General features: G+C 44.9%; 3 protein-coding genes across 3 annotated transcripts in view; 1 reads left to right on the top strand and 2 right to left on the bottom strand.

The window, feature by feature from the left end:
* The window catches only part of il17c (interleukin 17c), a 1,912-nt gene extending 1,375 nt beyond the window's left edge, over window positions 1-537 (bottom strand). The window contains exons 1-2 of the mRNA XM_056416852.1: window positions 413-537; window positions 78-313 (exon numbers count right to left, since the gene is read on the bottom strand). Coding sequence (XP_056272827.1) covers window positions 78-313; window positions 413-427 — 251 coding nt within the window. The 5' untranslated portion in view covers window positions 428-537. The remainder of the gene's footprint in view (window positions 1-77; window positions 314-412) is intronic.
* Window positions 538-7,017: 6,480 nt separating this feature from the next.
* Window positions 7,018-51,468, bottom strand: zc3h18 (zinc finger CCCH-type containing 18). Its single transcript, XM_056416089.1, has 21 exons — window positions 51,327-51,468; window positions 49,336-50,352; window positions 48,021-48,105; window positions 44,586-44,734; window positions 44,379-44,474; window positions 43,741-43,883; window positions 41,171-41,200; window positions 40,325-40,439; window positions 38,830-39,095; window positions 28,943-29,128; window positions 28,727-28,852; window positions 22,091-22,183; window positions 21,588-21,872; window positions 14,016-14,126; window positions 11,907-11,915; window positions 11,557-11,765; window positions 10,120-10,296; window positions 10,007-10,050; window positions 9,575-9,674; window positions 8,660-8,756; window positions 7,018-8,086 (listed from the first exon to the last, which is right to left on the bottom strand). The coding sequence occupies exons 2-21, from the start codon at window positions 50,314-50,316 to the stop codon at window positions 7,867-7,869; spliced, it is 3,522 nt and encodes a 1,173-aa protein (XP_056272064.1). The 5' UTR covers window positions 50,317-50,352; window positions 51,327-51,468; the 3' UTR covers window positions 7,018-7,866.
* A 6,666-nt stretch (window positions 51,469-58,134) lies between these two features.
* trhr2 (thyrotropin releasing hormone receptor 2) lies at window positions 58,135-79,010 on the top strand. Its single transcript, XM_056416644.1, has 6 exons — window positions 58,135-58,214; window positions 60,605-61,272; window positions 68,057-68,189; window positions 71,384-71,535; window positions 72,520-72,643; window positions 77,915-79,010. Exons 2-6 carry the CDS (start codon window positions 60,890-60,892, stop codon window positions 78,491-78,493), a joined length of 1,371 nt encoding a protein of 456 aa, XP_056272619.1. The 5' UTR covers window positions 58,135-58,214; window positions 60,605-60,889; the 3' UTR covers window positions 78,494-79,010.
* The last annotated feature ends 49,672 nt before the right edge of the window (window positions 79,011-128,682 follow it).

Here is a 128,682-nt window from a genome sequence, read left to right as displayed (position 1 = left end):
CGCAGAGACGCGCTCGCCGCCCGGCCCCGGCCTCCGGGTCGAGCCTCTGCTTGTCGACTCGTGGGCTGTGTACTCACACGTATCTCCACGGCGACAGGGACCTGTCGTGGACGTGCTCCGGCGCCCGCTGAGGGAAAAGCGCCACGGGGCAAGAGACCGGCGAGCCGGGCTGAGCCGCCGCCGCCGGCTCCGGAGGCTGCGGGTAGTGGCTCCTCAGCTTCCTCTGCGCCGCCTCCATCAGCTCGCTGTCGTGGTAGCAGCGGTTCATCTTGCACGACCACACGGGCACCAGGCACAGCCCGAAGAGGAGCATCTGTGGAGGGGGGGGACAAGTCAGAAGGTCAGACCGGTCGATGGATGGAAGGACCGGAGGAGAGAGAGGCCCCGAAGAGCACCTGTCATGTCCACTCACCTGCTTCATGTCCATCCTGTCTCTCTCTCTCTGTGTGTGTGACTGTGGGCGAGCGGAGCTGCTTCTCGTTTACCTGCCTCCATCCTCACGCCGGCGGCTCTATTTATCATGCACAGGTGGGGAAAACCGGCAGCATGAGCGAATGGAAACGTTGTTTAGTTCCTGGACTTCCTCTTTCCGAAGTGAGAAGAGACGCAGCGTGGTAGGCGGGAGGCGGGGCCGCCGCGCCGCTGTCATAGAAAGCCGTCGGGCGGATTGGATTGGCGGCCGAGGAATTTTTTCTTCTACACACACACGCGCGCACACACACACACTCGCACGAGTCTGACGTCACTCGGTAAATATGCTGCCAGAAGCAGAGAGCGGCGCTGTAACCGGAGACGGTCACCGAGTTGTAATGAAGGAGCGCGCTCCTGACCTTTGACCCCCCCTCACACACACACACACACGAGGAGACAATGACATGCACATGACGGAGTCTTTGGGCTTCCTCTCATGTTTTACATGGATTATTTCTGGATTATCATTATTATTATCAGTTGCATTGCTTTTAGTATTCCCAATACAATTAATACTGTTATTTTCATATTATTCTACTACATCCACTGTTATTATTGGTAGTCGTACAAATATTTTTCAACATGCATAATACTCACGATATGAATCCTTTCTGTCATATTCATTGAATGTGTTTCTGTAACTCTGTAATGTTCATTCTGTACACATGACATCTATTCATTTAATTGAACAACTTAAAAAATGAATATCACGAATTCATGAAATTGTGATATTCATTAACCCCTAACCCTAACCCAAGTTATTGAATTTAATTAATTGAATGTAATTAAATAACCACAGCCTGTGGGTTATATATATATATATATAATGTTTACATGACATTTACCAACATTGCTGGGTTTCCAATGAAATCCTTTTCATAACATTTCTTTTTGTACATGTGCCGTTGTTTGTTTGTGTTTTTTTAGACCTTCAGAGTAAGGACTCTGTGGACCACACAGACCTGGTTCAGGGTTTAGACCTGGTTTCAAGGTCCGGGGTTAGTTTAGGGTTAGGGTGTCAGAGGGCTCAGGAATGCATTATGTCCCTGAATGTTATGTAAGTGACTTATTCTGGTATGTGTCAGATATTGTTCATGAGGCTAATGTTATGATTATTATTATTTATTAATTAAATTATTTAATTAATCTATTTAGCCATTTCATTCAGGATATATTATTTTTTAAGTTGTTGTTTGAGAACATATGCACATTAAACTGAATATATTGCCTTGCATATATTTGTTTTAGAACACATGTATTCATTAATGTTTTGTCAAAATTCCCAAATCACACTTTATTTTTATTTGTTTTAAGCAGAACTAACACCTACATGAATGAATGTATCTAATTGTTTATTTGAGAGCACCTAGAGATTAATGAGCTGTTGCAGAATATTCCTGATGAAACAATCTCAATTGAACTTGATTTATATATTTCAAGAGTAAGAAATGAAACGAAACACTTCATCTATTTTTGTATTTGTTTGTTTTATTTCAGAACATCAGGAATCCAACCCGGACAAAAACAACCTCCCAGCCGGGTCACCTGTCCGCTCCGATGACGTCAACAACGTGTTTTAATACAGAAATATGAATCCTATACCAGATCCACAGAGAGCAGGATTTTAAAAATAACGTTTGTATCTCTCGGTTCTCGTGCCAAGAGAATTTCCAGCAGCGACACAGCGGGAAGAGATCCGGTGACGGCCATGTGAGGCGGCCATTGTGGTCATGCTCAAGGGCACTGAGGCGCAAGGACGGCCCGTTGTTGTCTTTGTGTCATTTCTGCTTTGATGCAACGTCTCATGGACCTGGACTTGATGACATCATCCACCCACTCACACACTGATGGGAGGGGCTAAGGTGCCACCTGTTCAAGTCTGTGTCTCTCTCTCTCTCTTTCTCTCACTCTCTCTCTCTCTGTCTCGCTGTCTCTGTCGTTCTCTCTCTCTCTCACAACTACAGAGACACAAAACAACGACAAAGAGACTCAAAACAACCACAAAGAGAATTGACTGAATTCTATCTGGGATAAATACCAACGGATAGTTGTTGTGTTTTGCACCTCAGGGCCACCGTACATCACACTTCTGTATTAAATAACACTTTGAAGTCTATAACTGAAGGTCCTCGATACGATCGTTTACTCTCAACTCGATCGGAGTGAAACGTTCCCGCTCACTAGTGACCGACAGATATTCTCCTGTCCCTCCTGGAGAGGGATCCTCCTCTGTTCTCTCCTGAAGGGTTCTTCACTTTTCCCCCCCTGAAGGGTTGTTTGGGAGTTGTTTCTGATCCGATGTGAGGTCAAAGGTCAGGATGTCTATATGTACAGATTGTAAAGCACTCAGAGACACATTTCTCATTTGTGAAAATGGGCTTTACAGATAAACTGAATTGAAAAATAAAACTGAACCTGCTCCCTGGTTATCTTGAATGTTGTTGCCACGGTGATGTACTGAGAGGACCTCGTGCTCCGTACACCCCAACAACAATGCAGTTCCCCTCGGCCTGAGCAGCCCCCCCCCCCCGCCCCACACACACACACTGAATGATGAGGAAACAAAACATAACCCATCCCTTCGACTTCCTCTAGTGGACTTCGTGGCTCCGTGACCACGTCACACAACGTCCTCCTCTCTGATGGACGAGTCACGAGTTTAACGGAAGGCCTAGCCTAGAGCCTCCTCCCTCTTTCCCATTCTTTTCATCCGTATTCTTTCTTATCACCTTGTTCAGACGCCGAAACCCCTTATGTCATCTTCGATTGCCGAGCTTGCTCATGGGATTGATAATCTTCCGGAATAGGAGTTGTGTTCTGTCCCGGGAAAACTATGAGACTCTCCTCGGACCCCCGGGGATTTTGTTTTCTCGGATTCAACTTCAGTAAACACACAAAATACAACCAGTAGAATCTATATGCATGAACTGATGGGTTCACTTATTATGTGGTGGTATTATTTAGGCAAAAGAAAGTGATGAAATGAGAATGAGCTAGAGTGGCTCCTGGAGTGCTGGTGGACAGTGACGGACCACCAAGGGAACCTTTTACTGGCCCGGTGGGTCTCTGGGGGGTCTCTTTTGGGTCTCCGGTGGGTCTCAGGTGGGTCTCTTTTGGGTCTCTTTTGAGTCTCTGGTGGGTCTCTTTTGGGTCTCCGGTGGGTCTCTTTTGGGTCTCCGGTGGGTCTCTTTTGGGTCTCTGGGGGGTCTCTGGTGGGTCTCTTTTGGGTCTCTTTTGGGTCTCTGGTGGGTCTCTGGTGGGTCTCTGATGGGTCTCCAGTGGGTCTCTTTTGGATCTCCGGTGGGTCTCTTTTGGGTCTCTGGTGGGTCTCTGATGGGTCTCTTTTGGGTCTCTGGTGGGTCTCTTTTGGGTCTCTGATGGGTCTCTGATGGGTCTCCAATGGGTCTCTTTTGGATCTCCGGTGGGTCTCTTTTGGGTCTCCAGTGGGTCTCTTTTGGGTCTCCGGTGGGTCTCTTTTGGGTCTCCGGTGGGTCTCCAGTGGGTCTCTTTTGGATCTCCGGTGGGTCTCTTTTGGGTCTCCAGTGGGTCTCTTTTGGATCTCCGGTGGGTCTCTTTTGGGTCTCCGGTGGGTCTCTTTTGGGTCTCCGGTGGGTCTCCAGTGGGTCTCTTTTGGATCTCCGGTGGGTCTCTTTTGGGTCTCCGGTGGGTCTCTGGTGGGTCTCTTTTCGGTCTCTGGTGGGTCTCTTTTGGGTCTCTGATGGGTCTCTTGGGGGTCTCTGGATCTCTAACACTCAAGTTGAAGGACGGACTTGCATTTCATGGGAGTTGTTTCGTGTAAATTCATGTGACAAACAAATGGATTGATAACCTACCGTTTGCGTGCAGCTTGACCTTCGCTATAGTTGAAATCAATCAGACAGTCACCTCATGGAGACTGAAGACTCTCCTCTTTATAGTCTTATAGTTAGGGCTGAATCAGGTTCACCTGGTTCAGCCTGAAACAGGTTAATGGATGACTCGAGGCGTGGATGTGAATGATTGTCAGCCTTGTGTTAGTCTGGCGAGGGATTTGAACCTTCAGCCAATGTCAGCTGGACTTCCTGCCCCCACCGCCATGAACAGGATACGCAGTGAAAGCCGGAACATCAGTAGTCTGGATGGATGGGCTTTATTACCTTCGCATTGAAAATGCGGAAGGTTATGTTTTGATCGCCGTGTATTTATTTATTTATTTGTATGCGTGTTACTCGCATAACAAAAAAAAGTCAAAATCTTCTTTTTACCATAGCACGGTCAATTTGTATCCAATTGGCATGCAACTAATGCCAAAATGTTCATAAATCAATGACCAATCTTGTGATATGCGAAGGTATGCGCTCTACCGAGTGCCCGTTCTAGTTTGATTTGGATAAGGAGAAGGAACAACTCAAAATAGTAACATGAAATAAATAAATCCTAGAGGGCCTAGGATGATTCATTGAATATGCCTACTACGAACTACTCTGTCATACTCATTGAATGTGTTGTAACTCTGTAATGTTTCCTTCTGGTCACATGACGTCTATTCTTGTCCATCCTGGAGAGGGATCCTCCTCTGTTCTCTCCTAAAGGGTTCTTCCCTTTTTCCCCCCTGAAGGGTTATTGGGGAGTTGTTCCTGATCCGATGTGAGGTCAAAGGTCAGGGATGTCTATGTGTACAGATTGTAAAGCCCTCTGAGGGGAATTTGTAATTTGTGAAATTGGGCTATACAAATAAACTGAATTGAATTGAATATGTTCACACATTTGCAAATGAGCATTAAACTGAGAAGGCTGTTTTTATGTTTGCAAAGGATCAAAAGTATCAGAATTCATCCTCATCCATGTCTAAACTAAATGTCATGAGCATCCAAACAGTAGAAACTATGTTTGAACTTCTGTGGTCGAGTGAAAACTATAATCATACCTGTAAACCCATGAGGGGTGAAAAAGGTGACAACGCGGGTGGGGGGGGGGGGGAGGTGACTTTTTTTTTTTTTGTCACGTTGTTTGAAGCCTCAAAGCTTTTAGAACCACAATTACAGTCATTTTATTGTTCTGACCACAAATCTAAATAATGATAATAAACAGTTTAAGAACAAAAGGTCCTCCGCTCTGACTCAGCCCTATAATGATAGTAATAACAAACATACATTGTCATTATATATAATATGGTTAAAGTCATTCATGAACCAACTTCCTTTTTTTTGCCTGAACAGTCCTCATGGACTTCTCCCTGAATCTGTTCTGTCTCTACCTGTTTGTCACGATACTCATATTATAACTTCTATACATATTACATACCTGCCATAAATATCATGATACCCGATACCAGAATTCAATACAATACCATAAAAACAATATGGTACCATAAATACGATACTGGTATATTTATCTATAATAGTAATAAATAAAACATCTGTATGGTTCACTTTTTACCAACTTGTTCAACACTTAACAAATGTCAGTAATATTAGTATTAATACAGCCAGATATGAATGAAACTACATGGTGCCATCATAGCATTGATTATACACTATGAGGCCGTTAGTCTCTGACCAGAGGATACAGAGTTCATCAGGATGAGCAGCTGTGGAGTTACAGAACTTTACAGACTGAAACATTTCACTTCTGGCATCTTTTTATTTGTTAAGCCGAAGTCTCTAAAGCTGCGCCACTTCTCTCGCTGTGAGATGCGCAGCGCAGTGTGCGCAGACAGCTCGACACGGAGCAGTGTGTGCGCTCTGATCGCTCTCTTAATGAAGTATCGATACTAAAAATATGCTAAATCACATCGTTTTTAACGTACGGGTACTTTGTTAGCATCGCTACACCGTGCAGCGTGACAGGAGTAGATGTAGCGGGCTAACATTCAAGCTAACCTGAACCCCCAAACGCTGTGGACATCTGAACGCTGATTGGCCGAGACGCGACACGTCTCATCAAAGATGTTTTATTGCGAAGAGCACCACTTCACACTTTTCTCCGCGTCTCACTGCAATCTCAACGGCAGCGGGCCAGGTGACCCCCCCCACCCCCCAAAAAAAAACTCTTCGGATCTCCACGATTCACGTGGATGACCTATTTTGAGTTCACAGATATGTATAATGCTGCGTTGAGTTTGCAGGTATGTATAATGCTGCGTTCAGGCTTTACCTGCCCGTCAATGTGTGGTTCATTCGCGTCTAGAGGGGGCGTGGCTTACCACTGTGGCTTTACTCCGTAAAACGCAACGTCAGGAGAATATTTTTGCTCGCTCCATTCGCGCCGCCCAACGAAAACGTGCATCAATCGCAGACACGCGTGTCTGTGCATCGACTTTGCGTGGCATCTACTCACGCAAAAACATGTGCAACGCTTTAGGTGTGACCGCAGCATCAGATAGAACATGGGAGTGAAATAAAAACATACAATTCACAACACGTGAAGGATGACGCGGTGGAACTGAACCAACGCGCACGGCGTTCAGATGGCCAAGAGATCGCCGTTCGTTTCCATTTCTCACGTTTATTATTCCGAACAATGTTTTATCCGTTTAAATCGGCAGCGAAGAACCAGGCGGCCGACTCTCTTTATCAAAATAGTTTATTTAGAAGGCATTTTTTGTCACAAAAGCGAGACGTCTCGTTTTCTAAATGTCTCCGTTCCACTTCTCACACACTCCCAACTAAAAATGTTACACAAATAAAACATTGGTTCATCACTTAAGAGCTTAGAAGAAAACAAAGCTGCAGGTTCTTTTAAAAAAGAAAAAAAAGAAAAAGAAAAAAAAGCAATACTCACCGCTGTCGTCGTCTATAATCAGAAGATTGAAATAATTTGATGACTTGCTATAATATTGTACACGGTGTGGACGGTGACCACCGCCCTAAAACACAGACACGCCATTGGCTAAACACGGCCATGATGCAGACGCTCCACAGCGTGCACGTCTATACAGAGAGGCCGACCGCTCCACTCCTCCACGCCGGGGGGGGGGGGGGGGGGAGAACAAGACGGTAAACGGGCAGAAGTAGAACATTCGATGTATAAATCTGATCTTCATCACGCCGGATGAGGAAGATGCTTCCTTTTGAACAGAGTGCACCGTACCGCCCCCTTCTGTGCCGTGAAGACGACACTAAGCCCCTCCCCCCCGCCGAATGCCCAAAGGGTTCCTCCCGTTCCTCGTTGACGAGCAGCGAGTTGAAACACTCCAAAGGCTTTTTAATGGCCGCTGGAGTCGGGCGTGCGGGAGCAGAGCCAAACCACTTCCTGTTACACGACAGCCTCTACACACGAACCACACGACACTTTACATGTCCGTTGAAGGCAGGGGGGGAGGGGGGGGGGGCGCTCAATCCCTCAACGCCTTCGCTGTCGCCCCGGCTCGCGAGGCGGGCGGGCGGATGGGGCGACGGTGCGGGCGTCCCTCGTTTATTTGGCGGGGATCTTGGCCCGTTTCCGGGCGATGGCGTCCTCCACGGCCTTCAGCTGCTTCAGCAGCTCCTCGCGGCGGGACAGTGTGTTGCTGGGTTTGTTGGAATTGGAGCCGGAGCCGGCGGCCGAAGCCACGCCCGGGGGAGGCGGCTTGCCCAGCGGCGGTGCCGACGGGCCTTTTCCAGATGACTTGGTGGGCGGCGACAGAGCGCGTTTCCTGTGGAAGAGGAGGGGGAGGAGTCAGGGTCACCATACGAGCCGATAGCGATCCCTAATAGCACCAGTGGGCTTTGTGCATTGTCTATTAGTTATTGCATAAAAAACATTCTCAAAGATGTTCTACACGTTTGTAATCCAGAGGTTAAACAAAAACAAATGTCAGGATTGAAAACCGGACCACGACCCAAACTGTTTCCTGTGGGGGCCACATGACTGTTCCCTTCTCTGATGGGGGCCGGGTCAGTGTGACGATCACAGGGTGCCTAAATGTACACATGTATTGTTTTCCAGAAAGCCACACATAACCAAATATTATTAACCCTTTCTGGGATCTTCACAGAAAAAAAAGTCAGGAAATAAATAACACTATTTATGAAATAATAATAATAAAAAAATCATAATGCGTCTCTGGTATTGTTCAGGGGGCCGGGCCAAATGTGGATACGGCCCGCAGGCCTGATGTCCACACTTCAGCCTCCTGTGTGTTTGGTGTTGTTGTTGTTTTTTTACTTCTGTTGTTGATGTATGAAAGAATTCATTTCAGAGCAACAGTAGAGAAGGGGTCACCAACCTGTCTCCCTGGGGGGGCATGGGTCGGGGTCCTTGGCCTCTGGGCCGGTCCATTCGAGGGGGGAGGAGGGGTCGGCCAGGAATCCTCTTATCCCGGCCTGAAACACACGGGTTCAATAGTCGATGAGCGGGTGGAGGTGTGGACACGGCAGCGAGCTTAGAGATGTACAAATGTCCTCCAACTTTTTATGAGACGTCTCAACGTCCCCATCGAGGTGAACTAGGACGTGGGCTTGTGTAATCCAAATGGAAAGATCACACAACGGTTCAGTACTTCATCAGAAACGGAACGAGAAGTCGTGAAACCATGGCGACCGAGTGCCGTGTGCACAGCTCCCTGTGACGCAACTCATGAGCAAATCGTTTGCACGTGTAGCTGAAACTAATAATCGGGATGTGACCGATGGCAACATTGATTAAAAAATGCCAAAAATCCTCCATTGATATCGTGACCGGTGTTCTTGGCGTTCGGTGTCGTATATTAAATATATTTGGGTTTTAGACGAGCCGTGTCTTTATCTCAACCCCGGCCCCATTTCAAACTATTTCCCGACATTTGCGTAGACAATACAGCTCTGGAAAAGTGTGTTCTTCTTCCAGCGCCGTCATTGGACGTGACGTGACGGGGGGGGGGGGGGGGGGGGCAAGGAGACAGCAGGCTACTTGAAATTCTAAGCTCCGCCTCTTGGCAGCCAGGGGGCGGAGCCTAGCAATGCGGCGCTGTAAAGTAGAACGTCCCTTTACTCTTTGCTTGTAGTGCTATCTAGCCATGTGTGAGTGCAGAGGACACATGTGACCGATGTCCAGACTGCATTAGAGCACGCGCTCTATGTCCGACCCCTTCGCTGCACCGTGTGGTCACCGACTGTCCGTCTCCCGTGTGGTTTCTGGTTGTGTTGGTCGGCAGGTTTCTCACCTCGGTCTGGAGACATGGCCATTCTCTTGCTGAGGGGGGAGCTGGGCCGGTCCTTGTCTGCAGGCAGGTACCTCTTCCTGTTGCCCTTGTCGGCCTGCTGCTGCAAGATCAAAGGAACACGTGGAGTCAAGCAATGAAGAGAAAGCTAAAGTAAATATATATCCAATAAGCACGTCAGAGTCCGACTAACTTATTCCACATCTGGTCGGCTGGTTGGTTAGTGGCATTTACATTTTTTGTGTGGAGGAAACATTTTAGTGATGGAAGCTCAATAATAAACATGTCACCAGGGTTCAGACACGTGTTGACCAATGGATTTCCAGGACTTTAAACCAAATCTTTATGACCAAACATGTTTGTGAAATCTCTGTATACACACTAGTATACACCTTAAATGACAAAAGTAGTAAAAATAATAATAATAATAATTACCTTATTGAGGAGGGTGAGTTTAATGTCTTTGTGGGAACCAGAGCCTGCTCCTCCTCCTCCTCCACCTCCACCACCTCCACCACCACCTCCTCCTCCTCCACCTCCTCCTCCACCTCCTCCGTAGTTTCCTGGGGGGCCCATGATGCCAGGAGGGGGGTGAACAGGGTGGCCCCCCCTGCTCCCAGGTCCAGATCTGGGCATGGGGTTGCCTCCTCTGGGCGGGGGGGCACCAGACGGGTCCATCTTCCTGCGGTCCTCTCTGAAAGGTTCATCTTTCTTTGAGGGTCTCTCTGTGATCCAGACAGAAAGAACGAACATGAGAACGGAGGAATAATGCAACGCTAATCATCAATTATTGAATTCCAATTTGGAGAAAATGTAAAATCTCAAAATTTAGTTTTTGTTTGTAATAAACACATAGATGTATGAACATGGACAGTTAATTTACTCGGCCCAGAACCGCTCAGAGATCAATTATCTGGTTTGGTGATGTGGCATTTCAGGCACCACACTAAGTTGGTTTGAATCCTATTTGTCAGATCGATCTCAGTTTGTATTTGTAAACGATGACCCCTTGATGACCACCAACGTTAGTCACGGAGTTCCACAAGGTTCTGTGCTTGAACCACTTTTATTTACCCGATATATGCATCCTTTGAGCAATATCATCAGGAAACACTCCATACACTTTCATTGTTATGCAGATGATACTCAACTATATCTATCGATAAAACCAGAGGAGACCAACCAACTCAGTAAACTTCAAGCACGTCTTAAAGACATAAAAACATGGATGACCTGCAACTTCTTGATGTTAAACTCAGACAAAACTGAAGGGGGTGTTTGCATTGCTATTAGTATTGCCGATACCATTACTGCCTTTATTATATTTTCATTATTATTCTACTAGATCCACTTTTGCTGTTATTTATGGCAGTACTTTTTCATAATGCCTACTACTCTCATTATGAATATTTTCTGCCATATGCATAGAATGTGTTGTAACTCTGTTATGTTGTTCATTCTGTACACATGACATCTATTGGTCGATACAAAAGTAATTAAATTGAAATTGAATTTTACCAACCTATTTTTTTAAACATCCATTCTACTTCTTGGTCTTGTGATTTTTCTTTAAGCAACCCTCAATGAATCTCAAAACTCTGTGCATAGATTTTCCGGTCCAACCTTTTCTGGCACGCCTTTACTTTGAAACATCTACAGGATGTGAATTAAATCGAGTGTAGCTCGACAATGACCACAATAAAGGTTTGGAAAATTCCCTGGAATTAATTGGTAAATGAATTGGTTTTAGAAAGAGAAACTGAGTATGTAATTACACTGTTGTTCTTCTGATTACATCAGTGCTATGAGTACAGCTAACTATACGTCACACTCTCTTAACCATTAGAGCCAATACAGATAACTCCACGCCCTCAATGAGTTTCATCCCTGCCTTTGTTTGTTTTTGGTGGCCGTCATTTGAAAATCAGTTGATGTGAGATTTCTTGTCACGTGCGCCGCATGAGGACCGTGTTGCCCACACTAACCCCGGTTCTTGTTGTCTCTGCTGAGCGGGGGCCGGTCCCGAGGGGCCCCTCGCTCCTTGCGGGGGTGGTTGGGCGTGGGCGAGTGGGAGCTGGCCGAGGACACCGGGCTGGCCAGATCGGCGTACATGTCGTCCGAGTCGGCGCTCCGCACCGAGCTGCCGCTGGACGACGCCGACGACACCGACGACACGCTGCTCACGCTCAGCGACCTGCGGGGCGACAGAGAGACAACAGGGGTCAACCGGCGAGCTGACCGAGCGCCGGCGCCACTATGATGTTGTGTACACGACGCCGCATGCCGGCATGTCTGCACCACGCATGCGCACAACCCCGAATGATGACTCGGTTACCTGGATTTCCTGGAGGGTTTCCCAACAAAGACGGCACATGAAAGCAAGAGAGGAGAACACAGGGTGAATATGTTTTAGGCTGCGTCATCACAACCCACTAAATACGATGAAGCAAGGAATCCCCGTCCGTCTACATCTCCTTCACACATGTCGACAACTGCTCAACCCATCTACACATTTGCCCGGTGTGTTGCTGGAGACCCAAAGGAGTGCTCTATCGAATTTGGTGCATTTGGACATGCGACATATTCAAAATGAACTTTGAACCAACAAGCGAACACCACTCTGCTCCCTCGAGAGGGCTTCCCCCTCCCAGCCCCGCCCTCCTCTTTAAACTTCATTATCATTGCTCGGAGAACAAGTACCAGGACAACGAAATGCAGTTTTAGCATCTAACCAGAAGTACCAAAGTAAGCAGCAAGAGGCTTCAGGGCTCTGCTGCGGGATGCTAGAGATACTAACGTAAGACACCGGACTCCTCTTTTATGGAACCAGCTCTCACTTTCAGTGCGGGAGGCAAACAGTCACCACATTTAAGAGGAGACTGAAGACGTTCCTCTATAGTCTCAGTGAGACCTGAACCAGGTTCACCTGGTCCAGACATAGAGATGCTGCTAGAGGCTGAGGGGGACGCTTAGGATACACTGAGCACCTCTCTCCTCTCCTCTCTCCTTATGGACGCTTAGGATACACTGAGCTCCTCTCTCCTCTCCTCTCTCCTTATGGATGCTTAGGATACACTGAGCTCCTCTCTCCTCTCCTCTCTCCTTATGGACGCTTAGGATACACTGAGCACCTCTCTCCTCTCCCCTTATGGACGCTTAGGATACACTGAGCACCTCTCCTCTCTCCTTATGGACGCTTAGGAGACACTGAGCACCTCTCTCCTCTCCTTATGGACGTTTAGGATACACTGAGCACCTCTCCTCTCTCCTTATGGACGCTTAGGATACACTGAGCTCCTCTCTCCTCTCCTCTCTCCTTATGGACGCTTAGGATACACTGAGCACCTCTCCTCTCCTCTCTCCTTATGGACGCTTAGGATACACTGAGCACCTCTCCTCTCCTTATGGACGCTTAGGATACACTGAGCACCTCTCTCCTCTCCTTATGGATGCTTAGGATACACTGAGCACCGCTCTCCTCTCTCCTTATGGACGCTTAGGATACACTGAGCACCTCTCTCCTCTCTCCTTATGGACGCTTAGGATACACTGAGCACCTCTCCTCTCTCCTTATGGACGCTTAGGATACACTGAGCACCTCTCTCCTCTCCTCTCTCCTTATGGACGCTTAGGATACACTGAGCACCTCTCTCCTTATGGACGCTTAGGATACACTGAGCACCGCTCTCCTCTCTCCTTATGGACGCTTAGGATACACTGAGCACTTCTCTCCTCTCCTCTCTCCTTATGGACGCTTAGGATACACTGAGCACCTCTCTCCTCTCCTCTCTCCTTATGGACACTTAGGATACACTGAGCTCCTCTCTCCTCTCCTCTCTCCTTATGGACGCTTAGGATACACTGAGCACCTCTCGCCTCTCCTCTCTCCTTATGGACATTTAGGATACACTGAGCACCTCTCCTCTCCTCTCTCTCCTTATGGAGGTTTAGGATGCACTGAGCTCCTCTCTCCTCTCTCCTTATGGAGGTTTAGGATACACTGAGCTCCTCTCTCCTCTCCTCTCTCCTTATGGATGAATTTACATCTCTCCATCACACATTATTAACTGCTTCCTCCCTCTTCTCTACCTCCTTCTGTTTCCTTCTTTTTTGTACGAGCGGTTCTTAGAAAAGCTTAGAGTAGCAGCACCACGGGCCAACCTTTCAACGCGGCGTGTTTTGACTGGGCTCCGCACAAGAACATCTAAAATCCCGATTATATATCTCGGATATTTACTTGCAGACTTACACAGTCACTGAAGATAAATGCAAAAGATAATTAAGAGGCAATTTTGACAGGACCAAGAACCAGAAAGCAGCCAATTGGAGTCGCGATAAATCCCGCCTGCGTCCATCTGCTTGTCCACAAACATGGTCATTTACATAAATAAATGCCCCCCCCCCCCCCTTCCCAAATGGCAATGAGGGTGTTCGTGGCGAGTACCTGGATTTTCTGGATCCAGAGCGTGACCGTGAGCGTGAGTTGGCCGAGGACCTGGAGATAGAACCAGTATAACTGGTACCACTTCCACTAACACTCCCACTCACAGTTCGCCTGGAAGAGACAGACACACACGTGAGAACACAGCAGGAAGTTTGAATGGGAACTTCTTTAAATCAAAACTACGGCGCGCGACCAAGCTGCTGCTTCTGGAACACAGACATCTGCATACTTTGAAATGGAGTTACAATAGATTTGTGGACCATTACAGGTCTCGCCTAACTTAAATGCCCAGTGCATCCAGCCATTGCCATCTCTTCCATTCAACTGCCAGCAATGGGAAACTCAAAAGAGGGAGTGACAACGACACGTTCCTGCCAACATTTTGACCAATCACTCGACAGATTAACGTTGTGTTTTTAGTGAGTGAAGCACATCGAGCAGACAGATATTTTACCAGCATTTGGCTGGTGCTAATCTCCAACCCTGAACCCTGCCACACCCAAAGCTCCACCGGCCCTCTTTGCAGGAGAGCCCTGATTAAACAACTGGGAGGTTAAGAACTAGGGAGTCCAGTCCTCCGTGGGTAACCAGTCGCCTTTGTGCTCTTGTAAACGATGCAATCATCAACACATTGGTTTTATACGTGGCGAGGGTTCTGGCAAAAAAACGTCACACCCACAAAGCCCGGTAAACCAGCCGGGTCTCTGTCTCACGACCGGTCAGGTGGGTTGTCACACGTTGATGCAAAGCCTCGACCCAATGAGGCCAGTCCAGTCCCGTTGCTGCCCCACGGAGAGGACGCAGCAGACACCGAGTCCATGCCCGAGGGGAAGTGGCGAGGTCGGGGCGAAGGGCCAAAGTTGTGAGCCACCTGCCCTTTCCCGGGGCTTTTCCAAGTCTACCTAGCAACAGGGGAAATGCACTCTGTGAAGGCCAGCATCCCGGGGAGGGGTCCCACGAGGGGATCCTTGGCGTCCCTGACCCAAAGTCTGACACGGTGGCATCCCGTCCACGCCCAAATTGAGACAACTGTACGCCGATTAATATTTTTCGTCTAACTATGAAAGTATATTAAATTAGCTATTAGCAGTTCATGTTTGCAATGTAGCCAGGACCATCAATAGATTACTTTGACCCCAAAGACAACAAGCAGAGTTATGGCCGATAGACATTGAATGATATCCTCGCGTTGCGTCACATTTGGCGATCTTAACAACACTTCGGGGGTGTCCAACCGATATCTGAAATCAGAGAAATGTACTGCAGCGAGATGCCAACGATAGTCTGAGCACACATTTAAATCTAAAGCCTCGAGCAAAGACTAAGATCAGCTAAGAAAAGAAGAAAAAAAGCTGGAAAAAAGCCAACACAATTCAAAAGATGATTCTACAAACGGCAAAGAACACAATCTGAGTTCCCATCACTTTTAACATTTCTGCCGATGCGTGCGTCTGCAGAAATCCCAAAACATCAATGTGAAATACACACATGAGCCTGATGACACCTCCAAGCCAACAAAACAAAGAGCTTTAAAATCATTAGCGATGAAATTACCGCTCGTGACGGCGTGCGTCGTCACGGGGGAAAGAGGGCGGTGACGTATCACATCGCTGCTCACATTCCTCATTGCGTGTCAAGACTTATGCAACACCTGATATGTGAAGCACATTGGAGCAGCACGTCCCATTGAGTCAGGGTTCATACACACGTTGACCAGTGGATTTACAGGACTTTTCCATGACGTTAACCAAACGTCTTCTGAAATCTCGGCGTATACATGGAAAAGTGAGAACATGTCGTATTTAAACACACAATGAAAATTCGAATGCATACAGTTCATAACCTTAAATGACACAAATGAATGAGAGACAATAGTTTGATTAAAAGAATATACATTTATATAAATGTGTATTATATTGTCCCTTATGTGCACATCCATCTGTTGGACTGTAAACAGTGGTTCAGGCTTTGGTCAGACAGAAAGACATCGGCCCTTCAACACGTTGACCACGTGAGACTCTTGAAGTGACGGAGCCCAACGAGCAGAGATGAGCTCCCGGGGAACGTCTCCTCTCCCATGTTTGACATGTCGCATGTTTTTGCCAACATGGTTAAATCTACACTTCCCTGGCATAGTAGAATATCCTGACCACTTCCCATAGCTACTGTTCCTACGGCCACTGGACCTTTCAGTCAGGGAAAAGAGACAGTAGCACACGACAGACATAAGTCTCCATTCAACTGTCACATTCGGTATTATTAATCTATATTGCCGATAATCTGAATAGGATACAGGTGTTGGAACAGGTATTCCAGGATAATTTCCAAGGTGTGACGACTGTTTTTAATGTGTAGGTGTGAGTGTAGGCTGTTCTTCCCTGCCCTTTACCTGTTCTTCCTCTCTGTGTGCCCCCCCCACACACACGCTTCTGCTTATTGCATATGTACAGTCATATGCAAAAGTTTGGGCACCCCTGATAATCTTCATTACTTTCATCTATAAATTTTTGGGCGTTTGGATCAGGAACTTCTTTGTCATATATATAACACTTCATGGACACAGTGATATTTTAGCAGTGAAATAAGGTTTATTTGATAAACAGAAAACATGCCATATGCATCATAAGAGAATTAGACAGGTGCATAAATGTGGGCACCCCAACAGAAAAATCACATTAATATTTAGTAGAGCCTCCTTTTGCAAAAACAACAGCCTCTAGACGCTTCTTATGGCCTCTGATGAGTGTCTGAATTCTGGATGAAGGTATTTTGGACCATTCTTCCTTACAATACATCTCCAGTTCAGTAAGGTTTGATGGGTGCCAGCGTGGACAGCCCGCTTCAAGTCACCCCATAGATTTTAAATTATATTCAAGTCTGGCGATTGAGATGGCCATTCCAGAACATTGTAGTTGTTCCTCTGCATAAATGCCTTGGTGGATTTGGAGCGATGTTTCGGGTCGTTGTCCTGCTGGAACACACAACGCCGCCGTAACTTCAGCTTTGTTACAGATTCTAGAACATTATTGTCAAGAATTTGCTGGTCCTGAGTTGAATCCATGCAACCCTCAACTTTAACTAGATTCCCAGTACCTGCACTAGTCACACAGCCCCACAGCATGATGGACCCCCCACCACATGTGACTGTGGGCAGCAAGTGTCTTTTGCCTCCATGCGTAACGCCTCTTGTTGTGACCAAAGAGCTCGAGCTTTGTCTCATCAGTCCACAGCACTTTGTTCCAAAATGAGCCTGGCTTGTTCAAATGTAGTTTTGCAGACCTCAAGCGAGCCTGTTTGTGGCGTGTGCAGAAAAGGCTTCTCCCGCATCACTCTCCCATACAGCTGTTCTCTGTGCAACGCACAGTGACACCATCTGCAGCAAGATGCCCTTGCAGGTCTTTGGAGGTGGTCTGAGGGTTGTCCTTGACCATTCTGACCATTCTTCGCCTTCGCCTCTCCGATATTTTTCTTGGCCTGCCACTTCTGGCCTTAACAAGAACTGTGCCTGTTGCCTTCCATTTCTTAATAACATTCCTCACAGTGGAAACTAATAGCTGAAACCTCCGGGATAACTTTTTGTAGCCTTCCCCTCAACCATACTGCTGGACAATCTTTGTTTTTAGATCATTCGAGAGCTGTTTTGATGCCCCCATTTTGCCACTGTTCAGAGGAGAATCAAAGAGAAGCACAACTTGCAATTGGCTACCTTAAATACCTTTTCTAATGATTGGATGCACCTTTCTATAGAATTGAAGGCTTAACGAGTTAATCAGACTAATTATGTGTTGCAGTTAATCAGCATTTAGTAGGTACAGGTATTCAAATCAACAAAATGATTAGGGTGGCCAAACTTTTGCACAGCCTATTTTTCACATTTGATTTAATTTCACACAACTAAATACTGCTACACTAAATATCTTTGTCTGGAAAACACCCCAGCACTCAGTGTTAACTAGAAAATGAATATTACACAACTGTGATCTTTTTTTGGTGAAGACAGAGTAAATTATCATGCAGCCTCAGAGGGGTGCCTAAACTTTTGCATAGGACTGTATCTGCTCAATAATTCCGTCCACTGTTGACATACTTGTTTTGCAAATGTGAGTTGGGCAAACAAGCATGCAGAGGAAGGCTATCGCACTCCCACGTTGCATGCCTGCACCGAAAACGAGAAGCACGGCCTCCACAAAGTGTTCCTGTACGCAGCTGACATTTTGATGGACCCGAGCCAGGTTTCCAATCCAGTGTGACGAGACACAATCTGTGACACGACGTCAACACCGTAGGCCGTTTGCCAGACTGAGAAAGGAGTTTCCTGTCACCACATTTTTAAATCTATGCGCTCACATGAGGTGATAATATTTAGATAATTAACATTAACATTAGACATTAACTTTCCAGTGGCGGTTGCCAATTTCCAACCCGACGGCAGCTCGGGTTGAGCTTTAGAGAGGCGTGGGAAGACGGAGCGTGTGTGGACGCTCCCTCGTCACGTGATCAATAAAAGAGCTCAGCTACTTAAAAAAGCTGCCGGGTACAGAAACAGTCGGTCAATAGCAGCGTTGCTACGGGCCAACACTTTACACACAGGCTTACAGGGGAGGCAAGGACAACATGGAGGATGCAGAACGTGTTGTTATAAACATAAACAATGCTTCTACTGGTGAGAGAGGTGTTGGGAGCTTGGCGAGGTCCAGCGGTGTGGACAAAAGCATCAAGGCCTCGCTGAACATTGACACACACACTGCCGGTCAAACCTTTGAGAACACCTCCATTTCTCTGAAGGAACGAGCGACACCTTTGAGGGTTATTATGGTCTGTCTGTCTTTTTGTTAATTGCCTTTTTCTTGCCATTATAAGAGCAGTGCATACGACTTCCTGCAGTACACTCGTGCCCACGTAAAGCTTCAGAGGGTGCAGTGACACCGTCTGTCCCCACACTGCTTTGATGCAGACAATCAACACAAGTGGAGACAGCTGCAGGAACTGTGAGGTCAACTTTCAAAGCTTCGTTAACGTCCACAACAGCTGCACCTCGTTAACCCTTCACGGCTCGTTCCCTGAAAAAGGCCTTCTTGTACAACTCTGAAATGTACATTATTTTTCAGTTTTTGGTAACCTAAACTTTGTTTGTTTAACCTCTGGCAGTTTGCCGCTGACCTTTTGTACCATTTCAGATTCTTCACTGGACTTTAACTGAAAAACTGGGTTTCTAAAACTGTTCTAAAACTTCTGACCGGTGGTGTAAAAGGGTACAGCAATCGAACGGTGAAGAAACACACTCGTATTCCACATTACCAACTTTGCTCGCCCCCCGGAGTCTTTCTGATTTCTCTGGTCACAGATGGATCGTGGTTACATCCTGACATCCACTGCTGCTACCATTAGTAGTAGTAGTAGTCACATTGATATTACTGATATCCATAATGCTTTTATCATCATTATTATTATTCTACTATATCCACTGCTCCTGTTATTATTAGTATCGTTTTTCTATCATTATTTTGCTTACTACTCTCATATGAATCATGTGTGATTATATGTACTGAATGTGACACATAAGTCCTGTTTCACATTTAGTGCATGTATATATATATATATATATATATAAATATAAAAATAAATAAATAAATTGCAATAGGTGTCCTTATGAGTTGTTCCTGTTCACATGCGAGGTCCTGGGACAGAGGATGTCGTAGACTCCCATTGAAGGAAATTTGTGATTTGGGGCTATACCAATAAATTGGAATTACTCCAACGACTTAGACGGCACCTCCAGCTGACACATGGCAGTTGCCACAGCAACGGCAGCACACGCTTGACCTTCAGCCAAAACCAGGGTGACCGATGCATTTCTACATCTCTCAAAAATGAGCAGGGGTTATGCAACAGCAGCAAAACATTCCACTGTACATGTTGCTGCCGGCTGCTGCCCTTGAGCCCACGCTCACTAACGGCACCGCCTAAAAAAATATTATCCCATTTTTGGAAAGCAAAAAAAAAATTATTTTAGAGAGAAGCAGACTTTATTTACTGTTTTAAATCATTATGAAGCAAATACAGCACGTGTTTTCATTCAGCATACCTTCAGTAGTGCTTCTTATCCTGGACTGTTTGTTATTGTTTTATGTTTGTTTTTGTTTTATATTTATTATGGTCTGTCAAGGAACTACAGCTGCAAATTAGTTGTAGCTACAATCTGGTGCAGAGCATCAAATGGTGACATTTATGTTTCAACTGTATATGGTCCCTTTTAAATAAAGATAATAATAGCATTGAAGTGCTAACGCTAGTTTATGATGTGCTATGGTTAGCTTCACAGGTTTTTATGTAGAAATGGAATATTTTAGAAACAAATATCTACTACGACGCTACAATTGTCCCGTCTGCATTTGCGGGGCCGGGACGCAGCGATGGTTATATAGATTCATGGAAGTATCCTCTTGGATGTGTTACCGTAGGAATGGTACATACAGGACTGTCTCAGAAAATTAGAATATTGTGATAAAGTTCTTTATTTTCTGTAATGCAATTAAAAAAACAAAAATGTCATGCATTCTGGATTCATTACAAATCAACTGAAATATTGCAAGCCTTTTATTCTTTTAATATTGCTGATTATGGCTTACAGCTTAAGAAAACTCTAAAATCCTATCTCATAAAATTTTAATATTTCCTCAGACCAAGTTAAAAAAAAGATTTATAACAGCTGAGTGTTTGTCAAGGCTCAGGAAACCCTTGCAGGTGTTTCGAGTTAATTAGACAATTCAAGTGATTTGTTTAATACCCTACTAGTATACTTTTTCATGATATTCTAATATTTAGAGATAGGATATTTGAGTTTTCTTAAGCTGTAAGCCATAATCAGCAATATTAAAAGAATAAAAGGCTTGCAATATTTCAGTTGATTTGTAATGAATCCAGAATGCATGACATTTTTGTTTTTTGAATGGCATTACAGAAAATAAAGAACTCCATCACAATATTCTAATTTTCTGAGACAGTCCTGTAATGTGATCTGTGGTAATTTAGAAAGGATATTCTGTATATTTGTAATCTAATCTCCTGATCTGGCAATCAAAAACTTGCATCCGTCATTATTTTATAGATCCGGTACCTGTGATGCTGCTGGATAATGGAAATGGAGTCACGCTTTGAGATGAAACCATCAGAGTTAACAGTTTGGGCTGATGGTACACTGTTAAAGTAATAATGTTTATAAGTATTGGTGTTTTTAAGAAATATCTTGCATGTCTGCGGTGATGGGAGGACGCTCTTGAACGTCATTCTTACTAAATTACAGCGATCAGCGGCCAACAGACTCGGCCTGTTTTCTTGGAAATGTTTGCCATCCAATATGAGATACATGTATGGATGCATGTCAACTAGAACCTGATTATGTCACACATTTAAAATGCCCCACAGGTATGAGCCAATACCAACTTCAGAATAGTCGAATCAACTAAATGATTTTTTTAATCCAACAGATTTCTAGTCAGATATATAATGTAATTCACCAGCGCATCATCTTTTACAGCACTTTCCATCAGAGGTCAAAGGTGAGCCGCCTACCTCCGTGGGGGATGCTGCTGCCGTTCTTTACGCCGGTCCTCCCTCGGGTTGGGGGTCTTTGCCGGTTCCCGTGGGGGCGGTGGGGGTCTCCCCGCTCCACCGCCGCCCGCCCCGCCACCTGCGCCGCCAGGCTCCCGGGGATTTGTGGTGAGAGGCTTCCCTCCCTCTGGCAGAGGTTTGGGGGGTCTGCCCTGCGGTCCGCCGGGCGGAGGACTGGGGGCCTTCTTCATCGCGGGCTTCTCCCTGCGAGGAGGGGGCACGGCGGCGCCCGGCTTCGGCGGCACGCTTCGGGGACGGAAAAGGCACAGACAGTGTTGAGCAGCAGAGCACATGCAATGCTCTTTGCCAATGATGCATTCATAATAATCAATAAATACGAATGATGCAATGTAACTTGGGACATAATTTACTACCACTCAAAAGAATGAGTACTACTCGTGAGAATATGTATTCGAGGAGAAACAAGGATAGTAACAGATGGACCCATTCGTGTAAGTATTTACCCTTTAGCTAACGCAGGGGGAGGCTCTGGTTTGTTCTTTGCGTTCCTCGGTGCCGCTGGACTCGGTGAGGGGGACGTGGAGAACGATCGAGACCTATGAATCATCAGAAGTCAGGACCATGCAATTAGGAATGGTTTTATAATGCTGCATTAGGTTATTCAGAAACAACAGAGCAGAAGGAAAGAGTCGCGCTTTGATGCGTTTATCTTCAAGTGTGAGGGGAACTGAGAGAATACAGCTCGGGTATGAAAAAATGTTCATCGTTTTTTGCAGCGTAGGTAATAAATTCTTATTACCTACGATTGCTCAATGATCCAGGATGCTCACCAATTATGTATCTGTGCAGGAAATGTACATTAACAAGCTTTTCTAAAAAAATAACAAATGCGTGGTGTTGCCGATGTGTTGCTATGAGAGGGATAAAAATGATCTTTGGGTCGTAATCTTAACAGATACTGGAGCTGCTTTATTCTCAGACACAACGAGACTCAACATATTCATCTCTTTGTCTTGTGAGGATGACTACGGTGCTTTGATTTTATTCCAAACAACAACATGTATGGTTAGAGGCATTCATGTGACTGACACATATGGAGTTAACTCCAGATCCACAAACTGCAATCTTAGGTTGGTCACAAACATATTTACACTGTAACTTTTGCTTTGGAATAAAGAATCTATAACAGTTTCACACACACACACACACACACACACGTGTGTTTCCGGTGCGCCGCAGAATGGTCGCACTGACGAGAGCTCCGTCACAACTATCTAGCGTTTTGTTTGTTTTGTTACTGTTAGTTACGTTAATGTTGCAGTGTCGTTAATTCAATATGACCAGCAGACACTTATGGAGATCAGATTTGCACTCGGAGAGGACTACTACAAGAACTTTAATTCAACTTTCCGGAGTGCGAGTTCGGACTGCAGTGGGCTCTTTGTTGTTCCGCCGTTGGATATACCTACAAGACGGAGGAAGAAGAAACGAGGCCGACGTGCTGGAGTTCTCGTTCGGAATCGGAAAAGGTATTTCAAACCTGCGCTACCATCCATACTACTTGCCAACGTTCAGTCCATCGACAACAAGATGGATGATCTGAATGCACGTATTAAATTCCAACGGGACATCAGGAACTGCTGTGTATTGGCATTCGTCGAGACGTGGCTCGTCCCGGAGATATCCGACGCGGCAGTTACTCCGTTGGGATTCAGCATACACCGTCAGGACAGGACAGCTGATTCAGGCAAGCGCAGGGGCGGAGGGGTCTGTGTTATGGTTAATTTTTCTTGGGCTACGGACATAGCAGTACTAGCATCTCACTGCTCTCCAGTCCTCGAGCTGTTGACTGTAAAAATCAGACCCTTCTATCTACCGCAGGAGTTTACTGCAGTCGTTATGAGTGTAGTCTACATTCCCCCCCAAGTAGATAAGGCTACTGCTCTGGATGAACTGTATGGAATTATCAACGGTCTGGAGAATGTGCACCCAGAGGCAGCCTTTATTGTGGTTGGTGATTTCAACAGAGCCAACATGAAGAAAGTCCTGCCTAAATACTATCAGCACATTGACTTCTTCACACGTGGAGATCAGACCCTTGACCATTGTTATACGACATTCCGGGACAGTTACAAACCCCTCCCCCGCCCTGCTTTTGGTAAAGCTGATCACACCTCCATTCTTCTGCTCCCCGCAAATAGACAAAAGCTAAAACAGGTCAGACCGGCTGAGAGGACAGTCCATCAATGGAGTGACGAGAGTGTGGCGACTCCAGGACTGTTTTGACACCACTGACTGGCTGATGTTTCGGGAAGCAGCAGATGGGGACATTAATGAGTATACAGACACTCAGTGCGTTTACATGCAATCGAATTATTGGCTTAGTCGGACTGAAATCGAATTATCCGTTTCATGTAAACACCTTTGTCGGACTATGTGCGGTCCGACTTCGATCCGATTAACACCCCTGGATAGCTCGGTCCGATCCAGTTGATAATTCGACGATCGCGGCATGTAACGGTGAATTCGATTAGGAACTGGACTTTGCGTCTTTGCGCATGCTCGAGATCCCGCCGCCCTCCTCCCTCCCTCCCTCCCTCCCACGTCGTGACCCGGAAGTCGAAAGAGATGATAAGTTGTCACTGCCGGCAGCCTGGCCAGCAGCAGGGCTCCAGACTAACTTTTTTTACTAGGAGCACAGTGGCCCCTAACTTAAAATTTTAGGGGCGCAAGCAGAAAATTTAGGGGCGCACACAGGGTTTTTCCTGGGTCAAAATGGGTCTTCGGTGCTCCCCAAAGAAAATGTTTGCGCGCGCAGCGCGCACCGTCTATTCGTGCAGGTCGAGCTGTTGAGTGAGTGATCAGCAGCTGGCCGCTCTGTCCATTCACGCACCTCACTGTTGTGTATTGATCAGACATGAAGACACGCTTATCAACTCCAGTGTTTCCCTACCATTATAACAGGGTGAAATCTCCACCCGCCACTCTGTAATTTTCGTCTACCCCCGCCCCCCCCGTCATCAATTCTCGGCTCGCGTGACAGAGCGATGCGCGCACCGACATCGAAGTTCTGCCGTGATGCGCGCACACGGGTGAGCACACTCTCACCACCCCCCCCCCCACCCATTGATTGAATGCATTCATAGAAAGCAGTTTCTTTTAGGAAACGGAATCAAAAATAAATATTACTATGCAGCACGTTCTCTTTTCAATACCATCTAGGAGTTGGTGATGTTATGATCAGAGTTGCACCGGTCAGTGTTCTGGTGCCGATCACCGATCACTGAAATCAGTATCTGCCGATCACCGATAATACCGATCACCGAGTCGATTGAAGCATTCTATTTATTGTGTAGCATTATTGCCTAGGACTATGAGGAAATACATATATAAAGCAACTCAAACATTAAAGAAATTACAGATTTCTTTAAACATTTAGGACTTTACTTTGAAAATGTCCTAATTGATACATTAAAATAGTTTGATTGCTATTGTAGGGGATTTCAGATATGTATGGAACACATCTGCATTATTCATTTCCTGGAACTCTTGGGGAAATCTATATACAGGACTTTTCTTAACATACAAAAGTCTGACTAATTTTATAAACTCTTCCTTGGTCCAGTAAAATGTTTTAATGTTAGCATAATTTAAGCTAAATCTCAGAAATGATCTATAAAGATACATCAGTTCATTGTTTACTTTTATATGTTCGTGTATGATTTGTCGACATCTTATTTTGATAAACGGATGTTGTTTCACGTGGTTCTTTCCGCTAACTTTGCAAAACCGGATGTTGTCACTTAGATCCTTCCGCTTACTTTATCAAAATCCTCGCGCTCCCGATCGAATGAGTTTACCGTGAGCGACAGTGTATAGGGGCAGACATGTGAGAGTCGGCTGAGTTGACCCAGAGATTCAACTCGGGGGACGGGGACGCCGCTCGGTGGTGAGGATCCCCTCGTGGACCTCTCACTCTGCGGCCCTCGCCCTCGTTGCGTCTCCGTTGCGGTGCGCCTCTTTTCACACATTAGCCCCCCCGCTCTCACACACAGGCCAGCCTTCTGCTTCGGTTTTCGTCTCCTTTCTTCTTCTTCTGGAGTTAATGTCGGTTAGCAAACCAGTCATTCAGGCATTACCGCTAACTATAGTGGGCTGAAGTGTAGAACAAGTTTGTCAGCAACAAAAATATTTCATAACAAAAAAAAGAAATCTGCTAATTTACTGGTCGCGCATGCGCGAGTTGATGAAAAATTTACTCGCACTGTGTCTAATTTTAGGCGCAAAATGCGACCATTTGGTCGCAGTCTGGAGCCCTGCAGCAGAAACAAACAAACAACCAGTCCCGCTGCTAACCATGTTGGTGCCCTAAGCATAACTCCTCATGATGCCCCCTGAGATAGGGTCTGTGTGCGCGGATGTGTCGGCGCGCATCACGGCAGAGCGATGCGACCCGAGAAGTGTTAACGGGGGGGGTGCTGAGCGATTAAATATATCTCTTGTTCTGCCTGTTTCGTGATATACATGCCTAAAAGGCGCCTAATATTTCTAGACTGAAATAATATCAGCATTATAATTATTATAACTATGAGGATTTCTTTAGTTGCCTATTTTGTGGAGCCCCCTCAGGACTTGGTGCCCTACGCGCAGCGCGTAGTGCGCTATGGGAGCGGCGGCGCTGCAAACAACGCTATGGAGAACACAAGAGCCACCACACATCTCTGGACCGAAGAGCAGACAGAATTTATGCTTAATGTATTGAAGGAGTTGAACATACTAAAGTTCATGGTTCTTTCTCGAAATGTTGATGTTGTTGTTGGTAGTGGTGAATAGGTCAAGCGGAAATGGCTGTATCACCACGAGTTGTAATGAAAACAGCGCCACCTATCGTATCGGATATGACATGCTTTCGGCCAATGATTCGAATTACTCACTGCCATGTATATTGGGATAATAGCAGATCCCCCAAAAGATAGCATAGTCCGACTAAAGCAAGATTCGAATTATACCATCATGTAAACGCACTGAGTGTTTCCAGTTACATCCAGTATTGCATTGAGGACATCGTCCCGAAGAAGACTGTCCGGTCTTTCCCTAATCAGAAGCCCTGGGATCCTGATCAGTACAGGAAGTCCAGATACGACCTTTTGAGGGCCATCAAAGAGGACATACAGGAGCAAGGTGGAGTCCAGCTACCATGGCTCTGACCCCAGGCGCATGTGGAGTGGATTAAGAGCCATTACAGACTACAAAGGGAGGGGCTGCAGTGAGACCCAGTCCTCTGTCCTTCTTCCAGACGAGCTGAATGCTTTTTTCGCTCGTTTTGAGAGGGACAGTGACCCCCCTGCAGTGGAGCTACCTGAGGGCCCAACCAGTGGTGTGCCTACTATAACTGTAGCCGAGGTGAGGCGCTGCTTCAATAAGATCAACCCTCGCAAGGCACCTGGTCCGGATGGCATATCAGGTAGGGCCCTCAGGGGTTGCGCTGACCAGCTAGTGGGGGTCTTCAGCGACATCTTCAACCTCTCCCTCAGCCCGTCTGTACTCCCCACATGCTTCAAACGGACCACCATCGTCCCTGTGCCCAAGATCACCAAGGTCACCTGCTTGAATGACTACCGCCTGGTAGCTCTGACCTCTGTGATCATGAAGTGCTTTGAGCGGCTAGTCAAATCATTCATCTGCTCCTTGCTGCCTCCCACCCTGGACCCTATGCAGTTTGCATACCGGTCCAACCGGTCTACAGACGATGCCATAGCCCTGACCACGCACACCGCCCTCACCCACCTGGACAAAGGGAATACATATGTGAGGATGCTGTTCATTGACTACAGTTCAGCATTCAATACCATCATCCCCTCCAGACTCGTCTCGAAGCTCGTAGACCTGGGACTCAGCACCTCCCTATGCAAATGGGTCTTCGACTTCCTGACGGGGAGGCCACAGGTGGTGAGAATCGGTGACCGCACCTCATCTACAGTCATCACCAACACAGGCACCCCCCAGGGCTGTGTGCTCAGCCCCCTCCTGTTCTCCTTGTTCACACATGACTGTGTAGCCACGCACAGCTCCAACCTCATTGTCAAGTTTGCTGATGACACAACCATTGTGGGCCTCATCACTGGCAATGATGAGTCAGCCTACAGAGAGGAGGTTGCTACCCTGACTACATGGTGTCAGGATAATAGCCTCTCTCTCAACATCAGCAAGACAAAGGAGATGATTGTGGACTTTAGGAGACGGCAGGTGGAGGAGCACGCACCCCTGCATATCAACGGTTCTGCAGTGGAAATGGTCAGCGGCTTCAGGTTCCTCGGGGTCAACATCAGCAACGACCTCACCTGGTCTGCTCACACAGACAAGGTGGTCAAAGCGGCCGAAGCGCCTCTTCTTCCTGAGGAGACTGAAGAAGTTTGGCATGGATTCAGTCATCCTCACCAATTTCTACAGATGCACAATAGAAAGCATCCTGACTGGGTGCATCACAGTGTGGTCTGGGAGCTGCACAGCCAAGGACCGCAAGGCCCTACGCCGTGTGGTCAGGACTGCGGAGTTCATCATCGGTAGGGAGCTCCCAGCCCTGCAGGACACATACCACACACGATGCCTCAGGAAGACTGGCAGGATCCTAAAGGACTGCCATCATCAGCCTTCAGCCTGTTCACCCCGCTGCCTTCTGGAAGGCGGTACCGTAGTATCCGGTCTCGCACACGGAGACTGGAGAACAGTTTCTTCCCGAGAGCCATCAGGCTGCTCAATGGACACTGACACACGATCGACACTTTTGCACTCGTCACTTTACATACACTGTCACTTTCAGCCTTGTACTTACACTTTTTATTGCACTACCTGCTTTCACTACCTGCTACTCCCATTTGTCTGTAGTTTAGTTTATTATGTGTATTATATGTTATATGTATATATGTTAGTATTATGTTCAGAGTACTTGTACAGAGTGTATGTCATGTTATGTTATATTATGTTATGCTATGGTAGTTGTTGTGTGGTGCCTTGTCCTAAGAATTTCAGTGCCCAGTCTGACCCTGTGTCATTCTGTGCATCTGACAATAAAAGACTTGACACACACACACACACACACACACACACGCGCACACACACACACACACACACGCACACACCTCGAGCGGCTGCCGCTGAACGAGCTGTGCTGGGAGGAGTGGCTGGAGTAGGAGCTGAACGAGGAGGAGCGGCTGCGGGAGCGAGAAGACCCAGAACCCGTGTAGGATGAAGAGCGCGACGAAGACCTGCGACAGACAGACAAGTCGTGAAACATGAAAACTCATTTTCCGAACATGATCACACGGGATGTCCCGACTTGATGGAGGCGTTCCTACCTGGAGGAGTTGGACATAGACACGGATGAGCCCGAGGGCCGGTGGCGGCGGCGCCCCCGCGGCGGGGAACCCAGCCCGCTGGGGCGTCTCCTGGGGGACTTGGACCGGCGCCATGGGTCCTTCCACTCGTCTGGTCGCCTCATGAGTGGACCGTCCTCCTTCTTGGAGGGAGGCTCCATCGGCCGGCTAAGGAGAACGAAAAGATGAGTCATGGCTGGTTAGACACAAGTGGAAGTTTAGATACTGGGATACAACACCTTCTGATAACTTAAAGTTAAGGTCTGACTCAGGTTTCTCTTAGTCCAGCCTCTAACTCTTAAAGTTAAGGTCTGGTTCAGGTTTCTCTTAGTCCAGCCTTTAACTCTTAAAGTTAAGGACTGGTTCAGGTTTCTCTTAGTCCAGCCTCTAACTCTTAAAGTTAAGGACTGGTTCAGGTTTCTCTTAGTCCAGCCTCTAACTCTTAAAGTTAAGGTCTGACTCAGGTTTCTCTTAGTCCAGCCTCTAACTCTTAAAGTTAAGGACTGGTTCAGGTTTCTCTTAGTCCAGCCTCTAACTCTTAAAGTTAAGGTCTGGTTCAGGTTTCTCTTAGTCCAGCCTTTAACTCTTAAAGTTAAGGACTGGTTCAGGTTTCTCTTAGGCCAGCCTCTAACTCTTAAAGTTAAGGACTGGTTCAGGTTTCTCTTAGTCCAGCCTCTAACTCTTAAAGTTAAGGACTGGTTCAGGTTTCTCTTAGTCCAGCCTCTAACTCTTAAAGTTAAGGTCTGACTCAGGTTTCTCTTAGTCCAGCCTCTAACTCTTAAAGTTAAGGACTGGTTCAGGTTTCTCTTAGTCCAGCCTCTAACTCTTAAAGTTAAGGTCTGACTCAGGTTTCTCTTAGTCCAGCCTCTAACTCTTAAAGTTAAGGTCTGGTTCAGGTTTCTCTTAGACCAGCCTCGAGACATGCTGCTGGGCTGAGCCTGCTAGGGTACTTTCTAGGATACAGAGCTCCCTCCAGATCTCCATCATGTTTACCATGGACCGTGGAACCCACTGCTACTTTGATTATTCGTGGCAAACATGTTTCCGTTATCGTTTCTGCTATTAGAAGTGCTACTATTGTTAATACCACTATCATGTACAATTCACGTCACTTGGATTGACTATGTTGTCATTTTAATATGTCGTTTATTATGTACACATGACGGCTAATTCCTTTGTTTAAGTGTTCGAGTTTGGAGAGTTTTTTGTAACTTATTCAATGTGAGGAGCTCTTTATGTTATGTATATTTCATCATAAATCTGTTCTCATTGACTTTCTACCTACCCGTTTAGAGAGATAATTCCTCTAAATAAGCAATACAAATCAATACATTTTCTTCTTTATGTGTTAAGAGGAGTGAGGCAGCTTAAAAACACTTGCGTGAGAGTTTGCCGTTTGGCAGACACAACAACAGTTCAGCTTTCCTCTTGCCTGTAATAGGATTTTGCATTTGTTGGTCGTACTTCATAAAATTCAAAACGTGCACATTTGGAAACCAGATCTGAAAATAATAATAATCTTGATGATAATGATTACAACCCCTCCTCTGAGCTGATTTGCAATGAAAGACTGAATAATTCCCCACTGCGACATAAAAAAAAAAAGAAAATCGACATATGGGATTTCCCCAGGAGAGAGGCCGATGTTTATCTTTGCGAACCTTACCTTCAAAGGGTGTATCTGAATATTGTTCGGAGGAAATTAACAAAGCGAGTGGATATTCCCAGAAAGAAACAGCCAATGTGTTAGACAGTTTGGAAAACAACCGTAAGGGTTTTAAATATGGGATTCAGAGCATTAAATGAGCAGCCATTTGCATCTGCTGTGTCATGGTATAGTGCAGTGGACTCTCCCTATGTGTGTGTTGCGGCCCATAAAGCGCTTATTGGTGATGACTCCATGTTGAGAGCTGTGTGGAGGCAACAGATATGCTCTAATGTCTATATTTAATGTACAATATCCAAACACAATCCTCTCTGAAAAGCATATATAGCTAAATTGAATAACAGCATACTTTTGATCACACACACACACACACACAACACACACACACAGAAAAAGTGGATTATCTCGACATTGGGATATCAACAGTGTATATTGTGGCTTAGTGTGCTCTGATTCATTAATTTGTCATAATTTGTTTTTTATTGAAAACTCAACTCCTGGCATTATGCCGATGTGAAGAGCGGTTGATATTAGGGCTGCAACTAATGATTATTTTGATAATCGATTAATGTGTTGATTATTTTTTAGATTAATCGGATAAAAAAACTAAAAACTGTAATTTTCAACTCTCAAAACAGGGTTTGTATGGTCATGGAAAACCTGGAGAAGTCATGACATTCTGAAGTGGTTATTTCCAGGCCTGGAAAAATCATTGAAATCCCAAAGGTTTTGGAAAAGTAAAGCAAATTAGTTATATTCATATGTTCATGTACGCAGTATATACTGTATGCTTTGGAATTCTCATTGTTAGTTTAAATAATACATCTTCTCAAAATGTTTGGTCATGGAAATTTGGTTTAACGTCCTGGAAAGGGCCTGGAAATCCATCAACATGTGTATGAACCCTGTCAACAACAGAACTGACTCGCGGGAGTTTACTCGCCCGACTATTTATGGTTTAATCGCGTCGTTGAGGGGGCGTGGCTTATCTCTGTTGCTTTGCTCAGTAGAAAAATGTTTTCCGCCACGGAATAATTAACCACTTTTTCTACGTTATACTTCTAGTGGACATCCCACACGTCGGAACATCTAACGCCCTGGTGTCTGGGTTCATATTAGGGCTGCAACTAACGATTATTTTGATAATCGATTAATCTGTTGATTACCTTCGCATTGAAAATGCCGGAAGGTTATGTTTTGATCGCCGTGTATTTATTTATTTATTTATTTGTATGCGTGTTATTCGCAAAACTCAAAAAGTATTGAACCGAATCGCATGAAATTTGGTGGGATGATTGTTTATTATCCGGGGACCAGTTGATTAGATTTTGGGATCGATCGGGTCAAAGGTCAAGGTCAAAGGTCATGAACAGGTCAAAATGTTCTTGAATCGCATGAAATTTGGTGGGATGATTGGTTATTATCCGGGGACCATTTGATTAGATTTTGGGATCAATCGGGTCAAATGTCAAGGTCAAGGTCATGGAAAGGTCAAACTCTTTTTTTACCATAGCACGATACATTTTTGTCCAATTGGCATGCAACTAATGCCAAAATGTTCATAATTCAATGCCCAATCTTGTGATATGCGAAGGTATGCACTCTACCGAGTGCCCATTTTAGTTATATTTTAGATTAATCGGATAAAAAAACAAAAAAACTGTAATTTTCAATCCGTTATTCAAAACAGGGTTCGTGCAGTCATGGAAAATCTGGAAAATAAATAAATAAATATACACTTTTATTAATCCCCAAGGGGAAATTAGTTCTCTGCATTTAACCCTTGCCTTAGTTATTAAGGAGCAGTGGGCTGTAGTGATGCGCCCGGGAAGCAACTGGGGGTTCAGTGCCTTGCTCAAGGACACTTCGACTTGCAACTAATGGGGAGAGCGGGGATCGAACCTACAACCTTGGGATTGCAGGACGGTCCTCTTACCCCACTGAGCTACAGCCGCCCCTCATGTCATTATAAAAAAAGTCATGACATTATAAAAAGGCTATTTCCAGGCCTGGAAATGTGTTATATTGAAATGTTAATTTACACGGTGTATATATACTGTATGCTTTGGAATTATCATTGTTAGTTTAAATACTACATCTTCTCACTTTTTCTTGTATATACAAAATGTATTTTCACAAAATATTTAATCATGGACATTTGGTTTAAAGTCCTGGAAAGTTCCTGAAGATCCACTGGTCAGCATGTGGATGAACCCGTCGCAAACGGAACTGACAGCGCTTTACTCGCCCGACTATTTGTGGTTTAATCGCACCATACGTGTCGGTGAGGGGGCGTGGCTTATCTCTGTTGCTTTGCTCCGTGGAAAAATATATTCCGCCATCCGCCACGGAATAATTAACCACTATTTCTACGTTATACTTCTCGTGGACATCCCACACACGTGGTAACATCTAGCGCCCTGGTGTCCGGGTTCATGACATCATTCGTAGGCGCACACAGCTCCGTGAATGTCTCCGACTACGTGAATGATTTCTACTTCCAACGCCACGAGAGCAGCAGCAGCCAATTAGATTAATCAACATCGGAGCAGCTCAGCGCTGATTGGCTCTCACAACGCAGCGTTCTGTCCTCTCCCTCCGCTCTGGTTTCTCTCTGCGCTCCACTCAACTTTTTTTATACTCCGTGACTTATTGAGTGCCGTAACGAATCGATAATGAAATGCCAACTATTATAATAATCGATTTCTATCTATTCGTTGTTGATATGGATATTGAAAAGTGACAGATTTGTATTTAAAGACAATTTAAATTAAAGCTGCGAGCAGCGTTGAACGGGTCCTCGCTCATCTGGGTGTCCAGTCAAACACTTATCCCGCTGAGCTATAGATCTAGTTGGATTACAGGCAGCCGTAGGCGGTCACATTATTTTGGGCAGGACAAATTTGGGGCGGATTGAAAAAAGTCCAGTTGAGCCAGTAGGTGGCACTTTGAGTCTGTGAACATATCCATGCATCATATGTCTCTAAGTGAATTGTCGACCACGTCATGTAAATTAAATGTAAAAAAACTCGATAACAATATTTTTGCCTTAGCTTGGAATCGAAAACAGGTCTCTGTGTCACTAGGCAAGTACCTATTGCTCTGCACCACTGATTAGATGTAATTGCATCAGCTGTAGGGGGTAACATTATCGTGAAAGCGAATAAATTATGGTTATTTTACTTTTTAATAGATGTTCCTCTAAGATATGTGTTTCTTTCTTCATGTGCATGTGTTCAGGCCTTGACTGGCATCACGCATGATTTTTTTTGGAAGGATTGGATGAGTTTAAGCAATAGTTTTTAACAAAGAAATCACAGAAAGTAGGCAATTATTGGCAGTGACAAAACGTTAATTTCCTACGGATGAAAAGTCTTTTTTTCCCCTCACTGTTCATTGTTCAAGTCATGAGAATCTATAAAACTGATTTTGAGTCGATTCTGTTGGTGTTTTGTGGGAGAAATCCTTAAATGTAGAGAAGTAAAAAATGGCAAATTCAAGCAAAAAACGCCCCAAAACGCCCAACTTTGGCGAATTACTGTACCGCCCCCTATTGTTCGAATTGCACGAAATTTGCTGTCTATGTTCCATGATCCATTCTGCACATATCCTGTAAGTTTTGATTTTTTTGACCCAAGAGTGTTGAGGTTATGAGCATTACAAAACAAGACACGCCCCTAAAATGTTTGTTGGGCCATAGATACTTAACACAATGAGATAGTTCAAAGATGATGATAGATCTCAGGTGATATAGCTTCTATAATCATTATCTCCAATAGGTTTGGTAATAGGTTAGGTTTGGACTTTGTGATATTACTATTAGCCCAAACGACAGGAGCAGTTAACCTCGGGGAAATACAGGAACCGTCTTTGGGTAATGTGCGGCGTAAAACGTTTCAAGATTACTATCACCACAACGAGGAAGAACTAAAAATAACACCAAGGTGGAACAGGGGAAGTTGGAATAACAATCATTTATGTATCCACAACTAATGAGTGGCCGTCCTTGAGTGAACATGGGCGGTGCACTGGAGTGCATAGCAGGCACAAACTCCCCAGGGAATGAGGAATTCCACAGGCGTTATGCAAGAGTAAACAAGTGATGTCAGAGCTAAAGATAGAATCACAACATGAGCTATTTTTAGCTCTGAAATATCAACAGAAGTTTTTCTTTGAGGAAGGAATAATTAAAAAAAGGAAGTGGTGCCAATAAACATGTGGCGAAGCACATGGGCACTATCGGCCGCAGCATAGAGTCATTAGTATTAAAGTCAGAACTATTTGGACCCTGGTAGTCATATTTTCCTTTTTTTACACGACTTTACACATATTTAAAATGACGCAATGGGTGAATGAGGACAATTTGGTTGAAGTGTAGACTTCCAGCTTCAATCCAATGCGTTTAACAAAACTAGCGCATTAACCATGTTTACGCAGACCCCCACATGCTCAGAAGTGATTTGACTAACTTAACAGCGACTCTAATGATCATTTGTAATACTTGTGATGTAAGAGCAAACGAGGGATGTCGGAGCTAAAGACAGAATCACAGCATGAGATATTTTTAGCTCTCAAATATTGGTTCTTGTCAGGTTTTCTTTGAGGAAGGAATAAAAAGGAAGTGGTGCCAATAAACCTAATAAAGCCCACAGAGTGAACAAAGGGTAATGGGATGTTTGCAGACTTTTTATTTTTTTAAGAGGCAACAAACTTGCATTAACACGTTTTGAAAGGTACAATTGTACCATATTCACAACTATTTATAGCCTTAAAGTAAATGTATTACATGTGTGAAGACGACATCTTTTGACTGCTTGTTTTGATCCGATCCGAGGTATTGTACTAAAAGGCATTTGACCAACGTCTCTCTCTCTCTCTCTCTCTCTCTCTCTCTCTCTCTCTCTCTCTCTCTCTCTCTCTCTCTCTCTCTCTCTCTCTCTCTACTGAAACATATAAAGGTATAAACTGCTCCCCAACATATTGTTAACTGACTCTTTGCATTTGAGACGGGTGTGAAGACGACATCTTTCGACTGGTTCTTATTCACTATGTGAGTAACAATGGGGACATACAGTCAGGGCCGTAAGGATTTGGACTGACACCATTTCTTTCGCCCCTCTTTACACAGATTTGAAGTGACGTAGTCAATATGTCCTGTGGTGGAACTCAACACTTCCACCATAGCAGTGTTTCCCCGACCATTATGACAGGATGGCGGCCGTCTGTTATTGATCGCATCGACACAGCGGCATTTCGTTTCTGTCTCGAGTTGCGTGGGGGCGTTAACACTTCTCCTCGGCGAAGCTCCGCCCCCATGCGCACAGACACACAGGTGAGCTCACTCCCACCAGCCGAGCCGGCAGAGAGCGTCCATTAAGCAAACCGATATATCTGCGTTCCCACGGCGGTGAAGTTGTCTCGGAGTAGCTCCCTGCTCCGGGTTCAGGAGCAGGAACGAGGTGGGCCGCGAGGGGAAATGCAGATTCTCTTATTTCAAGACCGTTATTGAGAACTCCGCATATTACAAAGTACATAGACATAAAACTAAGTCATTAATAAATAAAGAGCGAAATGCCTGTACTTTAGTGTAATTGTTTACGTTAGCGGGTTACGCTGCGCATGCGCGACGGTCGAGATTCTTGGCGACTTGCCAGGTGTCTCCATGAGTTCGGTGTTCCTGCTGTTGCCCTTCAAAATAAAAGCTCAACATTGAGCTTTATTGAGAGGCCATATCAAGCCTGCAACCCCGTTTTAATAAGAGTTGTGGAAAGCTCATTGTAGCGTATAATAATAATAATAATAATAATAATACGCGATGACTCGCACATCTGCACTAGTTTTGTTTTGCAGAGGTTGCACGTTATTGTCGTTTTGAAAAGATATGGAGTGTAAAACTCAGTAAAACTCTTTATTGCCAAATATTTTAACTTATTTTGTCTTAAAGAATGAAACGGCTATATATTTATTACATTGTAAGTAGCTAATCTGTTGGGCTGCACCTATTTCGCTCAATAAGCTTCTTCTTGTACACGTTCACCAATTTCTTTAGTTTTGCGTTATGTGATCGCTATATTAACAATTAATTATATTGTTCTTGCATTAAATTAGTGACATGATTCTTATACTGCATTTAATTGTCGAGTGTTTTTAAATGTTAACTTTTCTAACTTTTTTCTAGGTTGGGAAAAGCACCAACTATAGGTGTGTGTGTGTGTGTCGGTCCTCCCCCGAAGCTGTAAACCACAGCTCCATCAGCTCCATCAACAAGCCACAGACCATCAGCCCACCCTCCCCCAGCCCATCAGGGGCTCACACCTCTGTAGCACCCTCCATCTCCTCAGCGACGACCCTCGCCATCCTGGAGAGAGACGTCAACAGGATGTTTAAAAAGCAGCGGGCCCGGACTCCGTCTCCCCCTCCACCCTGAAGCACTGTGCTGACCAGCTGTCTCCGGTGTTCACCGACATCTTCAACACCTCCCTGGAGACATGCCACGTTCCAGCCTGCTTCAAGGCCTCCACCATCATCCCCGTCCCCAAAAAACCTAAGATCACAGGACTCAATGACTACAGGCCCGTCGCCCTGACCTCTGTGGTCATGAAGTCCTTTGAACGCTTGGTCCTGTCACACCTCAAGACCATCACCGACCCACTCCTGGACCCCCTGCAGTTCGCCTACAGAGCCAACAGGTCTGCAGACGACACAGTCAACATGGCCCTTCACTACATCCTCCAGCATCTGGACTCCCCAGGAACCTACGCCAGGATCCTGTTTGTGGACTTCAGCTCTGCTTTCAATACCATCATCCCGTCCCTGCTGCAGGACAAGCTCTCCCAGCTGCACGTGCCCGACTCCACCTGCAGGTGGATCACAGACTTCCTGACCGACAGGAAGCAGCACGTGAGGCTGGGGAAACACGTCTCAGGCTCCACAGCGGTTGATTAAAAGCACCCACTTGAAAACAGCTCTGTCCTCGGGCCGGTGACCTCCTCAACTCATCGGCCACCCTTTTACTTTTCTTTGCCATGTCGCAAATTGAGATTGTTATGCAACCCGGTTGTAAAACAACAAATACGAATCCTGCAACACTATTTCTTTCCAGACAACATCCAAAAGAAAAACAATCACTAATGGCTTCTTCTCCTTCTTACTCGTCACCAATGGTCGAATCTCCGTGGCAGATTTCAGACGGCGACAGACAAGTTACTTCAACACTTTGAACAACTTCTTCAAAATACCCAGAAGTCGTGTGCACGCCTCCTTTCAAACCTAAAATCTAATTATGCCACTGCCAACCAGCCAAGTGTACGTCCATGTCTGTCATCACTTGTGTGTAATTATTATATTCATCCTTGAGTGGCCAAAAATGTGTTTTTCTGTGCGAGTTGAATAAAAAATTTGAATCAGTGCATTCGGACGTTTATGCCAAATTTGAAGAAATTCCCTCAAGGTGCTCCCGAGATGTGGCACTGGAGGGACACGAGGTCACAGTGAGCTTGACCTTTGAGCACCAAAATGGAAGTTCACCTTTGAGGAGTGATCAGACCGATAACCAGGCTGATATCACCGCATTGTCTTAGTCTGACCCCACAAAAAGTGCTTAGTTGCTTCTGAATTTGGTTCACAATTCTAAATATAATCATCGTCGACATATTAACAGATTGTGTTAACTATTGAACACCGATACCTGTATCGACTGGGCTGGAAGAGAGACGCATGCCGTCTGCATTAGCCACACACAAGAGTCACATGTAAGGACGAGGGATGGGTATCGGTTTTTCTTCTTTACAATACCGGTGCTAAACCGGTACTTTTAAATCGATGCCGGTGCTAAACGGTGCCTGAACCAATATTTAAAATACAAAAGACGGATATCAGACTGTTACGCTCGTAGCTAGCGCTAGCTACAAGCTACGAGCTACGAGCTATGAGCTAGCTTAAACATGGTTATAATGGCTAATTTATTATTTGTTGGCCTACTTTTATGAATGCAAGACTTGTAATCAACGTTACGGTACTAATCTAATAAAAGTTCAGGCTGCTCTGGTCATCATCGGTCTCCACGTGTTCAGGGGGACCGTCTCCCCATCGCGCCCAGCCTGACCGCCATCAGTTTTTTTTACCAACCTTGCTCCTTCCTGGCACATCAAGGCATCATAAAAAATAAAACAATTGACCTCAAGCCGACTGGACGTCCACTCACTTTAATGGCACGCCGAGGGGAGAGCGCGGCTTCAGTTTCTCCTCGTCGGGTTTCTTCTCCCGGGGGTCTCGAGGCGGACGCATCCTCGGCCTCTCCTTCTCATCCCGCTTTATCCGGTCGCGCTCCCACTCCTCTTTCCGTCGCATCCTCTCCTTGTCGCGCTCGCGCTCCCTCTCGCGCTCCCTCTGCCGGCGCTCGCGCTCCCGGTGGTCTCTCTCCCGCTCTCGGTCCCGAGGGCGCTCCCGGGGGTCCCGCTCGCGCTCCTGCTGAGGGGGTGGACGTGTTCAGTGTTAGTGGCAATTCATTCATTCCCATTCAGCGTCAGAAATACACCAGGGCCTTGAAATATGAGTGTGCCCCTGATATCACGAGGAGAGGGGCAACAAATGCCCCTATAATTTAAAATATAATAAAAATTTAATAGCGTTTTGTTTTTGGTTCTTTGTTTTGTTCGTCCAAACTGAATTGCCTGTACTGCACACAGCACACACACAAAAATCAATATAATTTTTAATTATAAAAACCAAAGAAAAAAGTTATGATTGTTAATAGGTGTTTACATGAATATGATCGTCTGATTTACGGTTTTCTTTTTTTTGAGTCTGTAGACTACTGCCTAATAGTCTTATTAATGCAATGTTTATGACAATTGCTCATATACTGTAAGCCTAAATAAGTATATTTATTATTTTTGAACAAAGGCTCAAAAAGTGCTTCCCATTTCTTTTTAAATGTTCTTGGATTTCAGTCAGTGGGGGCAAAAATTGCACCCTAAAAAATATGTAATGTAATTAGAAAAAGACAAAAAAGACAAATATCTACTCCAGTGTTTCACATCTCCGTAAACATGTTGTGGCATGCTCTCATGTGTATTGCACTTTATTACCTGCTAATTAATTTCAACTGCAAATGATACCAGTATTGACAGGGCGAGAATAGAGCCCCGTCCACTGTACCGTCCATAGGGTTCACATGTTGACCGATGGATCCACAGGACTTTTACAGGACTTTAAACCAAATTTCCATGACCAAATTTTTTTAAACATTTATCTCGGTGTATACATGATCGTTGATTATCCCTGAGCTACTGTTGCTCTGGCCACCAAGCTTTTCCGCTAAGGCGCGTTCACTCGCCGGGCGCGAACAAATAAATACAAATTGCGGCGCTAGTATAAAAGAGCGTATGCCTGCTTTATAATGTGTGTCTCTCTTTAAAAAAAACATATTAATGATTTCAAACTCAGCGTAAATGAACATGGGAATAGAACACAGGACTTTGCCAAAACTTTTGCGATTTAATTTTTGCTCCATCTACTTGGAAATAAACAATTTTTTAAATTCCAGGCCTGCATTCACTTGTTGTTGTTCCCCGTTTGTACTTTATGCTTTTGGCATATTTGCTTTCCTTCGAGTTGTCGAACACTCTTCGCTCTTTGGCGATGAGAACCTGAAGGTGCGAGCACACGCGTGTTGGGCCGAGCGCCAGGATACTCACACCGTAGTGGTAGGGAAGCGGCGCTTCTGTGTACTGCACTCTGAAGTTCTCGTACTGGCCCCCTCGCCACAGGGCCTCCATTTCATGGTCATAGTACGGATCGGCGTACGGGTCACTGTGGAGGGAAACGCACCCAAACTGAACGACGCCTCATAAAAGTCACTTTGTTTAATGTCAAATGTTTGTTTCATTTAAAGTCTATTTTGTTCATTTCATAATGAACAGAAAACACTTGGCTGTCAGTTTTCCGTACGCCTCTCCCGGACGCCTCATTTTAACAAAATTATATACTTAATAATTAGCCGATATGCAACTTTAAAATATAAATCATAGTTCAAAATGTAATATATATATATTTAGTTAAAAAAATATGAATCTACAAAGGAGCCTAATTGGCCACTATTATTGTAAAATAAATTAGTGAAATAAAAAACATGTACAATGTTTCCCTCAGTGGACCACCACAGATATAAAGTTACATAACATTTAAAGGTATTTAAAAATTAAATAAAAAAGACATCCCTCTTGCTACTCAGGTTACATTTACATCTGTTTAAAACAGGAGTCTCATAACAATATTAAGGGGTGTAATAATAATAATAATAATAAGAGGAAGATCCGAGGGGCAATTAGAAGACATTTCCAGGTCCAGAACACCACGTCTTTAACTTGCGATACGATTCAGAGCCATAAATTTATTGAAGTAGCGGCTCAGATCCATTAGGTTTACCACGAGTTAAAATAGAAATTCTCTATGTAATGCAGTACATGTCAATAATCTGACCTCTGGCCGACCCTCTGGCCTTGTGAGGACTATGAAAGCGGTCTAAGTTAGTCCAGACTTACCCATAAACAGGATCTCTGAACTCGGTTTCACTAAAAGAAGAAAAAAAGATTAGTATCAATAACAAAATATTAAATCACATCATATTTGGCCCATCTATTACACATTAATCGTCAGTATGTTTTGCTGCAACAGTGGAAATTAAAACATTTTCATTAGAGTACAAATACGTGAATGGAGATATCATTAAGGAACAGCATTTATAGACACACTGCTGAGTTGTCACTACTAAGGGGAAATAATGAAATACAAACAAAACTAATGACAAAAGGCACTAAATTGATTAAAATAAATAATAAAATAGAATAGAAGTCGTTCAGCGACCATCAGAGAGGTTGGGGTTCATTCCTGTGGGAGCTGCTGTGCTGTGACTATGATGCAATGAAGAGAACCACAACAGCATTTCAATGAACTACGACTATGTTGTTATCTTGTTATGCTGAGCATGGTCGACTGGAAGAAGGATGCCTTTCAAACTGATCATCAGTTTGTAAGTGGAAAGCTTTGACAGAGCTTCTTACTGACTATTGGTACGTTCACACCAAAAGCGACACGATTTTTTCGCGCGACCGAAACTCACGAAAAATCAACGTACAGACGAGTGTGGCTACGTTAGAAAATGAAATTTTTCCAGGTGGTGCGTTTGGGTAGACGCGATTTTCGCCCCAAGTTGAAATATTTCAACTTGAGGCGAAAATTTCACAACTCAGGCCAATCAGCTCTTGAGTTGCTCCGCGCGTCATCGCTGTCCCGCCGCTGTTGAACCATAACAAGGAGGATAATGTGATGAACACAATAACATATATGATATATAATAATGTTATGAACACAATAACATATATTAGATATTATAATGTTATGAACACAACACATATTATATATAATAATGTTATGAACACAATAACATATATTATATATTATAATGTTATGAACACAATAACACATTATATATAATAATGTTATGAACACAATAACATATATTATATATTATAATGTTATGAAAACAATAACACATTATATATAATAATGTTATGATCACAATAACATATATTATATATTATGTTATGAACACAATAACATATATTGCATATATCTGCTTTCTCCCCGGAGTCCTTTTGACTTCACGTCTCATGGGGTCATCGGACCCTATGAGACGGCATAGATCCTATCTGCCTGATGGATCATCGAGGTCTGGGTCGTGGAATTCCTGCTCCTGACTACGCCACTGTCCTGTTGAGACTCCGCCCACTCCTCCTCCCCACCGCCATCTGCCTGATGGATCGTGGAGGTCTCCATCGTGGAATATGCCTACTATGAACTATTCATACACTCTGTCAGATTCATTGAATGTATTTTAACTCTAAATCTGTCCTTCTGTACACATTACATCTATTGTTCTGTCCATCCTGGAGAGGGATCCTCCTCTGTTGCTCTCCTGAAGGTTTCTTCCCCCTGAAGGGTTATTTGGGAGTTTTTCCTGGTCCGATGCGAGGTTTTGGGGCAGGGATGTCTATGTGTACAGATTGTAAAGCACTCCGAGACAAATTTGTAATTTGTGAAATTGGGCTATACAAATAAACTGAATTGAATATTATATATTATAATGTTATGAACACAATAACATATATTATATATAATAATGTTATGAACACAATAACATATATTATAATGTTATGAACACAATAACACATATTATATATAATAATGTTATGAACACAACATATATGATATATAATAATGTTATGAACACAATAAGATATATTATATATAATGTTATGAACACAATAACATATATTATATAATAATGTTATGAACACAATAACATATATTATATATAATAATGTTATGAACACAATGACATATATTATAATGTTACGAACACAATAACATCTTTCAGACGTAACAGTAACTTCATCGGTCAAAGTGACTGAGCTGTGTGAGCCTACAGGTGATGTCATGTATGAATATATATATATGATATTAATGTTATGAACCCAATCACAAGGCGTTAGATGTTCACACATGCGTGTGATGTCCTCAAGTATAAAGCAGAACTAGTGGTTAGTTCTTCATGGTGGAGGAAGGAAATGATAACGGTCTTTACGGAGACAAACTACGGAGATAAGCCCCGCCCCTCACTGAGCTTCGCAACGCTTTTGGTGTCAAAGCGGCAAATGGTCGGGCGAGTAAACTCACGCGTTTTGGGCGACGTGACAAATTGCGTTGCTTTTGGTGTGAACGTAGCGTTACTCATGGGGACTGAGTTCTCTGTGCACGTCATAACCGAGTGCGTTTCCCTTTTGTAAATGTTAACCTTGCTAAAAATCAAAGACTTATTGGGATTAGAAACAAAGCATCTCTCCCACTTCCATAGTGCAGAATGTGCTCCCAGCATCCTGGTGAAGTGTTTCTCATGATCGCTGCCGTACGATATTTGCATTTGTTTGAATTATTCCGTCGTGTGTCTGTGGTCAGACTAAACTCCACTCGGATCACGCCAGTCTGACGGGATTGGATTTAAATAATGTAAAGGTGATAGTCTATTTATTAAAAGGTACTAATGGTGCATTACTCTCGGATGATGCGGTAGCTGCGTTCCCTGAAGAAGTCGTTCTCCTTGTCAAACTCTCGGTCGTCCTCTCCGATGGTCACGTTGAAGCGCTTCTCCTCAAAGTCGGGCTCCTGCTCCTTACGGATGGTGGCCTTCTTCAGCACCTACGGGACACGGAAACAAGTCCATAAAAAAAAAACACCGCCACGACTGACGGGAAGCGTTTTCATATCGATGTGAAGAGAAGCAGGAAGCCTGTGGCTGCTTTGCTTGGTAATGTCGATGTTGCGCAATGCTGGTCCAATTCCCCCACATGAAAACCTTCTGGCGTAATTGGGCGTGTGTTTCTCGTTTCTAGTCTTCCAACCACTCAAAGAGCTTTAACACGACATGACATCACACCCTGAGGGGAGGAGCCTCCTGACCATCAGGACTAACTAACATTCACACACCCTAGAACAGCTCCGGGAGACATTTTGGGGTTAAAGTGTCTTGCTCAAGGGCAAATCGACACGGACTAGCGGAGACGGGGATCGAACCGCCGATCCCGGCTCACAGTCGCCCCGAAAATAGGCTTTGGGGCATATATTAGTTTGAGCGTGAATAAACAGGGATAGTTAGTGTACACACTGGCAGCAGCAAGCAGAGGCAGCGGTTACCTCTTTGGCGTGCCGGAGGCCGCGCTCCCAGGCGCTCTCCACAGGGGGCTCCACCGGAGGAGGGGGCGGAGGGAGCTCCTCCACGGCAGGGCCCGCCTACAACAGAGAGACGCAGAGGCTCAGTGATGCCATCCACAGGGTCGGCAGTGGATCCAGCTGCTGAGCATTTGTGTCATGAACTGTTACAGTGGCGCGTGTTCAACCTACCCAGGGATTATTGGGTATGAGCGGGTGAGGTCCTCCGGGAGGCGCTCCGTTGGGCGAGAAGGGGTCCGGCTTGCTGATGAGGGAATAGTTCCCTTTGTCGTTGACTCCGGGGTGGATGAACCGACAGTTCATGCCCCAAGTGCAGTTTCCTGGAGAAGAAAACAGGTTCCGGTGTGGTTTAAAACGTATGTGTACGCACAATCGCCCAGAAAGAGTAACACATAATACAATGTGCGTGTGTGGCGCTTTCTCGGGTTAAGACACAATGCGGAAGACGTTTGCAATATACTGCTTTGAACATTTAAGAGACAAATGCAAATTCTTTCCATTAAGAATGCAGCAATACGGTATCAAGGACCAAAGCCAATACGAGATATCCTAAATTGTCTCAATATGCGATCTCGTAAACATCTTGGCACCAACTACCGCTAGTCAACAATACGTTGGGCCAATACAGACTTTATTGTTACAGGGTTCTTACACATGTCGACCAGTGGATTTACAGGACTTTAAACCAAATTTCCATGACCAAACTGAAATCTCAGTGTATACATGAAAGTGAGAAAATGTAATATTTAAACAATGACAATTATCCAGAATATCCAGACTGCTACCCGAGCTATGGCCAGCGAACTTTCCATTTCAGGTGCGTTCACTTGCAACGCGAAAAAATAATAATTGCGCCGGCAGCTTATATTTTGAGCGTCTTTCTTTCAAAAACATATGAATTATTTCAAACTCGACGTAAATGAACATGTGATTATAACTAATTTCCATGACTCTTCCAAAACTTTTGGGATTTAAGTTTTTTCCAGGACTTTTCCAGGCCTGGAAATGACCACTTTAAAATTCCATGACTTTTCCAGGTTTTCCATGACCGTACAAACCCTGTTGTTAGTACTGCGAGTGAGTGTGTGTGTGTGTGTATGTGTGTGGGGGGGTTTCTTGTTGAATCTGGGAGCAATAGATAAAGAAAATGAAAATCTATATTTAGTCCAGCGGCTCCCCCTGCTGGAGATCCTCTTGCGTAATAAAAACCGGACATAAATGGTAAGACTCTTAAACTGTAGCGTCATCAGTTTTAAACATATATTACAACGGTAGAGATAGTTATACATCTAAATCTTTTAGAGGTCAGGATGTCTTGATAATGATATACATCATGATGTAGCATGTTTTCTGACCAGCCAATCAATAATAAGCATTGGAAATTCCCTATTATTTTCAGAAACACTTGGTTTTATGTTGTTATTTTAGTCAGGCACCCCATTACACTGGGGTCCTCGCGTTATGCAGGTGAGAACAGAGGTGTATGGGTAACCATAAGTCAAGGGAAAAAGTAAGTGATTGACAGCCTGAAGTTATGGATGTATGATAGATGACACATAGTGACAGGCGTTATTACACTGCCCATGGTGTGTGTGTGTGTGTGTGAAATATACTAGCTGCATTCATTTATTGTTCCGGTCCACGCTATGGGTTGTAGTCTTAGTGACATGGAGGAAGAGTTTAATATGTAACGTGGTGGACATTAGTTGTTTTTCCTTCCATGTTACAGAAACCGTGTCACAGTTCTGTTAATCAAGCCCTAACATAAGAATACATTCACACACCAGTCACAGCCACGGGAGACATTTGGGGTTTAAGTGCCTTGCCCAAGGGCGCATCGACTTGGACTAGCAGTTCAAACCAACGACCCTCTGATGAAAGAACGACCCTGCTCACCCCTGAACCAGTCACCCCAAAGTGTGTGAGGTGGTCCCAGCATCTTCATCACAAACTCTGTACTCTTCAATAAACGCTCTATATGAAACCTCGATATCACAGGTGTCGAACACAAGGCCCGCGGGCCGAATCTGGCCCGCCACGTCATTTTATGTGGCCCCTGGCGGCTTGAAAGACATCATGTTGACTTTCTTAATGTAAGAAGGTACACAAACCTAATTTAAAGTTATATTAGACTGTTTCTTTATTTCAATTAGATTAATGTAGCTGTAGAAAATACTGCAACAGCCAGCATTTCGTATGGACTTGGCTGCTGATGAAAACTGATACATCACTTTGATTGGCGTGACGATAAAGAGAAGGGAAGAAAAAAAACTTTTCCTTAAAAGACAGTTAAGAAAAATATCCTGGGCTTTTATTTTAAAGGTTTCAAATGAAATGGATTCATGTTTTAATACGAGAGACATTTTGTATGTACAATATTTCGACACTCAAATGCAAAGAGTTATTTAACAATATGTTGGGGAGCAGTTTATAACCTTTATATGTTTCAGTGGCAACCCTTAGAGGGCGGCCGTGATGCTGCTGATGTGTGTGTGTGTGTGTGTGTGTATATACTCCTGAGCGTTGGTCGAATGCCTTTTAGTACAATGCCTCCACATGAGCTACAACAGAGCTCGTACAGTCTTGGTCAAACGTAGTTGGACTGCGACACAAGTTTTCTAAAATGTTGCTTTTTTACACGACAGCAGTGGATTTTAAATAAAGCGATGAGTCAACGTCCAACTGTCGACTGGCAGCTGTATTTTAGGACAGGATCAAAACAATCAGTCAAAAGATGTCGTCTTCACACATGTAATACATTTAATTTACGGCTATAAATAGTTGTGAATATGGTACAATTTGTATTTTACTTTTCAAAACGAATTCAGGCAAGACTGTTGCCTCAACGTCCTGAAGCCACTGTGTGTTTTAAACACCCGCTCAATAATAGAGATCAAACTGAGACGTGGATATGGAGATCAACTGGTCGGAGCCTCATCAAACATCCCACTACCTTTCGTTCTACTCATTATTAGTTTACTGGCACCACTTCCTTTTTATGTATGTATTCCTTCCTCAAAGGAAAACCTTCTGTAAAAACCCATGTTTCAGAGCTATAAATAGCTCATGTTGTGATTCTATTTTCAGTATTAAAAATGATCATTAGAGTCACTATTAAGTTAGTTTGTCAGATTACTTCTGAACCTCTGAAAATGTGGGAGATGTTTAAAAAAAATTTAAAAAATGGTTGATTCGATAGTTTTGTTATAACTATTGGATTAAAGCTGAAAGTCTCGCTTCCGCCACTGTCGTGTAAAAAGGAAAATAAGAAAAATTGTACCACAGTCCAAATAGTTATGACTTCTAATACTTATATGATATGATAATCCTTTATTCGTCCCAGTGGGGAAATTTAAAAAATGTATTTAAAATGATGACTGTAGACGCAGCGTTTGTCAACTTAAGGCTCTGCATTTTTCGAATTTAGCACTTTTCAAAGAATTCTGACAAAAATATGTACTGAACAAATGACTAATTGCACTAATTATGTGCAATTTCTTGTTACGCACTGGGTTCCAAAAACAAATGCGGCAACACATCTGTCAAAAGCTAAAAACGGGCAGATAACATCAGCTGTGGGGCGAGACCCGAGTCTTCACCGCCTACCTTTGATGAAGAACCTGCAGACGGGACGCGGTCGGATCTTCCTGTCCGAGGGGTCTTTGACCTCCCCCTCCTCCAGGTCATCATCCTGCACACGCATGCAAACAGGAGAAATCAGGACAGCATTGAATCCGAGCAAAACATCATGCTCTAAAAAAATGAAGTCTTTAGAGAGCTTCTTATTTCAATGTAAAGAAAAGAAGAAAAGAGGTGCCGGAACATTCTGCTCAGGGTTGCATTGCAGTGCTTTGAGAACATTTCATTACACCTGACATAAAGCGGATGAGAAAGGACATTTCCAGAAATGATTTATCTTTAAATCAGGAGCCATCATGAAATACATATGAAGCACATTGACAACAAACGATTTGAAGACGCACAAGAGCTAACTCTTCGTTCTGCGACTAGTCGACACGAGAGAAGAAGAATCAGCAGAATCCGGTTCGAGTGTGCATGCCCAATCGTGCAGGTGTTCATTTTTGGCTGCGGTTTTGGCAAATTCGGAGCATTTGCGTCTTCGTGAACTAGCTGATACTTCACTTAACCCTTGTGTTGCCTTCGGGTCATTTTGACCCGATTCAATATTTAACCCTCCTGTCGCCTTCGGGTCAATATGACCCGATTCAATGTTTAATGTCGGTGTTCTTTCGGGAGTCAACAAACAAACATAAAGTACCTCACACTTAAACTTGGAAAACAATATTAATTCTAATAATTTTCTGGAGATTTTAATAGCTGGGGTCATATTGACCTCAAGGGTAAAATATGTTAGTAAATATAAAGGTAACAGGAGGGTTAAACATTGAATCGGGTCATAATGACCCGAAGGCGACAGGAGGGTGAAACATTGAATCGGGTCAAATTGACCCGAAGGCAACACAAGGGTTAAAATAACAGAAAGGGATATACACTGCTGATTAAATATTGATCTGGCACACTTAAAATAGAGGTTGACTGACTTTAACACCTGTATTTCACAAATTAATCCAAATACCAAATGTAAAAAATCTAAAGTTCAGCGCCCACTAAACCTGAGACGCTGCTTACCAAACGTTGTGGAAGGTTTGCAAAGGAAAAAGAGAAATCCACCACACACACACACACACACACACACACACACACACACACACACACACACACACACACACACACACACACACACACACACACACACACACACACACACACACACACACACACACACACACACACACACACACACACACACACACACACACACACACACACACACACACAATCTTCACCTAGCCAATCCCCTCACACTGATTAACATATAATCCAAACTGTGATCACTTACATCAATCTCTCCTTCATCAATCTCTCCATCATCCTCGTCCTTCTTCTTATCTCTGCGCATCCTCTCGGGCCCTTTGGAGTCACCTGACCTCTCGTTAGGAGATGGGGGGAGGATTGGTTTCTTCTCCTTCTTCTTATTATTGCTCTTGTCCACAGTCTCTTCCTCTTCTTCTCCCTCCGCTTTTGCGTCGTCCTCATCCTCCTCTTCCTCATGTGCAGGAATACTGGGCTCCTCCGGGACCTCCTCATCGTAATCCAGTTCATGCTCGTCCAGCTCCCGGGAAACAGACGCAGAGTCATCCTTCATCTCCCTCACTGCGACCGCTCTCCTCCCTTTGTTCTCCTCTTCCTTGCTTGTGTCTTTCTCCCCATCCCCATAATCCCCACCATCACCACCATCATCACCATCATCATCACCATCATAATCAGCCTCAGGATCTGCAGAGTTGTTATTTCTGTAGTCAACGTAACGTTCCTCCCCGTCTTCTACATCCTCTTCAGGAATTAAGCTTTTGCCCTGTTCCGAGTCTGGAGACTGTGGGGTGTCAATGACTCCATCCTCTTGCTCCCCTTCTTCCTTCTCGTCCTCCCCATTTAGCTGTCCCCCCTGCGGACAGTCTTCATCCCCCTCCATCAACACAATGGTCCCATCCTCCTGTCCCATCTCTTTAGTTTCTCCTACAGACTCCTCATCCTCTGCATCAGAGACAAAGTCGGGGACCACTTCATCGTCTTCATCCCGCTCCTCCAATTCCGAATCTCTTCCATGGCTCGACAATGCCTCTTCTTCTTCCTCCTCCTCCTCCTCCTCCTCCTCATCAAGCAGCCCCCGATTATCCACTTCATGGACTATCTCACTGTCAGAGATGACCCCGTCCTCCTCCTCTTCATCAGGAGAATCCAGCAGCTCACTGTCAGAAAAGCCCTTGTCCTCCTCCTCAGGAGACTGAGGAGACTGGGTCGGGCTTTCAGGGGTATCCATCAGAGAATATTCTGGTGTAAACGGAACAACCGCAGTCTGTAAAACACAATCCACATGTCATATTTTAACTGAGTCGACACTTTGAAAGTACAATTTTGCATTTCTATAAAGTCACAATACAACATGCCACACTACATCAAAATAACTGTCAATTTAACATAAAAGGTAGAACATTAACTAATCAATAAAGGTCTCTTAATACAAATCATGTACCCAAAGAAAATCCGAGTATATTAAAAGTATTTTCTAACTTCAAATCACCTACAGAAAAAAAAATACTGATGGAATTCACAGGCAGTATAACACGAGTATTTACAAATACTCAACTAAATATTGTATACATCTTATCATATCTACCAAATGGTTTGGTATGCTTTGGAATTTGACAGAGAAAATCAATACTAGCAAGACAAACGCGACATGATTTTAAGAGGAAAATAACTTCAATTTCAAAAACCTTACATATGAGTGTAAGACAATAATATAGGTATAATAAGGAGTTACGCTTCCAGCGCTGCGAAAAGACCTAGCAATTAGCAAGCTAGCTAACAATTAGCGCTAACGTTATCCGCCGATGCTAGGAGGCAAACACCTCGGAAACACCTGACTGAGACTGTCTGGTGACGTTCCCATGGGCTCGTGAGGGCGTTTACGTTACATACGAACGTGCACAGTCAGACAACATGTCCATGTGTTTTAAACTGCGCCGTAACATGTCTGGTATTACACTTCTAAGAGCTGGGTCACAAGGCCCATCACTTCAACGTCAACGCGGAGAGCTTCCGAACCAACAAGCAGACTGGCCACACCGAACAGCAAATACAATACAAATAACCCGGTTAGAAGAGGTGCAGAACGAGCCAGAAACCACCGTTTTAACAACGGGCGGACGTTGCAACCCACTCGTTCGTCTTACTATAAACAATGCATCCATCCCTGTAGCTAGCTATAAGCTAAACGCGTAGCTACACTATGCTACATGCTAACAACTAGACTTCTTTTACATTCACCTTGCCGACCCGGAGCTCTTCAAAGTCGGCACAGCTGCGTTAAGAACTGCGCTCTCCTGCTGATATTGTTTGTTGTTTTACAGTCTACAATAAATATTATTTACGAGTTAATTTCAAAGCTATGGTGGAGAAAATATTACAGTCCTCACGCCACAGCGAGAGCGGCCATTACATCGACGTCATCAACATTCGACAATTTAGGAGGAGAAAAAAAAAACCGCGCATGAAATATATAACAACCGATCTGAGATCAGTATGCTGGTTAGATTGTTGGCCATTGTAACGTGGTCATGAGAACCAGAATCTGATTTGCGTTCAGTGGGAGCAACCCAACTGCAGCGGAGGACCCTGACCAATGAACACAAACGATTTGTATCATCCGTTGTAATGATATTATGTTATATTATGTTTTCGTTTCTCTGCACATTTTAACTTTGATAAGACATAAAACATTTACACATCGTGACATTTTGACAGGGTTTAAATCTAAAGTTAATGGTTAATATGACAGCAATGTATGACTAATTAAGAGGCATGGACTACAATTATATGTTAATAACTAGTGCTTAGTATGTAAGAAATACATCTAAACACAAAACACATTGTCTCACATTAAACCTGCATAGGAAATACTCTGAAGAAAATGAAGAAAGTACAACTCAAATCACACTTTTTTTAACACTAACCTTTTCGGTACTCACCAATGAAGACATGTTTACATTTCTGAACCTCTTCACCTCCTTCTATTTACATGGATTGTGGTTTTCCATACCAACTAATCATTATTCATACATGTCTGTTGTATTCATTGAATGTGTTGTAACTCTGTAATGCTTCATTCTGGTCACATGACATCTATTGTTCTGTCCATCCTGGAGAGGGATCCTCTGTTGCTCTCCTGAAGGTTTCTTCACTTTTTTCCCTGTGAAAGGTTGATCTTCAGTTTTTTGGGGAGTTGTTCCTGATACGATGTGAGGTCAAAGGTTAGGGATGTCATATGTGTACAAATTGTAAAGCCCTCTGAGGCAAATATGCAATTTGTGATTTTGGGCTGTATACAATAAACTGAATTAAATGCATTTCTGGTCATGTACCTCATTAGATATATGTCTTCTTTGACACTTTTGATGATTGATCTTTCTGGACATCTACCTTCCCAGTTACTAAACTTTCTTGAGACCTTTCTGGATACTTAACAGTCTAGATTTTTGGATACTTTGATTTCTGGATAATTCCCTTTGTTACGTTCCCGGTACTCTCACAGGCTCCTCCCTCTACTGGAATGTATGGTGGGGCCCTATAAATGTACACCGATCCCAACCAGTGAGAGGTTTTTCGCCTTTGCCCATAATGCATTCAATGTAATGCTTGAATTGGGCAAAGCAGATGCAGCTTTGCCACATTGTCCCCCGCATTGGATGAAAGACAAAAAGTATCCAGCTGGATAACTCATAACCTGTACCCCTGTTCTCCAAAGTTGCATTAATCAAGACAAACTTGGCCGTGTGGAACTTTGTCTAAAATTGGCCATTTTAATGAGGTTTTTGAAATAAAAGAAGACCCTCGTGTCACGTTGGCGCCGTGTCCACCCACCTGCTGGAGGTGTGGGGGGAGGTCAGGGAATAGAAGTATGGCAGCCTGTTATCCTCAGAGGCAAAATCAATAGTGGTTGATGATTGAGTGGTTGGTATACAGAACATCTTTTCACCCCCTTGATTCTCGTGAGCAGACGAGGAACACCGCACAACTGGAGAGAATAACTCAGTCTCGGTGTCCTGTCAATACCTTCTTTTTTTTAATTTACTGTTGCCACTCTTCATAACATTGTGTTGTGCAACCAGCTGTGTGAAAAGAAACGCGTGATTGGCCCAGCCCTACGCCTCCTGTGCTGCAGGTGGGGTGGGAAAAGTCGAGGAGATGACGATGTGTTCTTTAAAAAAGTAATTTGTTGTTAACAAAAAACATAAAAGACATTACCAACATCAACTCTATTAACAGCATCCAAAGGAATGAAGGGCGGGGACAGAACAAGTCACCATCAGGGGGAACGCGGCCCTCACCATCGGGAACGCTTCCTGCATTACTTACTTCATTCATTACCCTCTCTGCACTCTGTTGCACCCGTTCAACCGTGGTCGCTAAGAAGTCGGTTCTGGTGGGCCCAGAGAAGTGGAGTCGGCACAAGGCATCGGTGCCCCCGGAGCCCTTCGGTTGCCGTATACTGTCGACGTTATGGATCAATTCTGATTATTTTGTGTAGCCCAACATCACAAATTACAAATTTGCCTCAGAGGGCTTTACATTCTGTATTGCACACGTACAACATCAATGTCCCAGGACCTCAAATCAGCAGCGCCAGGTCCAGTGGACCCTTTGAGACATGAAGTCACAAAGACTCCAGGGAGGAAGCAGAGTTAATAATGTGCAATTAGAGATGTAAGGAGAGAGGAGAGGAGAGAGGTGCTCAGTGTATCCTAAGCGTCCATAAGGAGAGAGGAGAGGAGAGAGGTGCTCAGTGTATCCTAAGCGTCCATAAGGAGAGAGGAGAGGAGAGAGGAGCTCAGTGTATCCTAAGCGTCCATAAGGAGAGAGGAGAGGAGAGGTGCTCAGTGTATCCTAAACATCCATAAGGAGAGAGGAGAGGAGAGAGGTGCTCAGTGTATCCTAAGCGTCCATAAGGAGAGAGGAGAGTAGAGGTGCTCAGTGTATCCTAAACGTCCATAAGGAGAGAGGAGAGGAGAGGTGCTCAGTGTATCCTAAGCGTCCATAAGGAGAGAGGAGAGAGGTGCTCAGTGTATCCTAAGCGTCCATAAGGAGAGAGGAGAGGAGAGAGGTGCTCAGTGTATCCTAAACATCCATAAGGAGAGAGGAGAGAGGTGCTCAGTGTATCCTAAGCGTCCATAAGGAGAGAGGAGAGGAGAGAGGTGCTCAGTGTATCCTAAGCGTCCATAAGGAGAGAGGAGAGGAGAGAGGTGCTCAGTGTATCCTAAGCGTCCATAAGGAGAGAGGAGAGAGGTGCTCAGTGTATCCTAAGCGTCCATAAGGAGAGAGGAGAGGAGAGGTGCTCAGTGTATCCTAAGCGTCCATAAGGAGAGAGGAGAGGAGAGGTGCTCAGTGTATCCTAAGCGTCCATAAGGAGAGAGGTGCTCAGTGTATCCTAAGCGTCCATAAGGAGAGAGGAGAGGAGAGAGGTGCTCAGTGTATCCTAAGCGTCCATAAGGAGAGAGGAGAGAGGTGCTCAGTGTATCCTAAACATCCATAAGGAGAGAGGAGAGGAGAGAGGTGCTCAGTGTATCCTAAGCGTCCATAAGGAGAGAGGAGAGGGGTGCTCAGTGTATCCTAAGCATCCATAAGGAGAGAGGAGAGGAGTGAGGTGCTCAGTGTATCCTAAGCGTCCATAAGGAGAGAGGAGAGGAGAGAGGTGCTCAGTGTATCCTAAACATCCATAAGGAGAGAGGAGGAGAGAGGAGCTCAGTGTATCCTAAGCGTCCATAAGGAGAGAGGAGAGGAGAGAGGTGCTCAGTGTATCCTAAACATCCATAAGGAGAGAGGAGAGGAGAGAGGTGCTCAGTGTATCCTAAGCGTCCAGAAGGAAAGAGGAGAGGAGAGGGGAGCTCAGTGTATCCTAAGCATCCATAAGGAGAGAGGAGAGGAGAGAGGAGCTCAGTGTATCCTAAGCGTCCCCCTCAGCCTCTCAGCCTCTAGCAGCATCTCTAGGTCTGGACCAGGTGAACCTGGTTCAGGTCTCACTATCAGACCATCAAGAGGAAAGTCTTCAGTCTCCATGAGGTGACGGTGCCTCCAGGACTGAAGGTGGAGCTGGTTCCATAAAAGAGGAGGAGCTTGATACCTGAAGGTGGAGCTGGTTCCATAAAAGAGGAGGAGCTTGATACCTGAAGGTGGAGCTGGTTCCATAAAAGAGGAGGATCTTGATACCTGAAGGTGGAGCTGGTTCCATAAAAGAGGAGGAGCTTGATACCTGAAGGTGGAGCTGGTTCCATAAAAGAGGAGGAGCTTGATACCTGAAGGTGGAGCTGGTTCCATAAAGAGGAGGATCTTGATACCTGAAGGTGGAGCTGGTTCCATAAAAGAGGAGGAGCTTGATACCTGAAGGTGGAGCTGGTTCCATAAAAGAGGAGGATCTTGATACCTGAAGGTGGAGCTGGTTCCATAAAAGAGGAGGAGCTTGATACCTGAAGGTGGAGCTGGTTCCATAAAAGAGGAGGATCTTGATACCTGAAGGTGGAGCTGGTTCCATAAAAGAGGAGGATCTTGATACCTGAAGGTGGAGCTGGTTCCATAAAAGAGTTGTGCATCCGTAAAGTCTAGAGGACCGGAGCCCGTGTGAGCTTGAACTTATTCTTGATAGTTGTATCCATCAGGACTCTCTGGTCACTTACCGTTCTGGATATGGTCTTATCAAGTATTCATTTGCAAATGGAATGATATTTTTATATTGAATGAATGAATGACTCATAAAGGCCAAGTTTCAGTTTGACTTACTTGTAACATTTTGTACTTTTAAAGCTTTTTGGGGGTTTTGGTCTCTTTCTTCCCTAATCAGATCAGATCTGTGGAAGGCTGCATACTTCCAGACTCTAGCCACTAGATGGCAGCAGTCACCTTACATCATATGATAAAAGCATACAGATGTTCTCGAGGTTGGGCTCTTAAGCAACATAAAGAAACATCAGCACGACTTTCAACTCGACAACATTTGATAATATAATAACAAATATTCTCCTTTAACGATGCTGAAATGCAAATACAGCACCATGTATAAGGTGTCTAAAGGGTGTAGTTTACATAGCATTATACATTATTTTGTGAAATTAATATTTTCAAACACACATGACGTGGGTCTTCTCATATAGTTTTAAATTATTTTTAATAAGATCTATGATCTTTGTATTCATAGCCATCCTTCATACAGTACACGGCTGTTCACATGTTTCTATTCAAAAATGTAGTCAAACCACATGAAACTGCCTCATCTCTATTGTTAATCCTTTCCTAAAAACCTCTCTTCAACTTCAGGAGATATTTTAGGATTTACAGTGAAAAATACTTCTGCATTAAGGCTGTGTCCTTTCAGCTTGGAGCCATGAGATGCCACCTGACATCTAATGAAGAATGAAACTCATTCTCATTTTGGTTGGACCTCTTAATGTCTCCGTATCTCATTGCAGAGTAAGCTGAAGGGTGATGATTGTGGGAGATGCTTCCCTGAAACACAGGAATCCCTGAAAGAGCCAGGAACTGCAGCACACAGAAGTGTCAAGCTGGAGCAGAGACAACACACGACTTCCTCTCACACGTTTCAAAAGTAAAAGCCTAACCCCGTTCCAGTTTTGACAGTGTGTGTTCCTTCTCAGTCGATGCACTGCGTATTGCATGGGATGTCAGCTTGTTGTGCGGATCATTGATTCACATTTAACCTGATTCTCATGGCTAATTGTTTTCACATTTTTGCTTTACAAACTACACATATTTAGTAGAGGGGAATCATCAGAGGGCCCAGGAACAAAGCTCGGCCCTCTGGGGTCGGGGCTGCCAGACGTCACGGTGAAGTATGGTGCTCACTTCATTCCTCTCCTCAAAGTGTGCCTGTACTCAATCATAGAGAACGTTAGCTGATCCACAGTTGATCATATCAAGCCATGTATAATATTCCTATAATATCTCTGTCCTTCAGATATCCATACCAATGATAGATTGGGCCGATTTCAAGACTTAAAGAAACTGGATCGTGGTCCATGCCTACTACTCATTATTTATGTCTGTCATATTCATTGAATGTGTTTCTGTAACTCTGTCCATCTGGTCACATGACATCTATTGTTCTGTCCATCCTGGAGAGGGATCCTCCTCTGTTGCCCTCCTGAAGGTGTCTTTACTTTTTTCCCTGTGAAAAGTTTTTTTTCTATTTTTGTGTTGATTTTTTTCCTTATCACCGTAATGTCAAAGGTCAGGCATATTAGTAATGTGCAATTACACATACAATTGGTACACATGCGCCTGCCGTTCTATTAATTCTGCTAAGTTGATTTTAGTGGGTAGATCCGTTCTCTTTAATTATTATTTATATGTCCAAAAAACCCCGTTCTATTAATTCTGCTAAATTGATTTTAGTGGGTATATCCGTTCTCTTTAATTATTATTTATATGTCCAAAAAACCCCACGGTTGTTGCTCTCCTATTTAATACAGAAAGATTAAACATATGTCATTATAAAAGCCTGTAGCATCTGTTTTGACTTTTGTATTGGTGCAAAAACAAGACTTCTGGATTCAACAGATTTATGGAAATAATAATGTAAGAGAACGGATATTCCCATTAAAATCAACGTCGCAGAATTAATAGAACGGCAGCCACATTTATGTGTACCAATTTTATGTGTATCAATACATAAATCTTTAAAGGCGGGTCGGCAGCAGATTTACAGTCATTTAGAAGTGGAGTTATAAAGCGCGGAGTGCTCAAGTAAATACTTCAAATGTAACAACTTAATGCTTCATCTAGCTAGCTAAACATATACCCGCACTTTAAATAATATATAACATGAAATATTGTCTTGTTTAAATAAAGTTGCACCAAGTGAAAGTCAGCTAACCACTCATTAAAAAAATAAATAAAATAAACATCGCGCTTTTATTTTGAAGGTACGAGTTCTGCTTCCGTCGTTAATCTGTGTGAGTGTGACGTAGCTGGGGTGCGCGTGTGCGGGCTGTTGGCCGGCATGGAGACAACTGCATGGCCACGCGGACCACCTGGTTAACCCGCGACTGACACCATAAATACTGGAGGGGGACAAATAAGACATTTTTAATTTATGAAGAGAGAAAGAGGCTTGAAGAAAATCCAGGACGAAGCTGACATGAAGAAAAGGTAATTCTATATCTTTTTTCCACCTGCAAATAAACCAGAAACATGTTTACAACCAGTTCTATCTTCTTTAAAAAAAAATCCTAATTGCTTATTTCCTCATAAACTAAAGCCATACTGACACACAGGCCATCCACTCCGTTAGCCCACGAGTAAAAGGATGTGTAATATTTCACATCTGGGAACAACTGAACGTGAAGAACAAGTTGTTGTCACACATCCATTCTGATTTCATTCTATTCATATGTGAACACTTACGTTGCTTATTCCTCCTCTGGTTTCATGGCACTCCTCCCATATTGTCATATATCAAACATATTTTCTTCAACTATATTTATATACAGGACTGTCTCAGAAAATTAGAATATTGTGATGAAGTTCTTTATTTTCTGTAATGCAATTAAAAAAACAAAAATGTCATGCATTCTGGATTCATTACAAATCAACTGAAATATTGCAAGCCTTTTATTCTTTTAATATAGCTGATTATGGCTTACAGCTTAAGAAAACTCAAATATCCTATCTCTAAATATTAGAATATCATGAAAAAGTATACTAGTAGGGTATTAAACAAATCACTTGAATTGTCTAATTAACTCGAAACACCTGCAAGGGTTTCCTGAGCCTTGACAAACACTCAGCTGTTATAAATCTTTTTTAACTTGGTCTGAGGAAATATTAAAATTTTATGAGATAGGATTTTAGAGTTTTCTTAAGCTGTAAGCCATAATCAGCAATATTAAAAGAATAAAAGGCTTGCAATATTTCAGTTGATTTGTAATGAATCCAGAATGCATGACATTTTTGTTTTTTTAATTGCATTACAGAAAATAAAGAACTTTATCACAATATTCTAATTTTCTGAGACAGTCCTGTATATTTGAATACATTTCCTGAGCATTGAGTGGGCCTGGGGAGGCAGGATGCTGTTGCAGTAGTCCAGTCGACAGGGGATGAAGACGAGGATGAGTGTTTCAGCAGCTGAAGAGGAGCGGTCGGGCCTTAGACGGGCGATGCTTTTTTAAGCTCGACGACGGTGGTTTCTGTGATGTGCTTGACGTGGCGCTCAAAGGAGACGGTCGGATCAAAGATGACACCAAGGTTACAGATGTGAGTGGAAGCAGGAACAGAGGTGCCATCGATGAAGAGGGACAAGTTATGCTGCAATTATGGTTTGATGACTTGGGGCCGATGATGAGGAGTTCAGATTTGTCGATGTTGAGTTTAAGGAAGATGTCTTGCATCAAGGTCTTTCTATCTGTGAGGCAGTTGATGGTGGAGTCGGTAGTGAGTGTGATGGATTTGGTGGAGATGTAAAGCGGTGTGTGGCCATGGTGGCTTAAGATGTTGCCAAGGGAGAGCAATTAGAGGATGAAGAGGAGGGGACACCTTGATGGACTGTGTCCAAGTTTAATTTATTGATGATAATGAACTGTTGGCGGTCAGAGAGACTGGAACCACGAGAGGGCTGTGCCAATAATGTGGAGGGAGGACTCAAGACGGGAGAGGAGGGTGGAGTGGTTGACGGTGTCAAAGGCGTCACTGAGGTCCAGTAGGATGAGGATGTTGAGGAAGAGGAGGATGGAGTGGTTGATGGTGTCAAAGGCGTCACTGAGGTCCAGTAGGATGAGGATGTTGAGGAAGAGGAGGATGGAGTGGCTGATGGTATCAGAAGGGTCACTGAGGTCCAGTAGGATGAGGATGTTGAGGAAGAGGAGGATGGAGTGGTTGATGGTGTCAAAGGCATCACTGAGGTCCAGTAGGATGAGGGGGTGAGGAAGAGGAGGATGGAGTGGTTGATGGTGTCAAAGGCATCACTGAGGTCCAGTAGGATGAGGGGGTGAGGAAGAGGAGGATGGAGTGGTTGATGGTGTCAAAGGCGTCACTGAGGTCCAGTAGGATGAGGGGGTGAGGAAGAGGAGGATGGAGTGGTTGATGGTGTCAAAGGCGTCACTGAGGTCCAGTAGGATGAGGATGTTGAAGGAGTGGTCATCAGAGGAGAGGAGGAGGTCGTTGGTGACGGTCTGTTACGTGATGAGTTCTGGTTCATACAGTTGGTTGAAGTCCAGTTGGGTTTTGAGTTGGATGAAACCTTTGATCTTTGCTCTCGCAGCCTTTGTTCACGAGATATCTCATCATCTCGAAACATGTCCAGAGAAACCTGAACTCACTGCTGATCTCTATCTTACGTGCTACCACTGCATCTCATTGCCATTTGCCACCACCCGCTGGCTTTGTTCACCCCCCCACCCCCCACCCTCTACCCAGAGGTAGAGATATCCTGGGAAAGAGTGTTTGACATTGGCATGAAAAAAATCCAAGGGCAATTCAAAGGTTATTGTCCATTCAATTCCCCTTTTGTCCAATTAATTGAACTCTCTTTCTCTTCCTAGGTGACTGAGGGGAAGTCCTGAGATCTCATTCACCGTGTTATTCTTCTCATTCTTCATTAGTTAAATGGATAGAGAGGTGAAGGTGAAACAAAGCAGAAATTAAAGTAAAAAGCAAGTTCACATCTGTTACTTCTTTCAAAAGTGATAACTCAATTCAACAGTCAATACAATGCTGCCTTTACAGAAGAGTTAATGCTCGAGAGAAGGAAACGTGCCATGGCGACGTTTCAGAGCGATTGACTAACATTTGGGGTGTATATATAAAAAGACAAACCGCGAGCAGACATGACGGACAACGGGAGCTCTCGGATCGACACCCCGACCAACATCTCTCTGAGTCCGAGCGACGCCGTCTCCGAATCGTTGGAGTACCAGGCGGTGTCGGTGTTCCTGGTCCTGCTGGTGTGCGCCGCGGGCATCGTCGGGAACATCATGGTGGTCCTCGTGGTCCTCACCGCCCGTCACATGCGAACGCCCACCAACTGCTATCTGGTCAGCCTGGCCGTCGCCGACCTGACGGTGCTGGTGGCGGCGGGGCTGCCCAACGTGTCGGACGGTCTGACGGGCACGTGGGTGTTCGGCCATGCCGGCTGTCTGGGCATCACCTACCTTCAGTACCTGGGCATCAACGTGTCCTCCTGCTCCATCACCGCCTTCACCGTGGAGAGGTGAGCGCCGACAAACAGCCGGCAACGACCGTTCGAGATCGTCCTGTTTTTTGGTATTGCCGTTTTTTAAAACTTGTACAGGAGAATGCTTTGTCTTTTTTTGTTGCAGAGGTCACAGAGGACAGTATGTAACTTATGTTTTACATCAGGCACGTGCACAGATAGCCCCCTAGTGGGAATCAAGCTCCTCCCCTTTTGCCCTGGATGAGAAAAGTGCCCTTTCTGCTGGAGACCTTTTTCTTCATTAATAAGTATTTAAGAATACTAATTACTCTCTGTCACCAAATCCCCCCCAAATGTGTTTTGATATCTGACGGGGTGTTTATTTGAGTTCTTGGGATAATTTCACCCCGACATGCTCCACGCTCACAAGCCCCCCCCCCTCCCTCCTCCTCCTCGTGCCCTGCCCCTCCCTCCTCCTCCTCGCACGTTTATTATATGGCATTTTTCACTCCTATCATTTTGTAAATGAAAATAAATTGTAATTGTTAATAGAAAAGATGTCATTGTGTTCAGCTCTCATGTCTTATGACACAATGTGTTTCAGGTGTTGCGTAGCAACCAATTACTTGCTAACTTCAAGTTACAGTGATCAATAGATAACTCATTTTGGCGATGGGTGCCATTTTTTTTGGTTTGAGCCCCTCCCCCAACATGTCTGTGCACGTGTCTGTAATCTACATGTAAACAAAGGTACACAATGTGGTGGTCGGTGATGTCATCTGATGCAAACCAATGGTCTCGGCCACTGCCGACACATTGTTGACAGCTTCTGTTCAAGAACTTAACTTTTTTGATGCTTTTTGCAGGTCGAATATCAAAGTCTTAGCTAAAATAATTGGTCACATCTGTGTTGCATATAGCCCCATGTGTGTCCCCTCTGGAGACTGTCCTCCCAAGAAGGACATCAGCAACAGTCAGCAAGTTCCCCCGAAACGACATGTTCTTTTTCCGAAACCTAATAAGTGTTTTCAAAGTTAACTTGTAATGGTGTTGACGGCGCAGACACATGATGTCCTGCTGATAGGGGCATCATATGATGGCCTTTGGTGCTCAACCATTGCAAATGATGCAAATAACACCACCCAAATTACAAACAAACTACATGTCTTCCTAATTATCTGCAGTTAACCTCCATTGTAGTATCCGTCCATGCAGATAGTTTTGGGTTTACTTATCTACGTTTTAATTACACCTGTATCTAAAATGTCTTCCTTCGCACCAATACAATGGAGGTTAATGGGATTTATTTTGTTATCTTGAAACAATCAAACTTTAAAATAAAGTAATAACATGTATTCCCCAGTTACTCTGGACAATCTTTATAGTTTTTAATTCGATCTGTTCTCAAGGAAGTAGCTTCGTCTAAACTGAGAGTCCTTCCACCTTCGTTGGATCCAGGTGGCAGCAATCCAGAGCGAGATCCGCCCCCAAATCTGCTTCACCTACAACAAATTGTACTTTACTTGCAAAGATTTCCCAAATAAACTGTGAGAGACTTTAAATATGTTTATATATCACACCCAATGTGACTGCTTACTCTACTAGTGGCACAGTTATATTGCAGTAAAGACATTTCACACATTTCAAAGAGCATATGCCCCTCCCTTCTCAAAATTACCCTGCGTCCCATGGTTTCTGAGTGAATTTGGCCCGAACTGTATATGATTGCTAGACTTTGCCTTTTAGTTGTCAGCAAAGTCTCCTTCATCCTGTCAGCTGCTATGTTCACAAAGCAGGCGACGCGTTCATGGACCCCATGACTGGCTCGGCCATTTCCATGTTCTCCCTCGCTGATCTCCACACGGGAAATGGGAGACATTGGAAGCAGTGCCTCAATGTCGGTGGCATCAGTATCTCAAAGACCTCGTCGTCCTGGCTAATTCCAGAGAATGGACTATACCACGCAGTCCGGTTGATCTTGGTGTCTGATCATGTGCTAGATGAATAAACAATTCTTCGGAACATTCAAAATGTGAATATAAATTAATTTGATGTAACGCAACGTTGCACATTTTCTTATCACAGATCGTGATAAAACAAAACATTTGATCATTTTCGAAAATAGAGTGCTCTAAATGTTGCTGTTATTGTCAAATTTCCTCAGTTTGAATGAACCCTCCCCTAAGTTCCTGCCAACACGTGTTTTGCATTCTCATTGGCTGTAGCCTCCTGATGGGTCACATACAGTGCATCCGGAAAGTATTCACAGCGCTTCACTTTTTCCACATTTTGTTATGTTACAGCCTTATTCCAAAATGGATTAAATTCATTATTTTCCTCAACATTCTACACACAACAACCCATAATGACAAAGTGAAAACTGTTTTTTGCAAATTTTTACACATTTATTAAAAATAAAGAACGAAAAAATAACATGTACATAAGTATTCACAGCCTTTGCTCAATACTTTGTTGAAGCACCTTTGGCAGCAATTACAGCCTCAAGTCTTCTTGGGTCTGATTCCACAAGCGTGGCACACCTATTTCTGGGCAGTTTCTCCCATTCTTCTTTGCAGAACCTCTCAAGTTCCATCAGGTTGGATGGGGAGCGTCGGTGCACAGCCATTTTCAGATCTCTCCAGAAATGTTCAATCGGGTTCAAGTCAGGGCTCTGGCTGGGCCACTCCAGGACATTCACAGAGTTGTCCCGAAGCCACTCCTTTGTTATCTCGGCTGTGTGCTTCGGGGCGTTGTCCTGTTGGAAGATGAACCGTCGCCCCAGTCTGAGGTCCAGAGTGCTTTGGAGCATGTTTTCATCGAGGATGTCTCTGTACATTGCTGCATTCATCTTTCCCACAATCCTGACTCGTCTCCCAGTTCCTCCCACTGAAAAACATCCCCACAGCATGATGCTGCCACCACCATGCTTCACTGTAGGGATGGTATTGGCCAGGTGATGAGCAGTGCCTGGTTTCCTCTAGACATGACGCTTGGCATTCAGGCCAAAGAGTTCAATCTTTGTTTCATCAGACCAGAGAATTTGGTTTCTCATGGTCTGAGAGTCCTTCAGGTGCTTTTTTGCAAACTCTCGGCGGGCTGTCATGTGCTTTCTACTGAGGAGTGGCTTCCGTCTGGCCACTCTACCAAACAGGCCTGATTTGTGGAGTGCTGCAGAGATGGTTGTCCTTCTGGAAGGTTCTCCTCTCTTCATAGAACAACGCTGGAGCTCTGTCAGAGTGACCATCGGGTTCCTGGTCACCTCCCTGACTAAGGCCCTTCTCCCCCGATCGCTCAGTCTGGCTGGGCGGCTCTAGGAAGAGTCCTGGTGGTTCCAAACTTCTTCCATGTCCGGATGATGGAGGCCACTGTGCTCATTGGGACTTTCAATGCTGCAGAAATCTTTCTGTACCCTTCGCCAGATCTGTGCCTCCATACAATTCTGTCTCGGAGGTCTATAGATAATTCCTTGAACTTCATGGCTTGGTTTATGCTCTGATATGTACTGTCAACTGTGATACCTTATGTAGACAGGTGTGTGCCTTTCTCAATCATGTCCAATCAACAGAATTTAGCACAGGTGGACTCCAATCAGACATCTCAAGGATGATCAGTGGAAACAGGATGCACCAGAGCTACATGTTGAGTGTCATGGCAAAGGCTGTGACTACTTATGTACATGTTATGTTTTCGTTCTTTATTTTTAACAGATTTGCACAAATTTGCAAAAAACTGTTTTCACTTTGTCATTATGGGTTGTTGTGTGTAGAATGTTGAGGAAAATAATGAATTTAATCCATTTTGGAATAAGGCTGTAACATAACAAAATGTGGAAAAAATGAAGCGCTGTGAATACTTTCCGGATGCACTGTATTTAGCCTCCGAAATTTTCGGGGCTTTTGTTGTCATGCCCTTAAAACGGCGAGTGGAAGATCAGGGCTAAAGTTGTGTGTACTTTTTTCTGACCATTCCGTAATTTGCTGTGAATTCATATTTTAATGGGTCGTGAAAACCCTGATTTTCATCAATCGAATCCTCATTTTGGCAAATTCCATGGTTTTTTTGCTATAGACATCCTTGCTGCAAGCAATTTGGAACTGTGGAAGGGTGTAATAGTGAAGCCGTTGACCATCATGCTGATGCATGTGGCAAGATGGCGAATAGCCTTTAGTTGTGGGCCTCACGGCACCTGTTGTTCATAAAGGCTCTCCACATTCCTGGGTCAGGGAAGCCACATTGGATCTGTTTGCCAACCCAGTGCTGTGGACTTCGCTGGTACAGCTCGGTGCCGGGGTGTACAGGAATGGCCGAGATGATGGAAGCCCAACCCTGGACCGTCCCCCAGTTCTGGGGTGTCCTCTCCAGGCTTTTGTCCTTAGAGGGACAGGCTGATGATGGCTGGACTACAGTATCTGTACAGACGGTGAAGACCATCCATGCAGCAAGAGCTGGATCCACCATTGTCTGTTATGTGGTCAGGGTTCAAATGCTGGTGCTAGGAAAAGATGCAAGAGCCCTCGTCCTGTGCAGTTTGGTCTATTCTCTCCTTTTTTATATAGTGTTTGGTGGATAGAGAACTGTCTCATGCCACTGTTAGTGTAGGCAGTTACAGTGTTTTACTTCCACGAGGAGTTTGACAGATACATGTAAACCAGTAGCTGCATGACAGGTAGTAAAACCAGACATAAATAACAGCTACTTGGAAAGATGTTGACAATAATGGAAAGTGTAACTTAAACAAAACACTTCAATCAGGAGAGACTTCATTATAATTTTACAATAATGTATTACATATGTATCACATTTGAATAGTGCAACGTCTTTGGGGATTGGAGTTGGACTCCATACTGAATTATCCTAATTCAGTATGGAGTCCAATAGTGCTCAAAATCCCCCTGGACACCAGACACTGGTGGTGGTAGTGAAGAAGGGAGTTGCTGCAATCATATGATGAAAGAGGAGCAGTGCTGATGCTGAGGAGACTTGGTGGAGGAGGGTGTTAGGACTGAGTGGTGTTTGAACCCAAAATGCAGTACTCCGAAGGCAGGGAATGAGTTAATGCCTAACGAGGCGTTTTAATGTCCAACAAGGCAATTAGATGTATATATATATATATATAAATATACCTGAATACATAAAACTCACAGGCTGTTGTTAAGCATACGTATTTAGGTAGATCTATAAAATATACTTAGGGGCATTCGGAAGAGTAGTCAGAGTCCAGGCAGGGGGTCGTGGCACGGCAGGTCTGGAGTGAAAAAAGGTGTCGGAAGGAATGCAGCAAAGCACTGAAAACAGCTCTACAAAGTACGGACAGCAACAATGTAGCTCTAAGCGTCTACTGGTACTTGCCAGGTGATTCTATGGGATGATCTGGCGAGGAGCAGGAGTGAAGACCGGGTTATTGTAGTCTCTGGAGTTGATTGTAATTGAGAGCAGGTGTGCAGTGCCAACGCCCAGTCAGCTCGTCACCAGGGAGGAAGGCTCAGATGAGCCTGAGTGTTTTAGATGGTAGAGGTTATAAATAAATAAGTCAAGTACTGATATAATCTGTCTGCCACTGGGATAAAGTGACACTCCAAAAATAGCAAAGTAGGAAACACTTTTCTTGATAAACAGCGTCCAAACGTGGCTTTTCAGGACATTGGACAGCGTAGATAATACTGCAATTTCATTGGCTGTCAGTGAATTCCCACTATCCACGTCTTGCCGTGTGGACGGCGCAGTGGATAGCGCACAGGAACTCCAGCAACAGAACGCAGAGGTGGCGGGTTCGAACCCCGTGGCAGGTTCGAAACCGTAACAGAGGGTCCCAACTGTTTGAGCTGTAATGACAACTGACAGCAGCAGAGGAGAACTTAAAAAAAAAGTTTGACAGCAACGATGTGATTGGCTTCAGGAAACTGTGCACAATCTGGTTGGTTCATTTAAACTAAAGTGAACGCCCACAATAATCTAACAGAGTTATCACAGGGAGAGAGAGACTGAGAGATTATGAATGAAACTGTTTCAGCTTCATTTGTATTATCCTTTATGATCTTTCACATAATCCACTGTGTTGCAGAAGTAAAAACATGCAATGAAAATGAAAAAGATGAAAAGATACAAGGAGAGAGAGAAATGTGGCTTTTGTTCACTCTCCAAACATCATCTTATTACTTTCGCATTGAAAATGCGGAAGGTTATGTTTTGATCGCCATGTATTTATTCATTTATTTGTATGCGTGTTATTCGCAGAACTCAAAAAGTATTGAACCGAATCGCATGAAATTTGGTGGGATGATTGGTTATTATCCGGGGACCAGTTGATTAGATTTTGGGATCGATCGGGTCAAAGTTCAAGGTCAAAGGTCATGAACAGGTCAAAATCTTCTTGAATCGCATGAGATTTGGTGGGATGATTGGTTATTATCCGGGGACCATTTGATTAGATTTTGGGATCAATCGGGTCAAAGGTCAAGGTCATGGAAAGGTCAACATCTTTTTTTGACCATAGCACGATACATTTTTGTCCAATTGGCATGCAACTAATGCCAAAATGTTCATTATTCAATGCCCAATCTTGTGATATGCGAAGTTATGCGCTCTACCGAGTGCCCATTCTAGTTTCTCATATGCTCTCTTATGAATACAGAAAAAACCACAATACACTGAAAAAAATTATTCTAAGTCATTAAGGTGATTCCTCATTCTTCTTTCTTCTTCTCTTGGCGTAGAAATAATCGTACAAATAGTTTCTTCCTATATTTTCATTACATTGGTCAGTGCTCTAATGAAAATTCTAACAACAAAACATTGACAACCATGGTTATGTTTGCACGCTCTATTTCTTCATTGCATGCAGGTACATAGCTATCTGCCATCCAATGAAGGCCCAGACGGTGTGCACGGTGTCCCGGGCCAAGCGGATCATTGCCGTGGTTTGGATCTTCACCTGTGTCTACTGCATGCTGTGGTTTTTCCTGGTGGACATTCAGGTGAGATAAATACACTGCATTTTGTATTTCATTTAGTCTGTCACTGCTTTCATCTGGGATGGTGCAGTCGTTTGTTCCGTTAGACCTTAGTGCTGCGTTGGACACCATTGGCCATGACATCCTATTACAGAGACGGGATCAGTCTCTTAGACATGCTTCAGGTTTAGCTAGCTGGTTGACAAGCTTATGGAGTGTTTCCTGATAATATTGCCCAAAGGAAGCATATATCAGGTAAATAAAATGGGTCCAAGCACAGAACCTTGTGGAACTCCGTGACTAACGTTGGTGGTTATCGAGGCGTCATCGTTTACAAATACAAACTGAGATCGATTTGATAAATAGGATTTAAACCAACTTAGTGCGGTGCCTGAAATGCCAATCGACTGCTCCAGTCTCTGTAACAGGATGTCATGGTCAATGGTGTCGAATGCAGCACTAAGGTCTAACAAGACCAGTACAGAGATGAGTCCTCTATCAGCACTAAGGTCTAACAAGACCAGTACAGAGATGAGTCCTCTATCAGCACTAAGGTCTAACAAGACCAGTACAGAGATGAGTCCTCTATCACTAAGGTCTAACAAGACCAGTACAGAGATGAGTCCTCTATCAGGACTAAGGTCTAACAAGACCAGGACAGAGATGAGTCCTCTATCAGCACTAAGGTCTAACAAGACCAGTACAGAGATGAGTCCTCTATCAGCACTAAGGTCTAACAAGACCAGTACAGAGATGAGTCCTCTATCAGCACTAAGGTCTAACAAGACCAGTACAGAGATGAGTCCTCTATCAGCACTAAGGTCTAACAAGACCAGTACAGAGATGAGTCCTCTATCAGCACTAAGGTCTAACAAGACCAGTACAGAGATGAGTCCTCTATCAGGACTAAGGTCTAACAAGACCAGTACATGGACGTGGACTAAAGTTAGACCAGGAGTCCTCTGTTATATTGAGACGTGGTAGACATCTGGTGAAGAAACTTTTGACTAACGGAGTACACTCCGGTAGTATAAACTAAAGTTATGAGGTTGTGGTCTGACAGAAGAGGATTCTGTGGGAAGACCTTCAAATGCTCAATGTCAACGCCATAAGTAAGAACAAGATCAAGCGTGTGGCCAAAGCTGTGAGTGGGTTTCTGTACTCTCTGGCAGAAGCCAATCGAGTCCAACAAGGAGATGAATGCAGCACTAAGGCAATCATTATCAACATCCACATGGATATTAAAATCTCCTACAATAATAACTTTACCAGTTTTAAGGACTAAACTTGATATAAATTCTGAAAATTCAGATATAAATTCTGAATATGAACCTGGAGACAAGTACAATATAACAAATAGAATTGGCTGTAATGTTTTCCAGGTTGGAAGAAAGACTAAGAACAAGGCTTTCAAATGAGTTGTAGTTTAATTTGGGTTTATTCAAAGATGTCTGCTACTCCACCTCCTCGGCCTGTGCCCACATCTATATTTTTGAAATTTCCCCACTGTGGGACGAATAAAGGAATATCATATCATATCATATATGTATGTTTATACAGTATAGGGTGACTGCAGGTTAGTGCTTAGCAGGTCTGTCTTTCAGTCAGAGGGTTGCTGGTTCAATTCCAGGCTGTGCTAGTCCTAGTCCATTTATCCTTGTGCACCCTGTCGCAGAAGTTTGTATGTGGAATAAAATATATATATATATATATATTGTGATTACCAAACCTCTTTTGGCTGGTTCAACTGCAGGGGGAATGTGAAAAGCTTTTTAAGAGCTTCGTGCCATTTGTGAGAGTAGCATCATTGTGTTGAGATGTGAAAGATTCGTATGATGCATTGTGCATCTCTGCCCAGAGCTACTGGCCTGCTGCTGAGTGAGAAGCTGCGGGTGGTCGGTGTGGATGCGTCCACCATCTCCTGGATCACTGACTACCTCATAGGCAGACCACAGTTTGTCAGAATGGGCCGTGTGCTGTCTGGAACGGTGGTCAGTGATGTTGGAGCCCCACAGGGAACTGTTCTGTCTCCCTTCCTCTTCACCCTGTACACCAGTGACTTCCAGTACAACACGGAGTCATGCCATCTGCAGAAGTACTCTGATGACTCTGCAGTGGTCGGGTGTATTAGGGATGGACGGGAGGAGGAGTACATGGCAGTGGTGAGTGACTTTGTAAAGTGGGCCGATGAGAATCACCTGTGGCTGAACGTGGCCAAGACCAGAGAGATGGTGGTGGACTTCAGGAGGAAGGCGACAGCTCCTCCACCTCTGAGTGTCCTGGGAGTGGACGTGGACATGGTGGAGGAGTACAAGTACCTGGGCGTCTCCATCGACAGCCGACTGAACTGGAAGGCCAACATCAACGCTGTGTACAAGAAGGGGATGAGTCGACTCTTTTTCCTGAGAAAGCTTCGATCCTTCAACGTGTGCAGCAAGATGCTGGAGATGTTCTCCCAGTGGGCGTGGCCAGTGTACTGCACTTTGCCATTGTCTGCTGGGGGAGCAGCATCGGAGCCGGTGACACCAGCCGTCTCAACAAACTGGTTGGGAAGGCTGGCTCCATCATCGGCTGCCAGCTGGAGCACCTGGAACAGGTGGTGGAGAGGAGGACGTTGAAGAAACTTGTGTCCATATTGGACAACCCGGACCACCCTCTCCACCACCTCCTACAGGGACCGAGGAGGACTTTCTCCAGACGTCTCCTCACGCTCCGCTGCCACAAGGACAGATACAGGAGAACATTCCTGCCGACGGCTATGAGGCTCTACAACAGATCACCTCTTGCCAGATCATAGTGCAATAACTACAACAATAACTGAATACTTACACTATGTTGATCTGCACTTCACACATCTCATTTGTTTGCACTACACACATACATTTCATTTCATTTGCTCTGCACTCATACACACACTTTGCTTTTTGCACTCTGTCTATATTTAATATTTTTGTATTTGATTTGTCAGTGTTGTTGTGTGTTGTGTATGCATGTGTGTTGTATATTTACATATATATTTTGTTTTGTATTTTACTTTTATTTTACTTGTATACTTCTATATCTTTCATCCCTGTTCTTATATTTTGTGTTTTGTTTTTATTCTTGTGTGTTGCTGCTACTGTCACGACAAATTCCCCCTTGGGGATTAATAAAGTATATATCTATCATCTATCTATCTATCTAGAACCGTGTCCTGTGATAACTGTGTTTCCATCCAGGTCAGCCAGGACGGACACGTGCAGTGCGGCTACAAAGTGAAACGGGAGCTCTACCTGCCTATCTACCTCATCGACTTTGCCATTTTCTATGTCATACCGCTGCTTCTCGCCATCGTGCTGTATGGCTTGATCGCGCGGGTTCTCTACCTCAGGTACTTAGTATATAAATACGTCAATGTGTTCATTAATAAGGGGTCTCTACCAATTCCATGCATGTAATATATCAGTTTATTCATCATAAAAGTTGTACAATGTCTTTTGTGGCACTGAATGAGAGAATAACCTTGATGATGTCATTAGGTATTATTTTACGTCAACTTGGCCTTTGGAGCTTGAATATTTATATAAAAAAGCCTGCAATAAAAACTGGAGGCAAGGATCTTACAACGGACATGTATCTGACAAATGAAACGAAAGACTCGGTGGTTTTAGGCTCCAGTGGTTTTGGATAATGACCCATTGTAACCTTTGGCTCTATTTTAATCATTTTAACCAACGTCTATGGACTCGTCACCAGGTTCGGCTACGGAGCTCAATTCTTGTGGGAAAAAACACCAAATCAAATAGTTCAGTTTGAAGGGTTTTTCCTGAAATTTCAACATAAATCAAGTAACACACACACATATTTATAATGAAAGTGAATGAAGTGGGCAGTCATCCATGTTGATCCAACTTGTGGGCAGCTCGCCATCTGATACAAAGTGGTGGTCATCTGCGTCTGACCACCTAAAAAACCTGACCGCTGTCTGGTACCCAATCAAAACAGGAAGTGACCTCCCTTGACCCGGATATTTTTCAGGACTCTGGTCCTGGATTGGCCAATTAAATGATTTGGCTCCATGAGCCAATCAGTGGGTTACACCCATACGAGAGACAAGTCAAGATGTCTCTTACTTAAAACTTAGTTCAGATGAAAGATGGATGACCTTTACCAGCCGACACTGATGGAAATACACTGTGTTTATGACGTGAAATATTAAGGTTAGTTTTAAGTCAAAGATTTGTGGCCTGCATTCAAAATCCTGTTAAAAAATAAATCAAAGTGCATGTTTACATTATTCCACCTCCTAACCGCTTAATATTCATCAAGAAACCAAACCAACACATCCGGCATGCTACTTGTGTCCCCCCTCCAGCCCTCTGCCCAACCGCTGTGACACCAGCACCACCACACTGCGCCGGAGCTGCAGGGAAGCCTCGGAGGCGGGGAAGGGAGGTCGCCGGGCCCGGCCAAACAGCGCACTCTCCTCCAGGAAACAGGTTTCTGCCTCATCCGACATGTACTCCCCCCCCCCCCTTTTTCTATTAACCCCTTGTGCGCTCTCTTTTCTTGCCGTTCCATCTCGTCCTATCTATCAAGTAATTGCTGTGCGATAGCTTTCGTCACATTTGACCCCGGTCACGTCTCCGGCTGTGTGTGTGTGAGTGATCTGTTGGGAATATGGAGGCCGTGAATCCCTCCTTACAGCGTGGTCATGATGCCCCCTTGCTAACCATTGCCTCAGAAAAGTGGTCTCTTATTGGGCCTCTTTCCTGGCTGTTATAAGACCCTGAAGGCAATCGTGGTGTTAATGGCTTCTCTTCCACACAGGCTGAGCAGCCAAAGAGCTTCTTACTGAGAATAGCCCTCTCTCACCCAGGTTTGCTGCTTTGTCTTCTCTGCTCTCCGATGTAGGATACGTTCTCAGAAGCTCTTTTGGACCTGAAAGCATCTTCCTTCATAAGCCACTCAGAAGGGTTACGTCGACTTTATTTGTAGTCTAGAAGGGAGATTGATTGATTTTATGTCCATGGTATTCTTTAAAACAAGTTGTAATTTAAAGCCATACTCCTATGTATCAGGGTTCGTACGGTCATGGTAAACCTGGAAAAGTCATGGAATTTGTAAATGTATTTTTTCCAGGTCTGGAAAAGTCCTGGAAAAAAAAATTGTGTATGTGCATTCACGCTGAGTTTTAAATAATTGATATGATTTAAAAAGAATGACGCTTAAAATATAAGCTGGCATACGCTCTTTCATTCTCACAGCGCACATTTTTCACGCTGCAAGTGAACGCACCTACATTTTGAGTCATATATACCATAGGTAAGAGCCATTTCATTGCCACCGAAGTGCTAATCTGTGTTTTAATCCAGATATAGTTGGAAAAAATGTGTTTTTAGTTTCCAGCGGAAGATAAAGAGACTTCCTGCTGTCCTGATGTCAGTGGGGAGCTCGTTCCACCAATGAGGAGCCAGGACAGCAAACACTCTGGATTTTGTCGAGTGATTACCTCGAAGTGACGGAGTCACAAGTCGATTGGTTGTTGCCGAGCGGAGTGAGCGGGCCGGGGTGTAAGGCTGGACCATGTCCCGGATGTAGACTGGGCCCGATCCATTCACAGCTCGGTACACAATAACCAACGTTTTGAAGCGGATACAATGACACGTTTAACTTCCCATGCAGCCGGTGGCTTGTTTCTGTGAGTGTCTCTGCAGGAACACGGGCCTGGGTGTAACTGAACTCGAGAGCACAGAGAAGATCTTAATCTGGTGTGTGTTCAAGAGGCTCCGTCTGGGAGCACAGGATTTGCATAATGCGATTTGGGATTCACATTGAAGTTTTCTTAATACTGCGGATGGTTTTTGCTCTCTCAGTTCTTCAATGGGCACTTCACGCTCTTTCATTCTTTTGATAGGCAAACTCAATCTGATGGGAGTTTGATAAACTTGTGTATGCCACTTTTATGATTAGATATGAATACAGTGTGGTGTGAGATGGTCTAGGTTTAATCTCTGAGACTCTCTTAATGTCTGTGATCTCATGTTGAGGAGGAGCGACGGGGAAGGCGTTGCTCTTTGTTTCCCGGGGTGAGTCAATAGCATCAGAGGCTGAATGTGAATTTTTTTTTTAATTATCCGTGCTTCCTAAGAGGATGCTGTTTGCAAAGCTAAAAAGAAAAATCAGATTGTGTTTGCCATGCCGGTAGTCAAGTATCCTGCTGCCACATAATTACAGTCTTAATATGCATTTTCTTAAATGTCACTCCAATGCTTTCTGTCTCCTCATGGCAGCGGAGAGATAATTAGAAAGCGTTCTTCCCCGCCTCCTTTGTATTGAATAAATGCTTAAAGCACGGACACGGAGCCCTTATCTCACTGCGATGAGGCGTTGGCGTGATGATACCTGGTATCCACTCTGCGAGGGGAGTAGGTGTGTTATTGGCCTAATCACTTGAGTCTTACAGCCCGACTGGCTCTACGCCCCTCCCCTGTCTTGAAGGGGTTCAGACAAACGTCTGAGTTGTTACCATAGTAACCAGCCACTGGAGAGGTGGGGACACCTTTCTGAGACACTTGAGGTCGAATGTCGTCGCTGTCCGTCTAGACCTCTTGGTCGGTCGGCCGTTTCCTACGTTCGCCACTCCAGTGAAACGCAATCCCATCAGCTCCTTCAGGAAGTGCAATAAAATAACGTTATTCACCCTAAAGAACACATACTTTAAAAAAATGCTTTTCACATGTGTGGGTGTCAGTGAAATATTATAACGTATATTGAATGAATTGCGGTGAAATTTGGTCTGGACATTAATAGGGATGGGTACCGTCTTTATTTTCTTTTCGATACCGGTGCAAAACCGGTACTTTTAAAATGATACCGGGGCCTAAACGGTGCCTCAACCGATACTTAAAAAAAAAAAAAACACAAAACGACGTTTGACAATGACGACATTAAAAACCTCTTCGGCCATATTCCCTGTAAAAGCCGTTCTCGAGGCGGCACTGACAAAAAACGGATATCAGATTGTCGCGCTCGTAGCTCGTAGTTCGTACCTCGTAGCTAAATGGCTAATTTATTATTTGTTGGCCTACTTTTATGAATGCAAGACTTGCAATCAACGTCACGGTACTAATCTGAGTTCAGGCTGCTCTAGTCATCATCGGTCTCCACGTGTTCAGGGGCACTGGTGACGGTCTCCCCATTGCGCCCAGCCTGACGCTGATCGCTCCGGGCTCACGCAGGCAGTCAAACACGGCGCACGCCTCCTTTCAAAGTTAAATATGATAGGCTATCGTAATCTGCTGACAGGGCGGAGTCACCATAGAAGTTCTAAATAATAGTTTTTTTCAATTTCAATCGGCTCAGGCACCGAAAGGAAGCACCGAAATGTGCGTTGCGTTTCGGTCCGGGTGGCACCGGTTGTATAGGAACTGTATTGGCACCGGATTTCGGTCCCCAACCCTAGACATTAACGTTCTCCTCAAGATGGATTTCACTTTGTCCTGACTTTTCATTTTGCATCAGGTCAAAATTTAAATTTGTTCAATACTTTGGCTGGTGCCAAATAACTTGATATTCCCATTAATATATGCTAATTATTATTATTATCTCAGTCAGGAAGATCATGCGATTGGTCACGTGTGCGTATGTGTGCGTATGTGTGTGTGTGTGCACCTCTGTTTGTGTGCTAATCTGTGCTAATCTGCATAATACTTTGGTGGCCAAGTTATGGATGCATGCTTGAAGACCTTGTAATGGTAAAATATGAATGAAACAATATATATGTAAATGTATTGATGATAATATAGCTCTGAACTGAAAACAGGAAGTATGCATTTAATGAAGTCGTTCTTAAAAACAGTTGACTCAGCAAGACGTTTCCCAACCCGGGCGAGGAAGGCCAGCTGGAATGTCTCAACTGAGAGGAAATAGAGGGAGAAGACACACCAGATGTTTTCTAAGATAACGTATGAGGGCGTTACTCTCTGTACGGCTGAGAGACTGTTGAAGAATGGATGTTCATTGGAGTGCCTTCCAAAGCTCGCTGAGATACGTGACTGAGGAACAATAAATAAAGCAATAAACGACAGACAACTTTTGATTCTTTCAAAGACTCTGTTTTGTTTGCAAATTATGAATTTGAAAAAACAACTCTTCTCTCGATCAAACGTAGAAATCTTCTTCCAGAACCTTTCCTGGTCTTCAAGCATGCAGCCATAGCCATGGTGACTCACGCTTTCCCAAAACACCTTTTATCTCCCGTTATACGACCGTTGATGGGTGACTTCTCACTCACGACTGAATACTTTCCTCTTGATGGTCTGTTAGTGAGACCTGAACCAGGTTCACCTGGTCCAGACCTAGAGATGCTGCTAGAGGCTGAGAGGCTGAGGGGGACGCTTAGGATACACTGAGCTCCTCTCTCCTTATGGACGCTTAGGATACACTGAGCTCCTCTCTCCTCTCTCCTTTTGGATGCTTAGGATACACTGAGCACCTCTCCTCTCCTCTCTCCTTTTGGACGCTTAGGATACACTGAGCTCCTCTCCTCTCTCCTTATGGACGCTTAGGATACACTGAGCTCCTCTCTCCTCCTCTCTCCTTATGGACGCTTAGGATACACTGAGCTCCTCTCTCCTCTCCTCTCTCCTTATGGACGCTTAGGATACACTGAGCTCCTCTCTCCTCTCCTCTCTCCTTATGGACGCTTAGGATACACTGAGCTCCTCTCCTCTCCTTATGGACGCTTAGGATACACTGAGCTCCTCTCTCCTCTCCTCTCTCCTTTTGGACGCTTAGGATACACTGAGCACCTCTCCTCTCCTCTCTCCTTTTGGACGCTTAGGATACACTGAGCTCCTCTCTCCTTATGGACGCTTAGGATACACTGAGCTCCTCTCCTCTCCTCTCTCCTTATGGACGCTTAGGATACACTGAGCTCCTCTCTCCTCTTCTCTCTCCTTATGGACGCTTAGGATACACTGAGCACCTCTCTCTCCTCTCTCCTTATGGATGTTTAGGATACACTGAGCACCTCTCTCCTCTCTTCTCTCCTTATGGACGTTTAGGATACACTGAGCTCCTCTCTCCTCTTCTCTCTCTCCTTATGGACACTTAGGATACACTGAGCTCCTCTCTCCTCTCCTCTCTCCTTATGGACGCTTAGGATACACTGAGCACCTCTCTCTCCTTATGGATGTTTAGGATACACTGAGCACCTCTCTCCTCTCCTCTCTCTCCTTATGGATGACTTTACATCTCTCCATCACACATTACTAACTCTGCTTCCTCCCCGGAGTCCTTGTGATGTCTTATACGGTCCATTGGACCTGGCTGGGTCTGATACCCCCTGCCGTGGCCCTGCTGATGCGACCCGATATTGAACTACTCTTACACACTTTGAGTGCATTTCCGATTCCCCATCTACAACTATAAATAACTGTTTGTGGTGTGTCATGGTAACAGACACACCTACACACACTGCTGCATCACTCTCAGCTGCTACTCCATGGCTCACTTTTATTGTTTCGATTCTGCCGAGTGAAGCCGATGCCAAAGCTTTTTGAAACTTAAAATTATCTCTAATGTCCACTAGGGGGCGACTCTGGTCGACGAGAAAACAACTTTTCACTTGATTTATTACCTCAGTAAACATTGTAAACATGCTAGTTTGGTGCAACCCAGCCTCAGAGGCTTTATTTACACAATAACTACTATCACGTCTGTTTGATGGGGTTTCAACGGACTGTATCTCCCTTTATTTCCTACAGGTGACAAAGATGCTGGCAGTCGTGGTGATCCTATTCGCTCTACTGTGGATGCCCTACCGGACTCTAGTTCTGATCAACTCTTTTGTGTCCACGCCCTATCTGGATGCCTGGTTCCTCCTGTTCTGTCGGACGTGCATCTACGCCAACAGCGCTATAAACCCTGTGATATACAACGCCATGTCTCAGAAGTTTCGCTCTGCTTTTCACGGGCTTTACCACTGCCAACGGCCAGAGGGAAATCAGAGAACGCTGTCGATGGCTCAGACGGGCTTCGGCAGCATCCGAGACCCCCGAGCCTCCAATAGCAATGGAACCAATGAAAATGTAAGGAGAGACCTTTTGAATACTGCCACGGATATGACGACAAAGCAGAATGGGAGTGGTCATCAGGAGACCGAAGCAGCCAATGGCAAGAAAGCAGACCATCCCACCGACATCGACCCAGCGACGAGCTTCGGTTTGGGTCCAGCTGAGACGACGCCATCTAGTGACGAGGAGGTGGTTCTGACTTCATTAAAAGATACGACGGTTCATTCTGCAGACAGACTTACGACAGTTGGGGAGCATGTAAACTTATGAATTGCTACATTGTAGGATATATTTGTCAGCACCACTTAAAAAAAACTATTATATTGATCGGTTTCCATCCAGTAAATTGCTCATGGGCAAAATCCATTTTCGGTCATTACAAATATATACATGTATATATATACATAAATATATATACATATATATATAATGTAGACATTGCGTCACCAAAAGCTTTTACATTTTTGTCGTATTTTATGACCCTTAAAAACTGGGAATGGATTTTTAATGATTTTGACGAAATGATTGTGGTATTGTAATTATAAATACATGTACAATACAGGTGTGTCCAGGGGGAGCCAACAGTTTTCAGACTGAAAATCTTTTATTTGACTAAACGCAACAAATATAGATTAGAATATTTCGTGATATATAAAATCCTCAACATATATCATCAATATATCAATAATACTCCAAAACTGAAGGAATTTAGAATCATCATTTAGTTATCATCATGATACACCCTGTTCATTTATTTATATCTCTGTATATAGTCTCATTAAAAAGAACTAAGTGTGTCTAGTTTGGTCATCTGTATCTCGGCTAATTCCTGCTAACCTGTTAGGTGTTAACACGTATTCTGCTTTAATGAGTGTGGAAAACACGGACACACTGACTGGTGTTTATTTGCTTTTTATAAATGGACGAACCATATATAGACATTTCTTTTGATGGTGTTTTACTACAGGAGGTCAGGGCGACTGGCCTGTGGCCGTGAGTCCTGCATCTTGGGTTTTTGGGACGGGATGATGGTGGAGGCCTTGAAGCAGGCTGAACGTGCATGTCTCCAGGGAAAGGAAAGATGTCGGTGAACACGGAGACAGCTAGTCCGCAGTGCTTCAGGGTGGAGGGGAGACGAGTCCGGCCCGCTGCTTATGGGTTCTGCTTTTAAACAGCCTGTTGACTGCTCTCTCCAGGATGACGAGGCCGCTTGTTGATGGAGGGTTGCAGGTGTGAGCCCTGATGGGCTGGGGAGGTGGGCTGATGGTCTGTGGCTTGTTGGGGCATGTGGGGATGGTCTCAGGACTGCTCCATTGTCTTTCAAAGCGGCAGTAGAACTCATATTTAGCTCACTGCTGCCAGAAGCACATTGTTCATGGAGTGGGGTGATTTAATAAAGCAGATCTGCCTGAGCCCTCTCCAGACAGAAGCAGAGTCGTTTGCTGAGAGCTGCTGTTGCAGTTTCTCAGAGTACAGTCGTTTAGCATCTCTCACCGCCTTGCTAAACCTGTATTTGGACTTGTACAGGTCTGTCCCCACTCCTGAATGCCTGGTCCTTCTTAGCTTCCTGAGCTCGCCAGTGAACCAGGGTTTGTCGTTGTGCAACTCACCCTGGAGCTGGATGGAATACAGCTGTCCTCACGAAGCTGATGTAGAGTTACAGCCTCTGTGTACTCATCCAGGCTGTTGGTAGCAGTCCTGAAGACATCCCAGTCAGTACAGTCAAAGCACGCCGTAGATCCTCCAGAGCCTCACTGGTCACTTTGAACTTCCTCACCACAGGTTTGCAGGCTTTAGTCTCTGCCTGTATGAGGGAATCAGATGAACCATGACGTGGTCAGAGTTTCCCAGTGCAGCTCGAGGGATGACGTGATAGGCCCTGCTGATTGTTGTGTAGCAGTCCAGAATGCTCTTCTCTCTGGTAGGGCATTTAATTAACTGTCTATATTTAGGGAGTTCGTGGCTGAGGTTTCCTTTGTTAAAATCCCAGTACAATAACTAAAGAGTCCGGGAAGGTCCGCTCCACACCGTATCTGTTCAGCGAGTGTCTGTTGTGCCTCGTTCACGTTCCCCTCCTGCGGCATGTAAACTCCGCCAGGATGAATGAAGCGAACTCACGTGGGGAGTAGAAGGGTTTGCAGTGGATGATAAAGATTCCAGGTCCGCGAACAGTGCTGTAGAATCACCGTTACGTCGTTGCACCAGCTGTTGGTAAAAGCAGATTCCTCCACCCTTTTTACCGGAGAGCTCCGACCCGTCCGCTCGAACAGCTGGAAGCCAGCGAGCTGGGCGCAGAGTCTGGTATCGAGCCACTAAGCCATGATTCCGTGAAACACAGAACGGAGGATGAGGAGAAGTCTCTGTCTCTCCCACCAGCAGCTGGAGTTCGTCCAGTTTGTTGCACAGTGAGCGGACGTTGAGAGAAATATGCCGGCAGCTGTACGAGATCCCTGTTCCGTAGCCGCATAAGCGCTCGAGCGTTTCCCTCTCCGTCGGCGTCACCACGGTGAAGGTGAGCACACCTTTTACAAAATGTCCAGTAACTCCACAGAAGTTAAAAACGTTGGAAGTAAATCCGCTGGAGTTGTTCCCCTGATATTCAAGAGCTCCTCTCTGGTGAAAGAGCTCTGGGAATCCCAGCAGAAAACAGTATTTAAAACGAAAACAATAAAAAACATCGCGCACCAACACACCGAGGCGACCTTTCGCGGCGCCATCAGTATCATTGGTACTCCGCTGCCCTCTGACCTTAGCGCTGCTAGAGCCCTCATTAGTGCTCTAGTAAGGATAAAAGCCTCATCTCAGATCGTAGAGATGAACATTGAAGTAGCTGTTCATCCTCACCGCATCGAGACTTGGTCATTAATCTGTGCTGCTGGTTCGAAACTCGAAGGTCAGAAGAAGTCGTATATGTATTTTCCGTCATGAAACATGTATTTAAGAAGAAAAAGAACGATTGTCGCTACCCTGCATGCGTCATAGCGTTTCATCACAGGGACCAAACCTTGAAAAGAACACTTTGATGTGCTATCATAACTGAGATGAGGGGAGAAGATTGACATTAACTTTATCGCTGTGTAGTACAGAAATCCAGCCCATGTGTAGCCTAGCTTAGCATGTTTTTGTTTTTAGCTTCAATGAATACTTCACCCACCAAAAAATTACTATTTGGATATTAATGACTGACCCCGTTGTACCTTGAATTCTTGAATGGAGAACACAAGTATTGATGGATTGTATTAAAATGGCTACCGCGCTAGCAAAACATTACCAAAAGTCGGAAGTGTGTCAAATATTAAGGCATAAGCAAGGATTAGCTTCCAAAAATTGTCCCTACATCATTCCAATACCGTAGCACCTTAGCATACACATTTTAATACATTGTGTTGAGTGATATTAGCTTTCTGGCATTATCTTTAATGGGAGAAAGTGAGTTTAAATAACCTTATTACTAAGATAACTTAGTCTAGTTAGCAACTTGTCAGTTAAATGTGAATTCTGAAGCTAAGTTTAAAAAGTCTGACTTTACAAATGAAACTCTCTGCATGTAAACATGTTCTTGTTACTTTCTCTTTCATTGTAGTGACAGTCAATGATGATGTGAAGTAAGTGATATATATAAGTTATGATTTGTTTCCTGGAATTTCTAAAATGCACTGCATGCCTACACTGGACCTAGTTGTTTTTGAATTAATGTCAAAATGTATTTGTGTATTTATGCACTTACGGTTTGCTTTATTACTATTGAGTAAGGAAAACATGTTTATTGTTCATTTACAGGATATTTGAGCTTTTTTTGAAAAGTGCTTCGTGAATGTAGCAGTGCTGATGTTTAATATAAATAGATAGCAGACTTATTAAAATATTTGGGAAAATGTAATCGTTTTTTTAACATAGTAATAATAATTTAATTATTTATAATTTAATTATAGTCTGTGTTTATTATCTAGCAACCATTTACATGACTAAGACCATCCCAAATGTATTCAGCTGAAAGTCACCAGCCAACACAGTGACTTGTTGGCTCTGGCTGTAAAAGGGTTTCTAAAGGTCTTTAAATGTTCCAATATGTTTAGCATCTAGTTACTAACTTGTTATTTATCCTGTGGTGCTGGATAAGTATCGTAGAGTGTTCAGCAGAGCCATCATTAAAGCTGAGGTTTTTATGTTGTTGCTAATCAAAAACAATGAAATTAGCGTAAATATATTTTTAAAAGCTCTATTGAATTGAGTGCAAGTGCAAAGTGGGCGGTACGTCTCTGTGGGTTTGTCAATTATAAATAAACCTTTTGTCCCATTGAACATAATGATTTGCTGCATTACAAAAAAAGAAGGAAACAAGGTTTTTTCAGCTTAAAGGTTTTCATCAAAAGGACAATAATGGATTTTTTCCCCTTTAAAAACTGCATCATGATAATGAAGAAAGTTTAGATTCTTCGAGTAGAATCATTTTACCATTACTAGCTGATCATCATCATGTAAATGCAAAAAGGTAAACTCTTGTTTTGTTGAAAAGCTCATTGCTTTTTTACTTTCTCATTTAGACACACAAACACAGAGAGGAATTAATTGAGTGATAAAGTGATTATAAGTGATTATATGATTTGATATAAGCATAAGTAGAAAACTGTTGTCTTTGTTTCACTATGTTTTGATTTGTCTGGATGTGTGGTGGGTACGTCTGTGCATCACAAAATATGTGTATGAAAGAAGAGTACACACACAAAAGAAGAAAATGCCACTAAGTGGCAAAATGTCCTCTATGGTTAAAAACTTGTAAACAAATAGAACAACTACAACAATGCAGCAGTGACTCACCCACTTATCTTTGTGCTGCATACTTGAAAAAACACGTTGAAATATCTGCTGGACTATTGTGTTCTAAATGATCTGCAATCAATGATTTTCAAATGTATTAATTTTTTAAGTGGCTTTATCTGCAGCAAGATTATGTTTTGGTTGATGTTTTCTGAAATATGCAATGCACTCTGATGATTGGCTAGGAGTTCATAGTATGTGCAGAGCAGTAGCTTTTCTTTCACTATTTTGAAGAAAGTGAATAAAATACATTTGTTGAAGTGTCTACGTCACAACTTTTTTGTTGTTACTTTTAGTGATACACTACTTGGGGGGGAGGGGGGGGGGGTTCTGAACCACTGACACCATATAGTTCACACAAGGATTGCAATGTCAGTTGTGACTCGGCTATTAATTAGTGTAGTAATCCAGTAATCTACTGATTAGTCCATCTAATAATCAAGTTAGCCCACATGTCAGCTCCATCACTCTCACCTGTTAGTCACGCCCACCTCGTCAGCTCCATCACTGTTAGTCACGCTCATCTAGTCAGCTCCTTCACTCTCACCTGTTAGTCACGCCCACCTCGTCAGCTCCATCACTCTCACCTGTTAGTCACGCCCACCTCGTCAGCTCCATCACTGTTAGTCACGCTCATCTAGTCAGCTCCATCACTCTCACCTGTTAGTCACGCCCACCTCGTCAGCTCCATCACTCTCACCTGTTAGTCACGCCCACCTCGTCAGCTCCATCACTGTTAGTCACGCTCATCTAGTCAGCTTCATCACTCTCACCTGTTAGTCACGCCCACCTCGTCAGCTCCATCACTCTCACCTGTTAGTCACGCCCACCTCGTCAGCTCCATCACTGTTAGTCACGCTCATCTAGTCAGCTCCATCACTCTCACCTGTTAGTCACGCCCACCTCGTCAGCTCCATCACTCTCACCTGTTAGTCACGCCCACCTCGTCAGCTCCATCACTGTTAGTCACGCTCATCTAGTCAGCTCCATCACTCTCACCTGTTAGTCACGCCCACCTCGTCAGCTCCATCACTGTTAGTCACGCTCATCTAGTCAGCTCCATCACTCTCACCTGTTAGTCACGCCCACCTCGTCAGCTCCATCACTCTCACCTGTTAGTCACGCCCACCTCGTCAGCTACATCACTGTTAGTCACGCTCATCTAGTCAGCTCCATCACTCTCACCTGTTAGTCACGCCCACCTCGTCAGCTCCATCACTCTCACCTGTTAGTCACGCCCACCTCGTCAGCTACATCACTGTTAGTCACGCCCATCTCGTCAGCTCCATCACTCTCACCTGTTAGTCACGCCCACTTCGTCAGCTCCATCACTCTCACCGTCAGCTCCATCACTCTCACCTGTTAGTCAACGCCACCTCGTCAGCTCCATCACTCTCACCTGTTATTCACGCCCACCTCTTCAGCTCCATTACAACTCAACCTACTTGAACTTCTCCACCTTCCTCCACCACCTGTTACAGATGCACCTTTCCTCAGCATTTCCTCGGCAACGATTTGGAGTGGAGTTTTGTACTTTTAAATCTGCAAGAAAAGGGATATTCCTCTCAATCCAGTGTTTCAGATGGTGTATTCTTACTGCTTATGCACGTATATATTATATTCCATATCAATTTGTGAAGGGAAACATTGTGAATAAAGCAACGTTTTGCTGCCCTTATGTTGCTGCCCTTATGTTGATGATATTTGGATGCTTTTGTGGTAAATTGGTGTCATAACTACAAAGTAATATAAATCACAATTCTCCCAGTACATTCTATCTCATCAATACGAAAGCAAACTCGCATCCCAATTGATGCATTCATTTATCAGGCCTTGAGTGAATGTATATTATTACGTGTCACGTTCCTACAACAGGAGCGCAGCTCTAAAACGAACCTTTAACCATTAGTTTTGTTGTGTATGATTGCATCCCGTTTGTCTGCATGGAGAATGTCAGGTCTTTGTGACGGGGTGAGGCTCAGGCGCAGAGAGACAGGCTGGACGCAATATAAATAACAATAAAACACTCTTGAATGAGGCAAAACAGTTTACAAAAAAACAAGGTCCAACTTTTAGTTGCCAGGGGATCTCATTATTTCCTTTACCAAAGAAAATAATGCCACCCCACAAATCCTTGTGGCAACAATTAAATTAAAGCACAATTTGGCAGTACCTAAAAAAAAAACCTTTTTTGCACAGATTTAAAAGTTTTTTTACTTCCATACAGTCATCTACTAATGATTGATGTAGACAGCGAAAACTATTTAGTTTCATTGTTTTCATATTGTTTTAGCAGGACCTTACAGGTTACATCATGTTGCTTCAGGTCCTTCTTTCCTGTTGAAGTCATAAATAAGGGTTTTGCTGAAGGACACCAGGAAGTAACAACTCTCCAAACAGATAACAGGTTGACCAGAGATCATTTCAAGAGGAGGATAACTCATCTGCTTCTCTGGATGCCGTTGCAGGAAGGAGGATGGAAGTACATCCATCTTCTTTGATCAGAAATGCATTGTGTTAGCGATGGTAGTGCAGAGGGTCCAGAGCCATAATCTCAGCATGAACAGATTCCACATCAGTGTCACAGGGGAAGACAGTGTTTTCTATCTATGTCCAGTCCGCTGAACAACAATGGTTCACTGCAATTTCCATGTCAATACACAAGCTGAAGAAGTCACTGAAATACTAAAATCCCGGGGCACAAGTAGACTTGAGTACTTTGGTGTGAGTGCTTTTACCTCCTGGCTCCAATTTGGTTGCTTTGACCTGCCGCTTTGGAAGTATTGTTGGAGTTTGGACAGCACACACCACCTGGACGGCACTCACTGGAAGGAACAGAGGTAGACTTTTACTTTAACTCTATAAAGCGTTTATTCAAAATCAGGATACAAACAGACAGTCATGCGCATGGACCCCAATCCAGAGCTGTGACCAATGGCCCCAGCGCTGGAGAAAGGATGCTGAGCAGAGCGCGCGCGGCCATTGAAATAGCCAAAAGGAACAATTCTGATTGGTCAGGAGAAAAGAGGGTGGTGTCTTCATATTGGTTCTTGTTCCTCTGCTTCCGCCGTTGTCGCTCATTCATTGGTTCTTCGTGGCCCGCCAATGAGAGCACATGTTGTGAAAAGGTATGGGAAGAGAAGAGAGTTCACATATAGCTTCCTTTGTCTGAGCTCGGGAGTTTCCTAAAATAATCTTATCTCTTCCGAGGTGGGATGCGCTGGAGGTCGTTTGTCAAAAGAGGCCCTTCACGTGCGTGCGTGTACGTCGGAGAAAGGCCATGTGTGTGTGTGTGTGGGTGAGTGTGTGTGAGGGGTCAGTGAGTGGCCATTGAGGGGCCCCAAGTGTCTAAAGGAGAATAATGCCCACATCTGGACCCTTCCTTATCTATCGGCCCGGTGAGGTAAATGTCTCTGTTGCCTTCCCCTGCTCTGAGAGTATAGAGAGCTCTTTGTATGTGATCACCTCCGGAATGTGTGGATGCGGAGGAGGGGGGCTCACAAAACCTCACCAAGTGTCACTGTTATCTTTCTTTAGATCAGTCAGGCGCCAGAGTGCTCTGCTGGAGATTTTAACTTCCATTCAGTGTTTTCCATCTTACACATAATATTTATGCAAACAATACTAGGCTGTGCTAAGCTAAAATATATATTCTTTACAAATCCCTCTTTTCACATCCGCTGGATGTGAACCCTTACTCCGGGAATATTTATTTCCCTCTTTATGCCAGATCTTGTCATGGCTATGTGTCCTGGTCTCCTCGTCCTGTCTTAGCTCTGCCATTTGACGTGAATGAGTCTCCTGAAATATGATCTCTCGTTGCCTAGATTAAGGTCCCATAAGACCTGTAAGATACCTATTTCTCGGGGAGAGAGTCTCTCTCTGTTAGGCATGGGAATAGGGGCGTGGTTTCTGTCATGTGGTACTCCGATCCACCCTCTTAGATCTTCCATCCTAGGGAAGTCAGTAGGTCTGTGTGCGTTAAATCTGTAATGTGCAGGTGTAGAAGAAGAGAGATGAAATTGAGAGTGGTCAGGCAGGCCTGGGTCTTGCACCCTAGCGGCTGGTGAGTGGCAGGTTGGCACCCTGTTAGCCCGTTGACGATCCGGTCCCTGCTGCAATTCGTCTGTTTCAACCCTGTCTGGGTCCTGCAACTCGTCTGCTTCAACCCGGTCTGGGTCTTGGAACTCGTCTGCTTCCTCTGCTTCCTCCTGGTACTCGTCTGCGTCGTCCATGGCTGTCGTTGGGGTCTTTATCCGGTGGTCTCGAACTTGATCTCGTCTGGATCGTCCTGGTCAGGCTTGTTGTTCTTCTTCCACTGGTGTCGCATGGACCCTGGATACGACATGACTCCCATGGGCAGCATCGTGGGTGGTAGATCGTGCTCTTCATTGGCTCCCGGCTCCTCTGCTTCCTCAGCCTTCCGGCGTCGAGATATCTGTTGATGAGACCGCTTTCTCCAATCCCCAGAGTCTTAGACTCAAAATCAGCCAATCCTCACTCTCAAGGGTGAGTCCAGCCTTTAACTTCTAGTGATTAGTTCAAAGTTCCGCTAGAACAATGGAGGGGTCAAATGTCACTAACCCCCGGTCAAAACGTCACTTCCGGTCAAGTCGCTAAACAAGTATTTTCACAATAAGAGTCCTGTCTTTGTTATTGTAAGTCACTTCACGTAATTCAACTGGCTTCGTCAATCTATAATATTAACATACAGTCGCTCTCATGCAACATACATTCAAAACAATATTCTCCCTAATCTTTTCTATTATAATGTCTTTTTTGGCAGGTTCTTCTCTAAACCTCACATGACTAATCCTACGATAATGGCAAGAGTCAGTCCCATGATTATTAGAACATTTTGTCTCATTCACAACTGTTCCTATAGTGGTTTGCGGGGGGGACCTTCTAGCTGGGCTATCAGGCTCCCCGAACCACCTACGGAACGACCTCTGTGGCATCAACATTTTTAGATCCGATTGTGTTTCTGTCAATGTCCTTGTTGGACAGGTAGCTGGGGCACAATGTGTCAGGTGGTGTCAAGGTGCCTCTGCCTTACCCTTGACCTGGACCGAGTGTGAAGTAACCTCCGTCAACATAGATTGTTGTGTGCTTCTATCCCTCTTTTGAAATAGGATGGAATTCCTAAATCCGTCTTTTTCAATAATAATAATCTTAATAAACAGTCAACCTTGAGAAGAAGAGAGAAATAAAATACAAAATTCATGCGTCTGTCAAATCAATGCAGGAGAACCATGTCTTGTCTGAACTCACAGCATCGTCATTGTGCTTGGGTAAGGAATGTCATAATAAGTCGGCCTAATTAGTAAAGAACGGGTTACAAATTTATTTATTGGCCCCAAATCAAAGCCCATTTTCCAGGTTTAGGAAATTAATTAATTAATGTATTCCAGGGAGCCCTCGTCTTCTCCAGTACACCTGCCTATAACAGCCATTCTATGGTTTAAAAATATCTACAGTCTGTTCCATCCTTAAGGGATGCTGGTGACTATTAAATTGGAATCGTACGCGGTTTTAACTCTATCTCTACGGGAGCTATCGGAATCAGTCACACATCAGTTCACCCTTCAGTCCACAAAGTGTCTGGAAATAAGTTAAGCATGTTGTCAGTGTCCCCATGATCAGTGTTCTCTCTCCTATGTGTGTGGCTAAGCACGTGTCTAAGCATGTGTCTCTAATATTAACTGGACCTCCGATGTGTGTGCAATTCTGTACATGTTCTCAAATGTGGAGTAATGCAAGTGTTTATATTGTGTCTGCACCCAGTCCGTAGCCTCAACCTCTGCTTTCACCATTGTTCTTCTCTGTGCCTCCACTCTGGACCAACACTGTGATGTGGAGCTGCGGTGTCAACGACTGCATACAATCTGCAGCTCTGGTGTTCATTCAACAGCCGCTGCTACTCCTTGCTTCTCTGCATAGATCTCCAAGCCTCCACAGTTGGGTTTTCACGAACCTCAATCTCGTGTTGCAGGCAGTCCCTCAGGATCTCAGATCTCATCTTGTATCAAGGTGTAGTTAAGGGCACAATGTCTTTGGTCCCCTGGTTGCGAGTAGGGATGCAGGACTTTGAACCAAAGTCTCCACTGCTGGATGTTGTCATGCAGAGGTGTGATGTCATCATCATCTACTCTGTCTCACCAGACCCTTTGCTTCCTGTTCAGTGTCTCTTTAGCCTCCAGTTGAATCATTGGGTGCTAGTGGGTGTGGCACATTTCTGTTCAGTGGGTACAGTTCGCTGTCAGCTGTTGGATCTGGGCACGCCTAATTTTGTGTCTCTGATCCGGGCATGGTGCCGTGGATCACTGTTGCCTTGTGGCTGTGGCTATGTGTTGGGTGCTTGTTATGGCGGGGTAGACATTATGGGAGTACTGAAGCGTTCCTGACTGAGACTGCTAACCCTGTGGTGGATAAGGACAAAAATTAGCCCAATGTCTAGCCTGACTATAATAAAAAATGTATTAATACTCGTCTAAAGCCTCCGTTGCCCCAGTTGTTACCCCTCTTACTCCTGAACGGGCTTTTTTATGCAAATTCTCTCTCTGTTGTTGGGCCCCATTTATGGGCTGCTGACCCTCCTGTTGCGGGACATAAGGTTTGAGGGAACTAAGCTTGAAGCGGTGCAAACGTGGCTTGCTGTGGCTGTTGATAGATCAGTGCTTATGGATTTGGAGGAGGGGCTGGATACGAGACTTAAGGTCCAGGTTGTGCTGCTGTCTGCTGCACCGTGGCTTGTGCCATTTGCTTCAGCTTTGGTCAGGTTCATCTTTCCCTGCTCTTGTTTATTTTTATCTATATGGCGTCTGACCTGAGCTTCCCAGCCATAGAAGTTCATGTACTTTAGTCCTACTATCCCTTTCAGCTCAGTCTGTATGGTCACAGTCACAGATGATTCTATTGATAACCTAAAAACTGTTCAGTCATGCTATCCTCAAGGAAATCTTTCCCTAGTTTGTCGTTCTACAACTCTCTGATTCTACCTAAATAGGCTGCTCCTCCCTCACCACCCAGTGGTGGCATCATCATTATCTTAGAAACATCAACCTTTTTCTCAGTTTTTCTTTTATTATTTTTTATCTGAACTGCTAAGAGAGGTGCCTTGTGGCTGGAAAAACTGCAGTTATGCTTGAAAGGGGTCAAATCTTTCAGAGACTGAGGAAAAATCATAATAAAAATATAAAATAGATGACTATATAAAATAAAGAGGATCAATTTAAAAATTAATAACCTACAACCTTTGAATTAGAAGTCTCATTCTCTACCGACTGAGCTAGCCGGGCAATTGATCAGTTAATTTAAAGAAAAATAAAAAAATTGGCAAAACAATGCATTTCTTTAAAACATCATTTCAAAAAGTAAAAGATGGTCGCATACTCTACTAATTAATAGTTATCTTCAAAAGGAATTCTTCCGTCACTGTTCTGCTCTGTCCTGCTCTCTGCTCTGTTATTGTCTCGCTCAGAGTGGCTGCAGGGTGAAGAACGGGCGCGCAGCTAAGTGGGTAGGGGAGGGGCTGCTGTTCTGTGAAGGCGCGTGCTTTCCGCGGAGACCCGCAGCAGCTCTGTTCTGGTCTCCCCCTCGTATGTTTACGTTTCTGTTCTTGTATCAAGCTGAGTTACGCCGAGTTACCTCGTTGTTTCTCAGTATCCTCTTCAATCTCAAACTCGTAACTGCTCTTACACATAATACAACATTTGCCATACAATGGGTTCTTTACTTGACAACGTGTCTTTCGGAACCTTACGTCCTCATTCATCACTCATGCAATGCAACAGACCAGAGCTTACGTTGACACCGTTAGGTTTCGACTCTGCTCTGTGGATTCCACTTTGACAACATTTATTCACCACCGGTATTCAACATTCATTCACAGTTTATGCATACACATGTGTTCTGATGTAGGTCCGACCCGTCTTCGGTTCCTAACCGGCCTCCTGTGAGGTCTTTCAATGCGAGTCCAACTCGTCGTCGGTTCCTAACCGGCTCCCTCTGGAGTCTTTCTAATGCGAGTCCAACTCGTCGTCGGTTCCGGGTACTTTCAGTGCACTGAATTCTGCTGGTTTTTTCAGTGGCGCACTTCGAACACTGAAAGTCAGTGCTCGAAGTGCTCAAGTGCGCGGTAGTAGACACAGCCTATGTCTACAAAGCTAAGCCCAGCGCCGCCGCTTCCATAACGCGCATCGCTCTGCCGTGATACGCGCCGACACATCCGCGCACACAGGTGAGCACACTCTCACTAGCATTTTAAACCAAATTACAATAATCTTTCCTTTTTCTCTTGTGACGACCCCTCCCTTCCACGAGGGGTGGGTCCTGTTGGCCCCCTCCCTTCCACGAGGGGTGGGTCCTGTTTGTATTATCTTTTGTCCTTCAGGCTGTTCATCAGTTGCTTATCCGTGCAAAATCAAGCTTTCGGACGTCCTTAAAGCCTTCTGACCTACTGAAGTGATCCAGAATTTGACGTAAAATGGATTTAGAGGGGTCTGGTCCACCGTGTTTGTCAGTTCTACTGGTTTAAAATTGTTTGCAAGTTCTGATTCTGAGTACAAAAAAAAGAGCATGTTACTTATCTGCAATAGTTTCATGATCAGAGATGGGTTTGTTGTTTATTCAGTTCCTTTATTATTTAAGCAGAAACGGAGCCACGGTCTCTGTGTTCAAATTATACTCGTTACAGTATGAAGGGAGCCAGTCCTCTGAAACTCCGTGTCACGCAACAACCACAATAATCTGTATTGTAACTGCAACTCAAATATTCAGTTTCACTGGTGAATACGACTCAGTGCAGAAGCTAAGGGCACTCTACCTTCTGCTTCACCTGGACCTCAACGTTACTGGGATGTCATGCATTATCAGACATGTTATCTTCCACCATTACAAACATCTGAAACGGTCCCCAAATGTTCCTGAAACTTGAACAACGATGACATGAAAACTGCCAGCTATGAAAATGTTAATTTGGCCCAATAAAGAACAGATGTGTTAACTTTTGAAACTTTAAATAATTGTTCTACCTTTTTTTTTTTTTTTTTAAGTATGTCCCGTCACTCTGGGCCCAAAGTTGAGTGTTTTTGTTGTTGCTCCGTCCTTGTCAAAACCCCATGTGTATTTGGAAATTAATTTTTTTTATACTAAATTAAAAATGTTTTTCTTTCTCTCAAAGTAAATCTACTAAAGTAAACTTGTACCAACCAATTTCAACCAATGACGCAGTGACCAGGGAGGTGAGGAGCCAGTCCTCTGAAACCCTGTGTCACGCAACACCCCTCAACCACAATCAATCTGTATTGTAACTGCTCAACTCAAATAGCAGTCCCAAAATGTTTCTGAAACTTGAACAATGTATTATTAGTAGGGCTGTCCATCCATCCATCCATCCATCCATTATCAATACCGCTTATCCTCATTAGGGTCGCGGGGGCGCTGGAGCCGATCCCAGCTGACATAGGGCGAAGGCAGGGGACACCCTGGACAGGCCGCCAGTCCATCCAGGGCACATATAGAGACATACAACCATTCACTCTCGCATTCACACCTATGGGCAATTTAGAGATCAATTAACCTGACGGCATGTCTTTGGACTGTGGGAGGAAGCCGGAGAACCCGGAGGGAACCCACGCTGCCACTGGGAGAACATGCAAACTCCACACAGAAGGACCGCCTCGACCGGGAATTGAACCCACGGCCCTCTTGCTGTGAGGCGACAGTGCTAGCCACTACGCCACCGTGCAGAGTAGGGCTGTCAATCGATTTAAAAAAATTAACTAATTAATCGCACATTTTGAAATTGCGATTAATCGCAATTAAAAGTTAAAAGTTCATTCTTTTTAAAGACTAAACTTCACACAGAGCTGTGTTTTCAAAGAGGCTCCTACCTATAAAGTGCCAGCGAGGTATTTAATATCGTGGATGATAAATTGTTTCTTCAGTGAAACATCAGATTAGTAAAAAAAAAAGAAGTATATTGAGACCCCATTGGTCCTGTCATCTTTAACATTGAACAACAGCAGAACCAGTGGCCTTGGTAACTGACTGACATTCACATATGTCCTGTTAACCCTCTGGAGGCTGGGCTCATTTTATATATAAAAAAAAAAAAATTAAATTCACCGTTTAAAGTCGTTTGCATATGACACATAGGCTACCCACGTGTTATACATCAAACATTCCAGAACAATCTCAGCGCTATTCAATGAGGCTCATTGTCCTCGCGCCGTGTTCTCTGGTTCTCTGACTGACAGGCTGCTATAGAGCCTAACCTGTGAGGTGGGAGGTCCTTTGTGATTTACTGAGTGTTCATTGGTTGTTTTTTTCCCGAAATGTTGACAGACAAACGGATTGACAAATCACGTTGACGGTTTCGTGTGACGAGTTCTTTCCGCGCCGCGTCACCCGACACGTCGCCCCTCCGTTCCTCTGTGTATCAGAGGGGGAGACGGGAGGAAGGAGCGCAGGAGGAAACCCGACTGATTCATCCACGAGTTTAAACTGATTTCTGCTCCTTATTTTCGCGGAGAAATAATTGTTTTAAAAACTTCAACGAACACTGGAAGTAAACAAAGTTGCGTTAATTGCGTTAAAATATTTTAGTGCGTTAACGCGGCCAAATTAATCGCATAGATTAACGCGTTAACGCTGACAGCCCTAATTATTAGTATTTATTGATCTGTCAAAACCCCATTTTGTGTGTATGTGGAAATTTCTAGACATTTTTAAAGTTTTTCCACGAAAATACAATTTCTTTCTCTCAAAGTAAATATGCTAAAGTAAACTTGTACCAACCAACGACGCAATGACCAGGGACCGACTTTGTGGGATGTTGGGAAGGTGCATTCACGATCTTAGATAGGGTTTTGGTGAACCGTAACTTGGTTCAGGGCCGTCAAACGGGTTTTAAAGGACACAGAGGTGAACCCAGTCTCTATACCCACTAGTCGTGGTATTCCGGATCGAACGGTACCAGGCCCGAGTTTGTGGGACGTCGGGAAGGTCCTTTGACGATTTTAGATAGGGTCTTGGTTAACCGTAACTTGGTTCAGGGCCGTAAAACGGGTTTCAATGGTCGCACATAGATAAACCTACGAATATACCCACTAATCGCGCGATTTCGGATTCCAACGGTACCAGGCCCGAGCCTCGACACTCAACTGTCCACACTGGAAAAACTAATTAGTGGTTAATTTTTATGTAAAAAATTCTCTCTTCTCTGTGATTTAAAAAAATCACTATTGCATTGATAAGATCATCAGAAATAAATGAGACATGGTTAAATACTTAAAAACTGGAGGGTTGAAAAAATAAGTTCATTCAGCTACGTTGTTGTTCATGTTGTTAGCAGGGTTGTTGTACATGATGAGGTTGAAGAAGTTTTCTCTGCAAGTCTTGAACCTATATGAGTGAACACTGAGTGTGTTTTACGAGTTCACAGTCGAGGGTTACGCAGGTGTGTGTGTTTGTCTGTCTGTCGACATTAAAAAAATTAACTGAACTGAATATGCGTGATCATTTGACCTGAAGCACTACTGGGCCCTGTTTCTCGTACCTGGCTAACGTAGTTAGCTGGATCATTTTCAGGATGAGATCACAAGTGAGGCTTTTCGGTTCAACGAAGCAAGTTTGCAAAAATCACCATTGAGCTCCGTACAACAAATTATTCAACATTTGGAAAATACAGCATCAGACTAGACTATTTCTTTTTTATATTTCAGCTTCAAGCTTTCAGATGTTAGCATTCCAACACATTTTCAGCAGGAAATGCATTTTCTAGTTTCGAATTGCAATTTAATCAAGATCATTAAAAGGAAACTCATTGTACATTTCTCTGCAGGTTCAATTGACCCGCTCTACTGCAATTGGAACATTCTATTGTGTATATTATAACGCCTTTAAATGTTTTTCATTACTTACTTTTAATGTGCTGTACTGTAGCTTTGCATTGTGTGTATTTGTTCTTCTTAGCACATATACTGTTGTAGTGAGTCTTGTACTATTTGTTATTGTTTTATATTTGTCATTATTTTATGTCTGTTATAATTATATGTTTGTTATGTCATGGGACTACAGATGCAAATGAGCTGAAGCTATAATCTGGTACAATGCATCAAATGGTGACATTTATGTTTTAACTGTTCATGGTCCTTTTTAAATAAAGATAATAAAAAAATCATCCACGTCTTTGATAGCAGTGCTTTTAATTGTCCTCCCTAACCAACATTCACATCCGATCTGTAAACAAACATTTAAGAAAAATAAGTCTGGAACAAACATTTAAGAACAATAAGACTGTCAGTGGTCGAGGGGCCCTAATAATTAACACAAAATACACATACACAATGTACAAACCTAATTAATACTTCAAAGTGGAACGTTAGTAGGGCGTCTACACACATGAATATGTCATTCATGAATCATGAACAGACTTCCTTTTTTTTTGGGCCTGAACAAGTCCTTCATGTACTCGCTTGCGCTGTTTCGCCATGTCTTTTTCTTGCTGTTTTTTCAGCCTCTACCTCCTGCTTCCTTTTCTCTGCAGCAGTTGATGTGGTGGGCTGACATTCAAGCTCCATCCTCCTCTCTGGCTATGCGCAACTTGCTCTGTCTCTGGGCCTTGTCCCTTGTCCCTGCTGTACCGATGTTGCTACAGAGCTTCTGTTACGATCTCAGACACTTAGGAAGTAGGACCCAATTGCACGACCCGGGAGACAGAGATAAAGTATTTGTAAGTACTTTATTTTTCGGTTCTGCAGTGAACAAAATGAAAGCGCTCACGTAGTGAGGGATCAAAAACTTTTCAAGAGCACAACATAACCCGACCTGATCATGGCAAAGACCAGGCAGACTGACAAGGAACACTGGGAGACAGGGGAATTTAAGCACATGGTAACAAGACACAGGTGGGACCAATCACGGGCGGGGCTGACACTGATGAGCATAGGAGACAGGTGTGATGACAGGTGAAAACAATCAGGAAGCCTGGAATGAGAGAAAGCGAACATAAATGACATGAACCTCTCTAGCATATCTGTCGGTGCACAACAGTACCCCCCCCTCTAGGGCCAACTCCTGATGGCCCAGGCTGATTGTAAAAGTCGTGGATAAGAGTCTTGTCTACGATAAATGAAGCAGCTATCCAGCTTCTAGCCTCAGGACCGTAACCCTTCCAGTCTACCAGGAATTGCTTGTCCCTCCCTATTACGGACCTCCAGTAGCTTACGGACCATGTGAGCGGCACCCCCTTCAAAGAACTGGGGCGGTGGAGGGGGCTTGGAGGCGGGAACAAGTGTGCTCTCACACACCGGCTTGATTTTACTAACGTGAAACGTTGGGTGCACTCTCAAGGTCCTGGGGAGTTGCAAGCGTACCGCGCGGGTTGATGACTCTGGACACTGGAAGCGGACCCACAAATCTGGAGCCAGTTTCTTTGAGGCGACATGGGTGGTAAGTCTTTGGTAGAGAGCCAAACCTTTTGGCCTGGACTGTAGGAGGAGCGACCCTGCGATGAGCGTCCGCAACAGCCTTCATCCGAGCTGAACCCGGAGAAGAGACTGGCGAGCACCAGCCCAAACTCTGCGACAACGTCTGATCATGGCATGTGCCGATGGAACCATCACCTCTTCCTCGTTGTTAGGGAAAAGTGGGCTGGAAACCATTGACACAATGGAATGGAGAGAGACCTGTGGCCGCCGTGGGAAGGGTATTGTGGGCAACCTCGACCCATGTGAGGTGGTCACTCCAGGTGGTCTGGTTCGGGAGGCGAGACAACGTGGCGTAGTCTCTAGTTCTTGGTTCAGGCGCTCCGACTGTCCATTTGACTGAGGGTGATAACCTGATGACAGGCTGACGGTGGCACCTATGAGTCGACAAAACTCTTTCCAGAAGGAGGAAATGAATTGTGGACCCCTGTCGGAAACAATGTCATTAGGGAATCCATGGATCCTGAATCGTGATTCATCATGACCTCTGCGGTGACTTTGGCAGAGGGAAGCTTGGTCAATGGGATGAAGTGAGCCATCTTTGAAAATCGATCAACCACTGTTAGAACCGTAGTCTTGCCTCTGGATGAGAAATCCTGTCACAAAATCCATCGAAATGTGTGACCAAGGACGATGGGGAATCGGCAGCGGCTGGAGCAAGCCCATCTTAACTTGAGATGAGGTCTTATTACACGCACACACCGGACAAGCCGCTACATACTCGGCCACATTTTTCTTCATGGATGGCCACCAGAAACGTTGTTGAATCCTGAACATTGTTCTTGCTACTCCCGGATGGCACGAAAGCACAGATGAGTGAGCCCAGTGGATGACCTTGGGTGAAGAGCCTCAGGAACAAACAGCAGATTGTTGGGACACTCGCTAGGCGCTGGATTCATGACATTTGCCTCTTTAACGTCTGACTCCACTTGCCAGGAAAAGGCTCCGATCACCCGGCTAAGTGGAAGGATGGTCTTGGGCTCTACCGCAAGTGGTTCGGGATCGTAAAGGCGAGACAAAGCATCGGGTTTTGATTCTGAGCCCGGGGACGAAAAGAGAGTGTGAAGTTGAATCTACTAAAGAAAAGTGTCCACCTGGCCTGACGGGAGTTGAGGCGCTTAGCCTTTCTTATATATTCTAGATTCTTGTGATCTGTCCAGACTGAAAACGGTTGCTCTGCACCCTCTAGCCAGTGTCTCCATTCCTCGAGGGCAGCTTTTACAGCTAACAATTCCTTGTTTCCCACGTCATAATTCCGCTCTGCCGTTGTCAACTTCCGTGACAGGTAAGCACATGGATGCATCTTGTTGTCTTCTGCAGAACGTTGAGACAGTACTCCTCCAATTCCCTCATTGGAAGCATCCACCTCGACCATAAACTGGCGCTGGGGATCTGGAATGGTGAGTATGGGAGCTGAGGTGAATCTATCTCTGAGAAGTTTGAAAGCAAGATCCGCCTGGGGGGTCCACTTGAAGGGAACCTTAGAAGTCAGAACATGCAGAGGAGCAGCAACAGAACTGAAATTCCTAATAAACTTCCTATAGAAGTTAGCAAATCCTAGGAACTGCTGAACCTTTTTCCTGGAGTCTGGTGTGGGCCACTGGGATACTGCACTGACTTTCGCAGGATCCATTTGGATATGATTAGGTGAGACTATGTATCCTAAGAAAGACACCTCTTCTGTGTGGAACTCGCACTTCTCTGCCTTGACATATAGCTGATTATCCAGTAGTTTCTGCAAAACTTGGCGGACATGGTTAACATGAGATTTAGCGTCTGGGAGAAAATCAGTATGTCATCCAGATACACAAACACTGAAATATTCAAGAATTCCGCAAAACCTCATTCACAAAAGCTTGAAAAACCCCAGATGCATTGCACAGTCCAAAAGGCATTACCAAGTACTCATAGTGACCATTCTGAGTGTTGAATCCAGTCTTCCACTCATCCCTTGTTTTATTCTAACCAAGTGATATGCATTTCTTAAATCCAACTTGGTGAATATCTTGGCCGTTTGAAGCAGTTCAAAAGCAGATGACATGAGTGGCAGAGGATAGCGGTTCTTCACCGTAATGTCATTTAGTGGACTGTAGTCTATGCAAGGTCTCAGAGACCCGTCTTTCTTTCCCACAAAGAATCCGCTCCGGCTGGAGCGATGAAGGACGGATAATCCCTGATTTGAGTGAAGAGGAGATGTATTCATCCATTGCTGTTCTCTCAGGTCTCGAAATCGAGTAAAGTCTCCCTTGGGAATGGGGCTCCGGTAAGAGATCAATGGGACAGTCAAAATCTCGGTGAGGAGGTAGCGACAAGGCTTTAGACTTGTTAAACGCTTCTTTTAAATCATGGTAACAGGAAGGTACCTTGTGTAGATCAGGATAGTCAGGGTGATCTATAATGATCCTACTAGAGTCTGTTGGTGCATTAACAGGTTGCGAAAGTTTACACCTGCCCTTACAATCCTCTCCCCATTCCTTAACTTTCCTGAAGGCCAGTCTATGTGAGGATTGTGGATCTTCAGCCAAGGAAACCCCAAAATAATCGGGTGCTGAGTCGACTCAAAAATATGAAATTGCATGCTCTCGGTATGGTCCTTATTTATAGTAATCCGTATGGGCTCAGTGCAATGGGTAACTGTGAACAACAAGCGGCCGTCTAAGGCACTGGCACTAACAGGATGAGATAGCGGGACAGTTTTTATTTTTAGCTGTTTGACTAGGCCCCAGTCTATAAGGCTTTCGTCAGCCCCTGAGTCTATTAACACACCCTGGTCAATGGTCTGATTGTTAATACAAATGTCTACCTGAGTAACAGGTCGAGGAGGGAAGTCTGCGGAAACTTGCTCACCAGCGCCTCCTTTTGACTGGTGAGCACGATCTTTTCCGGGCATGAAGCGAGTTGATGACCCGGCTGGCCGCAGTAGAAACAGCAACCTCCCGTGACGGCGCTGCCTCTCCTCCAGAAAGCCTGGTTCTTCCAAGCTGCATGGGTTCACGGAGTCATTCGGAAGTGTAGTCCTCTGATGGTCCGGTAACATGAGCTGGAAATCCTCCGCTGGCGGCACGACCCTCAGGCGAATTCTGGAAGCTGGGAATAACATCTCGGTTGCGTCGGCGCTCCTCTCTCTTTCGAAGGCGGTTATCGATCCGGATGGCCACAGCGATGAGGATTCCAGATCCCGGGTGTCTCCAGTGGAGCCAGCTGGTCCTTTATCGGTTCGAAAGTCCTGTCATGAAGGCGTCACGAAGAGCGGAACATTCCATCCGCTGTCCGCTGCTGCTGTACGAAACTCGATGGCATAATCAACCACCTGACGGTTGAGCTGACGTATTTGAAACAGTCTTCTGCTGGCCTTCGTAGCAGGCGATGAGTGGTCAAAAATGCGCCTCATAGTCTCTATGAAATCGGCCAATGAGTAACATAGTTCGGTGTCTCTAGACCATTCTGCAGTAGCCCAGGCTGCAGCTCTTCCCGTTAAATGAGACACAATAAACGCCACTTTACCATGCTCAGATAAAAAGCTGCTGGGTTGTGTTGAAAATGCAGATCACACTGTACCAGAAAGGCTCTGCAATTGAAGAGTCTCCGGAAAATCTCTCCGGAAGAGCCAGCCGTAACGGGGAGGAAACAGCCTGACCTGGGTCGTCAGCTGGAGTATTGACAGGCAAATTCTCAGCTGTGGATGGCGTCACCGGAGGAGCAGTCTGTTGATGACAGAAAAAATTATTCATTTGGGCAACCAGTTGTTGCATCTGTGTAGATAATTCTTCCTGAACCCGCCTGGCGTCCTCTCAGCTCTTGTATTTCCGGCTGACTTTGTCCAGTTTTTCCTCGTGATGAAAAATCGTCACGCCCTGTACCGACAGAGCGGCGTGAAGCGTTCTTGGGTCGGCTGGGTCCATAATGTGGTCAGTTCGTTCTGTTACGATCTCAGACACTTAGGAAGTAGGACCCAATTGCACGACCGGAGACAGAGATAAAGTATTTGTAAGTACTTTATTTTTCGGTTCTGCAGTGAACAAAATGAAAGCGCTCACGTAGTGAGGGATCAAAAACTTTTCAAGAGCACAACATAACCCGACCTGATCATGGCAAAAGACCAGACGAACTGACAAGGAACACTGGGAGACAGGGGAATTTAAGCACATGGTAACAAGACACAGGTGGGACCAATCACGGGCGGGGCTGACACTGATGAGCATAGGAGACAGGTGTGATGACAGGTGAAAACAATCAGGAAGCCTGGAATGAGAGAAAGCGAACATAAATGACATGAACCTCTCTAGCATATCTGTCGGTGCACAACAGCTTCCTGTCGACTGTGCCGTAGTTAACGTCTTCTCTGCTGAACATCTCTACAGCACTCTGCTGTCTGGACTGCAAAGTGTACTTTACCATCTGAATGGCAGAGAATGTAGATATGTTCATGGATGTAGATCTTGGGTCGATGACATCCCCCATCAGGTTAAACGACACCTCCACCAATGGACCATGAAAGATTGATGATGCTGATTTTACAGTTTGGCACAGGCCTGGATATTTCCCAGAAGAAAAGACAGAGGACCACCATTTAACAACATCTTCTCCCTCTTTAAAAGTAGCCAGGGTTTGGTCCACGCTATATTGAAGGATATCCTGATGTGTGTAGGTGGCAGGAGGTGCGACATCAGGTGCGTCAGTGTAGCAGGTCTACTGCCGCAACCCGTGGGTTTCCCCCACCAGCACCAAGGATCAGCCAGGCAGCAAGAGGTTTTGTCTGAGAACATATTTATTTCGGCAACCAACGCACACCAAGCAGACCGCAAGACTGTGCTTCTGCTCCACTGAGAGCTTTTATGAGCGCGGCCTCGGCTGCTGACTGATTGCCAATCACCAGCAGCCGAGGCCAAATTAGAGACAGCTGCCACACTCCCCACCACCAGATTTAGGCCGGGGCTCCATCCGGCCTAACCTACTCCCCCTCCCCCCATGAGAGCTTGGGCGGAGGAGGGGGCTCTGGGGGACCGGGCTCAGGACGTGGGGGCTCTGGGGGACCGGGCTCAGGATGTGGGGGCTCAGGACGTGGGGACGGGGAGCTGAAGCCCGCCGGGACGGGGTACGGGGCGCTGGGGCTGACCGGGATGGAGACGGAGCCGGGGTAGCTGGCGCCGCCGCCAGGTCCTGGCTTACGGCGATGCCCGGAACCGCCGTCTCTGGTTGCTCGATCAGCCCGCTGTTCACTACACGAAGCACAGTCTCTCGTCGGAAGAATGCGGGTCAGTTACTTATGGTGAAGTAAAAAGGTTCCGACAAATGCGTCACCAGGGAAACCGAGTGGCGGGTTAGGGTCCCAACCGGGGATTTCAGAATAAGACTAAATGTATCGCAACAATTGTAGATAATCACTGTTTTAAATGTCAAGGATCAAAGTGTAGCCAGCTGTTCCGCGAGCACTGAGCAGATAACTTGTTTTCAATTATTCATTTATTTTGATAAAATCCAAGAGCATCGTAGTAGTGTCAGGGGTAGTGTAACAGGGTGAGGCTCAGGCGCAGAGAGACAGAATGGACAAAATATAAGTAACAAAAAGGCGCTCTTTAATGAGGCAAAACAGTTGAAAAACAAACAAGGTCCAAAAGGGACAGGCAGAGGATCATCGGTCAGGTCAGGCAGGATCAGGAACACAGACAGGACGACGGGAAAAGGACACGGAACAAGAGACGACAATCCGACAGCAGACAAGAGAAAGATTGACACAATATATAAGGGGGGGAAACAGGTGTACGACATCAGACAGTAACGAGACAAGAGTGGCTGAGGGCAGGTGCAGGGAATTAAACGAGAGAGAAGACACAGAGGAGACACGGAACCGGGTGTTACAAGTAGGTGGTTTTGCTCATATCTTTAAGCCAAATTGAGTTTAACAACTAAACCCATGGTCGTTCTAGCTGTAATGCAACAGTAATAGTTGTTTTCTAAAATGTTCTCGCAGCTACACAGTGTTATACATCATGATATAAACTCCAGTATCATACTTGATTAAAAAAAGCACTCAAAGAAATTAGCTCGACAACCAGAGGGCGGGGTCTGGGCTCTTATTCTGAAAGACAACTCGCGTATGTTCCGGTCTGTCGCCGTGGTCTGGCGGGCTTGACTGGCTCAGATCTCTCTTCCAATTGGTCAGACGCGATCGTGAGGCATTCATGTGCCGGAGGCGAAACGGTGCTGCCTTCACGGACTGTTGTGAATAGCGTCACTGAACAGTTACGAACAACCGGCGACGCGGTAAATGCGGCTTGACACTCATGTGAATATAGGATGAAACAATGGTGAATGTAAACTAAGATACCTTTTATATGTCATTCTTTAAAGGGCCTCTGCTATCCAATAAATCAAAGATGAATGAAAGGCATGCGGTCTATCAGCAACATTGAAGGCACCTCGGTGTCTCCTCAAAGAGCTTCTGGTGGGAGCTTTTCTGTTTGTTTAGCGCACTAATAAATGAACAATCCTAAAGAGTTGCACGTAATTGTGACCAGATCTGATTGGATATAAAAAAATAAAAAAGTGGGTACCGCGCTAGCAAAACATTACCAAAAGTCGGAAGTGTGTCAAATATTAAGGCATTAGCAAGGATTAGCTTCCAAAAATTGTCCCTACATCATTCCAATACCATAGCACCTTAGCATACACATTTTAATACATTGTGTTGAGTGATATTAGCTTTCTGGCATTATCTTTAATGGGAGAAAGTGAGTTTAATTAACCTTATTACTAAGATAACTTAGTCTAGTTCGCAACTTGTCAGTTAAATGTGAATTCTGAAGCTAAGTTTAAAAAGTCTGACTTTACAAATGAAACTCTCTGCATGTAAACATGTTCTTGTTACTTTCTCTTTCATTGTAGTGACAGTCAATGATGATGTGAAGTAAGTGATCTATAAGTTATGATTTGTTTCCTGGAATTTCTAAAATGCACTGCATGCCTACACTGGACCTAGTTGTTTTTTAATTAATGTAAAAATGTATTTGTGTATTTATGCACTTACGGTTTGCTTTATTACTATTGAGTAAGGAAAACATGTTTATTGTTCATTTACAGGATATTTGAGTTAAAAAAAAAAGTGCTTCGTGAATGTAGCAGTGCTGATGTTTAATATAAATAAATAGCAGACTTATTAAAATATTTGGGAAAATGTAATCATTTTTTAAATATAGTAATAATAATTTAATTATTTATAATTTAATTATAGTCTGTGTTTATTATCTAGCAACCATTTACATGACTAAGACCATCCCAAATGTATTCAGCTGAAAGTCACCAGCCAACACTGACTTGTTGGCTCTGGCTGTAAAAGGGTCTCTAAAGGTCTTTAAATGTTCCACTATATTTAGCATCTAGTTGCTAACTTGTTATTTATCCTGTGGTGCTGGATAAGTATCGTAGAGTGTTCAGCAGAGCCATCATTAAAGCTGAGGTTTTTATGTTGTTGCTAATCAAAAACAATGAAATTAGCGTAAATATATTTTTAAAAGCTCTATTGAATTGAGTGCAAGTGCAAAGTGGGCAGTACGTCTCTGTGGGGTTGTCAATTATAAATAAACCTTTTGTCCCATTGAACATAATGATTTGCTGCATTACAAAAAAAGAAGGAAACAAGGTTTTTTCAGCTTAAAGGTTTACATCAAAAGGACAATAATGGCTTTTTTCCCCTTTAAAAACTGCATCATGATAATGAAGAAAGTTTAGGTTCTTCGAGTAGAATCATTTTACCATTACTAGCTGATCATCATCATGTAAATGCAAAAAGGTAAACTCTTGTTTTGTTGAAAAGCTCATTGCTTTTTTACTTTCTCATTGAGACACACACACACACAGAGAGGAATTAATTTAGTGATAAAGTGATTATAAGTGATTATATGGTTTGATATAAGCATAAGTAGAAAACTGTTGTCTTTGTTTCACTATGTTTTGATTTGTCTGGATGTGTGGTGGGTACGTCTGTGCATCACAAAATATGTGTATGAAAGAAGAGTACACACACAAAAGAAGAAAATGCCACTAAGTGGCAAAATATCCTCTATGGTTAAAAACTTTAAAAAATAGAGCAACTACAACAATGCAGCAGTGACTCACCCACTTATCTTTGTGCTGCATACTTGAAAAAACACGTTGAAATAACTGCTGGACTATTGTGTTCTAAATGATCTGCAATCAATGGTTTTCAAATGTATTAATTTTTTAAGTGGCTTTATCTGCAGCAAGATTATGTTTTGGTTGATATTTTCTGAAATATGCAATGCACTCTGGTGATTGGCTAGGAGTTCATAGTATGTGCAGAGCAGTAGCTTTTCTTTCACTATTTTGAAGAAAGTGAATAAAATACATTTGTTGAAGTGTCTACGTCACAACTTTTGTATTGTTACTTTTAGTGATACACTACTTGGGGGGGAGGGGTTCTGAACCACTGACACCATATAGCTCACACAAGGATTGCAATGTCAGCTGTGACTCGGCTATTAATTAGTGTAGTAATCCAGTAATCTACTGATTAGTCCATCTAATAATCAAGTTAGCCCACATGTCAGCTCCATCACTCTCACCTGTTAGTCACGCCCACCTCGTCAGCTCCATCACTCTCACCTGTTAGTCACGCCCACTTTGTCAGCTCCATCACTCTCACCTGTTAGTCACGCCCACCTCTTCAGCTCCATTACAACTCAATCTACTTGAACTTCTCCACCTTCTTCCACCACCTGTTACAGATGCACCTTTCCTCAGCATTTAGAGAATTCAAACGGCTCTTAAGATAGTTTAGGTCATTTCTCTCAGTTGGGAACCTTCCCAGCATTATTGTCTTTTAGCTGTTTGATCCAGCCCACCGAAAACCCTCTGAAGAGAGGCGCCCAGGAGCATCACAACTAACCCGACTCCCTTTTATTATAATAACCAATGCGCCCCGGTACCAACCCGGGACTCTTCTTCTACTCTTCTGCCCACTCCTCCTCTACCTCCTTCTGTCTCATGGATCATGGAGGTCTGGATCGTGGTCCATGCCTACTACCAACTATTCATACACTGTCATGATTCCTTCTGGTCACATTGTTAAGAGAGACGCGTACGTGAACCGAATTCTGTCGCCTCGGGTGAGAGACGGAAAGAAAAAGCACGCCTGCAGTCTTCTCGGGTAGGGGAAACCTAGGGAGGAGAGGAGCGGGGAGGGGGGGGGGGGGGAACGAGACGGGAGAGGAGAGATGGAGAGGAGGGGGGGGGAAGGTTTGAGGTGCGAGCCGGCTCACACCGGGTACTTTATTGAGGGGAAATAATCGTGCTCTTCCGACAGACGTGTAGATAACTGTCGTAAGAGCCCGTCGGCGGCGCCCAGGCGCAGCGCGTCACCGCGCGCTGCTAACCTGTCGCACTGGAGAGGACACGGGTCCACGGGTCACGATGCCCGGCCTCTCTTCTGACGAACGGCCCCGGTCACGGTCTCCGCGCCGTACGCCCGAGGCAGGAAACTCGAGCGAGGGCGAAGACCGAGTTAAGGGGGAGAGGAGGCGGAGATCAGTAACTCCCTCTATATGATTCCGCGATCGTTCGGGCCTGATGAATGACGCGCGTGCACATAGACAGTGGTAGCTGTTATTCTCGGCACGCGGCACCCCGGATGATGTCAGATCGATCTCCGCGGAGAGAAATGCTGGGTATTCAATAATCTAGTCTCCTTCCAAACACGCTCGAGGTTACTAGGCTCGTAGAGCGGCTGGCGGGACACTTATTAATATTCTTATTCTTAGGACAAACTCCGCGACGAGGACTCGGTGTTACGAGTGCCTCTCTTTATCCCTGAACCAACCACGGCTCGGCGGAGAGACGGAGGTCTACCGGCTGCAGCGATATCTCTCTTTAGTACAAAATGTCAGTTACCAGTGTGTGAGGAATCAGTATGTGCCCTGTGTGACGGAGATCAGTGGGTGTAGCCGTGCAGATGTCGCTCAGACTCACCTCGGGGGCGGCGGGGGTCCGCTTTCGGGTCTCCTCCTTGGGTCTCCTCGGGCGGGTCGACGGGTGAAGAAATAGGACTCACAAAAAAGTAGGTCCACGAACCGAATGTAAAGTTTAAGACTGCAAGGCAGCCAAGTATTTTATTCAAAAAAGGAAGAAAGAAATAAACAAAGTACAATTATTAATTATTTCCCTCTCGGGAGCCTGACACAAAAGTCACAAGAACTTAAAAAACTCTTTCTTCAGCCTTTCAGAAAAGAAGAAGAAAAATAGACAAAGTACGTCAGGCGCCCGTGAGTTCTTCACGGACGCCTGACGCAAACCACAACATATGAAAAAAAAACCTTTTTTCTCAAAAACTCTCTCAAAGACCTCCTCTTCTTTTCGTCACCTTTATACCCTCGGCTCCTCCCACTTTTACCGGATATCCGTCCCCCTCTTTGGGGTGCTGATGGGGGGTTCATCCCCCCCTCCCTCTCTTCCTGAGAGGTTCTGGAGAGACTCTCTGTCCCACTTCAAAGAGGGGGACCGTTGTCCTCCCTTATCTCTCAGGCATTTAGGGTACCCACTTTATGACCCTTTCAGACCTGGTGAGACTTCCCGATGCCAGTGACATCAAACACACTCTAACCGGGGGTTAGGATACCGAACATATTGGGAGACATATCACATTATCATATCAATGACCATTGATCTACAGGCAGGTTAACACATGAATCCAGGCTTGTGTTTATCCACTTTCGTAGTAACTTCCTCTCGGCCCATTTGGTCAGGATTTGGGCTCCTGAACACACAATCAACCAGGTCTTCATCTGAATATCACAAGAGGTGCCATGGTCCTGTCGTGTCGAGCCGGTTGTAAACGCCTCCGCTGACCTCTCAGGACCCCTGTTCTGTCACACCTGGCCCTCTGCTTTTCGTCCCAGCGATGGCCTCGATGCTTTCATCTGATTTTACAGCCACTCTCCTTGTCGGCCGGCATGATGGATTCCTTGTTGCTTTCCTATTGTCGTAGTCTAATGGAACTGGGGTCCCCTTTGATCTGTTTTATTACCCACATTCCGCATTTACTTTTCCCGGCCTGGTCTATTCTCGCTAATCCCAGAAAAATTCGCATTTATTTGTCCCACTTCTAACAACATGACGTCTATTGTTCTGTCCATCCTGGAGAGGGATCCTCCTCAGTTCTCTCCTGAAGGGTTCTTCACTTTTTTTCCCCGTGAAGGGATATTTGGGAGTTGTTCCTGATCCGATGTGAGGTCAAAGGTCAGGGATGTCTATATGTACAGATTGTAAAGCACTCTGAGACAAATTTGTAATTTGTGAGAATGGGCTATACAAAAAACTGAATTGAATTGAATTCTCAGTCGCATATTTCAGCTGCTACGTGTTGTTGTTCTTAACTTGAGTAACCTGACAACATACAGCATAAGAACATTCAATATTTAAGATTTATATTAACTGGCATGGCTTTCGGTCCCAAAGTATGTTTCATAAAACACCATTTACAAAGTAATATGAGAGAACAGAAAATAATTCGGCAACGATTTGGAGTGGAGTTTTGTACTTTTAAGTCAGCAAGAAAAGGGATATTCCTCTCAATCCAGTGTTTCAGATGGTGTATTCTTACTGCTTATGCACGTATATATTATATTCCATATCAATTTGTGAAGGGAAACATTGTGAATAAAGCAAAGTTTTGCTGCCCTTAACAACCTGTTGATGATATTTGGATAGCTTTTGTGGTAAATTGGTGTCATAACTACAAAGTAATATAAATCACAATTCTCCCAGTGCATTCTATCTCAATACGAAAGCAAACTCGCATCCCAATTGATGCATTCATTTATCAGGCCTTGAGTGAATGTATATTATTACATGTCACGTTCCTACAACAGGAGTGCAGCTCTAAAACGAACCTTTAACCATTAGTTTTGTTGTGTATGATTGGATTCCATTTGTCTGCATGGAGAATGTCAGGTCTTTGTGACGGGGTGAGGCTCAGGCGCAGAGAGACAGGCTGGACGCAATATAAATAACAAAAAAACACTCTTTAATGAGGCAAAACAGTTTACAAAAAAACAAGGTCCAAAAGGGGCAGGCAGAGGATCATCGGTCAGGGCAGGCAGGCAGGGTCGAAGCAGGCAGAATCAGATACGACAGACAGGACGACGGGAAAAAGACACGGAACTAGAGATGACAATCCGACAGCAGACAAGGGAAAGACTGACACAATATATAGGGGGGGAAACACAGGTGTACGACATCAGACAGTAACGAGATATGAGTGGCTGAGGGCAGGTGCAGGGAATTAAACAATTAAGATAGAAGACACAGAGGAGACACAGAACACAGGAGAAACAACCGGGTGTTACAGAGAAAGGTCAAAGCAGGAGTGTGGAAATAACACACTACTTGGAGTTATTAATAACTAATTAAAAAATTGTTTTACTAAAGTTCACAATTATTCTAAAAATGATTTAGTTGCCAGGGGATCTCATTATTTCCTTTTCCAAAGAAAATAATGCCACCCCACAAATCCTTGTGGCAACAATTAAATTAAAGCACCATTCGGCAGTACATGAAAAAAAAAGCCTATTTTGCACAGATTTAAAAGTTTCTTTTCTTCCATACAGTCATCTACTAATGATTGATGTGGACAGTGAAAACTATTTAGTTTCATTGTTTTCATATTGTTTTAGCAGGACCTTACAGGTCATGTTGCTTCAGGTCCTTCTTTCCTGTTGAAGTCATAAATAAGGGTTTTGCTGAAGGACACCAGGAAGTAACACAACTCTCCAAACAGATAACAGGTTGACCAGAGATCATTTCAAGAGGAGGATAACTCATCTGCTTCTCTGGATGCCGTCGCAGGAAGGAGGATGGAAGTACATCCATCTTCTTTGATCAGAAATGCATTGTGTTAGCGATGGTAGTGCAGAGGGTCCAGAGCCATAATCTCAGCATAAACAGATTCCACTTCAGTGTCGCAGGGGAAGACAGTGTTTTCTATCGATGTCCAGTCCGCTGAACAACAATAGTTCACTGCAATTTCCATGTCAATACACAAGCTGAAGAAGTCATTGAAATACTGAAATCCCGGGGCACAAGTAGACTTGAGTACTTTGGTGTGAGTGCTTTTACCTCCTGGCTCCAATTTGGTTGCTTTGACCTGCCGCTTTGGTAGTATCAAAGGTAAACAGCTGCCGTAATTAATAAAAAGGATATTTGTTTTCTTTTCTTCACAGCATTTTACCTGTATATGGTGCATTCTGGTGTAAAATCCAAGATGGCGCCGCGGATGGCTGCCTCGGTGGTGCGCTCTCTCGTGTTTTTTATGTTTTTGTTTATTTGCACGGTTTTCAGCACTCCCTCTACGATTACTTTTTCTAGAGAAGAACTCATGAATGTTCGACTTTCCATTCCTCAAACCCTTTCACCGGACTTTACAGACCCTTTTTTGGAGATATTGGTTGGAGGAGCAGCTGCTCTCTGTGGAGCTTGGAGGAGACGCAGGCGTGGGAAGCGCGCTGGAGCGCTGGTTAGACTGCGAGAGCGGGGGTTCCGAACTCCACTCCCCTCGTTACACCTGGCAAACGTCCGCTCTCCGCCCAACAAAATGGACGAACTGCTGCTCCTCAACAAAATAAACAGGGATGTATCAGGATCTTCTGCCCTGTGTTTCACTGAAACATGGCTCGGTGAGTACATCCCAGACAGCACCCTCCATCTGCCGGGCTTCCAACTCCACCGCGCGGATCGCGTTAAGGAATTAACGGGGAAAAGGGGAGGAGGAGTCTGCTTTTATATAAACAAAAGTTGGTGTACAGATGCCACAGCGCTATGGAAAATATGCACTCCTCACCTCGAATCCATATCCATAAACTGCAAGCCATTTTATTCACCGCGGGAGTTTTCCTCCTTTATTCTTGTCGGTGTCTACATACCACCTCAAGCCTGCGTTAGCGAGGCACTACGGCACCTCGCTGACCAGATAACCAGCATGGAGCGAAAACACCCAGACTCTCTTCTGATTATCCTTGGGGATTTCAACCAAGCAAAACTCAGCCGCGAACTTCCGAAATACAGACAGCACATTAAGTGTCCCACCAGGGACAAAAACACACTCGACCACTGCTACACAATACTGAAGAACGGATACCGCTCTGTTTCCCGTGCAGCTTTGGGACTCTCTGATCACTGCCTGGTTCATCTCCTCCCAAGCTACAGGCAGAAACTTAAATCTGCAAAGCCTGTGGTGAAAACTGAAGAAATGGACCAACGAGTCGAAGCTGGAGCTACAGGCCTGCTTTGACTGCACTGACTGGAGTGTCTTTGAGGCTGCATCTACATCACTTGACGAACTCACTGAAACTGTGATGTCATATCAGTTTTTGTGAAGACGTGTGTACCCACCAAAACGTACTGCATCTTTAATAACAATAAACCGTGGTTCACAGCAGGGCTCAGGCGGCTTCGTCAAGACAAAGAGGAGGCCTTCATGAGTGGGGACAGGATCCTGTACAACCAGGCCAGAAACACATTCAGTGCATTTACATGCATTCTAATAACTGGCTTAGTCGGACTGAAATCGAATTATCCGTTTCATGTAAACACCTTTGTTCGACTATGTGCGGTCCAACTACGATCCGATTAACACCCCTGGATAACTCGATCCGATCCGGTTGATAATTCGACTATCGCGGCATGTAACGGTGAATTGGATTAGGAACTGGACTTTGCGTCTTTGCGCATGCTTGAGATCCCGCCGCCCGCCTCCCCCCTCCCTCCCGTGTCGTGACCCGGAAGTCGAAAGAGACGATAAGTTGTCACTGGCTGGCCTGGCCTGGCCGGCAGAAAACAAACAAACAACCAGTACCGCTGCTAACCATGTTGGTGCCCTAAGCATAACTCCTCATGATGCCCCCCTGAGATAGGAAAGTGACCCACGGCGATCGTTGTCGACGGGGGGAGGGGTGCTAGTGTGTGCGCGGATGTGTCGGCGCATCACGGCAGAGCGATGCGACCCGAGAAGTGTTAACGGGGGGGGGGTGCTGAGCAATTAAACATCTCTCTTGTTCTGCCTGTTTCGTGATATACATGCCTAAAAGGCGCCTAATATTTCTAGACTGAAATAATATCGGCATTATAATTATTATAACTGAGGATTTTTTTAGTTGCCTATTTTGTGGAGCCCCCTCAGGACTTGGTGCCCTACGCGCAGCGCGTAGTGCACGTTATGGGAGCGGCGGCGCTGCAAACAACGCTATGGAGAACACAAGAGCCACCACACATCTCTGGACCGAAGAGCAGACAGAATTTATGCTTAATGTATTGAAGGAGTTGAACATACTAAAGTTCATGGTTCTTTCTCGAAATGTTGATGTTGTTGTTGTTGGTGGTGGTGAAGAGGTCAAGCGGAAATGGCTGTATCACCACGAGTTGTAATGAAAACAGCGCCGCCTATCGTATCGGATATGACATGCTTTCAAAGGCCAATGATTCGAATTACTCACTGCCATGTATATTGGGATAACAGCAGATCCCCCAAAAGATAGCATAGTCCGACTAAAGCAAGATTCGAATTATACCATCATGTAAACGCACTGATTGACTAAGGAGATCAGAGTAGCAAAGAGAAGCTACTCTGAAAAGCTGAAAAACAGGTTTTCAGCTAACGACCCTGCGTCAGTGTGGAGAGGCCTGCGGGACATCACCAACTATAGGAAACCCTCCCCCCACTCCATGGAGAGCCCTCAACTGGCTGACGATCTGAATGTGTTTTACTGCAGGTTTGATCACCCCACATTCACACCCCTCACCCGCTCCAACTCAGACCTCACACAGTCATCTGCATCCCCTGTTATCACCTCCCCCCTGACCCCCCACCGGCACTGACGGTCTGTGAAGAGGATGTGTGCCGGCTCTTTCAGAGACAGAAGACAAGGAAGGCAGCAGGCCCAGATGGTGTGTCACCCTCCTGTCTGAAAGCCTGCGCTGATCAGCTGGCCCCCATCTTCACACAGATCTTCAACAGATCTTCAACAGATCTCTGGAGCTGTGTGAAGTCCCCTCCTGCTTCAAACGCTCCACCATCATCCCGGTTCCCAAAACATCCTCCATCACTGGACTGAATGACTACAGGCCCATCACCCTGACGTCTGTGGTCATGAAGTCCTTTGAGAGACTGGTATTGACCCATCTGAAGGGCATCACAGGCCCCCTGCTGGACCCTCTGCAGTTTGCCTACTGGGCAAACAGGTCAGTGGATGATACAGTCAACATGGGGCTGCACTCCATCCTGCAACACCTCGACTCCCCAGGGACCTACGCAAGGATGCTGTTCGTGGACTTCAGCTCAGCGTTCAACACCATCATCCCAGAAGTCCTCCTCACCAAACTCACCCAGCTCACTGTGCCTGCCTCCACCTGTCAGTGGATTACAAACTTCCTGATGGACAGGAAGCAGCAGGTGAGGCTGGGAGAAACAATATCCAGCACCCGGTCAGTCAGCACTGGTGCACCCAGGGATGCGTGCTCTCCCCACTGCTCTTCTCCCTCTACACCAACGACTGCACCTCAGGAGACCCATCTGTTCAACTCCTAAAATTTGCAGACGACACATCAGTCATCGGCCTCATCCGTGATGATGACGAGTCTGCATATAGGCGGGAAGTTGAACAGCTGGTCCTGTGGTGCGGTCGCAACAACCTAGAGCTGAACTGTGGAGATGACAGTGGACTTCAGGAGGAGCCCCCCAGCACTGCCCCCCCTCACCATACTCAATAACACTGTGTTGGCTGTGGAATCCTTCAGGTTTCTGGGATCCACAATCTCCCAGAACCTGAAGTGGGAACCTAACGTCAACAAAATCATCAAGAAGGCCCAGCAGAGGTTGTACTTCCTGCGCCAGTTTAGGAAGTACAACCTGCCCCAGGAGCTGCTGATCATGTTCTACACCGCAGTTATAGAGTCTGTTCTGTGCACTTCAATCACTGTTTGGTTTGGATCGGCCACCAAACTAGACCAGAACAGACTCCAACGGACAGTCAGGTCTGCAGAGAAGATCATCGGTGCCAACCTGCCCACCATCCAAGACCTGTACACCTCCAGAGTCAGGAAACGGGCAGGAAAATTCACTGCAGACCCCTCCCACCCCAGTCACAAACTATTCAAACTCCTCCCCTCTGGTAGACGCTACAGATCACTGTTCGCCAAAACCTCGAGACACAAAAACAGTTTCTTCCCCCTCGCCGTCTCACTACTAAACAATAACCCACTGTAGCATATATATTTATCCCTGCACTTCTCGCACTCCACTTCTTCTGGCACTACTGTTTCACAGCTACTGTATATAGCCATTCCTCTTGTATATACTTTAAGTCACTTTCTAAAACTTCTTAGACCGTTGCACTGTTTGTTCTGTACTGCACTATTTGTTTGTTCTGTATTGTATTGTGTTGTAATGTATATTTTGTGTAAGCACAGAGACACTTTACCAAGTCAAATTCTTTGTTTGTGCAAATTTACTTGGCTAATAAAACTGATTCTGATTCTGAAAATGTGCTATTCAGATAATGACCTGGGGCGTTGACCAACACAAACAAAGGCCAGGTAAAACACATTGGCGGGAGGAGGGATTATCTCCCATCCAGCCTACTGGAACTGAAATCAGCAAAACAACTCAAAAGACGCAACATCCTTCAGTTTCCAGCCGCTTATCTGGGTTAGAACTATCTAATGGACGACTGAACACAAGCACTGTTGGTTAACTTTGGTAGGGGACATGAGGGGGAAAGGAATGACGGTCCTAAAAGGAGCTAAAAAGGGGCCTTGTCGTAAAACAAACGGGGGTCACTCGAAAATGGGACGGGGTGATACCTTGAGGTGGAAATCATTTATTAAGGGTTGGTGAGGGAAAACAAATAAAAGCAGACTGGGTGTTAATATTTTTGGTTTAGCCCGTGAGGGTCTTTGGTTCCCAGTCTGTGGATCTGCTTCCTTCCTGGTCTCCCTCTTGTTAAGGTCAGTGTGGACCAGTGTTGGGAGTAACGCGTTACTGTAATTCCACTACTTTTAGCGGTAACGAGCATGTAACGAAGTATTTTTTTAAATCAACTAACGCAGTTACAACTAGAATGGGCACACGGTAGAGCGCATACCTTCGCATATCACAAGATTGGGCATTGAATTATGAACATTTTGGCATTAGTTGCATGCCAATTGGACCAAAATGTATCGTGCTATGGTAAAAAAAGAGTTTGACCTTTCCATGACCTTGACCTTTGACCCGATTGATCCCAAAATCTAATCAAATGGTCCCCGGATAATAACCAATCCCACCAAATTTCATGCGATTCGGTTCAATACTTTTTGAGTTCTGCGAAAGATTTTGACCTGTTCATGACCTTTGACCCGATCGATCCCAAAATCTAATCAACTGGTCCCCGGATAATAAACAATCATCCCACCAAATTTCATGCGATTCGGTTCAATACTTTTTGAGTTCTGCGAAAGATTTTGACCTGTTCATGACCTTTGACCTTTGACCCGATCGATCCCAAAATCTAATCAACTGGTCCCCGGATAATAAACAATCATCCCACCAAATTTCATGCGATTCGGTTCAATACTTTTTGAGTTCTTCGAAAGATTTTTACCTGTTCATGACCTTTGACCCGATCGATCCCAAAATCTAATCAACTGGTCCCCGGATAATAAACAATCATCCCACCAAATTGCATGTGATTCAGTTCAATACTTTTTGAGTTTTGCGAATAACACGCATATAAATAAATAAATACACGGCGATCAAAACATAACCTTCCGGCATTTTCAATGCGAAGGTAATGACAGACAGTTATTTTGTATAAAGTTAAGTATTAAAAGGGACTTTTGTACTTCTGCTTGATTTGAAGGCCTGTTGCCCTGTTCATTGCAATAAATAGGTCTCCAAAATATGTTTATTGTGTTTGACTGTTCATTACATTAAAAAAGCAGACAAAAGTAACTTAAGTTACTTTCCCTAGTAACTAATTACTTTTGATATACAGTAACTAGTAAAGTAATTAAATTACTTTTAAAAGAAGTAACTAGTAACTGTAACTAATTACTAATTTTCAGTAACTTGCCCAACACTGGTGTGGACCAGGATGTCTTTCAGATTTGTTTCTACGGAAGGCTGTCCTCCAGGGCGGCACAGTATTCCTTCTTCCCTAAAAAAGTTTTTTAACTTAAAAAAAATTACAAATTGTGGACACAGTCCAAGAATGTTAAAATTAGGGGGACGAGGGGCCGGGTGGGTGGTTGTGGGGTGCCGCCAAATATCCCAGAATGAAAGTTGCACTAGCCACAGGGAACAATGGCAGACAACCATGGACACATGCTTAAGAACACTTGCAGTTAGAGGACCCACTGAGCCCCAGCCTGTCACGATAAGTCACGGATGTCGCAGAGAGAGAGGACCCAAATGCCGACATATTCTGGAAAAAACAATATTTAATTTCAAACTACTAACAGGACGGCAAACACGCAGACCAAACAGTCCGAAGCCACACTGGGAATGAGACGAACAGGGTTTACATACACAGGCAGGCGGAGGTGATTGGACAACTGGGAACGAGACACAGGTGGACACAAGATTCAAGATGTTTTATTTGTCACATACACACACAGGGTGTGCAGTGAAATGAAAGTGGCAATGCTCAGCAGGAATGTGCAAGGGCAACAAGTACACACTATTTACAATAAAAAACAACACAATATTTACAGTAAGTGTGTGTGTGTGTGTGTGCCAATGAGGGCGGGGCTAGCAATCACACAGAAGGAAACAATCAGGGCCAGGGCAGACAATCACAGGGAGACAGACGACACAAGGACTTCGAAACAAGACACAAAACGAGACAAACTCCAGATCATGACACAGCCACCCTAAAAAAATTATATTATATATACACTGTATATTATATTCCCACACGGGTACATACAATTGGACTTCTGCATGGAACCCATCAGGTCAGGCTGTGGAGCAGGTTGGGTTCCAATGGGTGCATCCTAAGTCTTTTTATACATTTCCTAGTCTGAACCAGAAATGTTCGGCTTCTTCGTCTTGAAGGTCACCCCAAAGCTCTTTGTTCTGGCCTGAGTAAGGAGGAGGGATTGCTACTTTATTACCTTGCCACTGTCAGCAATGGCACTCGCTGAGCCGAGCTCCAATGCTTAGACGACAAGCAGTAAACTGCACCGACCGCAGAAAAGATTCCCCCAGAGTGAGGTGGAACATGTCGGGTGGAGGGAGGTCTGGCTCAGCCTGCTGCCACTTTGAACCGATCGCGGATAAACGAAAGAAGATGGATGAAGTACATTTTTCTGGACTGGACAGCATTTGCTGTCAAACAAAGATAACACTTATCAAAAGTCAACTACACATGTCCACAACTCGAAAGAACTGATTGTGTGAAAAGAGCCGGTCATCATACTATTGTGAAAAAGATCTCCCAGGTCCTAGTGCTGGAAAAATGTTCCGGTGTCACGACGCTATTAGAGTGGACCCAATAGCACGACTCAGACAGGAGTAACAAAGATGACTGTCTTTGGTTGGAAACAGGCTGGGTCAAAACCGGGAGATCAGTCGAAGAAGCAAACAAGTCCAAAAAGGGGCAGGGCAGAGAATCAGAGGTCAGGGCAGGCAGGCAGGCAGGGTCAGAACAGGCAGGTCAGGAATATACTCTAATAACGCTGGAGAACTTGGCACGAAAACACAAGACAATCTGGCAGAGGACAAGTGGAAGTGAGGGAGCTAAATAGTGAGGGACTAATGAGGGGATGGGCTGCAGGTGAGAAGGGCGTGAGGACCAGGTGAAGGGAATGAGGGACTAACGAGGTGATCAGAGGCAGGTGAGGGGAGTTGGATTGACGAGATGGTGTGACAGGATGAAAACAACTATTACAAAAAGGAAGGCGTGGAGCTAAACTGTTACATTCCGGATTCAGAAAGTTATAATATAAGGTATTTAATAAGAGAATAAGGATCACAAAGCATATATATTTGTACCAGCTGGGCGCGCTCACGCTTCAACGAGTCCACAGGCCGAAGAGCCGCTAGATGCAATTCAGTTGGCTGTCTATCGTATTCACGCAAGAGGACATGTAACGTGCCTCACAACTCCTACGGTGGTGAAGGCATCCTTTCCCTGGGCTTAGAGCCAATCATTGGTGAGTATGTTGGTCACATGCATAGACCCTTACACAGCATGCTATTGGCTAACCCCTACAGGAGGCGGGCTAAACATATCTAATACTCAGCGATGCTTCTCCCACTAACATACTTCATATACAGTCCTTCACAATTAGAGTTTTCAAAATAAAATGTCTGCTTCCGGTTAAAACAGCTGTTATGACGATCTCTAGTAGAAACTCCCATTCTGACTCCGCCTCCCAAAGTCAATACATTTCATTCACACTCACGTCATGCCAGTTATAATAAGCATAACACATCTTACAGTCAGTAGTACAGTTACAAGAATAATACAATAATCATACTTTCAGTGACAGTGACTTTCTACTATGATTTCATAACATTCTTTGGAATCTCCTTCATAATATCCTTTATTGATTATCCTAGCTTTATTATGTATTTAAAACCATAGACTTTCTTATTTTCATGAGCAAGTATATATAAAAACCATTACAACTCTACACTATACACTAGGAAGCTAACGCACGTCACAGCATAACTTGCAGCGTAACTGTTAATAGTAACTTTAATTAAACAGTAACATGCACCATAGCGTATATAAATCATGGAGTTGGCTTTACATCGTTCTAACCCTGAGATGATGGCATTTCACATATTCATGTTTCAATTATTATTCCACCTACTGATGGGAGTGACATACCTAACAGCTAAAGCATGCTCATTACTGATAAGCAATCGCTTGAACATTTGCATATGTAAAGTAGCCAGAGACACCTAACTGATACATCCAAGTAACACAAGCAGAGACGAGAGGATCTCGGCTCGCTCTTTCTTGAATGTGCAATTTGATTAGCTGCAGGAAACCAGAAATGTTTAGAAGCGTTGAGCCAATAAACCAATATGAGCCTCAAATCAACAACAGTTGGCCTTAATCTGTGTGAATTAAATGCCAATTTTCTAAATGTGGTGAAACTATTCATGTGCAGCTGTGAAAAGAGGTTCCCCCCTCCAGAATAAATATCAGAAAGCAGTCTTCCTCCAGAGGGGAGGAACATCCTGCTCACATTTGGGTGAATTAAACGATGAAACGAGCTAACAGCCCCATAACTGCTGTTCAGTAATCTACACAGAGATGAAGACCTAACAGTATCCTGTTAAAGTCTTATTTAGTTCATATATGTATTTCCAGCTTTGATTCTGCACGTCTGCTGCATCTAATAAAATCAAAACAAAAATATTCCAGTCTATAAAACAGAATGGAAAGTAATCTTTCTCGGCCTTATCTGTGGATGTTGAGTCGAAAAGGATGACATTCCCAACTTCCTGAAGTGTTTGTGGATGTAATACGAAAATGTACACAAGAAGCTAAATAAATAAATATGCAAATGATATTCTGTTCTTGTGCTTTAATTTGCACACAAAAACATGTTCTTGTTTGATACATCCTAGGGTATAAGGACACTTATTTAGGATTCCTGAAGATCTCATGTCGCGCTCACCAGGCACGTGCACCGATAGACCCCTAGTGGGGCTCAGGCTCCTCCCCTTTTGCTCTGGATGAGAAAAGTGCCCCTTCTGCTGAAGCCCATTTTTCTTCATTAATAAGTATTTAAGAATAAAAATTACTCTCTGTTATCAATTCCCTCCAAATGTGTTTTGATATCGGCAGGTCATTTATTTTAGTTCTTGGGATAATTTCGCCCCGAGCCCCCCCCCCCTCCTCCTCGCAATTATATTATGTAATTTTTCGCTCCTATCATTTTGTAAATGAAAATAAATTGTAATTGTTAATAGAAAACATGTCATTGTGTTCAGCTCTCATGTCTTATAACTAGGGCTGTGAAACGATTAAAATTTTTAATCGGATTAATCACAGGTTTCTGTGGATTAATCATGATTAATCAAATATTTCCGATATTCTCGGTATATTTTGTGAGAACATAGAGATTTATGACAAAAGACGGATATATACATTTATACATTCTTCTATACAATGGTGCTGCAACTCAGCAGTTATTTAGCAGTTTTCTTCCATATGGAACATTAATACATCTTCATCCTAAACAGAATGTTTAACCCTCCTGTTACCTTTCGGGTCCATTTGACCCCATTCAATGTTTAATGTCGGTGTTCTTTGGGGTCAATTTGACCCCAGGCTGTTTTTCACTGTGTCAAACATATAAGAAATATCAACTTTTTTATTTATTTAAAGGGCTATTTAGGTAGTCAACAAACAAACATAAAGTACCTCACACTTAAACTTGGGAAGCAATATTAATTATAATAATTTTCTGGAGGTTTCAATTGCTGGGGTCAAATTGACCCCGAGGGTAAATTATGTTAGTAAATGTAAAGGTAACAGGAGGGTTAAACAGAACATTTTTCTCTTGTTTGTCAACCATTAACTCCACCATGACACAATCTAAAGGCCTCTAGTCTTCCTCTAGCAGATGCTGAGGCAAACTGACTGTGTGGGTTTTCTTCATGAACTGGGCCGTGATGAAAGGGACGGCGGGGACACCGCTGCAAAGCTGAAACCTCACCGGCCCGGACACGGGGACAGATTGACAAGTGACTTTTTTTTTGCTCGGTCCCGATGCGCGCGCACGGAGCTCTGTGGCGCGCGAGACGGAGATCGATAAGTGTTAACGCAACGCGTAATAAAAGAACAAAGACGTGTTATAGAGAACATGTCAGGGGGCGGGCCAATCTCTTTAATGTCATGCGATCTACCAACACTACGCCGCGATCGACTGGCAGGTCGCGATCGATGTGTTTAGACCTCTGATCTACAGGAAGTAAAAGTCGTAACAAGGTTTCCGGAGGTGAACCTGCGGAAGGATCATTACCGATGAACAGACCGTCTGCATGAGAGCGGACAGAGTTCAGGTTGAAGAGGTGTATTGGAAGCTCATTTTGCAAGTGACTTTTTTTTCGTCCCGATGTGCGCGCACACGCCGGCATCCGAGCTCTGGGGTGCACGAGACGGAGATCGGAGTCATGTTAACGCGACACTAGAGACAGAATGATATGCTGCTGGAGAGACGACCAACAACAGACGGATTGGAAGCTCATTCTGCGCATGCGTTAAATGCGTTAAAAAAAATAACGAAGTTAAACCTGTAATTGAATTAACTGAGTTAAGGCGTTATTTTTCACAGCACTACTTATGACACAATGTCTTTCAGGTGTTGCGTAGCAACCAATTACTCGCTAACTTCAAGTTACAGTGATCAATAGATAACTCATCTTGGGTGTCCTTTGTTTTGGTTTGAGCCCCTCCCCCAACATGTCTGTGAACGTGCCTGGCGCTCACTATAGGTTTAGAAACCGCAGACTTCTGAGTTCATGGAGATATTTTGGACAAAAAGTCAAATGTGTCTGGGGCTGGGGTCAGGGGTGAGCTTTAAAAGGGCCCCTACCTGCTCAATGGTTGATCATCCTGGTTCATTAAACTAGTTACAACACTCTTTCGTTATGGTTAGGAACAAACTTATTCAAATCAAGGTCAGAAAAGGGATTTTTCTTCTGTCAATTTCCAGACCTGAGCCAAGATTAAAGTTAAAGACATTTAGACTGGGATTATTTTCATTACATATTCCTGGAAATAGATTTGAATTAACTTCCAAATGTATAAATGGTTTTAGGATTCACATTTAAGCAGCATCCAGTTCGGAATTAGTCAAAAGGACTAGATGGGAAGTATTTTAAAAAGGCCTGACCCATTATTCAAACGTGAAGAGAGAGAAACACAAATTGATTTATAGGACACAGACCAAACAAATAGAGATAGTGGTGTTTATTCACGTTGTTAAACGTCTGTTTACGTCTGAATGTTTGCAGTAAAGAAACGCCTCTTGTACTGATTTAGGATTGGCAGATTTCTCATTTCATTCTTTAATAACGTTTTGTCAACAGACTTGAAATGTATGGCCCAAAAGTTATTTTATCATCCATCATTTCCATATTTTCTGTGGCTTATTTGCCTCCTCACAAATAAAAGTGCACTTTGTATTATCCGAGTCCCGATGTGCAGCGGCCTTCAGGCTGATGTCCTGTAGGTGCTCAGGACATTAAACATCCATCTTCCTGCTCCTCTGGCATTAATAATTTACGCAAACTAAATCTTGTTGACAGCCAAGTGTCTCCCTCCACAGAGGGACAGCCTGCTTCCACTCACACTTTATTTATTTGTTCTCACTCGGGGTGGGAAGAAATAAGATCAACAGCTATAGAAATGAGGGAGCAGAGGAAAATGAAACCAGAAGATGAAATAAACCGGGCAACGTTGTGTTAAACTTTTACCATAAACTTTCACACTTTACCTTGATGACTAAAGTTACAACACTGTCTAATAAATACTGAAGCTTCGACCCAACATGAAGAGAACTCTGTTGGGAAGCTTTGACGATGATACAGTGGTGCTACTTTACTGCAGTAAAACCAATACTAATGAATTGCTGTACATTTACGGAGGACGGTAGTATCTTACTGTATTTCATAATAACTGGAACGTACAGTTAACATTCAACCTTTTTAATGAACAGTTAATCCAGGGTTTTTCCTGGGTCAAAATGGGTCTTCGGTGCTCCCAAAAAATGTTTTCACGGTCTGCGTCGCTCTGTCCATTCGCGCACCTCACAGTTGCGTATTGATCAGACAAGAAGACACGCTTATCAACTCGATTACTATTGATCAAAACAGAACGAGGGTTCGGCTGTGGCCTACTTGAAACATACTATTGAGAACATATTCGCTGACATGCACGTGATGAACATTTTGTCTTTATTTTTGTTTCTTTCCCATCGCGGACTTTTTTTGCCATAGGCGCTCGGGATTTGTCATAGGCGTTCGGGAAAACGGCTTAGGCGCGCGCCCACATTTTCTCTATGCAGGAAAAACCCTGAGTTAATGCCATCGGTTAACCACAGCGTCCTTTAAGAGGTGTATATACGCCTTTCTATGCAAGTTCAGTAAGCCACTATCCATCTACATTGTACTTTTGATTAGGGGCTGATGTTTTTGCTATGATGATAGCACATTTCTATTAAACAAACTGTTCATCGCCCACTAAGAATTTTTGAGTGACAAGATGCGATTGGCTGTTCCTGAGCATGATTGGAAGCTTCAGTATTCATTCTTCTAAGCACAGTCCTGTGGAAATGAATGGTTATCACCATGAACTCCAGCGGGGGCCGCCTTCTACCCAACCGACCACAAAGCAACACGACGCTGCTGGAGGCACAGGCAATATTAATAAAGAACTACAACCAGGACTGCACGGGGCAGGCTGTCAGACCCTGCTGCGGTGAAATGGCCCCCGGAAGCCACTGTGGTCCACAGGAACCACCACTATCAACAAGGTTCTGTGCTTGGACCAATTTTATTTACCTTATACATGCTTCCTTTGGGCAATATTATCAGGAAACACTCCATAAACTTTCATTGTTATGCAGATGACACTCAACTATATTTATCGATAAAACCAGAGGAGAGCAACCAACTCTGTAAAATTCAAGCATGTCTTAAAGACATAAAAACATGGATGACCTGCAACTTCTTGATGTTAAACTCAGACAAAACCGAAGTAATTTTAATCGCACCTGAGCACCTCAGAGATCAATTATCTGGTGATGTGGATTCTGTAGACGGCATTGCCCTGGCATCCAACACCACTGTAAAGAATCTTGGCGTTATCTTTGATCGGACTTGTCCTTTAACTCCCACGTAAAGCAAATCTCAAGGACTGCATTCTTTCATCTACGTAATATTTCAAAATCAGGCACATCTTGTCTCAAAAGATGCAGAAAAATTGGTTCACGTTCGTTACTTGAGACTGGATTACTGCAACTCCTTATTAGCAGGCTGCTCTAATAAATCTCTTAGGTCCCTCAGTTGATCCAGAATGCTGCAGCTCGTGTTCTCACTAAAACTAAGAAAAGAGATCACATCACTCCTGCACTAGCTGCTCTGCACTGGCTCCCAGTAAAATCAAGAATCACTTTTAAAATTCTTCTCTTAACCTACAAAGCCTTGATTGGTGATGCTCCATCATATCTTAAGGAGCTTGTCGTACCATATTGCCCCACTAGAGAGCTACGCTCACTAAATGCGGACTACTTGTAGTTCCTAGAGTCTTAAAAGTAGAATGGGAGCCAGAGCCTTTAGTTATCAAGCTCTCTTTATGGAACCAGCTTCCAATTTCAGTCCGGGAGGCAGACACAGTCACCTCGTTTAAGAGTAGACTTAAGACCTTCCTCTTTGACAGAGCTTATAGTTAGGGCTGAATCAGGTTTGCCCTGGTCCAGCCCCTTGATATGCTGCTATAGGCTTATAGCTGCCGGGGACGTTTTAGGATGCACTGAGTACCTATCTCCTCTTTTTCTCTCCATAAGGATGAATTTTCATCTCTCAATCACACGTTACTAACTCTGCTTTCTTCCCGGAAGTCCTTTTGACTTTACGTCTCATGGGGTCATCGGACCCTATGAGACGGCATAGATCCTATCTGCCTGATGGATCGTCTGGGTCGTGGAATTCCTGCTCATGACTACGCCACTGTCCTGTTGAGACTCCGCCCACTCCTCCTCCCCACCGCCATCTGCCTGATGGATCGTGGAGGTCTCCATCGTGGAATATGCCTACTATGAACTATTCATACACTCTGTCATATTCATTGAATGTATTTTAACTCTAAATCTGTCCTTCTGTACACATTACATCTATTGCATCTGTCCATCCTAGGAGAGGGATCCTCCTCTGTTGCTCTCCTCCAGGTTTCTTCCCTTTTTTTCCCCCTGAAGGGTTATTTGGGAGTTTTTCCTGGTCCGATGTGAGGTTTTGGGGCAGGGATGTCTATGTGTACAGATTGTAAAGCACTCCGAGACAAATTTGTAATTTGTGAAATTGGGCTATACAAATAAACTGAATTGAATTGAAAGGAAATGTCATAATGGCTGTAAATTCCGGACAAATTAATGACATTTAATCCGTGCGAACGGCGTACTAAAGATTCATGAATAAATCCGTTTTTTTTAACATGAGAATAATGTGAAATGGAGCGACTGCCTGTTTCCAACTGACAGGATGAATAAGCAGGAGTTTCTCAATAAAGTGAACACCTCGCTGTCATAGCGACGGTGTGACAGCGCAGGGAGTGGAGTCAACCCCTTCCAGGCTTCGAGCCGATAACGAGAGGCATCGTTGCGTGTAACTGCAAGCGCTATATACCCGGCCTCCATAAATTATACATGGGTCTCATTGTATCTGCAGAACAGCAGCCTCGCCGGCACGCCGCTGAGGTGGATATCTGCTGACGGAGGAAAGAATCAGAATCAGAATTGTATTTATTGCCAAGTAGGTTTTCACCTACCTGGAATTTGTTCTGGTGTATACAGTGAAAATAAAAACACAATAAGTACTACTAAAAATAAAAAAAACAGGGCAGGAGTGCAAAAAGTGCATGTGCAATGATTAGTGTGCAAAGTAGTGTGAGCATAACACAGGCTTGAGGTGTGGGGGAGGGGAGGTGACCACGTCAGGTGGGGGTCCGGGCCTTGTTCATGAGGCCAACGGCAGCCGGGAAGAAGCTGGTTTTGTGGCGTGAGGTTTTGGTCCTGATGGACCGCAGCCTCCTGCCGGAGGGAAGGACCTCAAAGAGTTTGTGACCCGGGTGGGAGGGATCGGCCACAATCTTACCTGCCCGCCTCAGGGTCCTCGAGGCGAACAGGTCCTGTAGAGATGGCAGATACAGCCAATCACCTTCTGGGCAGAACGGATGACACGCTGCAGTCTGCCTTTGTCACTGGCAGTGGCGTACCAGATGGTGATGCAGGAGGAGAGGATGGACTCAATGATGCAGGTGTAGAAGTGCACCATCATTGTCTTTGGCAGGTTGAACTTCTTCAGCTGCCGCAGAAAGTACATCCTCTGTTGAGCTCTTTTGGTGAGGGAGCTGATGTTCAGCTCCCACTTGAGGTCCTGGGAGATGATGGTGCCCAGGAAGTGGAAGGACTCTGCAGTGTCGACTGGGGAGTCCCTCAGGGTGATGGGGGTGGGTGGGGCTGGGTTCCTTCTGAAGTCTACCACCATCTCCACTGTCTTCAGAGCATTTAGCTCCAGGTTGTTCTGCCCACACCATGTCACCAGATGATCAATCTCCCACCTGTAAGTGGACTCGTCCCCCCCAGAGATGAGCCCAATGAGGGTGGTGTCGTCCGCGAACTTAAAGAGCTTGACGGACTGGTGACTGGAGGTGCAGCTGTTGGTCTACAGGGAGAAGAGTAGAGGGGAAAGAACGCAGCCCTGAGGGGAACCGGTGCTTATAGTCCTGGAGTCAGAGACGTGCTTCCCCAGCCTCACGCGTTTGCTCCTGTCAGACAGGAAGTCGGTGATCCACCTGCAGGTGGAGTCAGGCACGCTCAGCTGGGAGAGCTTGTCCTGAAGCAGAGCCGGAATGATGGTGTTGAAGGCAGAGCTGAAGTCAACAAACAGGAGTCCAGGTGCTGGAGGATGAAGTGTAGGGCCATGTTGACTGCATCGTCTACAGACCTGTTGGCTCTGTAGGCAAACTGCAGGGGGTCCAGGAGAGGGTCAGTGATGGCTTTGAGGTGAACCAGCACCAGACGCTCAAATGCCTTCATAACCACAGAGGTCAGGGCGACGGGTCTATAGTCGTTGAGTCCAGTGACTTTTGTTTTTTTGGGGACGGGGATGATGGTGGAGGACTTGAAGCAGACTGGTACGTGGCATGTCTCCAGTGAGGTGTTGTAGCAGCTCCATGGCCACTACCCGTGGGTTTCCCCCCCCAGCACCAAGGATCAGCCCGGAACCACGAGGTTTGGTTGAAAGCCATGATTTATTTGTCAGCAAACAACGCACCAGCAGACCGCACACTCTGCGCCTCTGCTCACTCCCTCTTCCCTCCAGCTCTGCTGCCCTTTTATACAGGCAGCATCGGCTGCTGACTGATTGCCAATCAGCCAGAGCAGCTGACTGATTGTCAACCAGCCAGCAGCCAAGGCCAGATTGGGGACAGCTGCCACATATCCCCACCACCCGATTTAGGCCGGGGCTCCATCCGCCTAACCTCCCTCCCCATGAGATCTTGGGCGGAGGAGGGCTCTGAGACGGCTCGGACGTGGGGACGGGGCTGAAGCCCGCTGGGCCGGGAACGGGAGCCGGACCGGCCGGGATGGAGCCGGAGCAGCGCTAGCTGGCAGCTCCGACAGGGCCCGGGGATCCGGAGTCGGCCCTCCACTGACGGGTTGGCTCGGGGGTCGGCAACTCCGACGGGTATTGGGGCTCGGGGTTCGACGGCAGCTCCGACAGGTCCTGGACCTCGGGGGTCGGCAGCTCCGACGGGTCCTGGACCTCGGGAGTCGACGGCTCCTGGACCTCGGGAGTCGGCAGCTCCGACGGGTCCTGGACCTCGGGAGTCGGCAGCTCCGACGAGTCCTGGACCTCGGGGTTCGGCAGCTCCGACGGGTCCTGGGCCTCGGGAGTCGGCAGCTCCGACGAGTCCTGGACCTCGGGGTTCGGCAGCTCCGACGGGTCCTGGGCCTCGGAGGTCGGCAGATCCGACGAGTCCTGGACCTCGGAGGTCGGCAGCTCCGACGAGTCCTGGGCCTCGGAGGTCGGCAGCTCCGACGGGTCCTGGGCCTCTGAGGTCGGCAGCTCCGACGAGTCCTGGACCTCGGAGGTCGGCAGCTCCGACGGATCCTGGACCTCGGAGATCGGCAGCTCCGACGGGTCCTGGGCCTCGGAGGTCGGCAGCTCCGACGGGTCCTGGGCCTCGGAGGTCGGCAGCTCCGACGGCTCCTGGGCCTCGGATGTCGGCAGCTCCGACGGCTCCTGGACCTCGGAGGTCGGCAGCTCCGACGAGTCCTGGGCCTCGGAGGTCGGCAGCTCCGACGGGTCCTGGGCCTCGGAGGTCGGCAGATCCGACGGGTCCTGGGCCTCGGAGGTCGGCAGCTCCGACGGGTCCTGGGCCTCGGAGGTCGGCAGCTCCGACGGGTCCTGGGCCTCGGAGGTCGGCAGCTCCGACGGGTCCTGGGCCTCGGAGGTCGGCAGATCCGACGGGTCCTGGGCCTCGGAGGTCGGCAGCTCCGACGGGTCCTGGGCCTCGGACGTCGGCAGCTCCGACGAGTCCTGGACCTCGGAGGTCGGCAGCTCCGACGGGTCCTGGGCCTCTGAGGTCGGCAGCTCCGACGAGTCCTGGACCTCGGAGGTCGGCAGCTCCGCCGGATCCTGGACCTCGGGGGTCGGCAGCTCCGACGGGTCCTGGACCTCGGGGGTCGGCAGCTCCGACGGGTCCTGGACCTCGGGGGTCGGCAGCTCCGACGGCTCCTGGACCTCGGGAGTCGGCAGCTCCGACGGGTCCTGGACCTCGGGGGTCGGCAACTCCGACGGCTCCTGGACCTCGGGAGTCGGCAGCTCCGACGGGTCCTGGACCTCGGAGGTCGGCAGCTCCGACGAGTCCTGGACCTCGGGGTTCGGCAGCTCCGACGGGTCCTGGGCCTCGGACGTCGGCAGCTCCGACGAGTCCTGGACCTCGGAGGTCGGCAGCTCCGACGGATCCTGGACCTCGGGGTTCGGCAGCTCCGACGGGTCCTGGGGAACGGGGTTCAGCCGCAGAGCCGGCGGGACCAGGAGGGCCTTGAGGAACCGGCGGTTCTCCTCTGCCTGTGCCCGCCCCATCTCCTCAATTCTGGCCAGAATCTGGCCCAAGCTGCTCATCAGCTCCTCCTCTGGTTTCCTAGACTCCATCCCTTCCAGGTGCTGGGTTTTCGGGGGCCCCACGTTGAGCTCCAGTGTAGCAGCTCCATGGCCACTACCCGTGGGTTTCCCCCCCCAGCACCAAGGATCCGCCCGGAACCACGAGGTTTGGTTGAAAGCCATGATTTATTTGTCAGCAAACAACGTACCAGCAGACCGCACACTCTGCGCCTCTGCTCACTCCCTCTTCCCTC

The sequence above is a fragment of the Pseudoliparis swirei genome, chromosome 6 (genome assembly GCF_029220125.1).
Source record: "Pseudoliparis swirei isolate HS2019 ecotype Mariana Trench chromosome 6, NWPU_hadal_v1, whole genome shotgun sequence".
Taxonomy (NCBI): domain Eukaryota; kingdom Metazoa; phylum Chordata; class Actinopteri; order Perciformes; family Liparidae; genus Pseudoliparis; species Pseudoliparis swirei.
Note: the sequence above shows the minus strand (reverse complement) of the source record. Positions and strands in the feature narration are given on the sequence as shown.

What these genes read in the sequence shown, in the direction of transcription:
- zc3h18 (XM_056416089.1), bottom strand. Translation starts at nt 50,316, where the DNA reads ATGGATACCCCTGAAAGCCCGACCCAGTCTCCTCAGTCTCCTGAGGAG. An exon ending in TCTATGTCCAACTCCTCCAG is followed by an intron (nt 28,853 to 28,942) that starts GTAGGAACGCCT and finishes TGTCTGTCGCAG; the next exon opens with GTCTTCGTCGCGCTCTTCAT. An exon ending in CCCCCTGCGTTAGCTAAAGG is followed by an intron (nt 21,873 to 22,090) that starts GTAAATACTTAC and finishes CCGTCCCCGAAG; the next exon opens with CGTGCCGCCGAAGCCGGGCG.
- trhr2 (XM_056416644.1), top strand. Translation starts at nt 60,890, where the DNA reads ATGACGGACAACGGGAGCTCTCGGATCGACACCCCGACCAACATCTCT. An exon ending in ACCGCCTTCACCGTGGAGAG is followed by an intron (nt 61,273 to 68,056) that starts GTGAGCGCCGAC and finishes CATTGCATGCAG; the next exon opens with GTACATAGCTATCTGCCATC. An exon ending in TTTTCCTGGTGGACATTCAG is followed by an intron (nt 68,190 to 71,383) that starts GTGAGATAAATA and finishes GTTTCCATCCAG; the next exon opens with GTCAGCCAGGACGGACACGT.